This window comes from Lemur catta, chromosome 6 (genome assembly GCF_020740605.2).
Source record: "Lemur catta isolate mLemCat1 chromosome 6, mLemCat1.pri, whole genome shotgun sequence".
In the NCBI taxonomy this organism is placed as follows: domain Eukaryota; kingdom Metazoa; phylum Chordata; class Mammalia; order Primates; family Lemuridae; genus Lemur; species Lemur catta.
In genome coordinates, this window is record NC_059133.1 from 8,545,342 (window position 1) to 8,684,131 (window position 138,790).

The 138,790-nt window shown below is 55.3% G+C and overlaps 3 protein-coding genes and 4 non-coding genes across 10 annotated transcripts; 6 read left to right on the forward strand and 1 right to left on the reverse strand.

Moving 5' to 3' along the window:
* Positions 1–8,078: 8,078 nt before the first annotated feature.
* SYNGR1 (synaptogyrin 1) lies at positions 8,079–35,358 on the reverse strand. 2 transcript variants are annotated; one of them, XM_045554875.1, is made up of 4 exons: positions 35,184–35,341; positions 18,270–18,507; positions 16,347–16,492; positions 8,079–12,032 (listed from the first exon to the last, which is right to left on the reverse strand). In XM_045554875.1, exons 1-4 carry the CDS (start codon positions 35,280–35,282, stop codon positions 11,811–11,813), a joined length of 705 nt encoding a protein of 234 aa, XP_045410831.1. In that variant the 5' UTR covers positions 35,283–35,341; the 3' UTR covers positions 8,079–11,810. The 2 variants fall into 2 exon arrangements, with proteins under 2 accessions (XP_045410831.1, XP_045410830.1); XM_045554874.1 differs by lacking the exon at positions 8,079–12,032 and adding an exon at positions 14,727–15,029 and having other exon boundaries at positions 35,184–35,358.
* A 16,486-nt stretch (positions 35,359–51,844) lies between these two features.
* Positions 51,845–58,920, forward strand: RPL3 (ribosomal protein L3). Its single transcript, XM_045554873.1, has 10 exons — positions 51,845–51,904; positions 52,984–53,176; positions 53,901–54,069; positions 54,716–54,851; positions 55,736–55,922; positions 56,471–56,631; positions 57,179–57,280; positions 57,674–57,769; positions 58,454–58,573; positions 58,820–58,920. The coding sequence occupies exons 1-10, from the start codon at positions 51,902–51,904 to the stop codon at positions 58,862–58,864; spliced, it is 1,212 nt and encodes a 403-aa protein (XP_045410829.1). The 5' UTR covers positions 51,845–51,901; the 3' UTR covers positions 58,865–58,920.
* Positions 52,399–52,462, forward strand: LOC123640910. The gene has a single exon (XR_006736139.1). It is a non-coding gene; the product is annotated as a small nucleolar RNA SNORD43 (small nucleolar RNA).
* On the forward strand, positions 54,662–54,715 carry LOC123640944. The gene has a single exon (XR_006736170.1). It is a non-coding gene; the product is annotated as a small nucleolar RNA U82P (small nucleolar RNA).
* Positions 55,964–56,055, forward strand: LOC123640935. The gene has a single exon (XR_006736162.1). It is a non-coding gene; the product is annotated as a small nucleolar RNA U83B (small nucleolar RNA).
* LOC123640936 lies at positions 57,468–57,559 on the forward strand. Its single transcript, XR_006736164.1, has one exon. It is a non-coding gene; the product is annotated as a small nucleolar RNA U83B (small nucleolar RNA).
* A 53,015-nt stretch (positions 58,921–111,935) lies between the features above and the next one.
* Positions 111,936–132,240, forward strand: PDGFB (platelet derived growth factor subunit B). 3 transcript variants are annotated; one of them, XM_045552837.1, is made up of 7 exons: positions 111,936–113,063; positions 120,982–121,078; positions 123,255–123,344; positions 124,614–124,819; positions 126,128–126,266; positions 130,072–130,222; positions 130,595–132,240. In XM_045552837.1, the coding sequence occupies exons 1-6, from the start codon at positions 113,001–113,003 to the stop codon at positions 130,194–130,196; spliced, it is 720 nt and encodes a 239-aa protein (XP_045408793.1). In that variant the 5' UTR covers positions 111,936–113,000; the 3' UTR covers positions 130,197–130,222; positions 130,595–132,240. The 3 variants fall into 3 exon arrangements, with proteins under 3 accessions (XP_045408793.1, XP_045408792.1, XP_045408794.1); XM_045552836.1 differs by having other exon boundaries at positions 111,993–113,063; positions 130,752–132,240; XM_045552838.1 differs by lacking the exon at positions 120,982–121,078 and having other exon boundaries at positions 113,051–113,063.
* The last annotated feature ends 6,550 nt before the right edge of the window (positions 132,241–138,790 follow it).

Genomic DNA, 138,790 nt, shown 5'->3' on the forward strand with positions numbered 1-138,790 from the left:
TATCCAAATTTTTGGTATATGTGTAATATATGTAATTTATATGTATAATCCATACTTTCTTTTATAAAAATTGGATATCATTGTAAATATTATTTTTAACCTGTTTTTTTACACTGAATATTATAATTTAGACTTTCTTTTTTTTTTTTTGAGACAGGGTCTTGTTCTGTCACCTGGGCTAGAGTGCACTGGCGTCATCATAGCTCACTGCAACCTCAAACTCCTGGGCTCAACTAATCCTTCCCCACAGCTGCCTGACCAGAAGGGCCCACCGAGGTGGCCTTTTTCTAGAACAAAGGGAGTGTCTTCTCTGAAAACAAATTCCTTCTCCTGCCCTCGAATATAAAAGCTGCCTATAAACTTCAAAATGGCAGTTTCCAGCTTTGGTGACTTTAAGGTGCATTCTCAGCCTGTAATCCTAGCACTCCGGGAGGCCGAGGCAGGTGGATCGCTCGAGGTCAGGAGTTCCAGACCAGCCTGAGCAAGAGCAAGACCCTGTCGCTACTAAAAATAGAAAGAAATTATATGCACAACTAAAAATATATAGAAAAATTTAGCCAGGCATGGTGGCACATGCCTGTAGTCCCAGCTACTTGGGAGGCTGAGGCAGGAGGATCGCTGGAGCCCAGGAGTTTGAGGTTACTGTGAGCTAGGCTGATGCCACGGCACTCTAGCCTGGGCAACAGAGTGAGACTCTGCCTCAAAAAAATAAAATAAAATAAATAAAGTGGTTCCTCAATTCAATTTAATTCACATTTCTCTGGTTACCAGGGAAATTGAACTTTTTTGGATACATATATTGGCCCACTTATATTTCTTCCTATGGGAGCTGTCTGTTTCCATGATGAGTCTATATTTCTGTCTGCTAACATGTTGGAAATATTTTCCCCAGTTTTTACTTTTATTTCCACTTTATTTTATGAACACATTAAACATTAAAAAATTTTTTTCAGAGATGGAGTCTTACTGTGTTACTCAGGCTGGACTTGAACTCTTGGATTCAAGGGATCCTCCCACCTCAGTCTCCTCTTGGTATTTTCCTTTATGGTCTATGCCTTCTGTGTTATGCTGAGAAAGGCCTCCCCTGCCCCAAATTCGTATTAATATTCATTCAGTGATCTTCAGTGATAATCTTTACTGCAGGTGGTATTTTCATACAGTGTAAAGAATCCAACTTGATAGTTTCCAAAATACATAGCCAATCCTGTATTAAATTCATTTATTGAATAATCTCTTCTTTCCCTCACTGTTTTGAAATGCTACCTTTACTGGTTTTGTAAATCTTATACACCAGTGTCATTATTTTTAAAATCCCTACCTCCCAGGGATGTTTTGAGGATTTAATAAGGTAACACATTCAAAGCCTTTAGCACAGGAACATAGGACATGCTTCAAATATGTGGGTTTCTCTTCCCTTCCCCAGACCTGTTTCCCCCTCCTCGTGCCATATGCTTCTACCGTTTGACTTTGGGTTGCTGGCAACAGTTCCAGATACACAGAAGGTGCTTTCAAAGGCCTCCCTGTTAGGTCCCCAAACTGCTTTTGGGCCATTATTGTCGTAGCTAAGGTGTCCTTGCTCAGCAGGGCTGGGATAAACTGGGTGGAGCCAGGAGAACAGGCTTGGGGGTAGGGGGGCAACTAATTCTTCTGGGGGACTCAGGGGAGACTTCATGGGGGAGGTGGCCTTCCAGCTGGGTCTAGGAGGGGAGAGGAATGAGCAGGCAGAGAAGGTAGAAAGGGCATCCCAGGCCAAGGGAACAGCATGACCAGCGCATGGGGGGCTGGGCAATGGCAGAAGTTGAGTGTGGCAGGAGCTGGGGACAACAAGCTAGGGAGGGACACTGGTGTACCAGCAGGAACTGGCTTTATCTTGCAAGGGTAGGGATTCATTAAGTGGGGGAGTCATGTGATCATGTGTTTTAGAAAGATCACCCTGGGCCAGATGGAGGCAGGGAGACCAGTCTTAGGAGGGTGTTGAAATAACCCAGGTAAGAGGGGCTGGTGGCCATGAGAATGGAAGGAAATGAACAATTTTCAAAAATATCCAAATAGGTCAAGTAGAAAGACTCTGGCAGCAGATTGGAAGTGGAAGAGAGGGGAGCTGAGGATCACTCCCAGGCTCTGGACTCAGGCCAGGGTCGATGGGGGAGGATCTGCTGAGACGGGGCACTAGAGCAGGGCCAGGTCTGGGCCTGGGGTAGGGGAGGGGGAGGGGACACTGAGACGTTCAAAATGTGCAGAATGCAGCATATTATCGTGTGTATCCCAGGCATCTGCTGTGGAAAGGGAGAACCCAGGCAGGAGCAAAAGGGATGGCAGGAAGCGGATGGTTTGGAAAATACTTAGGAAGTTGAGTCAACAAGATGTGGTAGATGCTTGGATTTTTGAAGAGAGGGACAAATCTAGGATAATACCCTAGGAGAATGCCCCCGGGGGATGACGGTGCCTTTTCCTGAGATGGTGAACACAGGGAAAGGAGGAGGTTTGGTGGGAAGGTTCATTCATTAATTCAACAATCCTCAGTTAAGAATTTACCATATGCCAGGTGCTTTTGCATTTGTGATAGAGCAGTGACAAAATCCCTGCCATCATAAGACTTACATATTCTGTGACGAGAGACAGACAATAAAGAAATCAACAAGTAAATATAGGTCAGGCAGTGACAAGTGCTAGGGAGGAACATAAAGTGGGGTGGGGCTGCATTTTTTTAAAACCACAACCAGAGATGGTCCCTTGCAAAGGTCTCAGGTCTCTGCAAGAGACCTGGGCAAGGAGGGAACAGGGAGAACATTCCAGGCAGGGGCTGTAACAAGTGCAAAGGCCCTGAGGCAGGAATGTGCTAGGTGTGTTCTAGAAACAGCAAGGAAGCCAGTGTGGCTGGAGCAAGAGGGAGAGTGGCAGGACAAAGGTGGGAGAAGCAGACGCTTGGGGCCTTGTTAAATGGGAAATTTCGGCCAGATGTCTCACAGTAAAGGCAGTTGGATATACGACTGGCCCAAGCTGGGGTGTACACAGCATATTTAAAGCCGTGAGACTAGATCAGCTACCAAGCAAGCAAGTGTGGATGGAGGAGGTCCAAGGATGGGCCTGGGAGTCCACCATGTTGACACTGAGGGCTCAGCCCATGCCAATCCCAGTGGATGCAACTTTTGAAAATCCTGCAGACTTTGGAAAGGTTTGAGGAAGGCAGGTGTGGTGGTGCACACCTGTAGTCCCAGTTACTGGGGAGGCTGTTGTAGGAGGATCGCTTGAGCCCAGGAGTTCAGGGCTGCAGTGAGCTATGACCACACCACTGCATTCCAGCTTGGGTGACAGAGACTCTGTCTCTTAAAAAAAAAATCCTTGAGGAAAAGAGCTCGTTCAGTTTTGTCTGAGATCTTTCAAACATTTGAAGTAGCATTTCTAGGTCACATAATTGGGACAGGGTTTGGGAAGACCCCAGTGCTGGGTGAGCACAAAGGAGAACAGATGGGTAACCAAAGCCGAAACCTTTGCACATTCGGAAACTTGCACAGCTGGGGGACTTTTCACATAAAAAATAGGCTTTAAGGATGTGTGAATTACCGAAAATGTATAAAAATAGTTTAACAAAAGGCTGCAAAGTGGCTAAGCGCATGGGTTTTAAAGCTGGACACACTACAGTTCAAGTCAGACCCTGCCCCAGGGTGCCCTGCTGTGCCACTTCTCGTCTCTGGCCCAGCTCCTCACCTGTAAAATGGGAGCTTCTCTGTGCCCCGTCACAGGTGATCAAAGAAGTGAACTAGACGGTGTTTTACAAAGTGCTCAGCATAGCTCTGGCCCACAGTCAAGTGCATCCACCTAATTGACAAGGAGACTCAAAGGAGAAGAAAAGATTCAGAATAGAACAAAGGGGAAGTGGAGAGGGGCTGCGATTGGTGTTCTGAGTGGGGGGCTGCACTCATGGGTGGGTGACCGTGCAGTCCCACAGAGCCCACTCTCAGAATAGGCCCAGCACTTGGTTTAATGCCCTGCCTTCATTGTCTTGAAATTCTCTATAATTTTATTTTTGAACTTGGGTTTTGTAAGAGAAGTCCAGTGAGATAATGAAGTATGTGCACAAGCAGAGAAGATACACCAGGTGGCTGCGAGCTGGCTCAGGCCAGCAAGGATGGCAAGCATTGGGCAGCATGGTTACCTAGCAATTGGCCTGGCCACCCTGTGTGCACCCACATGGCTGGGCAGTCTGGAACACTATGGGCCTGCAAAGGGGACAGCAGGGGCCGGGATCTGTGCCCAGATTGGCAACAGTAGCAGAAGAAACTGATGGCAGCAGCACGGTGCCATGGCATCACCGAGGACATGGAGAGGGAAAAGACTCCACTTGGAAGAGCTCATCCGTGTAGCATCTGCACAAATATAGTCCCCCTAAGAGCTGGGACAGGTACTGCCAGTACTCAGGCAGTAAACTTTGTCCATAAATTATTATGATATGAAAACATGCACACAGACATTGCAATAAAGCATGTCAAGGGGTTGTTAGGATTCTTCAAAGAGTTTAGAACCTCTTGTTTTGAAAACTGCTGCAATATTGCAAATATCCACAGGTTTAGAAATAGAAATTAAATGTAAAGTGCACAGAAATAATTCTATTTTCATGTGAAACTTCATTATTAATGACAAAGGCAATTTAAAAGTTAATTTTTCCTTGTAATTGAAGATATAGAAATCAAATACATAAACAAATTACTAAAATGATATAGAAATGGCTGAATGTGAAAGTGGCTGAATTGTTCACACCTGTAATCCCAGCACTTTGGGAGACCACGACAGCAGGGATCGCTTGAGGCCAGGAGTTTGAGACCAGCCTAGGCAGTGTAGCAAGACCACATCTCTACAAATATATTTTTTTTTTTTTTGAGACAGAATCTCACTCTCTTGCCTAGGCTAGAGTGCTGTGGCGTCAGCCTAGCTCACAGCAACCTCAAACTCCTGGGCTCAAGCAATCCTCCTACCTCAGCCTGCTGAGTAGCTGGGACTACAGGCACACGCCACTGTGCCCAGCTAATTTTTTCTATTTTTAGTTGTTTGGCCAATTTGTTTCTATTTATAGTAGAGACAGGTTCTTGCTCTTGCTCAGGCTGGTCTCGAACTCCTGAGCTGAAGCAATCCTCCCGCCTTGGCCTCCCAGAGTGCTAGGATTACAGGTGTGAGCCACCGCGCCAGGCCCTCTACAAAATTTTTTTTAAAAAATTAGGTGGGGCCAGGCGCTGTGGCTCACACCTGTAATCCTAGCACTCTGGGAGGCCGAGGCGGGAGGATTGCTTCAGCTCAGGAGTTCGAGACCAGCCTGAGCAAGATGCCGTCTCTACAAACAATAGAAAAATTAGCCAGGGGCGGTGGCAGGTGCCTGTAGTTCCAGCTACTCAGGAAGCTGAGGCAGGTGGATCACTTGAGCTCAGGAGTTGGAGGCTGCAGTAAGCTATGATGGTGCCACTGCACTCCAGCCTGGGTGACAGAGCAAGACCCTGTCTCTAAATAAATAAAAATAAATAATAAAATAAATGTTAAAAAAGTAAAACGCTTTATATGTAATTAAAAAATTTTTTTTTAAATAGAGACAGGATGTTGCTATGTTGCTCAGGCTGGTCTCCAACTCCTGGTCTCAAGTGATCCTCCCACATCAGTGTCCCAAAGTGCTGGGATTACAGGTGTGAGCCACCATACCTGGCCTATGTGTCCCTTTAACTGCACTTTTTTTTGAAAACTGCCATTTGAACAAGAGGCCTTGCATTTTCACTTAGCCCTGGGCCCTGCAGATTACTCAGCAGCCGAGATTCTGAAAACTAATATTTCTTTGGAAGGTTTACATATTTCCCCAAATTGTCCTGACTTGGTTAAAACCCTTTCAGGGTTTAATGACTTCCCTCACAACCAATGAATGAAGATCCCACTATCAGTTTTTAAAAACCACATTACAGTGTGCACGACTGGTCCCTGTGACAGGCTGACATGCTCCTCCGTGGCTCCAAACTTCCCAAGTTGTCCTCCTTAACCCTTCTGGGGAGCTATCTTTTGCACCTGAGACTCATCCTTTTGAATCGCCCCACAAGGGGCAGAGGGGAGCCCTTTGGCAGGTAATTTATGTGACAGTGCTTCAGTAACTGTAAGGAGTGGAGCGAATCCCTGAATAATGATGACGAGGAAAAGAAGTGCAAATGGAGGCCGGTGTGACCATTAAGTAGTATCAGTAACTCCGCACACGTGTCCTGCTGTCTGACGGATCCCAATTCCATTTCATCTGGAAGGCCCGGGTGGAGGGTGGGGCAGGGGGCGGCAGGTGAGGGGCTGTCACGTGTGAGGGCCGGGGATTAAGCAGGGTGGGTGGCCTGACCAGACTGGGACCGGTCGAAGCCCGGCCCCCGCTGTATCCCAGGGGCCTGCTCTCCTTGTGGGCGGGCAGCAGCCCCAGGGTCGGCCTTTCAAGGGCGCTCGGGCTCCTGCGACTGCAGGGACTGGCAGCCCTCCGGTCTACCTGAGAGGCGAAGGGGGTGAGAACCCGGGTCCATTGCCTCCACCCGGGCGCCCCAGCGCCTGTCGCGCTCGGCTTCCCCTCCGACCCCGCCGCGCCGCGAGGCTCCTCCCGCCTCCGCCCACTCCCGGCTGGCAGCAATCCGATTGGCCTCGAATAGCCCCGCCCTCTCAGGGGTGTGGACGTGACCAGCAGTGATTGGCGGCCCTACAGAGGCCCCGCCCGTTGCCCGTCCCACCTGGCGGGAGTTCCCACCCCTCTGCTGGTGGGGAGTGGTTCTCACACCAGCCTCTCTCTCGCTTTGCAGATCGGCTCCTTCCAATACATCTTGACTTCTTCCATTCTTCCACTGTGACGGCGACCTTGCGGCCTCCTGACTGCCATCTCACCAGCGGAGTGGTGTTTTGAGAGCACACACCAGTGTGGTCACCCACCCTTGAGTGGCTTCCCATATCACTCAGAACGAACTGCCCCCTACGGAGGCCTTCTGGTCCTGCGCAGTGGGATCCACAGTGTCCACTGCCTGTCCCGGACTCCTCGTTCTCCTCTCCCCTCTATGCGTCCACTGCACCTGCTCTCCGCCACTCCAAGCTCTTCCCCAGCCGGGACCTCCGCGTCCCAGGACTCACCAGTATGCCCCCCACCCCGCCTTGCCGGAACCCTGCTCCTCTAAGAGCGCTAGCTCACCTGCTCAAAGGGGTGGTCCAAATTGCACCTTCTGACATTCTTTCCAACACCACCCCAGCACTTAGCACAATTTATAAGTTTGCTTGCATGTTTATTTAACGTCCATCTCCCCCACTATATATCCAACTCTGTATAGGGACTGTCTACCTGGTGCAATGTCCAACTCCCAGGGCTTAGCACAATGGCTGGTACTCTGTAGGCTCTGGGTAAATGTTGTGTCAACTCAAGGCCACGTCCTGTACACATATGTGTATGTAAAAGCATGGAAATGGTCCGGTAGGAATGAGGCCAAGCTCCTAATCTTGGTTACCTATGGGAGTTACGGAAAGGACCGGGATAGGGAATGTGATGGGGTGTGTGTGTATACATGTACACATGTAAGGTGGGGGACTTTGGCTTCAACTGTAAGGATTTCACTTCTTAAAAGGGCACTAGGCCATGCACAGTGGCTCACACCTGTAATCCCAGCACCTTGGGAGGCCAAGGCAGGAGGATAGCTTAAGGCCAGGAGTCCAAGACTGGATGGGGCAATATAGTGAGACCCCATGGCTACAAATAATAAAAATAAATTAAAAATTAGCTGGGCGTGGTGATGTAGGCCTGTAGTCCCAGCTACTCGGAAGGCTGAAGCAGGAGAATCACTAGAGCCCAGGAGTTCAAGTTTGCAGTGCGCTATGATCTCACCACTGCATTCCAGCCTGGGCAAGAAAGCAAGACCCTGTCTCTAAAAAATAAGTAAACAAATAAAAGGCAAATATATTCATAGGTTCATTCTATAATTAAATAAATAATAATAAACAAATAAGACACGGCTGGGGTCGGGGAGGCAGAGGGGATGGGCAACCCTAAGCCACAGGCACGAAGAACAAAGAAACACCAGTACACACTTGCAGTCTGCTGGTGGGTTCTGAGTCTTCACTTTATTACTATGTCACCAGAAGTCACCACCTTCACTTGGTTCACCACAAATGGATGGATGTCATAAAGGAGGGTGCCACAGGGCCACTGGATTCACTCTTGAGACTTAACCAGGTGTTGGGGGTTCTGGAGTGGGGGCCTAGGATGGGGACTGCCCTTCACCGCACACACGCACACACACACAGATATATTTGTGGAGCCTTATATTATACATTTTATATATAGAAAATATATATATTTATACTATACACAGGCAGTAACGCTGCGGGAGGGGCCAGGGTACCCAAACAAGGGCTGCGGGCACCAGGGGATGGGGAGATCAGGTCGGGGCAGCACTGGGAGATGGCTGGACCAGCTCGTCCTCCCATAAATTCTTGGGAGGGCACTTCCCTTCGTGCTCCTTAGGAATCAAAGGGGTCTCAGGCCAAGGTTGGGGGTCCCCCAGGGCTAACAGGGGAGGGTTCTTGGTTACATGAGGGAACCTGGGACCCCCAAGAGTCTTTGAAGATCAAGAATCACCAGGGAAGGATGGGTGGGGAACCGATGCCAGTCCCCTGGGAATTAGCCCCTCAATTTTTACACCCCCAGGTGGTTTGGGGACACCCAGGCAAGACAGTCTGTGATTGCACAGGATAAGTGTCAACTCAGAAAGCAGAAGACCTGGCTCCCGAACTTCTCACTTTGTGCTTGACCTTGGACAAGTCACTGTCTGCCTGCCCCAGACTTTACCATCTCCAAGCGTCTTTGCAGCTCTAAACTTGCGTGGAAAACCCAGTTTCCTGGGCCCTTTCTTGTGCTTGATGGGGAGGGAGCCCAAACTCTGCAAGGTCAGGCTGAAGGGGGGCCCTTTTGTAAGGAAAGGTTTGGGAGCAAGGGAGACACAGAGAAGGCAGCAGAGAGGGGGAAGGGGATACTGGATAGTGTTGACCTGTGGGCCTGGGCCCCCCAGGGGGCTGTCCTCACAACAGGAGTGGGCTTCCCCATTAACCTCCCAGTGGCAGAGGCAGGAGCCCTGGGTCTCATCCAAATCCTGCCCTGGGACATCTCCCACCCTGTCTGTTTCTCATCTCCACCATGGGCAGGTCCCTGGCAGAGCCCAGCCTGGTGGTGGGATTGTACCTGGGGTGCACTTCTGGGCCGCACACTGGGCAGTGAGGTGACTCAGCACCCCCCATTCCTGCTAGAGCCTTGCAAACTTTCCTAGCCTGGGTTGGTGGGGAGGGTCTATAATAAACACCTAGGATTGGGCAAAGCTTATCAGGTACCTGCCCTGTGACCCACGATCACCAGCAGCTGGTTGGTGCCCAGGAAGAAATGGGTCCCACCCTAGGGTCTCCTAGTGCCCATTAGCAGGGGAGGCTCTTGGTGGGAGTGGGCAAGGGGCAGCACCTCTCACAGCCTCCTGCAGTGGGTACCGAACTTCACTCTGCCAGAAACACTCCTGCACCCACCCTCACCTTTGGCCTGGTGAAGGTTTCACTGCTCAGGCCAGCAGATAACCTGTCCTCAATCTGTCCCCACTTGGGCCACCTGGGGGGGACCACAGACAGAACCCCTTTCCCAGATGTGGAAAATGAAAGTCAACAACCAGCTGCCACTCAACTGTCTGGGGTCCTCTTCCATTACTGCTGTCCCTTGAGCGGACTGGGACAAACCGGAGTTCAGATCTGTGCCCCACTGCTAACTTGCTTATGCTTACAGAGCCTCAGTTTCTCCTTCTGTTAAATGAGGACGATGTTGCTACTTTTCTGGTTAGGAAGTTCCTTCTTCTCTTAACTCTTGCTCACCCTTAGGCCTGTACTCAGGGGAGCTTCAGGCCTGCCCTGCACCTATTTAGTGCCTCCCACCTGCAATGGACTCTTTTACCATTATTTGTCTAGTGTTCATCTTCCCTGGTGGACTGTGAACTCTTCAAGGGCAGGGACCACACGCACCTGCCGTATCACCAGCACAGGTGCCCCGAAAGTGCTGAATGAACGAGCAGGTGAGTGATTATCTGCTTCCTAGGATTCTTAGGAGAGGCCTGGGGTGATGGTGGTGGACACACCCAGCACTGTGCCAAACCCACCACCCCCTCTGCTCTGCTCCCTGAGGCACTGGCCAGTGGACGCTGGGCAGACAGGAGGATGGGCCGCCAGCTCTCTCCCTGTCCCTTAAGGCTCAGTGAAGAGCCCACTTTGTGCAAAAATCCCTTCCTGCCCCTGCTCAGAAGGGGTCACTGCCCCCTCAGGCCCCACAGCCCTCTTTGGGCCTTTAGGGTCACCTGTTATACTCTCCCCTACAGCCCATGGTCTTCCCTGGGCCTACCATGCAGCAGGGGCTCTGACCGGTGTCATCTTGGGGGTGATGCACTCCCATGGCTGCAGCTCGCAAGCTGATCTCGATGATTCCAAATCCCTGTCCTCTCCACTCTGCCTCCCAAAGGGAGGCTGGCTCTCAGGGGGCCTTCTGGAGTGCCCTTGGCTGCTGCAGCCCCCAAGCCCCTAACTGACCATAGACAACGGGAGAGATGGCATAGTGCCCCAGATCTGTTCTGTTTCCTGGGAGGCCACAAGGGCAATGAATGGGGGCACCTGCTGGGTGGCTGGGGCCAAGAAACCTGGGCAGCAAGCCCTGCTCTGCCACTCACTCACTGTGCCCTTGGGCCAGTCACACCCCCTCTGGACCTCCTCCTCCACCCAGCCCTGGGCAAGGGCTCAGCGAGTCCTCCTAGAGGAAAGGATGGTGACCAGTCCTTTGGGAGGCCACAAGGAGGTTGCTGGAATACCCTGGAACAAGCTCCCCGTGGGACACGCAGAGCACAGAGCAGTGCACGGGAAACAAGCGGGTGTGGTGAGCCCTCTAGGAGGCAGCCAGGGACAGGGGCCAGTGGGGATGTGGACAGAGGGACCCAAGGCAGGGCTGTCCCTGGGAGGAGTGGAACAGCTGGGGCAGAACAGGCCTTGGCTGGCAGCAGAATCAGGGTGTCTCACAGGACCGAGGTCCCTAAGGTCTCCCATGACAGTAACACTCAGCAGTGGAGCCCCAAGCTTCAGAGGTGGGGAGGTGGGAGGCCAGGGAGGAGTAGGCGTTCTGCTGTTGGGCGGCCGGGGCTTGGCCCACCTCCACCACGAGCTGTCTGGGGGACCCTGGGCGAGTGACTTTGACCTCTCCAGACCTCAGTTTCCTCAGCCATAAAATGGAGATAGCCCTGACACTCCTAGCAGGACTGCTGCGAAGTCGAGAGGGCTCTGGGGGTGACAGCCCCAGTGTCCTGCGGGTGTTCACACTTGCCCTGCAACTGAGCCAGCGTCACCCAGTCTGTCTTTCCCACCATTCCTACCTCTGTGCCACCAGGGTCTCCTCCACGTCTCATCTTTCCCCTTTCCAGGGATCATTTCTGCCTCTTTCATATTCTGTGTGAGCACAGGCCTGACACACAGTAGGCACCCAATGAATGCTTGATGACACTATGAATGAATGCAAACACCCCGGCCCCCACCCTCCAGGCCCCTGCCAGGCACATGCCCCTGGACACACTTGCACACACATGTAGACACCCCCCGACACCTGGCTGCCCCACCCCCATCCCGAGCTACCCTGGACCTCAGCGGGACAACTCCGAGGCTGATGAGCTGCTGGGCAGGGCAGCCCAGGAGGGAGCAACGGCCGGGCGTGGAGGGAGGGGACAGGGCTAGAGGGGTAGGGGCAGCCGGGGGGCAGGCGTCACTGTGGCTCAGTAGCCCTGCGACTGGTAGCCCTGGGGCTCGGCGTCAAAGGCGTTGGCCGGTTGCTGGTAGGTGCCGCCCATGCTGGCGGGGTCCGGCCCGGCACTGGGCTCCGCGTACGGGGCGTAAGGCATGCTCGAGTCCTGGCTGGGGTCCATGTAGTCCTGGGAGAAGAGGGCCGAGTCGGCGCCAATCTGGTACCGCTGGAAGGCCAGCACAGCCTGGCCCGCCTGGGGACGGGGGCCGGCAGGGACAAGGACAGGTGGGAGGGGATGGTTAGGGGAGAGACAGACAAGAGCACTGGGTTAGTGGTGGTTAGTTCACAGGACGCAGGCAGTAGAGGGTTGAAGAGCCTCAGAGCACTGGAGATGAAACCAAGGGAGGCTGTCGTCACAGCCACCCTGGAGAGGCCCAGAACCACATGTCCAGCCAGAAAGAATCTCACAAGTCGCCCATGTCTCTCAATCCCAGAGGTCATTCTAGGCCACCAAAAATTCTAGACTAGGGAGCGTTAAGATGGTCCAAAAGCCCACAGCCTCCTTCTTAAACCGTGTTCCCCAGGGTGTTATATGGAAGGGGAAAAAAGTTTCTTAGTGGGACAGAGAAATGTTGGAAAAAGCCATTCTTCTGTCTCTTTTGCAGCTATGAGTGGCCATGTGACTAAGTTTTGGCCAATGGGGTACCCACATATTCTTTGTCCCACCTCTGACCTGATGCCTGGAATGCAGACATGATGGCTGGAGCTCTAGTTGCTAAAATGGACCCTGAGCAGAATTGTAGGACTGTAAGAGGCCTGGGTCTGGAGTCACTGTACCACCTCCTCACACTTGGACTTTGTTTAAACCACCATTATTTGGGATTTCTGCCACTTGCTGCTGAATCTAACTCTAACTGAAACACTTGGTCAAATGAGCTTGGGAAACTGAGTTAAACAGAGTGAAACAACTTTCATAACCATCCAACTTGACAGAGCCTTGACTACCCAATGCACACTGGATGCCCAAGGGAGAAACTATGGCAAGCAACATTTGCCAACCATATCTGACCACTGAAGCCCTTTTTTCGCAGAACCCAGACTGGGAAAGACTTGTCCATAGCACACATGCATAGTTAGGAAATTATATCTCAATAAAAGCAGTTACATTGTTATTAAGGACAGGGACACTGACTACACCCAGCTAAGAAGTAAATCACACTTGTCATTTGAAAAAACAGCTTAGAGGTTTATGGCGACGCTTTCTCCAGAAATCTTCCCAGCCCAGGGAATCTTCCTGTGATGGGAAAATGCTAATGCTCCCCATGCCCATTTTGGGGCTGGGAAGACTGAGGCCTGGAGAAGGCACAACCATGGTAGAGTTAGGGCCAGAACCCAGCCCTGAACATGGGGGTCCTGTCCCTTCCCAGGCCAGGGGCCTCTCGGCTCCTTCCCTTTGATTGGCTTTGACAATACACTCAGTTAACCAGGAGCCCAAAAAGAGCCACCTAATAAAAGGGTGGGGAATGAAGTATGCTTGGTGTTTTGTTCCAGAAAGTTCCAGAAGCTCAGTGACTAGGGATTCACTTTTGACCTGTGCTCACTGACGACAACTCTGAGGGGCAGCCCTTTCTGGGAAGTGGCTGTTTAAAGCAAAGTGCCAGGGGCTTGGGGGAGGCAGAGCCAGAGGCTGCTGAGAACAAAGTGTGGCGCTCTGGGGTTCTCCCACTATGTTGGCAAGAGGTCGCGGCTGCTGGGGGCTCAGATGTGGGAGCTGAAGAGCTCCCGGAGGGCACCCTTGAGCCAACGGTGAGCCCGGAAGGGCTCAGAGACAGAATTCTTGACAGCAATGTCTGTGACCTCCTTCTCCCCAAGCTCCCTGGCTCCACTGTCCAGGCTGGTGTCCTGCACAGAGGCAGAGGGAGGAAGCAGATGACCTCTGCAGACCCTTCTAGGGAGAGGCCGCCAGCTGTAGGCACCGGGTACTGTCTCTGTGGTCAGCCCTCTGCCCCCAGTGGCCAGCCAGTTCGAGGGGCCACAAGACAGGAGCAAAGGAGGGCCCTGGGCCCTGCTGGACTGGGCTGCAGAGGGGAGGCTGGGCATTCTGCTGAGCCCAGGGACCTGGTGCTCAACCTGGTCCCACTTTCTCAGAGCAGGTACACTCTCCACAGCATCTCCAATGTGCAGCAAGCAGTCTGCTCTTGTATACCTCCAGAGCCAGGAAGCTCACTCTCTGTGTGCTCAGCCCCGAGCAAGGTTGAGGCATTGCTCTGGGGGGTCTGTTTGTGCCCCACTGCCTCCTCAACTCCTGCAGACAGTGGACAGATAGGGGATTCCCACCCAGGCAGCCGAGGGCCCCAAGGTGCAAACTGTGTAGAACCAGAGGCCAAAGTCCTTTGGAAGAATGTATGAGAATCACTTCCAAGGTAGAGATTATGGAGACACAGCTGACCTCCATAATTATGGAGAGAATGAATGAGTGAATGAATGAACAAGAGCTTACATTTATTGAGCATCCCTGTGCCAAGCCCTGTGCTGGCCTTTGTTTAATCTGCACCATGGCCTTGAGAGGTTGATGCATGATCATCCCCTCAGTTCAGGGAAGTGAACTAAGGCTCAGAGAGGTCCACAGATTTATCCGGGTAACACAGCACATGAGGGCAGAGCTGGAACACCCTAGGTCAGGACCCTCAGGCAGCCAGCCTCCACGGGGACAGTGAGATCATCTTTCACACTACACACTGCAGGACAGGCTATCACCCTGTGCCCACAGCTCAGCACCTGGGACCCTGGACACCTCCCAGCAGCCTGTGTACGGAGCCAGCTGCAGCCCCCTAACAGCCCTGGCAGTCCATTTGGGGGAGATTTTGGTGTGTCTGTTTTCCCCTCCCCAGCCTGGGGGCTCCCCAGCCAGGGATCCTGGCTAATTCATCACTAGGCACAAAACAGCTGCTCAATAAATGTTTACTGAATGAATGATCACATGAAGAATAAACGAAGAAGGCAACGAATGAATAAGTGGCGAATCTTAACTGGCTCCTCAAGCCAGCCTTCCACTGCCCTGCACGCCCTGCATCCCGGACATTTCCGGCACCAGGCTGCTCCTGCAGCCTCACCACCGGGCGTGACACGGGGCTCCCCGCCTTGCAGGCTGGGAGGCCTACGGCTGTGCTGGGGTGGGAAACAGTGTGCTGTATTCCTCCTGGAAGGTAAGGTCCTTGAATCTCTGCACGGCCAGGGCTGCGGTCAGGCTCTGCCAGGAGAGAGCAGGGGTGAGGCCGGTGGGGAAGAGCCAGGAAGGGCAAGGTGCCAGTGGGGAAGGTGGCTTCAGCAGGCTGGGCAGGCACCTGTCCGTCAGGTGCTTCAGACCTGCCCCTAGAAATCTTGCTGTCCAATCACCCACTACTCCTCTGTGAGCCCCACGCCATCTCAGGGCTTACTGCTCCCAACTCCTCCCTGTAGGCTGGGTGGTCCCCACTCCTGGGGTGCCTTCTCTCGACTAAGATTCCCTGGGGTCACCTGGTTCTTCCTGCTTAGTCTTGAAAATACCAAGGGTTGGAGCAGCCAGTGAGGGCCTGAACCACAGGTTTCACCTCTAAACTCTAGCTCCCAATATTGTATTTGGGATGAGTATCCCTGAAAAGAATGGATATCCAAAGGCCCTCAAAAAGAGAAAGAAGTCACCCCAGGGCAGGCCCAGGAGGATGGGGAAGACAGGGCTGTCTGGCAGCCTGCGTGGCCTCAAGGGTCTCCCAGGATGGCTGGACAGCCTGGAGGGGAGGGGCTATGGACGGGGAGGGAAAGGCCTTGGGATGGGTGGAGCTGATGTGACCTGCGTCTCTGCAGGGGGAGGTTAGGAGAGAAGAAACCGTGGGAAAGGGGGGCCAGCCTGCTGTCGTGCTGGTGGGCCCTCCAGACCTCAGGGCCAGCGCCTGCAAGGGGTAGTCTCTGGCCAGTCAGGCCCAGAGACATGTTTTCTCTGGCCCACGCAACACTTTTTTAAACTTGAATAAACTGGCAACACATAAAGAACAGATTTCATGTGAAAATTTAGATTTCTGGCCTTTCTAGGTTCCCATTCCTGCATGGCAACAGGAGCCAAGCAGAGGGTGCCCTCTCAGGAGGGCCTGCAGGGGCCCCGACTTTGTGATCTGCTGTCCCCAGATCCCATCCCCGTATTCTACAGACAGGAAGGCCGAGGGGAAAACTAGAGGCAGCCCTGCCGGAAACCAGGTCTCCTGACGCCGAGGCCTGGCTCGTCCAGCCCAAAGCCTCATCTTCCCATCCAGGTCTCTGCCTTCTCATCTGTAAAAGGGCACAATAAACCCCATCCGCAGGGGGTGGTGGGGGAGCATGACCCCAGGAAGGCTGCTTTGCACCAAAGCCAGGGTCTGGGTCACCACTGGACTGTCCTTGCCACAGTCTCAGGGCGGCAGCACCACTTCGAGGGCTGCAGGGACAAGTGTGGGCTCCAGGAGGCAGAGCCAGTCCCTGGCGATGCCGGAGGCTGCCAGCCCAGCGGTGCAGCCGGCGGGGGAGGAGCATGGGCTCTGCGGGCAGCTGTACTCACCCAAGTGAAGATGGAGAAAAAGGAGAAGGCGATGGCAGCCCGGGCCGCGTCCGTCCCTTCGTTCAGCGGGTTGTCCTTGGGCTTGGACACCTGCCACTGGTTGGCCAGGTAGCAGAAGCCCACGAACCAGAGGAAGGCCCAGAAGGCTGGGGGTCGCCGGGGCCAGGCAGACAGGTGCAGCACCACATGTGGGGGAGAAGGTCAGCAGGAGAAAGCGGGGAAACCGAGGAGCAGGGGGAAGTTCAAGAACGTGTCTCCCATGCTCCCCCACCCCCAAAGGGAGAGGCACAAGGGGTGTGTGTGTGGGGTGCCAAGAGAAGGTGCAGGCGAGAAGAGAGACCAGGCAGGTGCAGATGGGGAGAGAGGCCACGGAGGGCAGGGCAGGGCCAGGCAGGGGAGAGCCGGGGCAGCGAGAGCGGAGGAGGAGGGAGAGACAGAGAGAAGAGGCGATCAACTCAGGCCACGCTGCTCCAGCCCTGCCAAACCCAGATCTCCAGCCTCACCCCTGACCTGGGCCCCACAGTCCACCCTCGAGGCCCACAGCTCTCCAGGGAGGTCCCCTGCCCCGGCCCTCCTATAGGCCTCTGGAGAATTGGGGTGTGGGAACGGGAGGACCAGACTGGGGCGAGTCTGGGCCTTGACGCCTGGTGTGCTGCAGCCTCACCACGCCCCTGAGTTTAGGGAGGGGACCTTTGAGAGCTGCAGTCCGGGGGCTTTAGTAGTGGGAGCCTGTGGGTGCCCAGGGTCTCCCCAGAGAAGCTCAGAGCTGCTCGGGACATGGTGTGCGTGGGCCAAGGTGGTGGGGTGTCTGGGGCCCAGCCCACCTCCCAGAGGCCCTACCAGGGACCCTGGGACTCTATGGAAGTTTGAGGACTGTTCAGATAGTTCTAGTTCCTTCTAGCCTAAGGGCCCCAGGCCTCACTGCCTACAGTCAGCCTGGCATCCTGAGAGCCCCACGCCTGGAAACGGGGGTGGGGGGTGGGGGTGGGGTGGTCAGCCTCGGCTCAGAGGCCAAGAGCACTGCCTCAGGCTGAAGCCCGTGGCTCTGCCCCTGACCTAGGCATCCGCCAGTCAGATTCCCAGGCTCAGGCAGAGTCAGGTGCCTCTGCCAAAGGCCGTTTCTGAAGGGCAAAGGTCAGGTTGGCTCCCCAGTTCCAGGTCCTGGTCCTGCCAGGTCTGGCTGGGGAGGGGAGGGGGGAGACTGAGGCCCTGAGGCCCTACCGTGTGCCGGGCATCCAGTCACCCCCTGCCCAGTTCTCATGGGGCCGCACCAGGGCGGTGGTGCGGAAGACCACTGAAGCAGCAGCCAGGCCAGGTGCGGTGGCTCACGCCTGTAATCCTAGCACTCTAGGAGGCCAAGGCGGGTGGATCGCTGGAGCTCAGGAGTTCGAGACCAGCCTGAACAAGAGCGAGACCCTGTCTCTACTAAAAATAGAAAGAAATTATCTGGCCAACTAAAAATATATCGAGAAAAAAAAATTAGCCAGGCATGGTGGCGCATGCCTGTAGTCCCAGCTACTCGGGAGGCTGAGGCAGGAGGATCGCTTGAGCCCAGGAGTTTGAGGTTGCTGTGAGCTAGGCTGACGCCACGGCACTCACTCTAGCCTGGGCAACAGAGCGAGACTCTGTCTCAAAAAAAAAAAAAGAAAGAAAGAAAGAAACAGGAGCTGACTCCCCGGGCTGGCAGGTGCCCGGCCCACCTGGGCTCCCCTCCCCCCAGGAGCATGGGCTATTCTGGGGTCTCAGGCCCTGTCCTGGTGCTGCCCTCCTGCTGCCAGCCTGTGACCCCGTCTGTCCCTTCACCTGCTTGCACCTCAGTTTCCTCATCTGGAAAACAGGCAGAAGGGTGGCAGCCCCCTCCCTTGGCTGGGACAGTCCTCTGCAGACTGTGTGCAGAGGGGTACCTGCTGGGGCGGGGCTCACCCGAGACGCCAATGTCGGACAGGACGGCTTTCTTGCGGTCCTTGACGCTGCTGATCTGTGGGAAGTACACGTCCAGGGCCAGGTAGAGCAGGCAGGTGAGGAAGGCGAGCACACCCACGGCCACACCGTAGCTGCAGGCGCTGGGGTTGCGGTTGTAGATGCAGAACTCCTCGCCCTCTGAGGCGCTGTTGAGGTAACCCTCATTCACGATGGAGCCGAACACCACGATGGAGAACAGCTGCGGGGCGGGGCAGGGCGGGGGCGAGCCTTAGACCCAGGCAGGCCCCCAACACGCCCTCAGCCTGCTGCCTGCCCCTCTGTGAGCCACAAGGCCTGTGTTAAGCAGGCATTTCGGAGGGGAGGCCCAGAGAAGGAGAGCCACTTGCTCAGGGTCACACAGCGCAGGTGGGGTCAATCGCTTCCTTTCTCAGCCACAGGCACTGAGGAGCCTCTGACCACAAATGTGGCCCCACCTGCCAACCCCCGGCCAGGTCCTGAGAAGTCTTCTTGGGCCCTGACACCAAGGTATCCTAGAACTGGACTGAGCCCCCAGAACAAGGAGCCCCCACCCTCCAGGCTGACTCCTCCCAATGCTGGCATGTGCCCAGCCCCATCTTGTGTGCCCCTTCCCGCTGCAGAGCCATGGGCCGGTCTGGGGTCTCAGGCCCTGTTCGGGTTCCTACCCAGGCCCAGCCAGTGGATGGAGTGACGAATGAAAACATAACAGCAGTCACCATCCCACCAAATACAGGGTGCACTGCACGGTACCAAGGTGTCGCGTGTGCTACCTCAATGACCCTCTGCGATAGGGATATCTCAGCGGGGGAGGCAGCCGGCTAAGATGGCCCCCAAGAATCCACTTCCTGCCATTCATGCCTTTGTGTAGTCGACTGCCCCTGAGTGGCTGGACGGAGTGACTTATTTCTAACAGACAAGAGACTCTGGCTTCCATCCTGCCTCCCTCCCTGATGAAAGCCATTGTGCTCTGAGCTGTCCCTTGGAGAGACCCACATGGCAAGGAACTGAGGGACGTCTCCAGCCACCAGTCAGCAGGGAACCTAGCCCCTCAGTCCCGCAGCCCACGGGAACTGAACCCTGCCCACAGCAGGTCAGTGGGCTTGAGAGTGGACCCGCCCTCAGCTGAGCCTTCAGAGGAGACCGCAGCCCTGGCCGGCGCTGTGACTCTGGCAGATTCCAGACCCACAGGCATTGTGAGATAACAGATGTTTGTTGTTTTAAGCCCTAAGTTTCGCGGCACTGTGCTGCGCAGCGATAGCTCACTAACGCGCTCAGCATCCCCAGAGCCCTGCAGAGGAGGCCCCTGCGGCTCAGGCATGGAAGTGACACAGCGGGCTTCAGAGCCAGGGGACCTGACTCTACAAAGTTCACACTTTTTCCTTGTGCCTCTCCCTCCCCGTGTGAGGATGCCAAGGCCCAGATCTGACCGACACACCCTCAAAAAGGCAGGGCCCCAAGTGTGGCCTGCGACGGGCTAGCAGCGGAGGCTGGAGAGGACTTTTGTTGTCCATTTTCCACTTCTCTTTACTTCCCATTTTTTGTACAATAAGAAACTATAATGTCCATATGAGCCAGACACATCTTCCATAGCCACTGCCCAGGATGGGTAGGGAGTCCCTGGCAGGTATAGGAAAAAATATGAGAGCATTAAAATTATCTTTTGAAGATACCTATTCTTTACATGGATTTTACAATGTACAGAATATATTAGTACAGTAGTAATATATATAAAAAACAAATAAAGCTACATTTATTATTATTATTTTAAGAGACAGGGTCTGACTATGTTGCCCAGACTGGTCTTGAACTCCTGGCCTCGAGCAATCCTCCTGCGAGGACAGGCATGCGCCACTGTGCCCAGCTAAATTTACATTTAATGGGAGGACTGACTCAAAAATTTTTCCTGAAAGCAGGGCATGATCACAAGTTTGGAGACCACTGGTTCAGGGACAGCGTGTTAAGGAGGATCCATGTGATGGGTTACCATTTGGCCATAAAAAGGAATGAAGTATTGATACACGCCACAATGTGGGTAAACCTGAAGACAAGAGAAAGAAAAAACAAGGGACAGGAGCCAGACATACAAGGTAACAAATCAGGGTTTCTTTTGTGCGCTACATCCCCACCAGGCAAGAGACAGACAGAAAGCAGAGGAGAGGCTGCCAGAGGGGGTGCGGGAGGTGGGGAGTTCTTACATCATGGGCATGGGGTGTTTCTCTGGGGTGATGAAATGTTTTGCAAGCAGAGAGGTAGCAGTTGTACAGCACTGTGAATACACTAAACTGTCACTGAATTATACACTTTGAAATGATTCCTTGTATGTTATGTGAATTTGGCTGCAATTTTTAGAAAAGAAAGGATTGTGAGGCTATGTCCTGGTTTAGCCAGGACCTTGAGCACCTTGTTCTGGTGTGGAGGAAGGAGACCCAAAGTAAAAGGTGAGATTGCTGCTCTCTGAGGAGCCAGATGTTTCCTCCTGTGAAAATCCTGCCGATGGTGTATTATGCTCAGTAATAGCCTTTTTGTGAGGAGATATTTTACCCGGGTGTATATCTCTGGTGAACTTCTAAATACAGAATCTTTCCTGTTAGATGTACCACAGACAACAGATTTTAAAATAATCTTTCACTATCTGATCTTCTGTTAATCTTCTTTTTACTATAAATTTTATGTTTTTATACCAGTACATTTAAAATTTATAATGTTTTTATTTTGCAGTTTGGCTCAATCCCCTTAAACAAAAGGCCACAGTAATTACTGGTTCCCACTGAAAACCGTGCAGGTGGGTCAGTGGATTGGTCTAAAGAGAGGAGAGGCGGGGCACCATGGCTCATACCTGTAATCCCAGCACTTTGTGAGGCTGACAGGGGAGGACTGCTTGAGCCCAGGAGTTTGAGGCTGCAGTGAGCTAAGATCGTGCCGCCGCACTCTAGCTGGGGTGACAGAGTGAGACTCTGTTTCCAACAAAACAAAACAAAAAAACTGAAGCAATTGTCAAAGAGGCTCCTGAGCTCCTGACATCCCAGACAAGGTAGACTCTGGGCACTGGGAGGCAAAGGCAGGCAGGCTCTGACAGCTGGCTGCCTATGTCGTGCACTGCACAACTCCAGGGACTGCACCGCTCGAGACTGCCAACACGCAGCCCCTTGGACCTGTGCACTGTGACAAGTCCAGGGCTCCTACCAGAAAACTGCCAGGTCAGGAATCTGAGGTCTAGTCCCGGATATCACCAGATGTTACCAAACCAGCAGAACAGAAAGCCTTTTGATTGAGAGAGACTTCAGACAGTGAGGAGTCATGCAGACCTACCAGATTCTAATCGGAGGCCTGCAGCTCATGCTGTGTGGTCTCAGGCAAGTGACTTAACCTTTCTGAGCCTCAGATTGGTCCTCTGTGAAAATTAACCTCCCCTGGGGGCGTGATGGGAGAATTGCAGCAGTACCCAGAGCAGAGCAGTGCCTCACAGGAGCTTAGTGAGGGTTCATTTCCTCTCTAGAGGCCCCAGGAAGGGAGGAATTACTCTAAGAAGGCCTCTCTTGAGCAATACTTCCCCACAAACATGTGCTCCCCAGGGGCTGGAGGAGACTCCATTTTTCCAGTGGTGGAAACAGGTGTGGATCCCCTTCTAAAAACAGAAGAATATTGGGCTCCCCAAAGGCAGACGGGAGGTGGGAGAGGAAACAGGCAGGCAGAAGCTCAGGCCTTGGGGACAGCAGCAGAGGAACCATTAAGACTGGGACCTCTTGTGGGGGAGAGGCAGGGAGTCCCCGGAGAGAGGGAGGAAAGTGCTGGAGACCATGTGTCCCCAAGAGGGTGCAGAGTAAGATCAAAACACCCTCGGAGGGACAGGGCGGGGCCCCGTGTCTCCACAGCTCCAACAGACACCCGTCTTGGTCAGGCTTTCATCACAGGTCAAAGGTTTCTCGGCACCTGTCGCTGTGCTGGGAGAAGCAGCAAGTGGAGTCCGAGGAGACCCCGCTGTGGGAGCTGACCACGGGGAGGGCAGGGGTCCGAGTCAGATGCCCTGGGCTCACCGACCAACTTGGCCACTTGACCAGTGGGGTGACCTTGGGCAATGAACTTAACCTCTTGAGCCTCTGCTCCCGCATCTGCCCAGGGGGGCAACGGCAGCATGGAAAGCACGGATGCACTGTGAGGACTGCACAAGGCCACGCAGGCAAGAACAGCACGTGGCCTGGAGTAAGAATGCCCACACCAACCAAGTGGAATAGATCACTAAGGCAAGGACAGTCCCTGGGGGGCCCTGCAGCAGGAGCCCCACAAAGATTCGGGGGAAGCATGTTCAGGCAGAGGAGCAGAAAGTGCGAAGGCCAAAGGCGGGAAAAGGTTTTGTGCGGTGGAGTGGGAAGGAGCGTGGCTGGAGCAGTGACCAGGGAACAGAGCCTGGAGGGTGTGGTGGGGTCTTGTCAGGGGTCGGGAGAGGTTGGCAGAGGGGAGACCAGGTCTGGCTCTGTGGCTCACAGCCCCCTTCTCACTGGTCCTGCCCCCTCCGATCTGCCCCCACCCTACGGTGGCTCCCACTGCCAACCCTGCCCACCCATCCTGGGGCCTCACCTCTGTCTATTTCCCTCACTTTGCATGCCTGGCCTCTTTTGATGTTTTCCTCCCGGAAAGACTGTTCCTACCCCGAGATCCGTGCGAGCTATAGCTAGCTCTGCGTGTATGTCTGGTGGAGCAGAGGGAGTGAGCTGCCAGGAGGACCCTCTGCTCGGCAGCCAGAGAACTGGGGCTTGCGTCAGCCGTTCGCTCACTCGACATTCCTGAGCACCTCGTAGGTGGCAGCCCTGTGCGGAGGCTGAGAGCGCAGCTGGGAACAAGACAAGTGAGGACCCTGTTCTCACCGAGGGAGACAGATGTGTACACAATCCTGACAGGTGTCACAAAGAAGCATAAAGTGGCACAAGAGGAGACAGGCACGGTGGCCAGGGAGCTTCTGATGCAGTGACCTTTGAGCAGAAGCCGACTGCAGTGAGGGACCCGCGCCCTGCAGATACCTGAGGGACGATGCTCCAGGAAGGGGCAGCCCTGAGTGCAAAGGCCCTGCGGTGCAGGCGGGCTTGGCGTGTGGGGCGCAGCACAGAGTCCACCGCAGCTGGAGCAGAGTGAGTGAGGGAGACGCCGCAGGGGTGAGGGCACAGAGTAGGCACGGGCTGGCCCCAGGGCCATGAGGGTCATGGGGCGCTCAGGAGCCGCTGTGGGCTTACGGGCAGCCATGTGACTTGACATGACTTAGGCTTGAGAAGAACCACCGGCTGCCATGGAGAGAAAAGCCTGCGGGGACAAAGGTGAAGGCAGAATCCCAGCCAGGAGCCACTGCAGCACCCAGGTGGGGATGGGCCAAGCCGTGGGGGTGGGGCGCTAAATATACAATGAAGGTAGAGCCACCAGAATCTGTGGGCAGACCCGCCCCAGAGCAAGGAGAGCAAAGAGCAGGTGCTGGAGGCAGTCGGTGGGGGCGGGGCTTGAGGATAACGGGCAGCAGAGCCACGCCCCTGAAGATGCCACAGCCCTGCAGGCCGGCTGGTCTACAGACAGGGAAACTGAGGTGCAGGGAAGGGAAGAAACATCACCAAGGACACACTGCTAGTCCCTTGCAGTCTCCCGAACCCCCTGCAGGACTCTCTCTGTTCATCTCTGCGCCAACAGTTTACCTTCTCCATTTAGCTGCTGTCTCCCCACCCCAAGGGGGAGCCCCAAGAACAGGATGTGGGCCTCAGGCTCCTGGTCCTCACACCTGGCAGATTGCAGGAGGAGGAAGGGGCTCACTCAGGGGCTGCTGAGTGCACTGAAATAGACACCCTCCACTCCACCAGGCTGCGATTCATTCCCATTTTAGAGCCCCATTTGGGGACCTGCCCAGGTCACGCAGCTGGTCGGGGTGGAGTTGAGATGTGAACCTGAGTCTCTCTGGATCCAAAGCTGATGGCTGGTGCCAGGCAGCCTCCCTGGGTGCCTTGCTAAGGCCAGATCCGCAGGGACAGCAAGGAGCACACAGAGCAGCCGCAAGCAGCCACTGGAGAACTGGAAATTAAACCGGAATGAAATTCTACACTGGCCAGAGCAGCCGGGGCGCTGGGGGAAATTCATCTAACAAGTGGATCTGCCACGGGGAAGGCAGACAGGTCTGCAGAGGCAGAACCAGAGGCCCGGAAACAAGAGGATGGAGGTGACGGCCAGGGGAGGACCCAGGGAGGTGGCTGGCCACCGGCAGGCATGGGAAAAACAAGCTTCCCTGGAGCTAAAGAAAACGCTAAAAAAAGGCACCAAGGTAATCCGGCCAAGCCTCTTTGCTGTTTTCCACCCTCTTTAAAATCCAATCCTGGGTCTTTTTAAAAACAGATTCCAGATGGTGCTTGGTGCAGATCTATGTCAAACTCAGAAAAACAATTCTGAAGGAATCTCACAATCTTGGAGTTTCAGGATCTTGGGCTAGGAGATTCAGAGACATTCAGAAAGAGAGACCCAGCAGCACCAAGCCCTCTGTGACCACCCTGGCCTCAGCTGTCCCCCTCCCCCTGCCCTATTCAGCCACCCCAGGGGGCTGTTTGATATTAAATAATTCTGCACCTGCTGTTCCCAGCTCCCTCTTTCACATAGGAGTGAACACCTCCTCCCCACCCCCTACAGGCTGCAGGGCTGTGGCAACTCCCAAACACCTTCAGACACACCCACCTGCCCAGTCCTCTCCCCCACCGGACCCTCACGCACTCCTGGGACTTATTTGTGGGTCTGTCTCTGCCTGGAGCCCCTGGGCCAGCCCAAAGCTGATGGTAAGCACCTGATAAAAATCATCTCATTTAACCCTCCCCAAAACCCTTGAAGGAAAAAATAAACCCAAAATGTCCTCACAAAGCAGTCTTCCTTAGACCATTTCACAGAGGGAAGCTGAGGCTCACAGGGGCCTGGCCTCTGGCTGGCCCGCAGCAGGTAAGCAGGGACACCGGCGCCCCCACCCCCAGGCCTGCCCCCTCCAGCACCTCTATGTCCAGCTGCCTCCCCATGAAGGAGCAAATTCCAGAATCCCAAACTCTAGCATCAGCATGAGACCAAGGAGGGATGCCTGCTCGTCCCGAGCCCTGGGTCCCACCTGCAGCACAGGAGGGGTCAGGCAGCCTTTACTTGAGGGACCAGATGGCGTCTCCACTCGGCAGACAGGCCGGCAGGGTGTGCCTGGGCGTTGGCTAACCAGGGCTCTGGGGAGAGTTGTACCCAGCCAGTGTGGGGGTGGCTGAGGTCACTGCTGTGCCACTAGGAACCTCCAAATGGCCTGGCTTTAAACATCTTTAAACAAATGCTGGGCTCCCCAAGACGAGCTGCAGAGAGATGACATCTAGAGCCCGCAGCGCCCGTCCCTCCAGCTCCAAATGGTGCCATCCACCTCGCCCTGTGTAGGAACATCTGCTCCCTAGCTGGGCGTCTGGGAGGAGCCCCGGGCCTGCCCTGCAAAAGCAGCAGGGAGTCAGTCACTGGCCACCTCAGCCTGCTCTCTAGCCCCTCTCTGGCCCCTCCAGGCAGTCCCCAGGAGCAGCTAGGGGGTCTCAGCCCAAACCTCCCCAGTCCCTCCCGGGGCTGAGGATGAAGTCCATCACCCTCAGACAGCACCGAGGTCCCTCTCTTTGGGCCACTGGTCTCGCCTCCAGTGACCCCCAGGCTCTCAGCCTGCCAAGGGACCTCAAGCCACCCCTCAGCTGTGCATTGGCTCTCACCCAGCTCAGGCCCTGGTCCTTGGCTCACCCCAGAACCCCATGCAGCCCAACGGTCTGGCCTGTTGCTTCAACCTCCCCCAGAAAACTCTCAAGTTACTCTGAGTCCCCACCCTGGTGCAGACCCCATTGCCTCTCTGCAGACAACGGCAGCAGCCTCTGTGTGTCCCCTCACGGCAGCCAGACGATCCCTTTAAACCTGAGTCAGGCATGTCACCCCCTGCTCTAAACCCCTGGATGCCTGCCCCTGCTCCCACAGCGAAGTCCTGCTCCCCACCACACCCCTGGACTCCTGTCTTCCTCTGCAACTCTTTTCCTCCCACTCTCCTATCTCGCCCTCCGAGCTTGTTCCTGCCGCAGGGCCTTTGCACTTGGCTGTTCCCTCTGCCTGAGATGTCTAAATCTTCCCACAGCTGGCTCCTTCTCAACATCCAAGCCTCAAGGCAAAAAGACACCTCCTCAGAGAAGCCCTGCGTTCCAGATGCCCAGATCTACAGTAGTCTCCAATACCCCAATTCATTTTCTTGAAGCATCGTTATAGAACTTCTTTCCTATTCACTGGTTCAGTTCTTGGGTGTATGTCTCTCCCCCAGCCCCAGAGGGAGGGTCAGGAAAGGCTTCGAGGGGTGCGAACAGCAAGCTGGACAGTCAGAGAGCCACAGGCAGCACAGGAGTCAGGAGAAAGTATTCCCTCCTCAGCATCCCTGGCTTGCGCCTCTACTTGCACACCCCTGACCACAGGGCGCTCACTCCCTAACAAGGGGGCAGCCGAGTCCTCCCCACGTGAGCTGAACCCTGCCTGCCAGCATCCCTGTCAGCCCTCAATGCTGCCTCCTGGGCCCTGGGGACAAAGGAGCGGTCATGCTTTGAGAGATGAGTCAGGCTGCCAAGGGCCCCGCTTCACAGGAATGGGCCCTGCCTCCCCCCAGGGTCATGTGAGGAAAACGGCCGAACCCAGCGCACAGACGCGTGATGGCCCCTTGGCTTCCTGAAGAGCCTCACTCAGAGCCGGGCAAGGAGGGTGGGTGGGGCTTCCAGGCCCCCCTCCCTGCCCCGACCCCATCCTGCAGCCTTGGAAGTGACCTGCTGGGGATTAAGCCGTAATCTTCCTGCAAGCTGTCCCTGCGCACTGGTAGCTGTGGGGGTAGCGGGTGGGTTCTGCCGGGCAGGACCTGGGCGAGCCGACCCGGCCTCCCCGAGGTGCTGAGATCGTGTCCAGGTGGTCTCTCCACAACCTGGGGCCACATAACCTCCAGGGGCCCTGGAACCTCATTAGGGAGGGAGAGACTGAGCCCCGGAGAGGGCTCGCTTGACTGGCCCAGGGCCTCACGCTTAGTGGTGGAAGTATCTAGACTGCCACCAGTAACCTCCTACGCCCCAGGTCCTGGCACCTCTGCTCTTTCATAGGTGGCGGTGGGGCAACATCACCACCTGGAAAAGGGTTGCAAACACCAAACTCTGCAGGAGTCCTTCATAGCCTGGACCCCACTTGCACCCCCAAAATCCCCGTGAGGTAGGCACTACTGTGCCCATTTTATAGATGGGGCAACTGAGGCTCTGGGAGGTCCCTCAGCTGGTGAGAAGAGTGGGGTTAACACCCAGTGCTTTCTGCTCTTCCTCACCCCAGTGCCTGCCTCTGCCCCGCCTGCCCCTACATGCCTGATGTTTTCAGTTTCTCTCCCTCTGTGGAAATTCCAGGTCTTCAGGGAAATAATCCAGTCTCAGGCCCTGCCTCACCCCATAGAGGAGAAAAAAGACACAAAAGGGGAAAAGCCCCTGCTCTGAGAATTCTTATAGCTACCCACGCAGAGAACAGGGAAGCAGGGAAGCGAAGGAAGGCTTGGGGGCAGTCCAGGAAGGCTTCATGAGGGAGGTGAGTTAGGCCCTGAAGACTAAGAGACGGAATGAAGAGGACGGTGCAAGCAGAAGGAAAGATCAGTGCAATTCCCCCTTCACTCAGCCCTTAGGAGATACCAGGAACTGTCCCTGCCTTCAAGCTTGAGGCTGGCAGGAGCAACAGCCTCATCACAGCTCTGCCAGGCCTCTGGCCTTTGCCCATGCTGTTCCTTCTGCCTGGAACTCCTTCCCCCTTCTCTGCCTGGCTGGCTCCAGCCCTCTCATCTCAACACTCGTGTCGCCTCCCTGTCCCAGAGCCTGAGTGAGTGGAGTGTTCTCTCACTCGGGGTCCTCACTCACCTCCATATTTTAACTGGCTTCTTGGCCACATTTCGTTCTACCGGACTGTGAGCCTTGCGAAAGACCAGGCCCCACATCCAGCACACACTCAAGATGTATGTATATTAAACAGGAGATGGACAAGGAGTCCATGTCTGTGGCTGTCTGGATTCAAGGGGAGCATGTATAAACCTCGCACTGCCGGCCAGATGTCACTGAGATCCATTCATAGCAACCGACCACAGGATTTGGCTACATGAAAGTCAGGGTGATCTTGAAAAGATGAAGGGGGGAGGGGAAGCCTGCCGGGGGCACATGGGAGAAAGCAGGAGAAATCTCGGACACGGTGACAAGCAGCCACTCTCTTGGCGAAGGAGCGTCCTTCTAAGATGGGGAACTGATGCACACTTGCAAGCCGCTGGGAAAGAGACAGGGGCAGAGAGAGTCCACAGACCTGTGCCCTTGAGTAGGTGAGGGAGACAGGCTCTAGCAGCCATGGCCAGGCTGGCCTGGGCCACCAGAACAGGGGAGACGGCTCAGGACCGGGCTTGCCCGGAGCTGTGCCTGGTGAGTGCAATGCATAGCAGAAGGGCTGGAGCCGGAGCACGTGGCCACTGGAATCCAAGCTGGAGGGGCACAGGGAGGACAGGGGGTGGGGGCTGGTGCACAGGGGACGGCCAGGGGCTCAGAGGTCCTAGGCCTGAGGATAACTGGGATCAGCTGGAAAGGCAGGAGGGGTGGGGAGAGCCAGACACCTGGAAGGAGGAACAGGGAGTGTGGTGGCTATGGGGAGGCCCAGCCAGGCCTAGAGTTTGGCTGGGGACAGCGGCTGAGGGTGGTGATGATGAGACTGTGGGGGGAGGGGAGGCCAGGGCATGCAACACTGCAATGACCAGGACTAAAGGCAGGAGTGGTATTGGAGAGAGCAGATGCCAAGCCAGGGGTGGGTGGGCACCTCTGAGGAACAAGCGCAGTGACCTGGAGCTCGCTTAGCACGAAGGAGAGTGGGTGACCCAAGGCTGGTGTGACATTCCAAGCCGGGAGAGACTGGTCTGGAAGTGGCCTCAGGAGCCAGGGGGACCCTGCCCTACCTGCCACCCAGCAGAGGGAGGTTTGAGGGTAAAAACGGCTCCCACCAAGTGGGCTGTGGGAAGCACAGTCCAGGGGAGGCTGTTACAGTGCAATTTATAAAAGGTGTCAGGGACATTTCTGGAGAGGCTGAGGACTTGGGGACACATGCTATGGACTGTGAGTTACTTGAGCCCCAGCTTGTTGGGGTTCCTACGTGATTGCAGCCCGAATCGGACAGCTTGGGGCTGTCCCAGCCAAACAGCCTCCCCTTGCCCCAAAGTCCCCTTCACCTGGCACCTGCCTCCCCTGCAGAGGGGAGCTGAGCAAACTCCATCCCTGGAAGGGGGGTTGTCCAGAAACACAGGGCACACATGGCTGCCCTGGCAGGCCCCAGCTGACACTCTGCTCTGCGCACACGCGTACCTGGGGCCCAGCCCCCTGCTGCAGATCCCCCAGAGCATGGGGGCTAGTTCTTGACATCACTTCTTTAAAGACCAACAATCCAAAAGTTCCCAGCCTAGAGTCCACTAGGAGCAAGAGTGGGGTTCTTCAAGGGGGGAAGGTTGGGAACCCCCAGTCCAATCCAACTATCCTTTTCCCATCTGATAGATTGGGAAACTGAGGCCAGGAGAGCACCGGCATCTGCTCACACCACACAGCCAGTCAGAGTCTGGCGGGTGCAGAACGTGGCCTCAGGTCTCGGGCCCAGGGCACTTCCCGGTGCCTGCTCCGCCTCCCCTCCCACTGGACAGCTGGTTCTTCCGGTCTGAGTGCCAAGTGCGGCTCCCTCCAACCGCCCTGCCATCTGCCTCTCCCCTTCGTCCCTCCCTCCTCCTCCTGGCTTTTCCTCCTCTTCTGCCTCCCTCCCCAGCCTTCGTGTTCCCTCCCCCAGGCCCAGCCCTGCCTCAGGGCTTTGCACATGCTGGTCATGTGGGACTCCCAGTGAGGCTGGGGACTCCCTGGAGCAGGGGCCACGGACTCGGATCCCAGTGACCCCAGTTAACGTCTCTGGGCCTCAGCTTCTCATCTGAGGTGGGGATAACAAAACCCAGCAGGACAGACGTATGGCAGGCCTTTTAAACTTGCATTTTCACACCCTCCCAGGCCTCCCCAAACCCAGGCCCTCCAATCCCATGTTACAGGCGAGGAAACTGAGGCTTGGAGAGGCAGAGATTTTCCAAAGTCCCGCCCGGTGGTCCTGCTCTTGACACCAAGCCCCGGGCTCTCTTAGGCTCTCCAATCCCCTGAGCTGGCCCTGTACCTGAGGAAGTGTCCGAGACATATGGCAGAAGTCAATCGTCTCCTACAGGTCTCCTTGCCGACCCTATCCCAGACCTGAGAGACAGAGCGTCCAGGAGCAGGCCACGGGCAGGTGAAGAGGAAGGAATATTCCAGGGTGGTCAGCCTAGATGCCAAACCAGGGCCATGGACCCACCTCCCTGTCTAAGGGACAGGGCCATGTGGGTGCTGGGAGAGGACAGGCTGGATGTGACTGCAGATTTCCGGCCAGGACACCTGCCCGCAAAGCCCTCTCCCAGGCCAAGCCTCTACACGAGCTTCCGAAACACACCTCTTTCCTGCTCCAAATTCCTCTCCAGCTTCCCACTGCCCTCAGACGAGGGCCAGCTGTGAGTCTGTCATCCAAGGCCTCTCCTGGGTCACCCCTCTGGGTTCCCTCCTTGTAGAGTCCCGAGCCTCCTGGACGGTGCCTGACGACTCCACCCTGTTCTCTCTGGACCAGGAGTGCTGGGGACTTGGTATTTACGGAATGAATGAATGAAGATCAGAACCGGCCAGAGGCTGTCTCCACCCTGAGCCCCCTTCCCCCTCCATAGCAGTTCCAGAATTTTTATATAGAATGGTAGGGGCACAGCAAACAGTTTGGGGGGTTCTCATCTTGAAGCTGAAACAAGTTCAGCTTTTTTACCCAGTGTTCACTTGGGATGACTAGGGGAAGGTGATAAAAATGGGGCTGGAAAGCTGCACCTGCAAGCCACCCTTGGTGACACTGTGACCCAGGCAGGGAAGCCACAGCAGTGCACGGCGGGTGTGGCCCTGTAGATCGGGTTCAAACACAGCTCTACAGTCCCAGGCCTTGAGCTAATATGAGTCACTTCTCCTGGCTGGGTCTTAACTCTGTGGTCTATAAAGTGGGGAGAAAGATAGCACCCTACTTACAGAACCATGGGGTGTAACAGCCAAAGCCCTTAAAAGATTAACCCTGAAAATGGCAAAATTTCAAATGTTTTATCATTTTATTTTGCCAAAACAGAGAGCATTAAAAAAAAAAAAACCCTCTCTCTTCTATCAGCACTGATATTCTCTCCCCATAAGTCATTTCAGCCCCACAAAAAAGAACATAAATTCCAAATAAAAGGTGGTCCTTTATACTAAATCAGTTTAGCTCCTGGCTGTAACTCCTTTTTGCCCATCTGCTGTAGAACAAAGAAATGAGTCACTGACAGGCTATAGTCACGGAGCCATCGATCGGGCACCTCTGACCTAAGCCAGCCTCCTTGTTCAGAGGGGGAGACGGCGGCACAGAGGGTCGGGAGGGGACACTTACTGAAGGTCACAGCTGTGGCCTGGGGGAGCCAGGAGTGGCAGCCAATCTCCTGTCCCCTCAGGCAGTACTGCCCCATTTCCCACGAATCCTGAGTCAGAGGCAGCAGCTCTGAGCTTGCCCTGGACAATGTCCCAACTCAGCCGTCCCCTACTCAGCCCAGGGCAGGGAGGGTCAGGTCTGGTCTGGCCCAGCCCAAGGGCAGGGGTGCAGGGGGTGATGACACCAGGGGCTGAGAAAGCCTTAGTCAAGAGACAACCTATGCTGGGCATGGTGGCTCATGCCAATAGTCCTAGCTACTCAAGAGGCTGAGGCAGGAGGATGAGTTGAGGCCAGGAGGTGGAGACCAGCCTGAGCAACATGGCAAGACCCCATCTCTTAAAAAAAAAAAAAAAAAAAAAGAACAACAAGCCAGGTCCTAGAGGTCCTGTTTCTGCCCAGCCAGGCCTGGGGACTCAGGGGACTCAGGTTCCAGGGTGGGTCCAGGTTTGGTGAGGCCATGAAGCTAACACAGTTTGTGGGTGCTCTTTCGGAAAAAACTACAGAAAACAATCTTTCTTTCACAAATTTTACAAAATCACAAGGCCATGTGCACACACTGGCAGGCCCCTCCAGGGCTGTGGCAGGGGTCTGGGTGGTGCAGGAGGAGTCCTGGATACGGGAAGCCGTCAGCCCAGTTTGTCTGGGACTGAGGGGCTCCTGGGATCTGGGACTTTCAGTGCTAAAGGCAGGAAAGTCCTGGCAAACCAGGACAAATTGGTCACTCTAGCCCTGGAGCTCAGGCTTCACCTGCTGCATGGTGAAGCCTGCCACCTGCCAGACCCTCTGGTGTGCAGAGCAGCGTGAGGGCCAAGAGCAGGTGCCGGCTGCATCCATCAGCTGGGTGTTGAAATGGCTCGGTGCACCACATGGTTTTCAAAAAAACCAGAAGAGACACAGCACCTTGTTGACTGTAGCCCTCCCTAAGTGGTGATGTCATGTGATTGTTCCCCCTAAACTTTTTCTATTTTGGTAAAATGCACCTAACATAAGATTTACCATTTCTAAGTGCACAGTTCAGTGGTATTTAAGTACATTCATATTGTTGTGCAACCATCACGTGTGATTTTTATATTTTCCAGTAACTGGCAGGTATTATTTTAATGATCAGAAAAAAACTACTTTTTAAAGGTGTCAATCAGCCCATATGGGATGCTTCTGCTCAGACAAAAGTAGTGAGCGCCTTGTGTCGTGTGTGAGCAGGGCTGGGGGGTCATGGAGGGATCTGGCATTGGAGGGGGCTTGGCCCAGGCAAGCTCTGTGTCCTTTCCAATCCTGACATTCCAGAATTCCACACTCTTCCCTGCCCAGGGAGAAGCACTGTACTTTGGAGACAGGAAGACTTGGGTTTGGGTGTTCATCTGCCACTGATAACGCTCAGGAACCTTGGGCCAGGCACTTGGCCTCACTGAGCCTTGGATTCCTCATGTGCTAGGAGAACTGGCTGGGCAACTGTGCGTGCCCTGGCACACAGTAGGTGCTCAATCAGAGTTGCTTTTCCTTCCTTCTGCTTTCCACACCCTCTCACCTGCTGTATACATGTGTAAACCCTCCTCAGGCCTCCTGGCCTAACTGGACAGCACCTTCTCCACGAAACTTTTGATTCCACAGCAGGGAGACCCCTCTCCTGGCTCTCCCACCTCTGCCTGAGGGCACCTGGCTCACTCCCCAGTGGGACTGGGCTCCCCGAGCACGAGGGCTGTGTCTGAGTCATGCCGTCTTCCCTCCGGGCCCTCAGACTCAATACAGCCTTGCTAAATGAAGCCATCACAGCCAGAGATGACCCAAGCAGACAAACGCCCACGCCCCCTCACACAGCCAGTGGCTTCCCCCTCAAGCCAGAGGCCCGGGGTCTGGCAGACAGGAGCAATGCACGCAGCAGCCCCACCTGAGCTGGCAGGTGCCCTCCAGGGCTCCCGCCTTTGCCAAGGGCCTATCAGGGCCTCTGTCGGGGCTGGAGCCTGACATAGATGAAGGAATTCAGTGCCACAAACCCTCATGGATGTGCCAGGGTGCCAGGCCCTGTGAAGGCATTGGGGACACTAACAGAACCTGGCTTCCCTGCCCTCAAAGAGCTCCCGTCTGCCAGGCATTTGAGAAGAAAGGGGTTTAAACATGGTCACCCTTTCTGTGGCTCCAGGAGGAGGTTTCAATGTTTCTTGACAAAGGAGCCAGCTCTCTGTCCCCCTGGCTGGCTGTCCCACCCACCAGACCCCAACAGGGCCCTGAAAACCCAGGAAAGGGCGGAGCTTGAGCACCTGGAGATCTCAGCTGGCCTCAGGTGTAGCCCCCTGGGGTCCCTGAAAGTGCCCCTGCCCAGCAGCCCCCATGCAGGCCCTTTTGGTCTGGGTGGTGGCCAGCCGACCCCAGGGAGCCCCAGCAGACCTTCTGCCCCTGAGGCACTGCCCCCGCCACATGAACCCCTCCTTCTGTGCTCACTGGCTCTGTCCCAACCCTACCAAGTCTGAACAAGAAGCCCGCTCAGCCCCCTGCACAGCCCCCCCACCATGGGAGGTCCAGGACAGGCCTCTCTGCTTTTCACTACAGGAGGGGGTCCTCCTTCTCCAAGACACCCCCATAGGCACCCAGGTGTATGTTGGGGGCGAGGGTGTTGCAGATTCATGAAATATCAGAGCCAAAGGTGGCCTCAAGGAGGCTCCTCCCGCCCTCTCTATAAATTGGGAAACTGAGGCATGAGGGAGGAGGTGACACTCTCCACCTCGAAACTAAATTCCTCATTTCCCGTGATCATTTCTTGGGTGGTTCCCAGCCCAAGGTCACGCGGAGAAGGAGAGGCAGTTCCCGGGTGGAAGCCAGGTATCCAGCTCCCGATTCCTCGCTCCACACAGTCCGCGCAAGGCAATGAATGCCCAGTTCCCTGCCCTCTCCTCCTCGAACGTCCATGGCACGAGCGGCGTGCACCCCAGCGAGATAACCCACGCCCTGATCAGCCCCCAAAAAGGCCACCTGAAACCCGGGCTCCATCCCCATGGTCCCCAGTCCCGCCCGGGCGGCCGCGCAACCCGAGCCTCTAGCTGCATAGCCGCTGCCGGGAGGTCACAGCGATGGGGTGGAGAGGGGGTCGCAAAAATGGGGGGCCCCGGAAAACCAGGGATCCGGGAGCGGCGCCCCCCGCAAGCGTTAGGACCCCGGCCGGGGCCCGAGAAGGAGGAGCACGGGGTGCCCGCACCGCCGACAGGGCAGCTCGCAGCTCGCTGCCGCGCCCCTGCCAGAGGCCCGGTGGGGGGTCAGGGTCGGTCGGGGCGCGCCGCCCTTGCCTACACCCCACCCCCGGCCTGGCCCGGTCACCTGGCCCGTCCTTACCCAAGACACGACGCGCAGGATGGTGTGCGGCTGCCGGACCAGGGTGTAGGGGTCGAAGGCGCCCCCGGCTTTGCCCGCTCCGTACGCACCCCCTTCCATCGTGGCTGCACCCGCGCGGTGCCCCCCGCTCGGCGCGCGCCGCCGGCCGGTGCGCGTGCGCGGCGCCCCCGCCCCCTCCCCTGCGCGCGGCCGGCGCGGCCCAGGGCTCCCGCGAGGGGGCGTCGTGCGCGGCGGGCGCAGCTCGCGGGGCACGGGCTGGGGGCTGGGCGGAGCGCGCCCTCGTTCGCGGGGACGCGCGTGCTGCGGCCCCGGGTGGAGGGCGCGCTTGTCGCTAACGCGGTGACCTCTTTGCACAGTGAAGGCGGAGGGGGTGTGTGCGCTGCAAGTGCGGGACGTGTCCCCAGCTCCCGGCGGCCGCCCTCCCTGCCCCGCGCCACAGCCCCTTCGAGCGTCGGCTCTGGCCGAAACCGTCTTCGTTATTTATCTGCCTGCCTGTTTCCTGTCGCTCTGTCGGCCCCAAACACAGTGAGACGGCAGGAGCCGCGTTCGTCCTCCTCAGAGGGTGCTTGGCACACAGTAGGTGCCGCACGAGAGCTTCTCGAACGAATGCGTGAACCATGAGTGAACAACCCTCTCTCCGGGCCTCCTAAGCAACCCCCGTCTCCCAGGACCACCTTTGCACCTGGCTCTTACGGTGACGTCATGGGCGTCCCTGGGGCTGCGCACCCCTCCCCCGCAGCCTGGAGGGCCCTGGCGCCGCGGCGGAGGCTGAAGAAGGGCAGTAAATTCCTTGTGCGACTTCCTCTCCCCGACCTCCCACCCTGCAATGGCCCCTTTCCTTACTCTAGTAATTAACTATGTAATTACTTGTTCATCGTCTCCTTTGTAAGTTTGTCTATCTTATTCACTGTTGAACACACAAGTAGGTGCTCAGTAAATATCCAAAGGCGTGAACACACAGTAGGTGCTCAATAAATGGACCCCAGTCTCCATCACCCTATCACAGCTTGGGCTAGAGCTCCAGGTATTCGGCTGCACAGTGGAGACTTGAGGCTGAATGGAGGAGCGCTCGCTGCGGGGGCAAGAGCCACCTTCCAGGGCTGGCTCCGAGGCGGATCTGTAGTCCTCACGGCCTCTCTCTATGCCTTGGGTTTACTTGGTTGGTTCCAGGAGCAGGTTGAACAAGGACATCTGCAGAGGCTTTTGCCTCCCTGGTATCCTGTCATTCTGTGATGACAGGACACCAGATCTGCGCAGAGGAAAGTGTGGTGGGCCGGAGGGGATCTCTTGAAAACATCATGTAAGCGAGTGTCCATCTCAGCTCAGTGTACGGAGCATTTACCTGCTACCAGGCCCCGGGTGGGGGGCTTTACATACATTACTGTATTTAGTCCAGCAAATTTATGAGGTAGCTATTAATACTATAGTTACATAACATTTCTAGAAGAAAACATAGAGAACATCTTTTTGACTTTAGGTTAGGCAAAGAGTTCTTAGATATACCGAGAGCATGATCCCTAAAAGAAACAACTGATAAACTGGACTTTATCAAAATTAAGAAATTCTGCTCTTTGAAAAACACTGTTAAAAGAATGAATGAAAAGACAAACCACAGTTTGGGAGAAAATATTTGCAAAGCATATATCTGATAAAAGACTTGCATCCCAATTATTAATATGAAGACTTGTCAAAACTCAGTAATAGAAGCTGCCTCAATTATATAAAGAATTGTTAAAACTCAATAATAGAAGCTGCCTCAAAACAAAAACAAAAACTCAATTATAAGAAAACAACCCATTTTTTTAAAAATGGGCAACGGATATGAACAGATACACATCTCACCAAAGAAGATATACAAATGGCAACTAAGCACATAAAAAGATGCTCAACAACATTAGTCATTAGGAAAATACAAATTAAAACCAAAATGAGATACTTCCACATGTCTATTAAAATGACTAAAAAAAAAATTTGTTTCAGGCTCCTGAATAGCTGGGAACACAGGTGTGTACCACCATACCCAACCAAAATGCCTAAACATTTTTTAAATTGATAATACCAAATGTTAATGAGGATACACAGCAACTGGAGCTCTTATCATTACTGGTGAAAATACAAAATGATATAGTCACCTAGGAAAACAGTTTAGCAGTTTCTTATAAGGTAAACTATTTATCATATGACCCTCCTGTGTATTTACCGTGGAAAAATGAAAAATTCTGTTCACACCAAAATCTGTACAGAAATACTTATAGCAGTTTTATTTGTAATAACTAAAACCTGGAAACAACCCAAATGTCCCTCAACTGGGGAAAGTATAAACAAACTGCAGTGCATACAATGGAACACTACTCAGGAATAAAAAGCAATGAACTGTTGATACACTCAGCAACATGGGTGAACCTCAAATGTGTTATGCTAAGTGAAAGAAGCCAGACTCAAAAGTCTAGAGACTGCATAATTCCCTTTATGTGACATTTTTGCATAGGCAAAACTATAAGGACAGAAAAAAGATCAGGGGTTCGGGGGGCATAAAAGGAGATTTGCTACTAAGGGGCATGGGGAAATTTGGGGGCATGGTAGACTCATTCTATATTTTCTTTATGGTGATGGTTACACAATTAATAAAATTGTTTATTAATTATTTTATTAATAAAATAAAAAATGTCAAAACTTGCAGAACTGACCATAAAAAGGGTAATTTTCACTGTATGTAAATGATGCCTTAATTTTGGTTTTTTTGAGACAAAACGAAACAGTCTCGCTCTGTTGCCCAGGCTAGAGTGCAGTGGCATCATCATAGCTCACTGCAACCTCAAACTCCTGGGTTTAAGTGATCCTCCTGCCTCAGCCTCCCAAGAAGCTGGGACTACAGGTGCACACCACCACACCTGGCTAATTTTCCTATTTTTTTGTGGAGTCAGAGTCTCACTTTTGCTCAGGCTAATCTTGAACTCCTGACCTCAAGTGATCCTCCTGCCTCAGTCTCCTGGAGTGCTAGGATTATAGGTGTAAGCCTAGAGATGAAGAATTTAGAGTGTCCCTAAACCTCTGCCACTAAGATTTGATCATACTAATGAATTAAATCTCAGAATGCAGCCTGGGCAATATAGTGAGACCCCGTCTCTACAAAAAATTTAAGAAATTAGCTGGGTGTAGTGGCAAGATCCTGTAGTCTCAGCTACTCGAGAGGCTGAGGTGGGAGGATTGGTTGAGCCCAGCAGTTCGAGGCTGCAGTGAGCTGTGATCTGGCCACTGCACTCCAGCCTGGGGGACAGAGTGAGACCCTGTCTCTAATAAATAAATAAATAAATCTCAGAAAGGATGGTGTTTGGGAGCCTTAGTTTCAGATTCAGATATTTTAGGGGGATGGGTGGAAGTCCTGGCTCCCCACACACTCACTGTGTGACTTTGGGCAAATGGCTTCACCTCTCTAAGCCTGTTTCCTCATCTGAAAAATGAAAATAAGCATAGTACCCATCTCCGAGGATTGTCAGGTTTAAATGAGAGGACACACAAAAATGTGCTTAGATTGGTGCCTGACAGAAAGAATGAAGTCAGTAAATGTTTACTAGCCTCAGCATCACAGTTGGTTTTCAAGGTAGGTATGTACTGACAAAGATTCTTTGGCCAAACTTTAGCCAGGCTTCTGAATCTTCCGCTAGGCCCATCTGTGCACTTCCCTGTAAAATCCAGTTTTAGCAAAGAACCTTCCTAAGTCAATTTAGCAAGAACCCTCTATCCTCCACTCCTGATCACCAGCAATATCTGATCAGGTTTCCACAGCCTCCACCACCAGCCAGCTGATGTCTGGTCACTGTGGCTTGTCTGCAGCAAGAATCCTGTTAGCCAGATTCCCCCTTCCCTCTGATGTTTCTTCTCAGTGATTCTCCATTCACTGACCCCCACAGCCCACACTGCTCCTTGGCTATAAAATTCCACTTGCCCATGCAGGATTTGGAGTTAAGCCCAATCACTCTCCCCTACTGCAAGACTCTGTTGCAGTGGTTCCTATACATATCTCAGTGGTCCTGAGTAAAGTCTTCCTTACTTTGCTTTAACAAGTATCACCGATTAATTTTTTCTTTAACAATACAACAAGGTATGTAGGCATTTTCTTAGAAACCCAGAACTATGAATAGTGGGTAGGTACCCAGGCTTGCCTCTACTTCCTACCTATCATTGCAAGTTGCAGAAAGATCCTCCCCTACTGTCTGGATTCATGTGTTCCATGTTAGCAGCAAGGCCAAACGAGGAAGTCAGGCTGATATTTGTAGGATAGGCTTCTGCAAACCCAGAGCTGCCTGAATCATGCCCTGTTCTGCTCCGTAGTTCAAGTTCCCAGCCCAGGCTGAGCTGCAACCGCTCTTTGCTCCTTCTCTCCTGCCCCCTTGAGGCCAACTTGGCATGGAAGGTGCTAGCTCCATTTTCTGTGAGTGTCTGGAGTTGGAGTTGCATGGGTAGAGGGGAGATGCAGTCTCTGTATTTGAGTGGATGAACCACAGAATAATTATAATCTTAAAAATTTGCCACAGATGCCTATATGGAGAACCGTCTGGCAGTGTATTTCAGTTGACTGAAGAATGTGCCATTGATCTAGCAATCCCATTCCTTTCTCAAAGAAGTGATGAAGAAGGTGCATACAGATCTCGCTAGCTCCAAGCCTGTGTATCACACATTTATCTAGTCATCTGCTCAAGGTATATGTAACAGCACTGAGTGCCAGGTCATTGAAGACCCTCAGGATCCAACACAGCACATGGTCTCTGCCCTAAAGGATCTCATGGTCCACAGCAAAAAATAAGCAAGAGTGGCAGGTGAAATATGGCTGCAAGTTCCTCAAAACTCCTCTCACAGAGAAGAGGGGTCCATTTTTCTTCCCTTTGGATATGGGCTGGCTTGTGATTGTTTGATCAATTGAATAACATTGGGCCGTTTTCCTGGCCCAGGCCTTAGGAAAATATCAGCTTTCAATTTCCACCTCTTGGAACACTCTCAGCCCTGAGCTGTCATGAAAGAAGTCTTGAGGCCACTGAGACCTCATGTAAATACTCTGGTCAGGAGTCCTAGGGGAGCCCAGCCTTCTAGTTATCACCACCAATGTCTTGAGCCCTCCAGACTAACCCATTTAGCCAGTTGAGTATCACCAAGTGGAAAAGAAGAATTGCTCAGCTGAGCCCTGCCCAAATTCCTGAAGCATATCGTGACATATAATGACATGTCTATTGTTTTGAGTCACTAAGTGTTGAAGTAATTGGTTATACAGCAATACATAACAACCATAGTAAGTCAACAGAAATCTCTGCACCATACACAGAGCAATAAAATATAAGGAGGGAAAATGAAACAGACCAAGTCACACTCAGAAATAATCAACTCTGTGCAGTTGCAAGCAGGGAGATAGCTGAAGCCATAGGCACTTGGGCTCTGGGTCCAAATAGCCACCAAAGCTTCATATTTGGTAGGGTAACAGAGACTAAAATGTTCCACAAGAGACAGAACTTGAGTGAGCCTCCTGCCTGAAGCCAGCAACAGCGGTGGCACTCTACTATTGGGAAAGGAGGCAAAAAAAAAAATTGTTGGTAGGCAGGGGGGTCCTTGCCTGGGACTCTGACTTACACAAAGTAGTTGGATCAGGGAGGGAAGGACAAAGATTCAGCCTGCCCCCCAAATGCTGAAGCAAGCCTCCCTTTAGATCTGCAATAGGGCAGTGAGTGTCCCCAGCGTGTTGTGGGAAGGAGCCCTGGACATCTGCTTCTGATAGGAGCAGCAGCAGCTCCTCTGGACAGGGAGGGTGAGCACACAGGGGGAGACAAAGGAGGGGAAAACGGGAAGTGAAACCCTCACATTCCAAGTGAGGCTGCAAACCAAAATTCCAAAAGCCTTGCTGAAATTGAAAGGCAACAAATTCACTAGTCACAATCAGAAAATGAGTTACTGCAGATGAATTTACAGAAAGATGAAGACTAAGTATGTTTAAAATTCTCCAAAAAAAGTCCCTATTAAGGAAAAAAGGCCAAAAAAACAAGACCAGCCATATGGAAGTCTAGATAGTCAAACACTTTATTTAAATGCTAGGAGAAAAAAATGAATGGACAAGAAAAAGGACAAAAAGAAGGCAGGCGTGAACCCAGAGAAATGAGTAAGCCCTGAAGTTAGAGCTTCCCTAATGCAACTGTTGCTCTCTGGTGCCCTGAAATTTTAATACCCCTGAGAGACAACAGGAGAACACAGGAGAAAGTGTGGCCCCATCAAGGTGGAGAATTGATTCAGACCCATATAAAAATAGGCAAAAATGGACAATTTCCTATATATTTATAGAAAAATAAAACTTATCAAAACTGATTCAAAAAGACATCGAAAAGCTACATAGTTCTATAACCCTTATAGTAGCTAAAACAGTGGTTAAAATCTAGTGTCAAAAACCAAAATATCAACAAATTTAATTTAATGATCTAATTGGCTTTTATTAGCAATTCATGAATCGGGGAGCATCCCGTCTATGAAATAAAAAGGCACTCCAATGAGCTGAGCAGAAGTTGACTTTATAAGCAGAAAATGGCTAAAGAAAGCAGAAACAAGGAACAAAAAGCAAACTGGTTGGTTCAAAGTTACTTTCCTTATAGGCATAAAGCAGAAGGGACTTTTTTGTCCCTTGTTGGCTCAAGTGAACTGGGCCCCTTCTGATTGGTTGCTGTGAATCTCCTGTTTTTTTTTTGGAAAATGGGCCCATTTCTAAGTGTAGTTTGATTCCATGGCATCTAGCATGAGTGACTCTATTTTGGTTTGCTCTGGTCTATTAGGGCCTGGGGCAGGAGCACAATACAAAACAATGGCTCTCCCATAAATTTTATTTAACACTAGCCACAAATAAAATACAAGGCCCAGATGATTTACCAACCACTCAAAAAGGAGATAATTCCATTTTTACACAAATTCTTTCTTTTTATTAGAGACAAAGTCTCACTATGTTGCCCAGGCTGGCGTGCAGTGGCTACTCACAGGTAAGATCACAGTGTGCTACAGCCTGGAACTCCTAGGCTCCAGTGATCCTCCTGCCTCAGCCTCCTGAGTAGCAACACAAATTCTTTCAGAGTAAAAAAATGGGAATACTTATTCTATTCTATGACCTTGACATCAAAATCAGACAAAGATAGTATAAGACAAAAAAGTTCAGGCCAATCTCATTCATGAATTTCAGTGTAAATGGTGCTGAGAAAATATTAGCAAACAATCTTGAAATGTATAAAAAGACAATATATCATGAACGAGTTGGGTATATCTTAGGAATGCAACTCATTATCAGGAAATCTACACATGTAATCTTACATATTAATAGATAAAAAGAGAAAAACTACATGATCATCTGAATAGATACAGTAAAACTATTCAATAAAATCAGTTCTCATTCGATGTAGAAGCTCTTACTAAACTAAAAATAGAAAAAATAGCCTTAACTTAATAAAGATTATCTGCAAAACCCCTACAAAATGAATATACTTAATGGAAACATTAAAAGCATTCCTTTTAAAACTCAGAGAAAAAAACAAGGATGCCAGCTATCACTATGTTTATTTATTTTTAGAGATGAGCTCTCGCTCTGTCACCCAGGCTGGAGTGCAGTGGGGTGATCATAGCTCACTACAGCCTTGAACTCCTGGCTCAAGCTCAACCAATCCTTCTGCCTTAGTCTCCCAAGTAGCTGGGACTACAGGTGTGCGCCACCACAACTGGCTAATTTTTTAAAAATATTTTTATAGATGGTGGGGTGTCTCACCATGTTGCCCAGGCTCATCTCAAACTCCTGGCCTCAAGAGATCCTCCCTCCCAACCTCTCCAGTTGCTAGAATTACAGGGGTGAGCCACCAAGCCTGGCTCCTATCACTACATTTAACATTGTTTTGGAGGTCCCAGCCAACACAGTAAGATAAGAATAAAAGATATATGAAGTATGAGAGAATTAGAAAGGAAAAAATAAATATTTATTATTTTCAGATGATATGATGGCTCTACATAGAAAACTCTGTAGAATGTGCAGGCAAATTATTAGAATTGATAAGAGTTCACTAAATTTGCTGATAGGAATACTATATCAAAATACCAAAAGCAATTGTATTTTTATATTCCCACAGCTAATTGTTAGAAATGTAAATTTTAAAAAGCAACTATTTATAATACATTTTAAAAAACTAGGAATGAATTTTAAAAGGAAAGGGAAAATAAAGATCTTTAGAAAGAAAAATTCTAACTGAAGGGCAAGAAAGACCTGAATAAATGGAGAGAGATTCCAAGATAACCAATGTTAAGATTCAATATTGTGAAGATCTCAGTTCTTCCATTGATCTATACAGACAATGCAATTCAAATCCAAATATCAACAAGGCTTTTAGTGGAACTTGATAAGCTAATTCTCAAACTCTTATGGAAAAACAAAAGGCCATGAGCTGCTAATACAATTTTGAGAAAGATGAGTAAGCTAACAGATTTGCCCTCTTAAACAGATACAGTAGATCTAAAAGTTTATTATAAAGCTAGCCTGTGCAGTGGCTCACACCTATAATCCCAGCCCCTCGGAGGCTGAGGTGGGAGGATCGCTGGAGAACAGGAGTTTGAGACCAGCTTGGGTAAACTAGCCAGACCTCCCCAAAGGGCCTACTTCATCATACTATCAAAATGGTGATTATGTTTCAACATATGAATTTTGGAGAAACACAAACATTCAGACCATAGCAACAAGATATGAAATAGTAGTAGGCTTTGGTTGGTTGGATTAGAAACATGGTCCATCTAGAATTCTAAAAGGTAAGTAGTAAGTAGAAAGAACCTCAGACCATCCATTAAAGAGATTCTAGTCCAACCCCTTCATTTTCCAGAAGAAGGGACTCAGCCCCAGGGAAGGGGCTTGCTCAAAGGCTCCCAATATGAGTTCTTAAAGTCACAGAAGAGCATTTTGGTGCACAGTTACATTGGATTTTAAGTTGAAATGATTTGCCCAAACTCCCCCAAGCTGAGTGGTGCTTAACTGAGCGTGCCCATCAGAATTCCCCAGGGATCCTTTACAACATGCCTGTGTTTCCTGCTTCCCACTCAGCAGGCTCCAGGTAGTATCTATATTTTGAAAAAGCCCAGATGACCCCTTTGTTTTGTTTCTTTTCTGAAGTTCACTTTTATTTTTATTTTTAAAAATTTCACAAGTAATTAACAATGAATATGAAGGGGAAAAATACAATTTTTCCACAACCCTCATAAGTTCATAGCAGGGACAGACTTCTGTAACAAAAGACAGATTAACAAGAGAAAAACCAGTTTATTAGCATGCAGTGCACATCACGTGGGAGCAGCCTCAGTGACAAGGAACTCAAGGCTGTGGTTCAGGGGTCTGACTTATAGTGCATTTAACAAAGAACAACTGATTTTGGAGAAGTGACAAGACAAAGGAAAGCAATCCGACTTTCCACAGGTGGGAAACAGTGAGAAAACGATTATGGGAAGACTAATGGAGAAAAAGTTTGTTAGCAGATTCCTCTGGTGGCATCTCCAGCTGAGAAGGGTGTTCAGCTGTCCCCAGTGATTAACTTCTGTCCTTCCCGTAGAGAGGGGAAAGGGGCACCTTTACAAAGGTACGCTTTCAGGCAAACAGGGGCAGAGCAGAGAGCTTCTCTATAGCTGCTGCTCCTCATTTGCCTTTAGCCCAGCAATGCTTCACGTTTTCAGGGAGGCACATTCCGGTCTCGGTCTCGCACCAGTGCACTGTGGCTGTGAGGAATATAGCAGGATGTACAGAACCATCTGGGAGAGCTGCCTTCATGCCTACCCACTGCACTCCCCACAGCCATCCCCAGTTTGGCAAGTCCCCTTTCAGTCAGCTATGAATTTATTCACTGTATGTTATTAGTATATGGACATTGTAAAATAATAAGAAACATATATCTTTGTCATATTTCCTGGCACACAGCTCCTAAAGCTCTGGGAATCTCTGAAGTGGTGTCTTTTTGTATGCTAATGAGATGGCTTGGGGCTGGGGGCTCCTGGTTAGCCTCAGAAGGGGACAGGTTGCCAGGGCAACCAACCATGTGATTAGAGGGTTGGAACTTTCAGCCTCAGCCCTCAACCTCCACGGAGGGGAGAGGGGCTGAAGGTTAAGTTGATCAATGGCCAATGACTTAATCAGTGGTGCCTATGTAAAGAAGCCTCCGTAAAAATCCAAAAGGATAAGGTTCTGAGAACTTTCTAGTTAGGGAACACATCCATGTGCTGGAAGGGTGGCACACCCAAACTCCAAGGGTACATGAGCTCCTGCACCCTCCACCCTTCTAGACCTTGCTCTACACACCTCTTCTTCTGGCTGTTCATCTGTATGCTTTACAATATCCTTTATAAACCAGTAAATGTAAGTTAGTGTTTTTCTGACTTTTGTGAGCCATTCCAGCAAATGATTGAACCTGAGGAGGGGTTGGAGGAACCTCTGATTTATACTCGATTTACCAGAGCAAAAGTGACAACTTGGACTTGCAACTGGCATCAGAAGTAGGCGACGGTTCTGTGGGACTGAGCCCTTACCCTGTGATGTCTGTGCTAATTCCAGGCAGATAGTGTCAGAATTGAGTTGGATTGTAGTGTACATCCAGCTGGTGTCTGCAGAGTATTGGAGAATTGCCTGGTATAGGAAGAACACCCCACCCATACATGTCTGGTTTAAGAAGTGGCCAGAAGTGTGGGTGTAGTGGGGATGGGGGGAAACAGAGTTTTTTCTTTTAGTTGGTATAGAAAAGGAAACCCTTTTTTTCCCCAAACAGACATGTCTCTAATTTCTAAATAAATAGATCATAGTTCCATGACTTGCTTTTTTACTTAATGATGTGTTTTGAAAATCTCTTCATGTCACTATTTATAGATTTATCTAATTCTGGTTAACAACCTGCAAACTACTCCATTCTATAGAAATATCATCATGGTAATAACAATAATTATTATTCTTTGTGCACTTCAAGTGCAAACGGCTGAGTTAATTGGTTTCCTCAATTCACAACACACTACAATTTTCAGACTGGGTGAAACATACTCTCTTGTTTCCTTTTATTTTTTTCCTTCTACCCTGTCCCTCACTACCAGACGTCTCCCCATAATGGGCTCTAAAGCAGCGGTTCTTAAATGTTGGTGTGTATCAGCCTCCCCAGGACAGCTAAGAAAGAACACAGAAGCCCAGGTTTGTTGGAGGATAGGGCCTGGGCCTTTGTGTTTTTACCTTGTTCCCGTTAAACTCATATACTTTACATAGGTCTTTAAATGTGCACACACGTTATGAATTAAGTATGTACTGTAGGAGCCAAGGGAAAGCTTCACCTACTGAAGTTTCCCTGAAAAATCAACTCACAAAAGGCAGATTAATTGGAGAAAAGGCATACAAATTTTATTAGAACCACTGAATGATTACCACTCCCCCAGTGGTGTTCTGCAGCTTGTATACCATCCTAGCAAAACAGGTTATGGGAGAGGGAGAAGAGAAATTCTGTTGAGGGGCAATAAAGGATTACTAGGGAGAATGAAAAACAGACATTATCCTGTGCAAGAATCTGTTCAGGTGTGGTTACATTCTTGGTCTTGTAGGGAGGGAAAGAAAAAACAATTCTTGAAAGTTCTTTTTGGTGGGTTTGGACTTTAGGCAGATAAAAGAATATAATTTAGAGAACAACTTCATTCTGGCTTTGGGAGAGTTAATAGAGGCGGGGAAATCAAAGAGGCCTTGAGGTTTCTTCTTTAGCTCAGCGTGGCAAAGAGCAATATATCTGGGGGTATTGGTGTTTGAGCCCCAAAAGCATGCATTTGTGTGTAATCAGAAGATTTAGTTTTCATTGAACGAACAATATCAAATGAGTCTTATTTATGAAAAATTACTAAAGTCACTTGAACTTGAAAAGCATTTGGGTTTATTTACTTAATCTATGAGTACTCCTTTATTTATAAGCCAGTTTGGTACGATATAGACACAACATATAGCATAATACACGTACACACACTCACTCACACACACACATACACACAGAAAGATGAAACAGTTTTTACCTCAGAACTGTAGCCATGAGATATCAATACAAACTGGTTTGCAAAAGATGGTTGGATCTAAATTATATTCCTGACAAGACTGGAACCTGTTCACAAGGCGAAATTTTAATTGCCCCAATAGGTAATGTAATGAAGGCCATGGACCAAAATTTTGGGTAAAGCAGTTTCCATGACAGTTTGATTTTAGAAAACCTCTTTTGCCCTTTTTTCTTCAGTTTCAAATGAGTTTTCAATGGTTACATTTTAGCTAGGACTCACTGAACTGTAATAGAAAAACAAGATCTCCAAGCAGCTCTGAATTAGTAATGCCATAAACAATGAGTTTATCTCAACATCAATAGAAAGAGACAGCAGATTCAAAGTAGGCAGAAAAGAAAATAGAGAGATAGAGAGCTTAGAAAATTCTATATTTTAATTCTGTAATTATACGTTGATCATTTGAGTTATGAACGTTTCTTTATATAATTTTCCCATCACTGAAAAGTGCACACAAGAATGGCCATAATATGTGACCAGCTGGCTGAGTTAAACCTGGCATGCCTTTGAACCTTTCCATTTATGCCAATACGTGCAAGTGCAGGTGCCATGAAACCAACGAGGGGGCCTGGAGGGGTTGTTCTCCCTGTCTTTACTCATTTTTCAAGAATTTGTTTCCCACTGTTTTTTTGTTTTTTAAAGGAGGAACTGAACTATAGTTTAGGGTTCGATACTGAGAAGTTCGGTCTATCATGTGTCAATGAAAAGGACAGTTTGGTTTCTCATGCACATGCACAGACAAGCCAATTGAGATTAATTTGGGGGAGGAAAAGGTAATGGGGAAGACACTTTAGAATGCACCTCCAAATCAAAATTAGGATCCCAAACAAGTTCCTAGGAAAAGAACAGATAGCTCAGAATAAACCAAGGACCATCAATCAAGAGTGGGAAGTCCAGGGCTCGGGAGGACTTACCAGCTCTACCCAAGGAGAAACTTGGAGTCAGGGTGATGTCAAGGGGGCTACTCCTTTGGTGGGTCCCGAGTCTTCTCTGAGTGCCATCAATTGTTAATAGAAAAAAAACCTCTGTAAAATAATTTAAAGAGGATTATTCTGAGCAACATGAGTGATCTCGGCCAAGGGATACACAAACAAAAGAAGAAAGAAGCCTTGAGGAAGTGATCTCAAGGTGGTTGGATTACAGTTTGGTTTTATACGTTTCAGGGAGATAGGAATTGCAGGGAAAATCATTAATCAATACATGGAAGATATACATTAATTTGGCCCAAAAAGGAGAGACATCTCAAAGTGGGGGCTTATAAGTCATAGGTGGATTTGCAGATTCTTTGGCTGGCAATTGGTTGAGAGATTTACAACTTAGTCTAAAAATTTGGAGTCAGAAAGAACGAAAGCCTAAGTTAAGATAAGGAAGTCTGCTAATCGGAGGCAGGAGGATTGTTTGAGCCCAGAACCCCAAAATTAGGTGAGGGCAAGGTTGATTCCTTCTGGAGGCTCTGAGGAAGAACACATTCCATGACTCCCTCCCAGCGTCTGGTGGCTCCAGCAACCCTTGGCGCTCCTTGGCTTGTAGCCACATTGCTAATCTGTGTCCCTCTTCACATGGTACCATTTCTCCTGCCCTCACTTTTCATATAATGATTGCATTTAGGGCCCGTCCTATCCAGGATGATCTAATCGTGAAACCTTTAGCTTAATTACACCTTTTTCCATATAGGGCCACCCCCATTCACAGGTTCTGGGTGGATGTATCTTTTAGGGAGCACTGTCAAACCCTTATAGGATCCAGATTTATCTCTTTCTTCATGTAGTGAGCCAAGTTCTCCAACCTTCTCTGCTGAATAGCTCATGCTCTCCTGCTGACTTGTTATGTCATCCCATTCAGGCTCCAGGTTCCCATGTGCAGGCCATGCCCGTGGGTTCTGCATTCTAGACCATTTGTCCGCTTGTGTTTTCTGCCACTACCACATTGCTTTTACTGCTGTGATTTTGCAATATGCCTTACTATCCGGTAGAGCAAGTCCCTACCTTGGTTCTGTGTTTTAAAAATAGCTTACTTTTTCAAAGACCTTGATTTTCCATATACATTTTAGAATCGGTTTATGAGTCCCACCTCCCTACAGTCCCTTGGGATTTTGATTGGAATCTTAATGACTTCATAGATTTATATGGAGACAATTGACATTTTTAAGATATTAAGTCAGGCCATCCATGAATCAGTGATGTCCCTCCATTTATTCAGGGCTTCTTTTATGTGCTTTAATACAAAGGATATCTTGTGCACTCTTTCTTAGGGCAATTAGAGAAGGACGAGCACTCGACAGTTTACAAATGGCACATTTTTATATATCTGTTCTCCCTGGAGTCCTATTATCTATATTCTATAGAAAAGGAAATTGAGCCTGCAAAGGGTGAAGGAAGCTCCCCAAGGACACAGCAGTGACAGAGCTCAGCCCCTGCTGTACATGTGCCATTTGCACTGGGAACCACCCACCTTGCCTCCTGGCCCAGTAAGGGCCTAAATGGACAGATCTGTCACCAGTCAATCTCTCGCTGACAAGGCTAGGCAGGGGACATACTGGGGTCCAGCCCACAGTTGAGCACTTTAAAATCTGCAAGAGAGACATGGTAGCAGAGATATACAGAAGAATGATGAGAACACAGGTCACCTTGACCTGCTGTGTGAGGGCCTGCTTGGATGAAGACCTCAAGGTCATGTCACTTGTCTGGAACCTGGTGCTAAGGGGTATGTTGGTGACCCCACAGCCATGGCCTCCTCCTTTGCTGGCATCCTTGTCCTCAACCACTAGGCACAGCCTGATGGAGGCTGGCAAGAACCTAGTCAGGGTGGCCAGGAGAGGTCCGGGGAAGTGCCCGCTGAAAGGAGTGGTTGCTGGGAGGATGGTGGTGACTGCATCCAGATCTTTAGAGGCTGCCCAGCACAACCTGGCCCACTCTAGTGGCTGCAGTCCACTGCCTCAAATGGCCTGGGCCACTCACAGGCTGTCCAGGCAGCAGGCCAGCAGGGACACAGCTACATGCTGCAGCACAGCCCCCAGCAGCTGCTCCAAAGCCTGGCTGTTCTCATGGCAAAAGTTGTCTAGGCTACAGTGACCCCACTGGGCCATGGAGAAAGGGGCCAGGTTGGCCTCCCACCACAGGTGTTGCAGGACCTGCAGGAGGCAGCAGCGGGTTCCATGGATCAGGGTAATTAACAGCTGTAGGCTCCAGACCCAGGAAATGGTCAGCGGCTGCCACAAGGCTCATTGGACAGGCAGCAGCACCTCCATGTACAGTCTCTGGGCCAGGATGAGGGTGAGCCCCCATCTACCAGTAGGCTGCTGCACCGCAGGATGCAGAGGCCCAGCCTGGACACCGACAGGCAATGGGAGGCCATATTTGCCATCTCTGCCTGCGGCCCCAGCAGGGGCCCATGGCCATTCAGCAGGCCAGGCCACAAAGCCACACAGGAGCAGGAGCAGGAGCTGCCAGACACCCCTGCCCAGCCAGCTCCCATTCTTCGGGGCATCCCCTGACAGCTGGTGATGGAAGAGCATGGCAGGGGGCCTTCATGACCCAAGGTATGTATGTCCTGGCTCCCACCCCAGGGACCTGGGGCTGTGCTCATGCCATAACCTCTTATTGACTGACCCTCTGGACAAAGCACTCCTGAACTCAAGCGATCCTGCCACCTCAGCTTCCCAGAGTGCTAGGATTACAGGCTTGAGCCACCTCTGTTGCAATTTTAGTCTTATTTGGTCTGTGAGAGTGGCCATCTTTTTCCCCTCTGTATTCCTGCGGCCTGGTGCTGTACGTGGCACACGGCAGGTTTTCAATAAGAATTTCTTTTTGCTCATGACTCCAAAGCTCCTTGTCCAACGAGGGGGTTATTGAACCCCAAGTCTGTGTCGTAAAAACCCAACCTAGAGTCAGATAGACTTGAGCTCTGTCCTTCATTAATTATATGGCTTTTGTTAAGTAACATCCTAGCCAGAAGCTTAGTGTTCTCTGTAAAAAGGGGACAATGCAGGTCATAATCAATCCCTTGTCTGCAACCCTGAAATTAAAAAAGAAAAAATTCACAACCCCGGGCCGTGAGACCGTTTGGCAGAGTTGGGACGCACCTTGGCAACTCAGAGACTCTCTGAATCAAGCGCGGGCCCCTGCAGCTGGATACTGAGAGCAATGGCCGAGAAACAGCTTGAGGGAGGGGTGCCCGAAATCAAGAGGCAAGTTGGAAAAACCAGGTCGAGAGCCAGGAAACTGGGGTTTCAGTCTTTCCAATTCCAGAGGTGACGGCATGTCACACAAAAAGCAGAGACACAGCCATTTTTCGTCATCATTATTAAATTTGGCCGCTGCCGAACGCCGTAGATTTGTTGCACTCCAAACACTTAACCAGCGCATCCGCGGCTTTTCACTAAGTTTGAACCCAACCACGCGCCGTAGAGTCTCTAATTCGTGTCTCCGACGCTGACGTTCAGCTCGGACGAACTCTAGGCGAGGAAGAGCGTGCGCGGAAATCGCGCCCGGGGCGTGACCCCCGACCCGGCGTCCGCCGCGGGCGCGCGCTCGCACGCCGGAAGGGGTGGAGCCAGACTTGGTCTTATATAGTGTGCAGCGGGAGCCGGCCGGCCTCTAGCGGCGTGATTTGGCGTCAAGATGGTACGTATTGTGGAGCTTGTTTCTCGTCCGCGGCGTTGGCGTGGCTGAATCCGCGGCGCATCTCCGCCATCCCGGTTTCGCCAGTGGCAGAGGTCTGCTCTAGGAGTATAGGAGACACAGCGGGGGCCGCAGTCAGGTCTCTTTTCTGGAAACTCGGGAGGCTTGCGGAGAAGGGCGTGTGGAGGATTGGCCCTGGGCCTGCAGGTCGGCCGGAGAGGCCCTGGCGCGGGAGCAGGCATGTAGGCCCGACGCTTTTAAGTTCACGGGTCTTTTCTGGGTCACAACCTCACTTATTTTAGCCTCAGTCGAGATAAGATCCCATGAGCAGTGTGCGGGGCCGGAAGGACCTTGGGTGGAGCTCTGGGGACTATTCTTAACCAAATTGCGAGCTGAAAAAACTTGAGGGAGGGAAGACTTAGGACGAGGGTTGAGGATCCCTTCTGCAATCTGGGACGGTTGGTGCAACTCGAAAGGCTTCTGGAATTCGCAGAAACCACAGGTGATGAACTTATTGACGGGCGGACAGAGATGCCGTGCTGATTGTCATGTTCTGATTTGGTTCTGTCGAGTTCTAGCGGCCTACGTGTATCAGCCTAGCTCCTGTCCCGGAGCTGGAAGAGTCTGTAGTACAATTTCTTACTACCCAACCGTTTGCCCCATCCATAAGTGCTGTAGTGGTCAGACTGTAGATGATTGTTAAAGCCAATTGCTATGCGGCTTTTTAAAAAAATTTTTTTTATTTTTTAAATTTCTTTCCTTGATGTGATGACAGTTGCGCGGTTTTTAATGCTATTGTTTAGTATGCTTTTATCTGCTGCTAGAGAAAAGTATAAATGGCTAATTTTTTAAAAAATTGAGATGAGGTGAAATAAAGGTTCAGCTTAAATTTTGTTGAGTTTTAACACAGTCTTCAGGATGTGTGTGATTCTGGGAAAAGTGAACTTGGCATATAATCCTACTACTAGCTTTGCGGGGCTTATGTCTTGTTAAGATTCGGCATTGCTGAGACTGTTTAGAGCTAGGCAGCTGGGAACTGAACTGGAGGATTTGGGGTGCTAATACTGGTCACTTTTTCTCAGTCTCATAGGAAGTTCTCAGCTCCCAGACATGGATCTTTGGGCTTCTTGCCTCGGAAGCGCAGCAGCAGGCATCGTGGGAAGGTGAAGAGCTTCCCCAAGGATGATCCGTCCAAGCCTGTCCACCTCACAGCCTTCCTGGGATACAAGGCTGGCATGACCCACATCGTGCGGGAAGTCGATAGGCCAGGATCCAGTACGTACAGGCGGCATCCAAGTTGGGATAGGAGTTGAGGGCGGGGAAATGTAGGTTATCAGAATCCTTCTGATTGAGAATGTTGATCTTTAGGACTAATCGACAGATTATAGCTGGCTGGCACTGCTTTTTTTAGGCAGAGGAGTATTTTGAAGCCAGGGGCATGATGTGAGTAAATTTTCCAGGAGCCACAGCATAGAGAAGTATGCTAGCTTGAGTGATTAGAGGCTGGGGTAGAAAGTGCCGCATTCATGTGAGTGTCACTTAAAAGCTTGAATAATACTCATTTATGTGGGTTTTGGTGAAGTTAAAACTGGAAAAAAATCACTAAGAACGTGGCACTTGTCATTGAGCTTATTACTACACCCTGTTATATGTTGGACTCTGTACTGTTAAGATAAATAACAAATTTGTCAGCCTCTAGAGATTTGATAGAAGGAAGAGAACTGAAGCCAGATTGGTGTTTGGCTGACTAGGTCTTGATTTTTTTTCTCTCTCTCTTAAGCACTGGCTATACAGAGCAAGGGTCATGGTTTTGTTAACAGGTGTGGATGCAGGGAGAGTGAGAAGTATGTAGTAAGGACAGCCCTGGGGGTTCAGACTGCTGGTGTGGGCCTCACTTTGTAAGTTTCCCTGTCATCTGAAGCAGGTTGCCCTCAAACTGGCCTAAATTGGGGTCTTCTGTCAGCCCACTGAAGTCTACCTGCTTTTTCTCCCCTCCCAGAGGTGAACAAGAAGGAAGTTGTGGAGGCTGTGACCATTGTGGAGACGCCACCCATGGTGGTCGTAGGCATGGTGGGCTATGTGGAAACTCCTCGAGGCCTCCGGACTTTTAAGACCATCTTTGCTGAGCATATCAGCGATGAGTGCAAAAGGCGCTTCTACAAGAACTGGTAAGGGAGGAGCAGGCCTGCAGTCCCTAGGTTAGGGGCTGGGGAGCGGGAGCACCTTGTGCTGGATACCTCAGTTACTGTAGCAGGGGAGGAGCTGCTCACTTCTCAGGTTTAGTTGCCTCTTGAGCATAAAACTTATCTGGAGACAGACCTTGACCACCGGCCATTGGGTTTCTGGGCTGGGAGCCAACACCTTAATTTTGTGTCCAGACTGGGTGTTGGCTGAGGATCCAGTAATTCCCTTGTTTGCTGAGTCCACCTGGAAACCGGGAAAGATGAGCAGGATAATTCAACCCCAGAAAGGATGGCAAGGGCCCCAGGCCCCGGCCTGAATTTCCCATTACCTCCACTGTGGGCATGTTGCCTCCCCCAAGGTAGAGAAAGTTGCCTTCTAGCACCCCTGGAGTGAGAATTTGTGTGTTTTGAACATTTGCGACTTAAATTAACCTTGTGGACCTCTGCTCAGCTCCTCTCGGCTCTGCCCGATGAGCTCCATCTAGGCTCCGCTTGCCGGTGGAAAAGGCTCCTTAGAAGCCGGCAATGAGCCCCATCCCCACGCGGTGCCATTGTGCCTTCCGCTCACCCCTCCTGAGGGGTGATGAAGGCCTGCACCCGGCCCCTCCCCAACTCTGCTCTGCTCCTGAAGGCATAAATCTAAGAAGAAGGCCTTCACCAAGTACTGCAAGAAATGGCAGGATGAGGATGGCAAGAAGCAGCTGGAGAAGGACTTCAGCAGCATGAAGAAGTACTGCCAAGTCATTCGCATCATTGCCCACACCCAGGTAAGCACCACCATGCTGCCAAGGGTGGGGTAACTGCTTGCCACTTCTCTCTTTGGAGGTGACCATGTGAGGTTTTGAATATAAGGGTCCAGTACTCTCACATTTGGGAGTAGGCCTCTTGCCAGCAGAGGGCACTGTGTCCTTCCTGGCTCTTAGCAAGGGAAACCATACCCCATTTGGGGAATATTCAACTGGTTAAACCAACTGGTGATTCCTGATAAACACTGAAACGCCAGACTGAAAGTAGTTGTGAAATGTGGGCTGGATGCTCTCCTTCAAACCTGACTTGCTGTGAGCTGTTTGAGCCCCTTTTTGGCCTGGTGACGATGGTGCTTCTGGCTGTTTCATGAGCTCTCAGTACAGCCCCATGTGGCCAGGGACCACTGTATATTAGCACAGATACTGGTACATTTCTGTCATTGAGTGTCTTGGAGGGCATTGCTGGGCTACCCTTTAAATGAAGGCTTTGTGCGTAAGTGCGTTTCCTCATTTAATCCTTCAAGCTTGTGCTCTCAACTTCTGTGTTCTCCCTGAAAGCAGGTTGTTGCCAGAGCAAGCACAGGCAGCTAGAGGAAAGCTGGCACTACCCCTACAGGAAATGGCTGGGGTAGAGGTAGAATGCTGGGATCTGCTTGTTGTCTGTCTTGGTGTGGGCCCCGTTGGCTCATCCCCACTGTGATTCAGGCACCAGAATCCAAAGTTGATTTGCTGGCACTGGCAAAAACAAAGGTGCTTTTTTGTTGTGTGTGGTTCAGAGTAACTTGTTTGAGTTAAGCCTTCCTATTGTCATGTCTTTGATGTCACACCGCAAGCCCCAGCCTCAGTGCCTCTGCCACCGGAGGGAGTACTTGAAGCTTGGAGGTAAGCTGTGTCTGTCCTCCTAGATGCGCCTGCTTCCTCTACGCCAGAAGAAGGCCCACCTGATGGAGATCCAGGTGAACGGAGGCACCGTGGCCGAGAAACTGGACTGGGCCCGGGAGAGGCTGGAGCAGCAGGTCCCTGTGAACCAAGTGTTTGGGCAGGATGAGATGATTGACGTCATCGGGGTGACCAAGGGCAAAGGCTACAAAGGTGAGCTTCGTAGCAGCTCGGGTTGCTGTGGTCTCAGCCCAGCTGTTCAGTGATGAGGCCTGGAATGTGCGCTGGGCACAGCGCCCGAGTCAGACTGCGGAACCATTCCTGTTGCCTTCCTTCTGAGAACAGCCCCGTGGTCGGACGTGGCTGAGGTGAGGCAGCAGGGGCTGTCTCTTGCTGCACACCCACTGCAAAACGCAGAGGGGAGCTTCTAGTGGGGGAACTTGAACATACCAGATAGCTTAAAATGGCATGTGTTTACAAACCAGTTCAGGGTCACAGCCCCAGGGCCTATCCTTAGGCCTGCATTTAGAATTTAGGAGTCTGGATTTACGTGTGTATCTAGGCAGGTGTCCAACTTGACAGGAAATACGAGAGGAGATGATGGGGGTAGTGCAGATTAAATAATCTCGTCTATCCCTCAGATTACCCAGTCACTGGGTAGTAATTATTTATGGAATTCAAGTTGGGCATTCACAGCAGGAAAGGGCAAGTGGGGTAAGTGCCAGGCCTGGAGGTGCAGTGATGGCATGTGTCCTTTCCAGGGGTTACCAGTCGTTGGCATACCAAGAAATTGCCCCGCAAGACCCACCGAGGGCTGCGTAAGGTTGCCTGTATCGGGGCATGGCATCCTGCCCGAGTGGCTTTCTCTGTGGCACGGGCTGGGCAGAAAGGCTACCATCACCGCACAGAGATCAACAAGAAGGTGAGGTTCTTAGGGTGGTTCCCTGGGAGAGTGGTTGGGCCTTGGGGTTGCTGTCCCTGTCGTGGCTTTGTTGGTTGTATAGCTTCTGAGCATCATGGACTTCAGTTGTCCATATCTCATGGGTCTGTTGTGGTTCTTGGGTGTCAGGGTGATTTGTAAAGTGCCACCCTTAAAGGTGTATTGGTGGAGCTGGCCATTGGCGTGGCCGTGGGTGAGAGGCTGTTCTTTGGTTCTGCCTCCAGGGAGGCTTTTGAGTTTTCCATCCATCTGCTGCCTTGTTCAGCAGGATCTTTAGTTTGGGCTCATTGACCTGACAAACCACGGGCCCTGCCTTTTTGGTCTGAGTCTGGGTTACCCCCTCAGAAGGACTGAGGTCACAGCTAGTTTCCTACAGTGCTTTGCAGGCCAGCCCACTGGCATGTGGGTTTTTTTTGTCCTTAATAATTGTCTTTTCACCCTGCCTCCAACCTGCCTTGACAAGAGGACTAGCCCTACCCTCTTTTCACCTTTCCAAGTTACTTCAGCTTACAAATTTCTCCTTGTTCAGATCTATAAGATCGGCCAGGGCTACCTCATCAAGGATGGCAAACTGATCAAGAACAATGCCTCTACCGATTACGACCTGTCTGACAAGAGCATCAACCCTCTGGTGAGTGAGGCTGGGTCTGGAGAATTTGCCCCTCGTGCTGCCTCATGAAGCCACCCCAGGCCTCTTGTGGGGTTGAGGGGGCTAGTGTTGTTGGCACAACATCCAGCTGTGTGTGTGCCATGTAAATGGCGTGGTGTAATGTGAGCCGTGGATGGGGTGGCTAGTGAGAAGTGGGGTCGTAGGCACAGCTGTTCGGTGATGAGGCCTGGAATGTGCGCTGGGCACAGCGCCCGAGTCAGACTGCGGAACCATTCCTGTTGCCTTCCTTCTGAGAACAGCCCTGTGGTCAGGGGCAGCTGGGGTGACCTGAACTTGGAGGAGTCATTTCTATAGATAGAATGATTCACTGTCTTGCTTGGTCTGTGCTGACCCCATGGCCTTGTTTTATTTCAGGGTGGTTTTGTCCACTACGGTGAAGTGACCAATGACTTTGTGATGCTGAAAGGTTGTGTGGTGGGAACCAAGAAGCGAGTGCTCACCCTCCGCAAGGTGAGGCCGTGCCCTTCCTGGTTGGTTGAGGGTGGCCCTCTGGGATCCCGTGGCTGGGAGGGTCACAAGGCCACGGACACTCTGGTGCAGGAAAGTTCAGGGGTGGATGTGAGCACTGCTGTAACGCAAGCTTTGAAGTCCCGGGACGAGGAAATTCCCAGCCTAGCCTTGGGGGGCTGTTTGCTTTGTTCACATCGGTCCTCATCCGCCTGGTGGGACAGAGTTGGGCCAGGAGATGGCAATGGTTGAGGGGAATGGAGAGCTCTTGGCTTCAGGAGATTCAGTTCTGTGACTTCTCAGACACTTTTTTTTTTGAGACAGAGTCTCGCTTTGTTGCCCGGGCTAGAGTGAGTGCCGTGGCATCAGCCTAGCTCACAGCAACCTCAAACTCCTGGGCTTAAGTGATCCTACTGCCTCAGCCTCCCGAGTAGCTGGGACTACAGGCATGTGCCACCATGCCCAGCTAATTTTTTCTATATAGATTTTTAGCTGTCCAAATCATTTCTTTTTATTTTTGGTAGAGACGGGTCTCACTCTTGCTCAGGCTGGTCTCGAATTCCTGACCTCAAGCGATCCACCCACCTCGGCCTCCCAGAGGGCTAGGATTACAGGCCTGAGCCACCGTGCCCGGCCCCCCAAGACACTCTTCATAATCGTAATTAACTGCCCCTCTTTGGCCCACAGTCCTTGTTGGTGCAGACCAAACGCCGGGCTCTGGAGAAAATTGACCTTAAGTTCATCGACACCACCTCGAAGTTTGGCCACGGCCGCTTCCAGACTATGGAGGAGAAGAAGGCGTTCATGGTGAGCACCCCCTGCTTGCCTCCCTCACACTGGGTTGGGGGTGGCTCCCATCAGCGTGCTTTGGGTGCTCTGCACCCCTGTATGGTGTTGGTGCAGAAGGAAGCAGCTAGGCTGCCTCTGGGGTCCTACGAAAGAACTTTGTGCCTTATTGACCCAGAATCTTGGTCCTGTGTAGAGTGTCGGTATCTGTGCCATCCACCTGCCTTCGTCTACCTCTGACCTCACCCTCTGCATCTCTCCCCACAGGGACCACTTAAGAAGGACCGAATTGCCAAGGAAGAAGGAGCTTAATGTCAGGAACAGATTATACAGCTGGTGGGATCTCAATAAAAGTTGTTTTCCAGTGATATCTGCCTCTGACTTTGTTCAGGGAAGCAGCCATGATGGGAGGCAGGTGGTAGCCCGAGGGGCCCTGTGCTGCTCTCCTCTCCTTAGCTGCACTTGGTCTGCTCTTGGACCTCCCAGCTGCCTGCAGGGAGGTAACAAGCTAAGTCTGGGTCTGCCCCTGAGTTGCTGAAAGCCAGCCTGGGGCTTTGTGTAAATGTTTGTCACCTGGGCGAGGCAGCTGAGTCTCTGCCGCTGAAGTCAGTTCTGTTTGCACAGCTTGGGTGATGCCAGAGCTGTAGAGAGGGGAAGACAAGGAGGACTGGATGTTCCCTGGCGCCTTTGGCGGGGGGTGATTGGCGTGGCATGACAGAAAAGTTAATTGAACTTGTATGATCCATGCAGGAGTGGCTTCCCGTAAAGGCTTATTTAGGTTCTTTTGTAACTTATAGCCGCGGTCTGGGCGAGGGCGATGCCATGCAGAAGTCCTGCACAGCACCTGCAGTGCTGCCTTGGAGAAAGGCTTTAGCTTCGTTTGTCCACCCAGCTTTATCATGCAGGGGGGCACGTGGGCCCGCAGCAGCTTGCCCAGGCTCAGCCAGCTGGAAACCTAGTAGTAGCCCATACCCTTGAAGGGGCTGTGTCCATTCTGGGCTGGGGTCTTCCTTCTGAGGCTTGGGCTGGCAGTCCCCACTCCCCACTCCCCACTGGGGATGCTTGGCTGGGGGGGGGGTGGCAGGCCCTGCTGTGCTCTGGCTCACCATATCCTGGTGAGAGGCGGGTTGGTGAATGCCTCTGATCTGGCCCCTCTGGTCTACCCTGAAGCCAGGTGGCCTTGGAAACCCCAGGGGGCTTTGTTTAAGCTATTCTATGGGCCCTGCGCACAGACCTAGTAGGTGTCTGCCTCTGGATGCTGCCCTTGACCTTGTGCTGCTGTGGCTGTGCGCTGTGTTCTGCCTAAGCCCGCTGAGCTAGGTGTGGGCAGAGCCCACAGCTGGGATAGCTGACTGCCCCTGCCTACACAGTGACTGGCACATCAGGAGTCACCTGGGTTCACCCGCATGTCTCAGCTTGCCCATCCGCATGGGGTGGTGATAGCTGGGGACAATCCTCAGTATAGGGTACACTGCAGGCTCAGTGTATGGTGCTATGCCAGATTGCCAACTGGGGAGATGGCTTGTCCCAAGCTGCTTCCCTGTGAGCATGGTGGCATGAGCAAGGTGAGGTTTTTAAATGTCCGAAGATCATCAAGAGCTAGAGGGGTGTGTAATAGGAACCTCCCCCGTGTATCTGCTTGGCATTTCTCCACCCCCTTCTGAACTTGGCAGGGGGCGAGGCCCCAAGGCCACTCTGGGCTCCTGCAGAGCCCTCTTGCACAGCGCCTCCCCCTGGCTCCTGTGGCCGGGCCTGGGCGGCTGGAGCTGCACTTCAGACTGGAGCCACCAGGGGGTGAGAACAGCACCTGGCTGGGCCAGCCCTGTAGGAGGGCCCAAGTCCCCTTGCTCACCAGCATCTCTGGATGTTCCACACAGTCCTGAGAGTCAAGTGCACAGGTGGAGGGGGTCAGGACCTACTGACCCAAGGCCCAAGGCCGTCAGGTACCTTACTTGGTGGCAGGGCCAGGCATGTGGTCCCCTGGGTGGTGCCTTTGGGAGCCTCATCAATTTCCCCAGGTCAAGTCCTGAAGCGGGCCTTGAGCTGTCCTTGGCCTCTTAGCCTGTACCCCTCGCTTAGGCTGGGTCTGGGTCTGGAGCCCCATTACCTGCCCAGCCCAGGTAAGGCCCTGCACCTGTCCAGGGCTCTGCCCAGGTGTGGGCATGGCCAGGATGACTGGGGATGTGGGCTCTGGGCACAAAGGCACATACGTGTACGCGTCCACACAGGCATCCAGGGCCACGTGCACGTGCAGGCTGCAAGTGGAGGCAGGCACCACGCCCACACCTGTCCACGTGTGTCATCAGTGCACAGAATTACCTTATTGGGCAGGCTTGCTTCACAGGGGCTGATCCCTCGTTAGCCACTCCCACGTCCCAGCTTCCTTGTCTCTGCTCTGCCCGTGGTCAGTGGGGTGACCTTGGGCGCATCCCAGCATAGTTCCAGGCTCATCCTCCATCAAATCTTGGCCTGATTTCTGGGCCCACCCTGGAGGCAGACTCCAACCCAGAAGGGACATGGTCCTTTGAAGGAAGTGGAGATGCGGTGGTTGTGAAGGCAAATGAGAAGCGGCTCCTAGCAGGTGCACGGAGCGGCTGGAGCTGTTGGGGTGGGCAATCATGGGGAGGCAGCCACCCAGGTGTGGGGTCAGCATCATGCCTCCGAAGTCCTGAGCGCCTGCTCTGGACACAGCAGCGCGGTGCAGGTGCTGGGCAGCAGTTGGGAATGCAAAGGCCCTTCTCTCCAGGAGCCTCATTCCAGCTGGGGGGACAGACCACAGAGGAACAAAACTGGAGAAGTGCTGACTGCAGGGAGGACATAAAACAGGCCACTGGGATACAGTGATGGGAGGGAGGGGGTTGGAGGGAGGCTTCTGCAAGACCCGAGGGCATCAAGGATCCGGCCCACGAAGCTCTCTGGGGAGAACAGCCAAGCAGGGCAGCAGCAGGTACAAAGGCCCTGGGGTAGGAAGGAGGCTCGGCTCAGAGGAGCTACTGAGGGAGGAGGTCTGAAGGTGGGCTGTGCCTGCCTTGCTCCCTGCTAGCCCCTGCCCCTAACTAGCACAGAGCCCGGCTCATAGTAGGTGCTCAATAAGTGCTTACTGTGGGTCCCTGCGTCTCTGGGCCTCGCCCGTGTTTGTGTATGTGCCTGGGTGTCCTGGAGCGGGGCCTGCAGGGGTCCCCGGCATTTCCAAGGGCCTGCGGTGGGTGGGACGGCTGGTCTGTCTCTGCCCGTGCCCGTGCATGTCACTGAGGGCACATCTCCAGGTGCCTGTTGGCATGTGCTTCCTGTCACGCTTTGCTCTCACCAGAACCCCTAGACAGGCCTCGCCGGAATCTTGCGGTGACAGAACAAGGAGTCTCATTCCATTCCTCCTGACAAAAAAAAAAATACCTGCTGGGAATTTCTGAGCAAGTGGGAACAGGGAGGTGGTGGTGGGAGCCACCATCGCCTTAAAAGGCACGACAGAGCCAGTGACTTCGCCTAGCTCACCTGGGGATGGCCGAGGGGGGTTGGTGGTGGCTGGCTGCCACCCCGTGAGCTCACCCCTAACTGTTCTCAGCCCCAGATCCCCGTTGATAGCCGTGCTGGTGGGGGCTGTGCCGCTTGGCCCTGGGTCCCCCTGCCCTGAGCGCCCACCCCGCGCTGGCGGCAGCTCATCCTCCTCCCCTCCGTCCTCAGCCCACCCTGCTCTCCATGCAGTGCTGCGCTCAGCCTGGCTCTTGAGGCCCCCCCACCTCTCCGCACCACGGCCCTCCCTGCGTCAGCCTCCCGGGAGCCCAAATGGCGTCACCTCCCCATGCAGGAGCAGGCTCAGGAGCCCAGGCTGGACCGCGGAGAGGAGGGGGGCCTGACCCCCACCTCACGGGAGGCCGAAAGTACAGTAGCCCCCCTTATCTGCGGGGACACCTTCCGAGACCCCCAGTGGATGCCTGAAACCACAGATAGTACCGAACCTTTATGCATACTATGCTTTTCCAGTCTGATCACCGGGAGGCTGTGAAATGACTGACAGGCGACAGCGTCTACAGGGTGGAGATGCTGGAACAAGGGATGAGGCACGGCGGCGCGAGGTCTCATCACGCTAAAACTTATGCATTGTTTGTTTCTGGAGTTTTCCATGTAATATTTTTGGACTGTAGTTCACTGCAGGTAACTAAAACCACAGAAAGTAAAACTGTGGATAAGGGTCAGAGTAAGGGAGGAAGGGAACATCCAGGAAGCTTCCAGAGCCCCTCACCAGCCCCTGGCCCACGATAACCAGCACTCACATTTGCTTTGAGGCAGCACCCAGCCCCAGGTGGTGGCGATCATGAGTATCTTGCTCCGTGTCAGGCACGGATACTTTGTGTATATAAACCCGAGATCTTCAGGATCACTGCTTGAGGCAGGTTCTATAATTGCCCCATTTTACAGATAAGAAACTGAGGCTGAGAGAAGATAAGTAACTTGCCCAGGGGCACATAGTACATACCTGGGGGGCTGGGATTTCAGCCTAGGCTTCTCTTTGCCCTGACTCTAGGGACTCAAAAGCATATTTTGGCTCAAAGGAGGAGTGGGGTGCTCATTTGTGGAGCACCTACTGTGTGCCAAGCCTTGCGCTAGACTCTTTCAAGTTACCTTACTTGATCCTTACAACCACCGTTCCCATTTCACAGATGGGGAAAATGAGGCCCAGATGGTTCGGAGGCTTTTCTGAGGCCACAATTCTCACACGCCTAGAATGTGCTCAGCCAGCACCTTGGAGACAGTTTCCGTCTCACTGGATGACCCTAATGGCCCTGCTGTTAGCACAGGGAGGAAATTAACCCCAGGGCGGTTAAGTGCAGCCCCTCAGGCCAGACTCGGGAGGGTGAAGCAGGGACTCACGTCCAAGCTCCACACACCAAGTGCTGAGCAGGACAGAGAAGGCGCTGGGTGAGGAAGGGGAGGGACACCATTTCTGCAGCAGCCACAGCACCTGATGTTCCTTTGTCCCTCAGCTCACGGGTGCCCACAGTGGCCCCGATTTCTTTATGGCCTGGGCGGCGGGCACGCTCCCCTGAGGCTGCTAGCGGACAGGTGGGGGCAGAGGAGCCGGGCACCACAGCCAGCCCCCCTCCTCGGCCGGGCCCCCAGCCGGCCTGCAGGGCACTGGGCACATGTGACTGTGGAGAATCGGCCCCTCCCCGCCCTCTCCCCGCCAGACCCTGCTTCGCCAGGCGGAGGAAAATGGCTGTGCGGGAAGGTGCTAAAAATAGCCGCCCGCCAACTTCCCCATCCTCACTGGCCACCACCTCGTCCCCAGGGGCCCTTCCGCAGGCCTCTGCCCTGAAGTCTGCAGTCTGCCTCCCGGCCAGTCCCCAAAGCCCGGTCATTCAGCCTGGGGCGTGATGTAGGGACCCCGGCAATGGTCACCACGCCGCTGCCATTGCTGAAGACCCAACGCTGCAGACACTCCCTCAACAGGAGGCGGGAGCATTACTGTCACCCCCCATTGATAGACGGGGAGCCCAAGCACAGCGGGGCACCAGCCCATCCACACACCAGTGCCATGAGCACACCTTGACGTTGACATGTCGCACCGTTTCCACCCCTGGCCAGTGCCTAGAAACACACTGGCCTGGCAACACTGGGGCCCACTAAGACACCGCACCGTCCCCACCCATCTGCGAGACCTCCTCCACCCATCATAAACGTCTTTACCCTCGTCACCTTCATGTTGAGTGGGCTGAGGAGGAGGAGGGGGGGAGGAGGGGTTGGTCTTGCTGTCTCAGGGGTGGCAGAAAATATGTGTGTAAATGGACCCGCACAGTTTGAGCCCATGTTCCAGGGTCAACTGTGATCGTGTGTCCGCACCACTTATTAAGCACCTACTATGCATCAGGCATCACCGGCTCTTCCCATCTCAGCCCCAGTCTGCCCGCTCAGCCCTGCGGGACCGCAAGCAGCGTCCTGCCCCTGACTGTGCCTGGGTGTCCCTGCTGCCATCCCGGTGTGGTGCGTGGGGACGAGCCGGCCGGGGCTGACTTTGGCTCAGCGTCTTCCCAGCGGCGGGACACTGCTCTCAGGGATGTCGTGAGGAGTACATGAGCGACCGTATGTGGCACGGAGCTGTTCCTCGACGCACGCTCCTTGCCCACTCTTTCAGGGTCCGGCCCACGCCCTCCATCAGTAAATACTTGCTGAATGTCTGGGCAGGCCCAGGAGGGGGTGACGTTACTTTTTAGGTAACTTCCATTCCACAGACGGCCACACCGGGGCTCAGAGAGGGAAGCCGACTCGCCCGGGGCACACAGCCAGCGAAAGGCTCCGCTCTTGCACCTCACAGCCCAGGGCTTTTTCCAGGGGCAGAACCAGCCCGCAGCTATGATTTGTTTGGCCCTCAGAGTTGCAACATAAAATTAAATCCAGCCAACATTTAAAAATCGGGAGCTTTCACTTGGAATTCAGATTTCCAGCTTCTTTGGGGAATGAGATGATCTGGCAGCGACAGACGGGGTCTGCAAAGCTGCTGCCCCCACCTTAGGCCTGCCCAGCTCCCATTCGGTAAGCTGTGCTGTCTCAGAGTGACCTTGGTGGCCCCAGTGGGGCCTGGCACACAGCAGGTGCTCAGCGAAGGAGGAAGAAGGGACCAAGACAGCGGGCAGAATGAAGTGCCTACCGGCCGTCCCTACAAAACCCTGCCCGGTGAGTGAGTTTGACACGGGGCTTCGAGTTCAGGAGCCGGCAGGCTTTGCTTTGGTCTTTAAACACCAGATCAACAGCACAAGCCTGGAAACCAGCCCAAAGCCCCCTGACCCGGGAGACCACGACGGGAAGTGTGGTCTCCTCGGCCCGGGGAGCTCCACCCGGCAGCATAGACCAAGGAGCTGGGGCGCACGCGCCTCCCGGGACGGGCCTCCCGGCGCTGGGCAGAAGGGGCAAGTCACAAAGAGATGCTGTGACACGTGAGATCACATTTCCTTTGGTATGTGTGAAATATTTTGTAATCCACTTAAACACGCGAAAGCTAAATCCAATGCGCACTGGCCACCTGGCATAGTGGACAGTGACTGGGCTGGGCACTGGGATGGCCTGTCCCCGTCCCACCTCCCCTGAGAACTCATGGTGAGGCCTGTCCGGGCCTCAGTTTCCTCACCCGCAGCACAGGTGGTCAGCGAGGAGCCCAGCAGCCCGAGTGATCCTGTTAAAATCCTAGTTCACCTGCATCCTGCCTCTGCCCCCAGCCCTCCACAGCCCTGCTGGGCGCAGAGTGAAAACCCAGGTCACCACAGTGGCCCAGGCCACACCCCTCCCTGACCTCACCTCCCTGTGCTCAGCCACGGCTACGCTGGCCTCTGCTGCATGCTCTAACATGGCAGGCTGGCTCCTGCCTCAGGGCCTTTGCACTGGCTCTCGCCTCTTCCTGGAATGCTCTTCCCTGGAATGTGCAGAGCTGCCTCCTTCTCAGCTGCAATCTGCTGCCCCAGTGCTCCTGCCCCCACGCTGCTCCACCTTTCTCTGTCACTAGGCACTGTCACCTGCCACCATTGGCAGAATGCATGTTTGTCATGTTCGTGTGTGTCTTCCCCATTCCTGCCAGGGCAGGGCCCTTTATTTTGGTCACTGTTCTCCAGGCTTCCCGAGAAGCGGTGGGTGGGAAGGGATGTGGTCTGGAGCACGTGAGAAAGAAGGGAGGACTTCAAGGCGGCAGCAACTTCCTCAGAGCAAATTTAGGAAAAGCTGAAGTGAAAAAGGCTTGGACAGCTGAGTGCTTCCTGCAGCCAGTCCCAGGGGCCAAGGGCATGTGTCCGTGTCTGTGTGTGACCCCATGTGTCTGTGCATGTCTGTGTGTGTGGGTGCATGTGACTGCGTGTGTCTGTGTGTACCCGTGTGTGTGTGTGTGTGTGTGTGTGTGTGTTGTGGGGGGAGGTGGATTCCGGAACGAGGGACCCCTCGGGGCATTGGGGGTTGAGCTAGGCGGTCCCTGACACAGCGGTTCTGGTTCTCGGATTGGATGCCCCGAGAGGCCCCACGCTGAGGGGCTCAGTGCTCCTGTCCATTCCTGCCCTGGGCAGCGTGACACACAGGGTGACATGTGAACTCTGGAGTCAGCCTTTCAGGGGCCCGTGCCCAGCTCCAACGCCTACTAACTGTGTGATCGTGTGGAAAAGGTTCAACCACACTGCACCTCCGTCTCACGATCTGAAAAATGGGGACAAGAGGCCACTTCCTGTCCTTGCTGCCAGGATTTGATGAATGAAGGCGTGTGGGGGGCTGAGACCAGCAGTTGCCCTCAGCTAATATTCACAGCTGCTATTAGTCTGAGATCCAGCCCGGTGAGACCCCAGCCTGCCTCAAGGCATGGGCGCCGGGCGAGGCAGAGAAGCTGGCAGCAGCCGCAGACTGGGGGTGAGGAGGACAGGCCCAAGGCTCCAGGGGAGGCCCCGCCCAGGCAGGGATTCCTCCCAGGAAGGTGGTCTCTGGGGGGCTAGTGGAGAGGGAGGACGGAAGGGGGGCTGCAGGGATGGGGCAGGGAGGACCAAGCCTCCAGGGAGAGAGGTAGGGTGATGGGGGCTTTGAGTTTGAGAAACTCCAGGAGGCCCATGTCCAGTGGGACCAAGGGATGAGGCTGGAGTGCAGCTACAGGGCCTACCTCACCTGAGTGCCAGGCTGTGCTGGACTTTGTCCTCAGCAGCTGGGAGCCATGGGAGGTGTTTGAACAGGGGCTTGGAGGCCTCAGCCCAGGGCTCCTGTCTGGTTCCAAGTCGATGGGGAGATACCATCATAGGATAGGCTGGAAAATGAGACGCTTTTGCACAAAACACTTAGAAAACAAGGCCAGAGCAGTTAGAACATGCTGCTCAGAGGAGTGGGAAAGGCCAGGGTGCAAAGGGGTCTAGGGAAGGGTGATCTGTGAAGGCTTCCTGGAAGAGAGGCCCTGGAAAGGAGCCTTAGTGGAGGTGATAAGAGACCTTGGACAAACCACTACCCTCTCTGGTCTCAGCTCCCAGCTGCCCTGCCAGGGGCTGGCCTGACCCGCCCCTGTGTCTCTCCCAGTCTGACATTCCGCATTCAGGGGTCGGGATGACTGGAATCCAACAGGGGCCGATTCAGATTCCTGATGTAGACCGAGAGCCTGCCTTGGTTTCCCTTCTGCACTGGGCTGGTGGGGGGGGCAGGGAGGATAATAATACTTGATTGTCAAGGGCTTTGCACGCCTCAGGGGCCAGATGCCAAGGATTGTTTTCCATGCTGGGAGGGTGGGCCTTTCCTGCCAGGAGAAAATTCCAAGCTCCCGCCAGGAAGGAGAAAGATCCTGCCACCCCCAGTGACCACACACCCGCCACCCAAACCCTGTGGCATCAACCGGTTCTTGCTCTTCTACTGCTCTCTGGGCCAAGGTGAAGGGAGCCTCCAGGCCTGGAGGAGAGGCCCTCGGCGCCTGCAGTGTGCCCAGGGGTGCCCGGCCTCTTCCCCTCCCCCTTGCCCCCTGCCCTGTTTTAGGTGCAGGCTCAGAGTTAGCCCCCAAGGCAGAGGCCTTGTGAATGTCCCCCAGCCTGGGTGGTAGAAAGAACAGGGGCTCCTGTCCTCTGGGACAACAGGATTGTTATTTGGGAATTTTCTGGTTCTAAGAGGTCCTGCTCCTAAAATTTCCTGAGTGCCAGTTTCCATGGTCTGATCTCTGCTTGCAAGATGCTGCATTCCAGAAATCAATCAGTTCTAAGAGTTCTTGGGACTATAATGGAAAATGTTCCAATATTTGATGTTCCTAGAATTTTCTGGTTGTAATTATGTGTGGCTCTAGAATTTTCTAGCTAAAAGGCACTGTCGTTCTGGAGGCCAGGATCCGGTTGTCTGTCATTCTGGAACAGGATGGGGTTGCTGGGGGGTGGCCCGGGGGCGGAGCTGGGGAAGGGGTGGTGGCCTGGTGGCGGGTGGCGCAGGGGCAGGCCAGGTGCACTGGTGTGGGTGTTGGCAGCAGCTCCGGTGCTGACAGCTGGGCAGGGGCCGCTGCCTGAGCCCATTGTACCTGGCCTGGGCCCAGGAAGGGGAGGGGACAGGGACAGGGACAGGAGGGGGACCCAGAAGAGGCCCAGTTGAGAGCCTCCCACAGTTCTGCCATCTGCTTCCTCCTCTGTGACCCTCCTGTTGCCCACTGAATTCACAGTGGCTGACTATGCCGGGTCCACCTTGGGCCGTCCCCCAGTGAACAAGCGGGGAGTCCAGGGACATTCGGGGGCTGAGGGGTTCCCTGTCCCACTGAGGCAGAGACAGTCCGGGATTCCCCATGGCCAGTCCAGGGCTCTTCCTATGTTTCTTGTGTCGATCAGCCCCTCAGACCGCTCTTGTTCCATGGATGTTTGGTCTCTGGTCATAGACCGGCCCCCCACCATTGTCCCCTCAATGCCCTGGCACCCCTGGTCTTTGCCAGGAGCTCAGAACTTGACGTAGGGAGGCCTCAGCCTTCCCATCTGGGCGGTGGGGGTGGACACACAGCCCCTCCTACCCCGACGGTCTCGCCCTGGGGCTGGCTTCGCCCTGCCCCAGGCTGCCCTGTGCCCTGGCTCCTGTGGGGAGGGCCCTGCCCCTCCCCAGGCCCTGTTGGCGGGCTCCCAGTGGCCGTGGGAGCTGGAATTCGGAGCGGTCCCTGGCGTGTGCGTGCTGCTTCCCGCCTGCCGGGGCACCTCCTCTGACTCGGGGCCAGGAATTCCTCCCGCTCGCTCCCCACAAGCCCCGGGGGAAGGGGTTGCTGTGGGAAGGACAGAGCACATGTTGGAAGTCAAGACTGGGTAGTGGGGGGGCGTGGTGCCTGGCAGGGCAGGCTGGGGTGGGCTGGGGGGGAGGAAGGGGGTGGACTCTGGCTGTGTCCCCCATCCCTTCTCTTCAACGGCATCATTTCAGCCCTTACATGGGCACGAATGATAACAGTTTTGGATTCCTTCAGTGCCCTTCTATGGATTCATTCACTAGGTCAACAAGTATTTAGTGAGCGCCTACTATGTGCTAGGCACTGCTCGAGGTGCCGGGGACACAGCTGTGAGTGGGACAGAGAGAAGCCCTGTCCACACCACATGGGGGTCACATTCTTGGGTGAGGACAGACCGGATCTGGGAGATACGCACAGAGGGAGGTGTGCAAAGACCCAAGTCCCATGGGTGCTGGGGCAGCGAGCGCCCGGCAGGGGCCTGCTTCTGCAGCGAGATCGGGAGGGTCTCTTGGCGGAGCCGCCTTCAAGGAGTCATTAGACGGAGGCTAGGGAGAAGGGGAGAGGCTGGAACTGGCCTGGAGGACAAATCAGCCCGGAGCCTTGCAGCTGGGAGTGGGAGGGGGCGGACGCCGAAGCACCTTGAAGCCAGGGCGGCATCTTTGCTTTACTGTTCAATGTCATTCATCTTTTAGGGCTAGAAAGGCCTTTCTGGCTGCTGGGTGGAGAATGGCCCCTGGGGAGTAGGGGTGTGGGGAGGTGAGCCAGGAGCAGCTGCCACAGTCCAGGTGAGAAAGGGTGGAGGCTGGGACTGGACGTGCTAGAGTGAGCAGGTTCTGGAGACGTTCTAGAGGGGAGTTTGCAGGTGGACACGACACGGCCAGGGGTGCTGTTTAATGTTTAACAACTGGCTCTCTGTGGGAGCAGGATCCCTGATTTGCTGCATTTGCCATTTTCTGTGATGTAAATAGACCTACCATGGTCAATTTCAAGCTACCAACATAAAGTCCCTGACTGGGGAATCAGGGGGAGAGAAGCATGATCATCCTGTAGCATTTCCACTGCACAGATACAGCAGGTGTAAATGGCCTCACGACACAGGTAGTAGTGAAATGTGGCAAAATAATGAGGAAGTGATGAGTTTTGAGTATTTATTTAATCGTGAGTTTAAGTATTTTGACATTTAATAATGGCTGTGTTGGCTGGGCACAGTGGCTCACGCCTGTAATCCTAGCACTCTGGGAGGCCGAGGCGGGAGGATCGCTTGAACTCAGGAGATTGAGACAAGCCTGAGCAAGAACAAGACCCCGTCTCTACTAAAAATAGAAAAAAGTAGCCAGGCATCTGTGGCCCATTCCTGTAGTCCCAGCTACTCAGGAGGCTGAGGCAGGAGGATCACTTGAGCCCTGGAGTTCAAGGCTATAGTGAGCTGTGATCCTGCCACTGCACTCCAGCCTGGGTGACAGAGTGAGACCCTGTCTCTCAAAAATAAAAATACAAATAAATAAATAAAAGCCAGCTTGCAAAATTCATGAGATTTGGCACTGGCTAGGGCAGCCAGCTCCTGCACATGCGGTGCAGAGACAAGGCTGTGGAGGAGCACCCAGGGGAGGAGGATTCTGAGTCGTGCTCCCCACCCCCTCCTCCAGACTGAGTTCCTGGGGACATGGACCATGCATGTAGCCTCTGGTCTCTAATCTGAGGGCAGCACCTGCTTTCTCCTACCTTCATGCCTCTAATGCCACCCTGACCCAACAGGGTGCAGGACAGAGTGGCCCCAGCTGGGCAAGATGTCCCAGGGAACACACTTGGAGACAGGAGGGCTGGGTCCATCCTGCATCTGCCCCTCACTTGCTATGTAACCTTGGGATGTGGGCCTCAGTTTCCCTGTCTGTAAAAGGAGGCACTTGGTCCAGAGGTGCTGGGCTGCCTTCCTCCTCCAGTGGGGCCTTTCCAAGGCATGTGCCAGTGATCTTCCAGGGGCCTTTGGTCACTGACAGGGGTTGGCGCCAGGGCTAGGGATGTATGTCCAGGTGCCCACTGGGCCCCCACCTCAGCTTGCCTGGTCGTCTAGCTGTGCTACCCGGAGCAGTCCAGTTTGCTAATGACGTCACTGGCTGGGAGACAGTGACCTAAAGTGGGGGTTTCTCTGCCCTAGGTGCCTCCGGCTCAGCGCCAGGCCTGCTTCTTACAGGGAGCCTTCATTGGTTACTTTCCTACTCTGAACACCTCCCAGCTAACCCAGACCCTCACTGCGGGCCATGTTTTGATCTGAGTGTGAGCCGGGCCTCCCCAAGCCAACCCAGAGCACCCAGAAGGCAGGACAGGGGTCTCCAGGGTGGAGCAAGGAGTCCAGCCCAACCCTAACCAGCTGCATGACCTTGGGCAAGTCACTCTCCCTTGCTGGGCCTCAGCTCCTCTCCTGGAATAGGGGTCTGTTCCCAAACTGGTCCTCCAAGCACCTCACAGTGCAGAGGGGCAGGAGGCCTGACCCAGAGCAGGTGGCCCTGAGTCTTGTGGCTGCAAGAAGTGATTCCATCAGTGGTGTGGATAGTTCAAATGTCCCTCTACTTGCATGGCTTTCACCGCTGTGGATGAGCTGATGTTGCCTAACTTTCACCTCCAGGGCCCGTCCTGTCCCTAGCTGCCTCTGCCACACTCCCCAGAGCTCTGGACCCCCCTGGCCATCCCCAGCACCACTGTCCACCTGTTGTTTAAGTTAAAAACCCACTGGTCACTCTTGTTGCACACAGTGACACGTATAGCAAATCTCACGCCAAGCACAGAAAGCCCTTGAGCACAGACGAGCACACGCTGGCTCTAGTTACGCGGAGGTCAGGAACAGGTGGAGGCCAGGGTGGTACTCAGGAGAGTGGTGACTGTCGGGGGTGGGGGGTCCTGACCAGAGGGAGAGCTAGGGCAGCTTTGAGGGGCCGGAAATGTTCTCTGTCTTGATCTTGGAGCCGGTTTTACTGGTATGTTGAGTTAAAAAAAATCTTATCGTCTTGAGTCTTCTCTTCCCTCCTCTACTGCATACAGCAAATCAGATAAAAATCCCAACTCTCATACACCTTCCATTCTAGTGGGGCAGAGTGGGTGGGCAGACATCAAACAAGAAAAACTAGTAAATGCGTCCTAAATCAGATGGCGGGAAGAGCTGGAAGAACAGGGGTGCAGGGTCAGGGAGATGTGGGCACCGGGTGCGGGGTGGATGTGGAGCTGCTCTGTGGATGGGATGGTCTTGTTTGAACAGGGCCCTGAAGGAAGTGAGGGAAGAGCCATGAAGGTCTCTGGGGGAAGGGTGTTGGCCACGAGAGGGAACAGCGCGTGCAAAGGCTCCTAGGAGGGAAGTTCAGCAGAGGGGGTATGCACCAGTGGTCGGTGGCTGTGCTGGGTTAGAACAGGGCACGGTGAGCGCTAAGGAGGACGGAAACCAGGGGAGGGCATTGCAAGTGAAGGGGGCTTGACATTGTAGGCTGGGTAGTCCCCTGGTGTTACTGCCTGTGCAGCACCCTGTATCCCCGCGCCCAGCCCGGTGTCTCATCCACACCCCGTCGCCCACGTGACAGATGAATGAGCAAACAGCGCCTATTCTGGCCTCGACACACCAGCCCCACCCTTGTGTATCAGGCGCCCTTGGCCACGAGGTTTTGTTTGGACACTACTTTCTCCCCTGGATACTCTCTGGAGCTGTTCCCTGGCAGGAGGTGGGAAGAGCGTGGGCCGGGCCAGATCTCATCTTGCTTCCACGCTGGGTGGCCTTGGCTCACTCCTTGCGGCCCTGAGTCAGCTTCCTGGTCCATACGTGGTATTGGGGTGTTCAGCCTGGGCAAGGCTGCTGGGCCCCAAGTGAGGCACAGGGCCGGCCCTCGGCAGGTGCTCGGAGGCTAAGTCTGCGCTGCTGCGCTGGGTGCTTGGGGGCCCCTGATGTAGGGTTGCATGCAGGAAGAATTCTTAGAGATGAGTAATTAACTGGGGGCTCCAGGGATTTGGATGTGGCCTGTGTGACTTGGGGAAAGTCACCTCCCCGCTCAGATCCTTGCTTGGTTCCAAGAAAAATGGCATCTGCCTTTCAGGGCCAGGGACCGGGAAAGGGCGCCGGGGCTCGGGAGCCCCACCTGGGAACGGGAGGTGTGGGGAGCGCCGGCGGCTGGGGGCGGGCGGCAGCTCAAAGTGTCTGGGCAGACAATGGGCACTGTGTGCCTGTGTGCGGGGCAGCAGGGTGGGGCGGTGCGGGTGGCAGAGTGGCTCCCCGGCAGGAATGTGCCTGGCCTGTCTGGGAATGTGAGCGCACGGTGCCCTGCGGTGGGCTCCTGGCTGGCAGCCCGCCCACCTCGCCACTGGGCGGTTCAGAGCCTGGCATGGGCCACAGAGGGAATGGCCGACCCGGCTTCCCTGGGTCCCCCACCCCGTGAGCCTGAGCAGCCCCTCTGGGCCTTGGAAGAACGATGGGGGTGGGGCCATCGAGCTCCCGTTTGCCCCTGACCTGCGGGGGCCTCCGTTTCCCCACCTGTGTAAAAGAGCTCTGATCCCTGCCGGGCTTGCCTTGGTTTGTTGAAACATCCCTCACCTCGCTGCCCAGTCGCCTCCTTCACTCTCCCTTTCTGTCCTCGTGGAGTCGGCTCTTGGGCTGTCTTGGCCACCACTCTGTCCCCAGTCCCAGAACAGAGCCTGGCCGAGGCCGTGCTCAGTAGGAAGTGGCTGAATGACGGTGTTTCCATCAGGAATCAGATTATTTTCTGTTGGCTGCCCCCAGGTCCCTTCCCCGCTCCTCCCACCCTGCCTGTTGGGGGGTGCTCTGGGCGGTGGGGTCGCCAGCAGGAGGCGCTGCAGCTGGAGGGGAGGTGGGAGCTCCCCTCCTTCCCAGAGCCGCCCGCAGCTGCAGCATGCTCCCTGGCCTTCGTCCTGCTCCAGCTCCCACTGGCCCCTCCTTGGCCCCACGGGACGAGAACATCTCCTGCCGTTGCCTCGGCTCAGATGTGGCCCCGTCAGCCTCTCACTAAGATTTCTTTTTGGAATCCTCCCATGTTTGTTTCCTGCCAGGCCGCTGACATGTGTCCTCGCTTTGTCCCCCCCATCTCCAGACTAGGCAGCTTTCATGATCCCCATTTTACAGATGAGAACACTGAGGCCCAGAGAGGTGCCGTGGTGGGTGGGCTCCAAGCCTTGTGGGTGGGGAGTGGGTGGGGAGTGGCAGCATTTGAACCTGTGTCTCTTACTCTAGTGTCTGGCGTCTTTGGTCCTGGGCAACACTCTTTGTAGCTTTTCTTTTCTTTTTTTTTTTTTTGAAACAAAGTCTCGCTCTGTTGCCCTGGGTAGAGTGTAGTGGTGTCATCACAGCTCACTGCAACTTCCAGCTCCTGGGCTCAAGCGATCCTCCTGCCTCAGCCTCCCGAGTAGCTGGGACTACAGGTGTACACCACGATGCCTGGCTAATTTATCTATTTTTAGTAGAGATGGGGGGGGAGTCTCACTCTTGCTCAGGCTCGTCTCGAACTCCTGACCTCAAGCAATCCTTCCACCTCTGTCTCCCAGAGTGCTAGGATTACAGGCGTGAGCCACCACGCCCGGCCTATTTGTAGCTTTTCTGATGATCACAGTAATAAAAACTTAGAGAGCTCAGGTGGAATGCCCAGCTGATAATAACAATAATCACAGTCATGTTCCCTGACTCTGTCCAGCTGAGCCCTGGGCCCTGCGCCAGCACCTGGCTCGAGGCGTCTCCCTCGCTCCTCTCTGTGGTCGGGACCATGGAGGGGGCAGAGTGGGCCAGGGGCCTGCTCACCTCAGGCCTGCAGTTACGGCTGCCAGGGTGAACCAAGGTCTGGGCGCCTCTGAGGTCGGTCTCTGCCCACCCCAGGGGACTGTCTCCACCCTGCAGCCAGGGGAGCAGACTGTTCCCCTTCCGGGGACTCCCCGGGCCAGTGAGTCCAGGAGCCAAGACTGCTCATGAGTGGCCCAGGCAGCTGGATGACTTCATGGGCCTTTCCCACTCCTGAGTCACCCGAGACTCACTGACCCTGTAGGCACCCTTGGAGGAAGGGGAGGCGGCCGGCTCGGCTGGGTGGGCTGGTGGGGACTCAGGGCTGGGCTCTGTCACCTAACGGTGCTGGGGGAGTTGGGGAAAGAGGCGGGGTGTGGCCCTAGCTGGCAGTGTTGCCGTTGGTGTGCTGTGTGAGGGCATCAGCCCCTGCCCCTCTCTGGGCCTCCAGGACCACATCACCCCTCTGGGGGGGTTAGCTCTTCAGAGCCCCCCTATTCCAGCTTGGGCCTGCTAGAATTGGCCAGCATGGGCCCCTGGATGTGTCTGCTCCACAGTGAAGGATGGAATATGTCCGTCTCTCTGCCTCCTGCCCGCCCCAACCCTGCGCAGGTGTGAATCAGCCCAGGGGAGGAAGCTGACTCACCTTCCCCACCTGGCCCAGAGAAAGGGCCACTTTCCCTTCCCTGGGGGTTGGAATCGAACTTGAACTTGACTGTTACTCTCAAAAGAGAGCAGCTGTGCCACGGGGGGAGCACACAATACAAGGACTCAGGGAGTCGGGTCCCCAGGGGAGTCCTGAGCACCTGCCAAGCGTCAGGCATTACCTCCTGGAACCCGTAAACCGCCCACTGTCAGCGCCCGCACTTTGCAGGTGGGAGACTGAGGTTCAGAGGTGGGGAGTGACTCACCTCGGGTCACACAGCCCAGTGGGTGCCTGTGGAGGGAGGTCTGATGGATTCTCGTTCTTGGGGGAATTTTCTTCCTGTCCCATCTTGTCCCCCTCAGCCCTCGCTGTGAGTTCAGCCCCCCTCCCTTGGAGACCAGGAGGGGTTGGGGGGACAGGGAAGGGGTAAGCTCCCCCTTCGTGCCCCTCACGAATTCAGCCTTCCCTGACCATTCTGCTTTCATGAATCTTCAAATAGCCTGATGATTAATTAATCACCCAAGACCCCTGGGGCTCGGTCGGATGCACCTGGTGTCTGTGACCAGGGCACCCTCTCCCCAGGACCCCAGCCCCCCAACCCCAGAGTGAGCAGGGAGGCACACGGATGAGGTCTGCCAGACTCAAAGACAAAGGCAGGGATGTCATTGTCATCGCTGTTGGCAAACCCTGCTCTGTCCTGGGCTCTGGGCCCCAGCACGGCCTGCAGGGGACGGGGCAAGGGGCAGAGCAGGGGGCCATCAGGAAGGAAGACCCCCAGGGCCAGGCAGGGCTCCTCCTGGCCTCAGCTGGACCGGCCCGTGCAGACTCTGGGGACACACTGGGAGCGCCACGCGTGTCTGTCTTAGCACCCGGCAGCACCTGCAGGGCAATCTGAACCCCGCAAGTGTCTGCTGCTGGGTGGAGGATGGACCCAGCCTGGGTTCTGACCCCCTTTCCCACGAGCCCGAGCCTCAGTTTCCCTCATCTGTAAACAGGGCCGCTCATTCCTGTCTGCTTTCCTCAGAGGATAACTATGGGGGCTGCAGCTGGTGGCGGTGGGGAGGGTCTTGTTGAGAAGCAGTAGGACAGGCCGCGTGTCTCCTAATTCAGGAGGTGACCTGGACCTAACTGTTTCTTCTGTCAGCCTCAGTTTCCTCAACTATAAAACAAGGTCTTGGGCTCTGGGAATGCCCAGGACTCTTGAGGACCCTGTAATGGGCAAGTGGGTCACTGGTGCCATGTAGAGCCCCCTCCCCTCCGTGTCCCCACCACGCCCCAGGTGCCCAGCTCTTACCCCAGAGCAGGTGGGAGGCGCGTCACGTGGAGGTCCCAGGGCCCTACGACGACTTCTGCCCTGGGCAGCCAGGCAGGGCCAGGGAGGCATCAGCGCTGCTGTGCCGACTGTTCCCACCTCCCGCTGAGGGGACCCTGGGCCCCCAGAGAACTGAGACATTGACCCTGAGAGGCAAAGGAGCTTTGAAACCATCTTGTCTTCTGGGATTTTAGAATATTTTTAAAAGTTAAAATGATTTGGTAACACAAGTGATGCGTAAATCTGTAGACACACTGTCCTTGTAGCAAGACCTAGTGACAGAGAAGGTGCGTTGGCCTTCCCACCCTGTGCGGGTGGAATAGGGTCCCCAACATTTATGCCTGCCCAGCACCTCTGAGCATGACCTTATTTGGAATAAGGGTTTTTGCAGATGTAATTAGAGTAATGATCTCAAAATGAAGTCATACTGGATTGGGGTGGATCCTAAATCCAGTGAGCGTGTCCTTATAAGAGAAAGGAGAGGGAGATTTGAAAACAGAGACGCAGCAGGAGGAGGCCACATGAAGTCAGAGTCAGACGTTACGAGCTGCAGAAGCTGGAAGAGGCCAAGACAGACTCCCCCAGATCCTTCAGAGGCAGCAGGGCACTGCCGACACCTTGGCTTTAGACTTGTCTCCTCCAGAACTCTGAGAATAAATGTCTGTTGTTCAAGCTGCCTGGTTTGCGGTGATTTGTCACGGCAGCCACGGGCAACCAACACCCTCCTGGCCCACCGCCCTTCTCCATCTGCTGCGTGTCCCGTTCTCTCTGCCGTCCACGCATAGCTATGGGGAGTTGTGCACAGGCGTCAACAGCCACGTTCCTGATGTTGTGTCTTGTAAATGGCTCTCGTCTGCCTCACGAGTACCTGGCAGGTGGCTCTGAGCTCATGCTCCTAAAGCTGACTCTGCCCTTTTGTGGCCACGGCCAGTCCATTGGTGGCTCACATCCGTTACTTAGTGGGTCCTCGCTGGTGGACGTGGAGGCAGTACCACCTCTCCTTGGTTATACACAAGGCCACATGCTTGATTATTTCTGGAGGCTAGAAGTTTCCTCAGAAGGACAATTGCTGAGTCAAAGGGTAAGCCCGTTTGCAATTTCATTGGTGCTGTCAAATTGAGCCAAAACGCACTAGGAAGTTAGAATCTTAAGGAGGAGAGAAGCATAGAAAGTGACTTTTGGATTTTATAGTGTTGGATCCTTCCAACCCCAGAATCATGAAATTTTGTTTTATTTTATTTATTTATTTATTTATTTTTTGAGACAGAGTCTTGCTCTGTTGCCCAGGCTAGAGTGAGTGCCGTGGTGTCAGCCTAGCTCACAGCAACCTCAAACTCCTGGGCTTAAGCGATCCTCCTGCCTCAGCCTCCCGAGTAGCTGGGACTACAGGCATGTGCCACCATGCCCAGTTAACTTTTTCTGTATATATTTTTAGTTGTCCATATAATTTTCTTTCTATTTTTAGTAGAGACGGGGTCTCGCTCTTGCTCAGGTTGGTCTTGAACTCCTGACCTCAAGCAATCCTTCCACCTTGGTCTCCCAGAGTGCTAGGATTACAGGCGTGAGCCACCAATCCCAGCCTATTTTATTTTTTTTAGAGATAGTATCTCACTCTGTCACCCAGGCTGGAGTGCAGTGGCGCGATCATAGCTCACTGTGACCTCAAACTCCTAGGCTCAAGCAATCATCCCGCCTTGACCTCCCAAAGCACTGAGGTTGCAGGCATGAGCCACCACATTTGGCCTAGAATTATGGAATTTTAGGAGAGGAGGACATCTACCCTGGGGTCTCACGCGGGACCCAGGAGCAATAACTCCCAAGCCCTGCCTGGGATTCTGTGCCCCTGGGGTGGGCAAGGAGAAAGCAGCGGAGACAGGACAGGGGACTCTGGAACCCTGGGGCTTCTGAGAAAGCCTCTCCAGCCTGGCACCTGGCTCCCCTGCTCACTGTGGCTGCCCCTTTCCAGCTGAGGTCCTGGGCCAGTTGGGCCCCAGTAGCCACACACAATGGCCCCTCTGTACAAAAGAAAATGTGAACGGAAAGAGCAGGGTGGGGGCTGCCTGCACTGGTGGTGCCTGCTGGCCTGGCTGGAGCTCTGGGGTCTGGACACAGGCTCTGGGATAGACAATGGTTGCCTCCCGTGAGGTCCCCTCCATCCTCACTTTGGTGGCTTTAGAATATGGCCTCCCCCCAGTTATTTGACACTCTTCTTACTGAGAGATGGGGGGATGTCTGTGTCTCCTTCCCTTGAATCTGGGCTCTATGGGTGCTTGGTTAATAGGTGGCAATGGTGTCATGTCAGGTTCTGGGCCCAGGCCATAAGAAACTGCGACTTCCACTTCCCACCTCTAGGGATGCTCACGCTTGGAGCTCAGCCACCATGCTGTGAGGAAGCTCAACAGTCCCATGGAAAGGCCCACGTGGGGAGGAACAGAGGCCCCCTGCTGTCAGCCCTGGCAGAGCTAAGGGGTCATCCAGCCCCCACTCAAGTTGCCCCAGCTGACGCCTCATAGAGCAGAGATGTGCCTTCCCCGCTGAGCCCGCTGAACTCACAGATTTGCGAGTGAAACAAATGATGGCTCTTGTTTTAAATCACTAGATTTTGGGATCAGTTGCTACATAGCAAGAGACAACTGGAACACGCTTATGACCAAAAAAGTCACCAGCAGTGCCTGAAGGCTGGGTTAGGAGCACAGGCTTTGGGGTCAGACTCATCAGCATGTGCCAAGACCTGTCTGCCTCAGCGTCTGCATCTGCAGATGGCGACCGTAATCGCACTCGTCTCATGAGGTTGCTACGAGGCTAAAACAAGACGATGTGTGTGGAGCCTGGTGCCCGGTAAGTGCGTAGTGAATGGCAGCTGCTGTGACATTACCATTACTGCTGTTATTGTCCCTGGCAGTAGAAAGTGACTCTCTCCAGGCTGGCTGCACTGAAACAGGCAGATCCTTCCTTGTTCATTCCTTTGGGAACTTCCTCCTCTAGGAAGCCTTCCCTGACCACCCTGGGCTGAGACGCCACTCTTCTGTGCACCTCCAGCCCTGGGTGTCTTCTGTGCTACCCCCAACAAGGGTCCCACTGTGCTCGCTCACTGCCTGTCTACAGACACCAGACTGCGACCTCCTTGAGGGCCTCACAGCAGAGCCAGCAAGTGGTTGAAGTGTCCAAAGCTAGGACACGGTGTGTGTACACACAGGTGGGGGACCTGGAGATGCTTATGTAGCTGAGCGATCCTCAGCAGCCAGTATCCCCTGAGTGTGCACCTGGGTGGGCCTCGTGTGCAGGCCTCTGTGTAAGTCAGTGTGCCTTGCGGGGTGTGTGTGCACGTTTGCACACACGTGAACACCTGCTGGAATGTCTGCATGAAAGTCTGTAGGTAGAGTGGGCATGTCTCTGTGCACGGTGTGGGCACATGCTTGTGTGCACACCACCGTGCATTTCATGTTCATAGTGTGTGCTCATGCAATTGCACGAGTGCCCGTGTGCATGGGTGTGTCCATGTGCCTGTGCCCTCATGCTGGGTGCATGCCCTGTGGGCCGGGCCAGGCTGCTGCAGGGGGAGTGTAGGGTAGCAGCTGCTACATCCGGGGCCCACCAGTCCTCATTTGAGAACTAAAAATAGCCCATGCCCAGCCCTGTCCTGGCGGCAGGGGGCCGATGGGCAAGCCCCACAGGGCACCCCAGCCAGGCTGTTGCCCTCATCCCTTTTTGGGCCGCCGCCCTGCCTGCCCTTCCCCACCTCGGGCTCCCATGAGCTCATGCAGGCCCTGCCCAAGCAGGGCAGGGAGGGGGTGGGGAGGTGTGGAGTCGCCGCCTGCCGGGCCGAGGCCCTGCCCATGTCCAGGCGGCTGGACACCAGCAAGGCCTGATAAGGTCAAGCGTGGAGTGGGGTCCGCCCCTCCCTCCAGCCAGGGCCAGCCGGGCGGACATGAGTCAGCACAGGGGGCATCAGGCAGCCCAGGCCTGACCACTGGCTGGTGACAGGCAGGCCAGGAACTGGTCAGACGGAATCACCTGCCCGGTCGGCCAAGCCCTGACCTCATTCTCCACCTTGAGGAGTCCCACCTCCACTTCCGCCCAGAAAGCCCCTCTGGAGGCCCCCAGCTGGCTTCCTGCCCCGGTCTGGTCATCGCCTTGGCCTCAGGAGGGCCGACGCTCACCCCCGCAGGAGGGCACTTCCTGGTTTAGCTGTAGCACCCCGAGGGTTCCCTGTGCCCCTTCCTCAGGAAGTCCTCCCGACCCCCCACTCCCTCTCAGAGCCCCTCACTCTGCAAAGTCAAGACCTGTTTACTTGTGTCCAGACCTGAGCTTCTTAAGGGCTGGGAGGTGTGTATTTTCCGTCTCTGTTCATATTGTACTCCCTCACTGGGTCCCACTGCAGCCCGGCGGGGGGAGGTCATTGTTGGCCTTTACGGGGAGGAAGCCGAGGCCAGGCATGGGACAGTGACGGAGTCTTCACTCTGCGAGCCTCGTGGGGGTGCAGCTCAGCTCCACAGGGCAAGCCAGGCAGGACTGGGACAAGCTGGTCACAGCTAGGCATCAGGGCCAGTCTGCCACTGAGTCCCACCCCAGCACTGTGAGCCCAGGGTCCTGCTGAGGTGAGGAGAGGGCACCAGGGTGGCACAGGAGAACTTGGGAGGGAGGGGTCATCGGCAGTTCCATTTAACAGATGAGGACACTGAGCCTGGGAGAGGTGGCGTGATGGGCCCAAGGACACAGCGAGGAAGAGCCCAGGCAGGTCTTAAGAAACACTCTCTCGTGTGCTCGTGGACACCCTCGTGGCACTGTGTGTAATAGTGAAAGAGGAAAAATGGCCCTGGACGCCTGCCAGTCCTCTGTTAGCGCCCTCCACACAGAGGGACGTGGAAGGGGGGGCTCCGTCCGCACTGACCACGTGGGGGCCCAGACCAATGGAAGAAGCTCGTTTCAAACACCTCGTAACAGACAGACAGTTTCACATGTGTTTACACACACAGAGGCAGTGGGGCTTTGTGGGTAGTTAAGGGCCTCACTTCTGGGGCCAGTGGCCTGGGTTTGAGCCCCAGCCTTGCCACATAGTGGCTGGGTGACCTGGGGCAAAGATTGAACCTCTCTGTGTCTCAGTTCCTCATCTGGAAAGCAGAGCTCATTCTAGCACCTACCGCACAGATGGGTTGTGAGGATGCAGTGAGTTCAGATATGCAAGGCGTTTAGAACAGTGCTTACGTGTAGTAAGTACTTTTTAGACAAAAAAAATATATATATGTATATATATATATTTTTTGAGACAGAGTCTCGCTTTGTTGCCCAGGCTAGAGTGAGTGCTGTGGCACCAGCCTAGCTCACAGCAACCTCAAACTCTTGGGCTCAAGCAATCCTCCTGCCTCAGGCTCCCGAGTAGCTGGGACTACAGGCATGCGCCACTATGCCCAGCTAATTTTTTCTGTATATTTTTAGTTGGCCAGGTAATTTCTTTCTATTTTTAGTAGAGACAGGTGTCTCGCTCTTGCTCAGGCTGGTCTTGAACTCCTGACCTCGAGCGATCCACCTGCCTCGGCCTCCCAGAGTGCTGGGATTACAGGTGTGAACCACCGCGCCCGGCTTAGACAAAAATATTTTTAACAAATATATTTTTGTGGAGATAGGGTCTCACTATGTTGCCCAGGCTGGTCTCCAACTCCTGGCCTCAAGCCATCCTCCTGCCTTGGCCTCCCAAAGTGCTTGGATTACGGGCGTGAGCCACTACACCTGGCCATTACATACTTTTTAAAAAGTGTAAATTCAGAGAAAAATATTCTTGAAAAGTCCGCACTACAACTGTATTAGTCTCTTTTTTTTTTTTTTTTTTGAGACAGAGTCTCACTCTGTTGCCCAAGCTAGAGTGCCGTGGCATCAGCCTAGCTCACAGCAACCTCAAACTCCTGGGCTTAAGCAATTCTCCTGCCTCAGCCTCCTGAGTAGCTGGGACCACAGGCATGTGCCACCATGCCCGGCTAATTTTTTTCTATATATAGTTTTAGCTGTCCAGATCATTTCTTTCTATTTTTTTAGTAGAGACGGGGTCTCACTCTTGCTCAGGCTGGCCTCGAACTCCTGACCTTGGGCGATCCACCCACCTCTGCCTCCCAGAGTGCTAGGATTACAGGCGTGAGCCACCGCGCCTGGCCCTGTATTAGTTTCTTATTGGGACTGTAAGGAATGACCACAAACTTAGTGGTTTAAAACAACACACATTTATCTTGCGGATCTGGAGGTGAGAAGTCTGAAGTGGGTCTCGTGGGCTAAAGTCAAGGTGTGGGCAGGGCCACCGCCTTCTAGGGGGTCTTCCTTGCCTTTAGCTCCTACAGCTTCTGCACTCCTCGGCCCGAGCCCCTTCTTCCCCTTCAAAGCCAGCAGCATGGTGTCTTGGGTCTCTGACTCTGACACTCGCTCATCTGCCTCCCTCTTCCACATCGGGGGACCCCGTGATTACCCTGGGCCCAGCCAAATAATCCACGATAATCTCCTTCTTTCCAGGTTCAAGGAGCTGGGAACACAGTGGTGAGCACAGCAGACCCTGTCCTTGCAGCACGGTGGCGGGCAGTGACTCCACACACAGCTCTGTGACGTGTCCGGAGGGGATAAGTCCCGGGGCGCACAGGCAGGGGTTTGTCTGTACATTGTGGCCCCTTCCCAGCCAGAGTATGTTTGCGTATTTCTTCTAGGTGACTCTGAGTCACAACGTCATTGATCTTCCTGTCCATTTGCCGTGGGACTTTAGGCTAATGGCCTGAGCTCTCTGCTCTCTTCACCAGAGGAGTCAGTGGGGCGCTGGGCCTCTCCTGGTAGTGCTGCACCTTGCCCAAGGGACGCCATGAATTCCCGGTGTCCTGCCTGCGGCCCCCGCCGTGGGCAGGTTGTCCTGGGAGAGTCCCAGACACAGGCTCTGCTGTTGGGGGTTGTTGCAGCCCCCATCTGGACCGGAGACTCAGGGGTGGAATTGCTTCTACCCGGAACCCAGATGGTCTCTGGACCTGGGATGGGGCCATTCCCGGAAGGAATCCAGCTGCTCCCAGCCCAGCTGAGCAACAGGAGTGTGGGGGTGTGGCTGGGGCCGGAACTGCCCCACTAGCTCCAGGAAGAACCTGAGAATGAGGCTGGGGCCTGGGGCCTGGAGCTGGGGCTATGACAGACACCAGGCTGTGCCTCCTCAGCTGAGACCGGGAGGGCCTGGGACAGAGCCGGGGGTTGGGGGTTGAGGACCTGGCCCCCAGCTCTGAGCCAGCTTCCATAACTCTGGTTGTGTGACTCAGTTTCCTCATGCATAAAATGGGGATTGGAACCACCTCATCGCATGGAGTAGCTAAGGACCTCGAGTGCATCATGTACATGGGGGTGGCTGGGGAGCTGGGGGTGGCTGGCATCCAGTGGGCCTTATCCAGACTTAGCGCCCCTCCCCCATCCTCTCTAGCTCCCAGGGAGCTGGCCCCAGGCGCCAAGGACACCTGCAAATGCTCCTTCATGTCCCAGGCTCAGAGAATGAAGCAAGGGAACAATTAGAACAAACAAACAAACAACCATTTACTTGCTGAAGAGCTGATATATTCACATGTCCAACAATCAAAATACATCAAAGGGTACACAGTGGGAAGTTCCCTTCCCACCCATCCTCCAGCCCGTTTCTTGGGTACATCCTCCCGGAGCCGGCCTGTGCGGATAAACTGGAAGATAGATTTTTTTTTTTTTTTTTGAGACAGGGTCTTGCTCTGTTGCCTGGGCTGGAGTGCAGTGGCATCACGATAGCTCACAGCAACCTCAGCCTCCTGGGCTCAGGCAGTCCTCCTTCCTCAGCCTCCCCAGTAGTTGGGACTACAGGTGCTCGCCAGCACACCCGGCTAATTTTTCTATTTTTAGTAGAGACGGGGTCTCGCTCTTGCTCAGGCTGGTCTCAAACTCCTGAGCTCAAGTGATCTTCCCGCCTCGGTCTCCCAGAGTGCTAGGATTACAGGCGTGAGCCACAGCTCTGGGCGAAGACAGATTTGTATCCTTTTCTCTGCCTTTAACTCGTGCTGTAAATGGCAGAGTTCTCTTCTTGGAGAACGGTAGGCATCAGCACACAGACAGCTTCCTTGTGCTGTGGTGTGGGGGTTCCATTGTTATTTAACGAGACTGTAGACAGAAGGGTGTTTCTGTTTTATTTTGGGTTTTTGGGTTTTTTTTTAAAGCAAAGGAATAGCTTCCTGGAAACGTCCTTCCCCCAGTCAAAAATCAGAAGACCTGGGTTTGAGTCTGGATTCTGCTACTTACCCCGTGAAGGACTTTGCGTGTGCTACTTCTCCACCCTCGGCCTCAGTTTTCTCACCTTAAGATGGGCGTTGTATCCATCCATGAGACAATGTTGCTGCTGGCAACCTACGGGCTGTACTCAGATAGGGATGTGTTTTGCTCACAAAACTTTTCCAAAATCTGGAGATTGCACATTAAAATGCAGATTTCTGGCTTCAACAGCTGGCTAGAGCCAAGTGGCAGCTCCCCTTTGGAAGGAACATGGTGTTTCATCTGGCCTCAGGCCCCACTATCCCCTATTGCTCACTTCCCTTCCCTCCACAGGAGGGTCTCTGATGGGGGGTTAGATGTATGCAAACAGAATGGGGTCTTTGTGACCTCCCCGACCTTCACCCTCTTGCTGGCTGCCTGAGGTGTCTGGGACTCGAGGGGGGGTGGGAGCCAGAGCCACGGACAGCCCAGGCCTGGAGACCCAGCCCCTGCCCAAGAGGCTCCAGAGTGTCTCCCCCACCAGAAGGGAAGCTGAAATGCCGGCACCACGTCCGGGAAGGGCTCTGGGCTGTGAGCCAGGCGCCCTCGTCCTGGGAGGCGGCGGCTGAGGCTTCTTCCCCAGGCTGGAGCCGGAAGCTGGGCTACAAGCACCTGGAGTTCCCATCTCCTGGTCCCCAGGATGTAGATTCCTGCGCAGGACCCCCACGCCTTCCTCTTCCCCACCTACCCTTGGCAGCCACATCCTGCCTTCGAGGGGTGGGCCAGGACTGAAAGGGAGACAGGGACACGGGTGGAGTCCCAAGAGGACCTCAGGGACATCCTCTCCAGGGTGGCAGAAATCTCTTCTTGGCTCCAGGGTGCCTTGGAACACAGTTTGAAAACCACTGATGGAACCCATTTGATAGATGGGAAAACAAAGGCCTGGAGTGGGGAAGGGTAGGAGGGTCAGACCATAGGGCCCTTACAGTTCCCCCAAGTCTACTACAAAGCCTGGCATGTGGAGATGCTGCTCAGGGCGTCCCCAGCCCCCCCCCCCCCCCCGGGAAGGCTGCCCTGCTCTCGTCGGTCCAGAAGGCCAGGGAGGTGCTGGGCTCCCACTCGCCCAAGACTCACCTTGCCTCCTGCGCCAAGGCCCACGTTGCAGGGAGGCTGTGAGGAGCAAAGGAGACGACAGAGCAAACAGCGAGAATAGCGTGGCCGCCCCCACCGCCTGATGGCCGCCCACTTCCCAGCACACGCTGTGTACAGCCTTGACTTGGACGGTCTCGTCGTTTTACAGCACTTTGCTGATAGATAATTTACATACCATAAAGTTCATCCACTTAAAGCATATGATTCAGTGGTTTTTCATGTATTTACAGAGTTGTACAACCATCACCACAATCTAATTTTAGAACATTTTCATCATCCCAAAGAGAAACCCAACACCTGCCAGCAGTCACTCCCATCCCCTCGCCTCCAGCCCCTGGGACGCTGATCCGCTTTCTGTCTCTAGGGACCTGCCTGGTCTGGACATTTCATGTCAATGGAATCACATAGTATGTGGCCTTTTGTGTCCGGCTTCGTCCGGTTAGCAGGATGCCGTAGCCTGTATCAGTCCTCATTCCTGTTTACGACCGAATAATATTCCACGGTGTGGGTGGACCACGTTTGTCCGCTCACCAGCTGGTGGGCTCGTGGGTCGTTTCCAGCTTGTGACTACAAGAATAACATTGCTGTGAGCGTTCGTGCGCGAGTCTCTGTGTGGATGTATGTTTTCATTTCTCCGTTGTACATATCTAGGAGGGAATCGCTGCATCATATGGCGGCTCCACGTTCAACGTTTTGAGGAGCTGCCAAACTGTTTTCCAAAGCGGCTGAATCATTTCGCGCTCCCGCCAGCAGCGTACGAGGACTCCGATCTCCACGTCCCGCCAACGCCTGCTGCTGCCGCTCTGGTTATAGCCGTCCCGGCGGGTGTGAGGTGGCGTCTCATCGTGGTTTGGATTTGCGTTTCCTGAATCACCAACCGTGCTGAGCATCTTTTCGAGTGCTTATTAGCCATTCATATATCTTTTTTGGAGAAATGTCTGTTCAAACGACAGCCTCCCTTTTAATCCTCACCCCCACACCATGAGACCAGAACTGTCACCAGCAACACCCACGGTGAGGAAACCGAGGCTCAGAGGAGCTTGCGAGGGATGGTGGAGCCAGGGCTAGTGAGCTCCGGGCTGCCACCACTCTGGGACACCACATCTGAGGACGAGGGTCCCCAAGCATCACAACGGGGTCATGGGGGTGGAGGGTGTGGGTGATGCGGGGACAAAGGAGGTATGAGGACCCCCCCCCAGCACTGCAGGCTGGAAGAACTGGGCCCTGAGTCCTATTCCCGTCTGCCACTGTCTCACTCTGTGACCTTGTGCAAGACATTTCCTACTCTGGGGCTCAGTTTCCCCATCTATAATAATAATGTCTTTATTCTGCTGCCTGTATTCTACAAGTGAATGCATCGAAGCCAGGACTAGGGCCTTGGTGGTTCCAGGCCTGTGGGTCACTCACTCTCCAGTCACTGGCCTTTTGGGGCTGGCTGTGGGCAGCGGCCTCTGCTCTGGGTCTTGGGCCAGCCTGCACTCTGGGGCACCAAATGCTGGGAGCTTCTGGGCCCACAGAGCAGGCCTTGCTCAGGCTGGTGGTGGGCAGTGAGCAGGCGGGCAGTGCCTGGGCTGCTAACCTGTGGGAAGCAGTGCATTTGTCCCTGGGTGGGAGCCTCCTCCGCACTGTCCACCTGCAGCCCTGGCCACCTGCTGCTTCCACCTGGGGCCAGGGTGGGGACAGGGCAAGAAGCTAAAAGGTGTGCAGAGGTGGGGAAGGAAGCCAGGCCGAGCGCCCCTCCTCTGAGAAAAAGCTGGGCAGACGGACTCATTTGCTCATTCATTTATTTGCTTGCTCATGCATTCCTTGGCTGTTCATCCTGCCCTGGGCGCTGGCCTTCCATGGCCCCCAGGCTTTCCTCGTGGAAGCACTGACCGCAGCCTGGTCACTCCTCAGGGCACTTGCTGGTACCTGTGCTGAGAGCCACAAACTCCCAGCTCCTGACTCCAGCAGAAGCCTGCTGTCCTGCTCCCAGCTCTGGGTCCTCCCCCACACCGTGCAGCCTCTTCCCCCCGTCCCCCAGCCCACCCCTAGAGTTTAGACCTGGTGCCCGCAGTCCCCCGCCCGCCTTCTCCCAACATTTTACCAGCATTTGAGAACAGGAGTCTGGTGTGCTGAAGAGGAACCTGCAGCAGCCAAGGGATCTGTGTTCAAGTCCTCACTCGGCTGTGTGACTTGGGCAAGACCTCCAACCTCTCTGGTTTCAGTTTCTTCCCCGGTCAGCGAGAGGGCTGGACTGGGTGCTCCTGAAGGGCCCTCAGCTCTGCAAGTGGCTGCAAGGCAGAGGCTGTATCTTGGGGCAGCTCTGGGAACATGGGGTGGATGTCGGGGGCCCCCTGGGGCAGGTGCAGATTGGCACCAGGCTTGGGAGTGGCATTTCCCAGGGGGTGCTGGAGTGGCGGCCTCCTCTCCACCAGCTCTGGCCCGGCTTATCAGCGCCTGTCTTGGGCCACTCTTCCGAGCAGCTCCTCGGGTTTCAGCCTGGAGTCTGCGATAGCAGGGATCGTGGGAGACCTGGGGGGCAGGTGGGTGGCCCCGCTCTCACAGGGCACCCCGTCTGCTCCAGGTTATCTCTGCCCTGAGACAGGCTGGGAAAGTGAGAAGCTGCGTTATCGCCTCCACTTCCCTCCGGAGATAGGGCTGCCTCAAAGCCCTCTTGTTCTGCCCTCTGCTGCCTCCGCGCACCCTGCCCCCGGGAGGCGGGGCACCGTCCGTAGCACGGAGTGTCAGTGATCCTCACGGAGGAGCCGGAGGAGTCAGGGGGCTGTGGGGCTTTCAAGCCACGCTTCGCTCGCTCACCACACTGACTGAGCACACACCAGGGGCCAGGACGGGGAGAGGCATGCGGGGTGTGGGTGCTGACCAGTCAGGTGACCGGGGTCCCTGCTGGGCCAGGCAGTGCCCTCTAGTTACTGGCTCATGAGGTCTGGGGGCTCTGGAGGGCCCGGCCAGCCCGAGGGCCATTTGGAGACCTGGGGCAGAGACTAGTTACCAGCTGGTCTGGGCACATTTTAGGATTTTAACAGCAAATCCTGAAATGGCTTCACAGTGACTGCGTGCAAATGTGCTACCCGTGTGGGTGTTGGAACATTATTCGCCTCCCTGGGCCTTGGTTTCCTGTCTATGGAATGGGTCCGAGAGCGGCTCATTCTGCACAGACTGTTGTGCAGAGGAAGCAAGGTCCTCTGTGTGAACTGTCACACGCTGCGCCTGGTGCAAATTAGGGTGAACCTGACGAAATTGCTACTATCTGACCATTTTTCACAAAAATGGCGTGTCACATGCTCAGGTGAGAGTAAGTGCTAATGAGTGTTAGCATTCAGGTGTCCCAGGCCTCGTTCTAGACACTGGGGACATAGCAGGGATCGAGGCTGGACTGGCCCTGCACTCAGGGAGCGCAAGTCCAGCAGGAACACAGGTATCAGTAACTGCGGGTGTGAGGTGGCGGGTGGCTTACAGGAAGGTGTGGCGGACAGAATAATGGCTCCCCCCACAGATGTCCACGTCCTAATTCCCAGAAACTGAGACTACATCATCTTACGTGGCAAAGGGATTTTGTGGATATGATTTAAGTTAAGGATCCTGAGATGGGGAGACGACCCTGGGTTGCCTAGGGGGGCCTGATGTGTACCAGAGGGGGCCAACCGGACTGCACACCGAACCATGGTGAAATAGACAGGTGTTATGTTATATATATTTTAGCATAATTTTAAAGATTAATAATGTAATGAACCCAAACCCATTGAATTGTATACTTTATATAGATAAATTGTGAGATATATGAGTTAAATCTTAATAAAGCTGTTTTTAGAAGTCCACATTGAAGGGCCCTCTTCTAAATGCCCAAGCAGCGCTCTTCGAAAGTGTCGCAATCGGGACAAGGGAAGACTGAGGAACCATCGCAGATAGGAAGGGACCAAGGAGACCGATGACCGATGACCAAATGCCATGTGGGCTGGTCCTGAAACAGGAAGAGGACAGCAGTGACAAAGCTAGTGACGTCTCAGTAAAGTCTGCAATTTACAGGATTCTGTCAACGTTAACTTCTTCCTTTTCAAAAACCTACCACAGTTATGTAAGATGTTGACATTCGGGAACATTGGGTGACAGGTAGATGGGAACCTTCTGAACTATCTTTACAACTCTTCCGTAAATTTAAAACGATTTCAAGATTAAAGAGGTAAAAAACATAGAAGGAGGAGAGTTAGTCAAAGTCAGAAGATACGACAGCCGAAGGAGAGATCAGATGAGAGAGTTTTGAAGATGCCACGCTGCTGCAGGCTTTGAAGAACGAGGAGGAGGCCACAAGCCAAGGAATCCTGGCAGCCTCTAGAAGCCGGACAAGGCGAGGAAGTGGTTCTCCCCGACAGCTCCGGGAGGAACTCAGCCCTGCCGACACCCAGACCTCCAAACTGTAAGATGTGTTCGTGGTAATTTGTTACAGCAGCAATAGGCACGGGATACCAGAGGCAGGGAGGTGACACTAATGATGACAGCCATGGTGATGTACACTTTGAGTGCTTAGGAAGGGCCCAGCATGTTCTTTAAGTACTTCTTGTATGCTAACTCACTTAATCTTCAAATACTTCTCTGCAGAGGGATAATTATTATTCCCATTTTACAGACAAGGAAAGAAAAGCACAGAGAGGTAAAGTAACATGTCCAAGGCCACACAGCTGGAAGGACAGAGTGGGATTCTCACCCAGGCAGGTGGCAGCTGAGTCTGTGGGTGTAACCACTGCACTCCACTGCCCGGCTTCACCTTGTATGTGAATTCTGACCCCACTTGCTGGGCCCCTTTACTGAAAGGCTTTGGTTTGATTTCACAACCATCCTATGGGGTAGAAGTTCTTGCCATTCTCTATTTTACAGGTGGGGAAACTGAAGCCCAGCAAGGTGGAGCCCCTTGCTCAGGGTCACAAAGCCAGAGTGTGTTCCCAGTGATGCTCCCTCGCTGCTGCGGCCAGAAGGGCCAGGACTCAGTGTGCCCGGCAGAGGGTTCCTGCTCGGCAGCTGCTTGGACCCCCACCCTTCTCCTGCCCCCATCTCCACATTCCCTGGGCTCCCTGATTGGGAATGGCGTCCCCATCAGATGGCCCCACACCCCTGCACGCCAGGGGCTGAGGGACCTCCCGCCCCATTGTTCAGGCCAGGAAGCCATCGCCTCCCTCCTTGGCCAGGGAGGCAGTCTCTGGGGGAAGGTCCTTCCCAGAGAGGCAAGTGCCAGGCAGCAGGCCTTGGCTGGCCCCAGGACAGACATATGCTGGCCCTTTAAGGGCAGGGGGCTGGGTGGTGGCTGCTCTGAACCCAAGGGTCACTTGGTCCCTTCATATCAGAGACCTTTTCAGGGGGTGAACCCAGGGCCAAGGGCAGCTGGAGACAGCAGCTGGGCAGGAGAATCTTGTTTAAGGCATATTCTCCGCCTCCTCTGGCCTCAGTTTCCTCAGCTATGAAATGGGAGAGTGGGGCTGGGGATCTCTGGGCCCCTGGCGTTCTGTGCACCTGTGACCCTGTGGGTGGGTCCTCCCTGTTCATTCATAGTCGTCGAGTGAGCACTTCCTGGGGCGTCCACCCACGCCATTCCAGTGAAGTCTCACAGGGACCCGGAGGGAAGGACCCCATTGTTGTCTGTTTTAGGGGTGAGAGAACTGAGGCACAGGGTGGTTCAGGGATACCCAAGGCCATGCAGCCAGTGAGGGTGAAGCTAGGGGCTGTGCCTAGGATTGGGGGTCCTGGGTGCCCTAGGCCACTGGCCGCCCCACTGTCCTGCAGTCACTGCTCATTCTCCCTTTCTCTCCTAACCCACACAGGACTCAGGGGCAGGAGGTGGCTGGGATTTCCCAGGGGGCTGTGGGAATTCAGTGCGGTCATTGGTACTCCGGTCCCTCCTGCCAGACCAGGCTCCGCACCCCCTCTGGGCTGGACCAGGGCTTGGGAGCCAGCTGCACACCCTCCCTGGGGTCCTGGAGGGCTCCCTGGAGGTGGAGGCATGTCAGCTGAGCAAGAGTAAGCATTAAGCCGGTAAAGGAAGGGGGAGAGGGCATTCTGGGCAGAGGGGCCCCATGTCAAAGAAATAGGAGCTCTCCAACCTGCCCGCTGAGTTCCAGCCCCCAGGCCCACTTTCTCAGTGCTGTTTCTTGGACCTCTGCTGCCCCGGGAACCCTCTGAGCTTCCTCCGGCCACGGCAGGGCAGTCTGTCCACCCGCAGGACCTCCCGCTGCCTGCTGGCTTTCCCGCTGGACTGTCAGCCCGGTGTGGCCAGGAGCCTGGACTCGGGAGCCTGGCTGCCCTGGTTCAGTCCTACTTCTGTCACTTGTATCTCCGTCACCTCAGCAGAGCAACTTCACCTTGTTGTTACTTGTCTCAGGGATACAGTTGTTAATGTCCCTCCAGCCCAGTCGTGAAAGGCCCATGGACTGAATTGATGGCTCAGAAAGGACCAAGGGGCTGAGCCCTGTGTGGCAAGGTGGACAGGTGGGGTCGGGTCTGGGCAAAGGGTTGCCACGGCTGAGCACCGGTCCTCAGGGGCCTTCTGGGAATAGGCCCAGTGTAGCCAGGTCTGCAGAATGTTCCAGAGAAGCCAGAATTCCAGACTCCTGTGAAATCTCCCAATTTTTAAGACAAGGCCAGATGTTAGAAAACAGCTTTGGGCCAAGGAAAACCAAGACCCTGCCCTCAGAGCTGCTAGATGTCACCTTCTGCCTGCCCACCTCTCTCCAGGTGGCATGCAAATGAGATATGACATTCAAATTCAATGGCATGTAAATGAGATCATATGCAAATGAGTACCACAAACGGCATACAACCAAATGCCCAGGTGGGTGAGAATGCGCCTCCCTTTCCTCCTGTCTGCTCCCTCCCTTCACGCCTTGCCAGGGCAGGGAGCCTCCCCTGGTCACTGCAGTACCTCCCGAGCCTAGAGCCCCGCCTGGCACACAGTGGGCTCGCCTTCTCTGTTGGACTGGATGGATGAGTGGTGACAGGGAAGATGACAGGGGATGTAGCTGCGGTACAGAGGAAGGAGCGTGGTCACCTCTGACTGACCAGGTGGCCACGCGCAGTTTACATCAGCTCCGCGCCTCTCTTTACTCATCTGTAGGGCGGGCGCGGCTCGGGCCCTTCGGGAAGCAGCTGGACTGTGTGGCAGGAGCGTACCAACGGGGCTCGCTGACCCAGTAATTCCACTCCAGCCAAGGAGCAATCCCTAAATATGGAAAAAGGAAAGCTTTCTGTGTAATGACACCGACCAAAATATATTATTTATAACTTCGAAAAACTGGAAATAACCGATCAGTCCAACAATAAGGAAATGGCTAAATAAGCCATGGAACTTCCACTTGACAAGGTATTAGGCGGCCAATGAAAGTGAGGCTCAGAGAAGAGGAACAAAACGAGGTCACGGAGAGCGGGAGAGCCAGCAGAGTGCCGCGACAGGCGGCAAGTCGGGAAGGCAGGCTGCCCCGCTTTGTGTTTTCCTTTTCATATACAGTATGACCTCAGCCACGTTTTAAAAAAAGTCCTCAAACAAAAAACTATGGAAGGAAATACATCAAACCTTAACAATGATTGTCTCTGGGTGGTGGGGCTGTGGGTGGTGATTTTTCTTCCTTATTTTGACTTTTCTGCATTTTTCGGATTTTCTTAAGTGAATATGTATTGTTGCTTTTATGGTAAAGACATTAAAAATGAAAAAAAAAAGGAACTCGGGGTGGGGGTGGGGTCGGTGCTGTCTAAGATCTGCCCAGGTGCACGTATGTCTGAGGGATCTGGCATCAGGAAGGTTCTGGGCTTGGAGATGGTGTCAGATGAAGGCCGCCTCTGTGATCCTGGGCACATCTCTTTGGGTGCCTCAGTCGCACGTCCTGCCAGATGGGCCCTGGTCACCTATTTTTTTTTTTTTTTGAGACACAATCTCTCTCTGTTGCCCAGACTGCAGTGCAGTGACATCATCATAGCCCACTGCAGCCTTGAACTCCTAGATTCCAGTGATCCTCCTTCCTCAACCTCCTGAGCAGCTGGGAGTACAGGCACGTGCCACCATACCCAGCTAATTTTTCTATTTGTTTGCAGAGATGAGGTCATGCCATGTTCCTCAGGCTGCTCTTGAACTCCTGGATTCAAGCGAGGCTCCCACCTCAGCCTCCCAAATTGCTAGGATGACAGGCGTGAGCCACTGCACCCAGCCTCGGTCACCTATGTGACAGGGGTACAGCAAGACCAGAGTGAGAACCTGGCTTAAATGGTATCGTTATTAGTTCCTGGGAAGGCTGGTTCTGCTTTCAGACTCCCTCGAAAGATGTCAGAGTTCTTACCAGGGAGTTCCTGGGAGTATTTTTGGCCCTGGAGGTACAGATGTTCCTGACTCATTTTGGAAAGTAGAGCTGGGGTGGTCTCTAGAAACGCTTCATGGTGTTGGGGAGGGGCATGGCCAGGGAGTCAGAGTCTTGGGTTCTGGGGCTGGCTCCTCCACATTGCTGTGTGACCATGAGCAAGTCCCTCACCCTTTCTGGACATCAGCTTCCCCTGTGCGAGACGGGCTCTGGACACAGATCACTGAGATTTTTCTCTGTTTAAATGAGGGCATCTCCCCCAGGCCCTTAGGGGCAGGCACTCAGGAGTCTGAGAGGCAGCCCCTTACCCGCTGGGGACCCCGGAACATCCACTCCCAGCCACCATTCCCCGATGAGATGTGTGTGTGGGGGGGGGGAGTGTTTCCCAGGGGTTCTCTGGAAGCTCAGTTCCCCATGATGGGACCACCCTGTTTCCCTTAGGTCTCTCTGTCACCCCTCGGAGGGTGCTGTGGGGCGAGGATGTGGGCTGCCTCGAGGCAGGCGCTGTGTCCAGGAAAAGGGCGCCATGGAGGCACAGGCTGCACGCCCATTCCCAGCCTGGGTGGGCAGGGAACCAGGGGCTCTGGCCGCCCCTGTCCTTAGTGCCATGAGGAACCTCAGAATCTCAGTCTCCAGCACTCCCAGCCCCCCATTCTGACGCCCTCAGATGTGTGCACACAAACATGCTGGATCCCTGCACATACAGACCAAGGACCCAGGTCTAGTCACAGTTCATGCATGTGGCTGCTGTCCATCTCTGTGAATCTTCAGGACGATCCCGTGAGGCAGGCACCGACGTCTTCAGCATTTACAGATGGGGAAACAGGGGCCCAGAGAGGTTAAGAAACTCACCCAAGCTCACACAGCTAGCAAGGGGGCAGAGCCAGGATTTGAACCCAGACTGTCTGGCTCAAGTCCACACTTGTGACTTGTGCTTTGAGGACACTTAGATTCTTCCAGCTGCTGCTTTAGCACATGAGAAGCTAAGCATAGATCAGTTGCTTCCAAAGGTTACACCACAGATTGGGCAGAGCCAGTCCTGCTCCTGCTCCAGACTCCTGAATTTGGGAATGGGCTTTTTGTGTATGAACATGAATGGGTTTATCTGTCAGAGCCATTGCTGGCTTTTGAGCCCAACACAGGGTCCAGTTCACAGGCCAGTGGATAATAGGCCATTTGGACCCAAATAACTTCCCTACTTATCCACCCACCCAGCCACCCATCCATCTACCCATCCACCCATCCATCCATTGATCCACCCACCCATCCATCCACCCACCCATCCATCCATCCACCTACCCACCCACCCACCCACCCATCCATCCATCCACCCACCCACCCATCCATCCATCCACCCACCCACCCATCCATCCACCCAGCCATTCACCCATCCACCCACCCACCCGCCCACCATCCACCCACCCATCCACCCACCCACCCATCCACCCACCCATCCACACATCCATCCACCCACCCAACAACCCTTCCATCCATCCATACATCCACTATGATCCCTCTTGATGCCAAGCCCTGTGCCAGGCCCTGGGTAGAGATGAAGACTTGTTTTCTACTCATAACCCAGGGACTTCCAAGGTTATGGAGGTGACAGCTGGGATTTGGTCAGATGGAGGAGGGTGGAAAGGGTGTTCCAGGCCTAGGGATGTCTGATGTATTTGGGGAACCCCCATGGCTTCTGGGAGGGCTGGGGAATGGAAAGGGGAGGAGGTTTTGAGGGTCTAGTCCTGCTGGGGGCCAGTGGTGGGTGAGGGGAGGGAGCAGCTGCTGGGTCCACTGCCACCTCTGGAGGTTCCCGGCTCACCCTGGGGGGCAGTCAAGGGAGGGGAGATGCAGTCTAGGAAAGGGTGTGGTCCCTGCCTTCCTGGGTCGCAGCTGCAAGGGGAAGTGAGTGCTGGGGGCTGGGACTGAGCAGGACTGAGGTCACAAGTTCTGGGGGGGTAGGGCAGTACTCCAGCAAGTCCCTCAGGGGCAGGGAGGGGAGCAGGCAGGGGCCCAGCGCGATTCCTCTGGCCACATCTGTGCCTCCTCACTCCCTTCCCCGCTGGTCTCAGGCCGCTTCTCCAATGTGGCAAACTCTTCCCACGTCTGTGCACGCTGTTCCCTCTGCCTGATGGTTCTGTCACCATTCGCTCCCCAGATGTCACCTCCCAGACACCCTGCGCACCGCCCTCTCCCCACCCAGCATTCTCCAACCCCTGACACCACCTGCCACTCCAGCGCCCGTTTGCTCACTTGCTCATTATCTGTTCCCCCTCTCAGGATATAAGCTTGGTCTGTCTTGTTCACCACCGACTCCCCGGCTCCAAGCACAGTGCCTGGCACACAGTGGGCCCTCGACACCATGGCGCTGAGCACTCACCGTGTGCCAGGCACTGCCCTAACCCTCAATGCAACCCCATGGGCACGGGGTTAAGGGCCTGCAGCTTAATCAGTCTCGGGACCTTCTAAGGAATGGGATGGGTGGGGAACCTTGGAGAGGCATTTGGGTGAGGGGTGCTGCCCCTGTCTCTGGCGTGGATGGGCAGATTATCTCCATGTAAAATATGAGGAAACTGAGGCACAGAGAGGTTAAGTAACTTGTCCTCTTGGCTTGCAAGTGGCAGCTCTGGGATTTGAACCCAGGAGGTCTGTGTTTAAACTCCAGAAGGTTTGACACTATGAAGTTTTACTCAATATTTGTTTAGTACCTGAATGACGGGTTAGCCTTTGACAAGTGACTCACCCTTTCCAAGCCTCAATTTCCTCATCTGAAGCATGGGACAGGCACCTCGCAAGGGCAGGACAGCAACCCATTTTGAGAGACTCAATGTCCCTTCTCTTCCCGCTCACCCATCGGGTGCTACAGTCCAAATGTCTCCTCCAGCTCGTGTTGAAACTTAATCCCCAGGTGGCAGCGTGGAGAGGCAGGGCCTGTGGAGGCGAGTGGGTTAACGTATTCATGGATAATGGGTTAATGGGCTACCTCAGGAGGGGAACTGGTGGCTTCAGAAGAAGAGGAAGAGAGCCGTGAGCTAGCACATTAGCCACTCGCCATGTGATTCCTGTGCTGACTTGGGACTCTGCAGAGAGTCCCCCCCTGCAAGAGGGCCCCCACCAGATGTGGTCCCCTTGACCTTGGACTTCCCTCCAGAACTGTAAGAAATAAATTCCTTTTCTTTATAAATTACCTGGTTTCAGGTATTCTGCTATAGGCAACCGAGAACAGGCTGAGACCTGGGGTTTCAGTGGGGTGGGAAGGTTCTGGTGTCATTCATTTGTTCAACACACATCTGAAGCTCTTCTATGCGCCAGGCCCTGCTCTGCGCACTGAGGATAAAGCAGTAGAGACCATCTCTGCTGGCGAAAAGCTCAGGGAATAAAGGAAAGAAGGCGGGCAGCCCGCAGCCAGCACCAGGAGCGGGTGGGACAGCCATGGAGAAAATGGAACAGGGGAGGGCTTGAGGGTCACTGGCAGGTGACATTTGAGCTGAGAGCAGAAGGCTGAGGAGCAGACACCTGGGGGAAAAGACATCCTGGGGCAGTGGCTCTGAGGAAGGGGTGTGCCCATGAATTTGGGGAACAGCTGAGAGGCCCCAGGGGCTGAAGCAGAGCCAGTGAGGGGAGAGTGGGGGGAGCTGAGGTCAGGAGGTCGTGGGGGCAGGTCGTGTGGAGGGCTCTGAGCAGGGTTGGCTCTGCCCCGCAATCTGGCTGCTGTGCGGGGTCAGACTGCAGGGCAGAGGGCAGAGGGCAGAAGGCGGGAGGCCAGGCAGGAAGCTCCTGCAGCCGTCCGGGCAGGAGCCGATGGTGGCCTGGGTTTGGGTGGCAGGTGGGGATGTGAGAAGCGGTCGGCTTCTGGATTAATCTGAACATCTGTCCAACAGGTTGTGCAATGAGCCATGATGCTAATTAGCTACTGCTATATAACAAAGCAACGCCAAATTTAGTAACTTCAAACAACAAGAATCATTTGATCATTTCTCAGGAATTTGGGAAGGGCTTGGCTGGGTGGGCTGGCTTGGGGTCTCCACGCAGTTGCAGTTGTAGTTGGCGGCTGGAGTGGGGACGGTGGGCGCTGGCCGGGCCTCTCTCTCCTCCCCTCGTACTCTCAGGGTCCCCCACTGGGTCTGCATGTGTGGGCTGGTTGAGCTTCCTCACAGCATGGCCACTTGGGCTCCAGATCGACTCTCCCAAGAAAACCAAGCAGCGGCTACATTGCTTTGATGACCCAGCCTCAGAAGCCACCAGAGCATTGCTTCTTCAAGTCTACCCAGATTCAGGGAGAGGGAACGCAGACCCCACTTGTCCACGGGAGGAACCTCTGAGTTGCATTGTAAGAGCCTGTGGGATGAAAGATACGCTGTGGCCCCTCACTCCCAGGCCCCTGCCTCGCAGGGCCCACGAGGCAGCAGAGGGGTCTCTGCAGAAGCAGCTGTGAGCGCATCACTCTCCTGCCCACGAGGGACCCTAAGAAAGGCCACATTACCGCACCAGAAGGCAGGGCAGTGGCTGCCAGGGGCCAGAGGGCAGGAGGGGAATTGACTAGAAAGGGGCAAGAGGGTGATGAAATGTTCTACGTTCTTATTGAGGTGGTAGTGACATTGGCGAGTTTTATTATGTGGAAATGACACCTCAGTATCCCTGACAACAGCAACAGAACCTTCCTGGGCTCCTCACGCATTCAAACGCTCTAGGCACCGGGCACACTGCGGACAGGACAGACAGGACCCCGCCCTCACGGGGTGGGGGAGACGGCCGAGAAAATGGTCACACAGGACATTACAGCAGGGATGCCAAGGACGCCAAGGGACAGTTAAGCAGCCTCCCTTTTGAGGCCTGGGAGGGGCCAGGCTCCGGGAGAGAGGGCGCCTTGGTGACCTGTGCTCCCCATCCCAGCAGGAGACCCAAAGACATACCCCAGGCTCCCGCCTCAAGGGCAGGGTGAGGGGACAAACATTTCAGGTCCTACGTGTGCCCCCTGTACACTGTCACAAGGCTGGCAGCACGCACATGCCCAGGCCTGGGCACACATCCTCGCTCAGACACTGGTGCACACACACTTGGACTCTGGCCCGTGTGCAAATCCACAGCCCAAATTTGGTGCGTGTCCTCTTTCGTGTACATACAATGGCTTCCATGCTCTCTGGGAGTATGTCTGGGAACAGACACACACAGCCTGGTGCGCGCACACACACACACACACACACACACACACACTTGTGCACATGGTAAGAGCTAATGTTTATTGAGCACTTACTCTTTACATGTTTTATCTCAATCTTCCCAATAGCCCTATGAGGCAGGTACTGTCATTAGCCCATTTTACAAATGAGGAAATGGAGGCACTGGGTGGGTGGTAGTTACCTCTCCCAAAGTCTGGGACTGAGCGTAGCAGAGACGGGACAGGAAACCGGGATTTCTGGCCCTGGGTGCTGGTGCTTGTGACTCTCCATAGAGACCACCAGGTGTTGGGGACCCCCTCTTCCAGGGTCTCCCGCCCACTCGGAAACCTTGTGCCCCACGTGCACACAGCACCTTACAGCTTACAGAGCCTGAGGGAGTCGGGTGGGTTCCGTGTGCCCGAGGGAAGATGGGGAAAGAATGGTTGTGGGTCTTGCTCACGGTCGCATAGGGGTTGATGGCAGAACCCAGACTAGATTCTGCTCTCTGATTGCTGGTCCGTTGCTCTGGCCCTGCTCTTGGAGAGAGAGTGTGGCCTCAGGTGACCGCCAGGTGCAGTGGTCAGCATGGGCACTGGACAGGGCAGGGAGCCTTCCCAGGAGGCAGAAGGTCCAGCCTGGCCTTGGAGGGGCTGAGAGGGGCTGAGCCACCCCTCCAAGGGGCCAGATGTCCTGCTTCCCACCAGCTGCTCTTGAGACCACCCCTCTGCGGGCCTGAAACAGCAGGTGTGTCTGAGCTGCGCCCGTCTGATGGGGGCGGCCTGTCCCAGCCAGGGGACAGGGACTACTGAGGATTCTAGAATCCGGACCCCCTGTGGGGGAGAAGGGCTGAGGCTGGGGGCGAGAGGAACCTGAGCAGGCTCCTGCCTCTGTCAAGGGGAGGGCAGAGCTCTTGGCACCTGTCCGGGGGCGAGGAATGCTGGCCCAGGAAGTGCTGCTCCCCTCCCATGCCCGCTCCGTCCTCTGCTCCGAGGAGAGGCAGTGCGTGGCCAGGCATTGTTTGAAGGTTTAAAAATAAAGCCTTCTTGGCCTGGGCCCCACTGGCAGAGGGGAGGGGGCAGCTCTCGCCCAGGTCTGAAGGACATCTGGCTGGAAAGGGAGGTCCCACCCAGCAGCACAGCTGGGAGTGTGGGGGTCCCCAGAGCATCGCCGTACCCCAGCTTCTGCAGAGAGAGGTGCAGTCGGGCACGTCTGGGTGCTGGGACCTTCCCCTCACTCCAGCTGTCCAAGGCTGCCCCTCCCCACACCAGAAGCTTCCAACAACCCCAGGGCCGGTGGGGGGACACCAGCTTCCCCCAGGTCCTCTTTCACCCACCAGCCGATAACCTAAAAATAATGGCTATGTCCCAACTACCCCAGTGGGATAGGCACTGTTGCTATTACCATTAGACAAATGAGGAAACCAAGGCTCAGAGAGGTTTAGTAACTTGCCCAAGACCACACAGCTGGCCAGTGGAGGGGCCATGGCTCAAACAGGGGTCTGACGCCTGAGCCAGGATCCTAACCACACACCCCTCTGCCCCTCAGCACCCCAATGTTCCACCTTCCCTGGGCTCCATTCTGGGCCTTCCCTCTGGCCAGCAGAGGAGAGAAGCTTTCTACTTCCCCTAAGTGGCCAGGGGAGGGGACACCAAGCAGGTGAAGGAGGGAAGCAACAGAGAAGGAGCGCTGGAGTGTACTAGGGCCTGGAGTGACAGGTCAGTGTGACCTGTCAATTCTCATGACAAGTGCTTGCTGCAGAGGTGTGGTCTTCATTTTGCAGGTGAGGAAACAGAGGCCCCAAAAGGCAGTCACTGTTGTGATGGGATTTGAACCCAAATCAGCTTTGGTCCAAAGCCTTCTCCTCACACGGTGTCTGAAGGGTTAATAGGAATCCGCAAGGCAGAACACTCCCTCCTCCCCTACCAGGGCTCAAGTGTGAACCAGGAGGCACTAAAGGGTGGGCTGGGGGCACTGCTGCTAGGGTGCCAGTCCCCCACCCCTGGAAGGATGGTGAGCAGAGAGGCCAGTAGTCCAGGGAGCCCAGCGCAGCTCCCACACGGGGACATGCCCCACCGACTCGGCAGGCAGGCCCTGTCCTCCCCGGTGGCACACGGCAGCCAGCCTCCCCATTCCAGACAAGATCCGGTGATCCCCCGTCCACCCCCAGGCCTCTGCTGAGGCTGGCACGCTGGTGCTGGCACCGGAAAGCGACATTCCAGAGCCCCCCCCAGCTCCCTGCCAACCCTGGATTCTTGGCAGAGCAGGAGAGCAGGGGCTTCTGGGAGATGCTCAGGGCAGGGGTGTGGGGAACAGGTTGCGGCTGGGGAGGATTGTGGGTGGGACCAGAGCGGGCACACCTGTGCGCAGGATGTGGACGGGGCCAGGCAGGAGACAGGGCTGACCCTGCTCCCCGACTGGGCATCTCTGGGCTGCCTCACTCCCTCCCCAACAGGAGCCTGGACGGGGTGACAGCACAGCCTTCTGGCTCGAGGGGGCTGTGCCAGGACAGTGTCTCAGACCTAGTGCTCTGTAAAGGACCTCTTACCACCTCCTGGCAAAGGTTTTCCAGGGAGAGCTCTGACTTGCTGTGTGACCTTGGGGAAGACACATGCCTTCTCTGGGCCTCAGAGACTTACTTGTGAAAGGGCTGAAACAGGTAAATCCTGAAGGTGCCTCTATCAAATGATTTAGGACGCTCAGTTTTTATTATCCCAAGATGCTGTGACTCTAGCCTCCTCCCTGGCCTCCCCGGTCCCATCTCCACACAGCGGCAACAGATCCCTTTAAAACTGTGAATCAGGTGCTGGCTTCTTCCTGGCTGGCCCCTGCTCACCCCCGACCCCACACCGATCCGCCCCCTCCCTCTAGCGTCTGCCCCTCCCCACTAGCTGCTTCTCCCCTGGGGCGGCTGTACTGGCCTCTGCTCTGGCCCCACCCAGATCTTCGAATAGTTCTTTCTGGTCATCCAAGACTCAGCTCAAATGTCACCCTGCAGAGAGGCCTTCCCTGACCCCTTCCTTAAACCTGTGCCGCCCACCCGCATTTTGCAAACGCATTTCTCCGATTTATGTCCTTTGTAACAGTTTCTCACGGCTGGATTTGTCTCATTCATTCATTGTTTACTTGTGAATTGTCCTTCCTCCCTCTGGACTGTCAGCTCTGGAGGGCAGGATGAGTCTCTGGTTCACTGCTCCTCCAGGACAGGCTCTCTCAGCAAGTCCTTTTGAACGAATGACTATGACACTTCGTGTGCTTTGGACAGGCCCAAGCGCCTGGTTCTTCAGTTTGCACCTCCCTCCGGGGCCTCCCCCGCCCCAGGCTGGAGGCAAAGTCCCTGGGTTCTCAGCTCTGGGCCAGGGTGGCTGGAGAGGGCCCAGCCTCGTGGCCAAGCAGCCCAGGGCCTGGCAGGGCAGGTCGGGAAGGAGGGAAGACCCATGACCCCTGGTCCCCAAGGGGCCCCGTTCCCCAAGAGCAGGAGAGCAGCCTAGGACCTGGAAACCCCCTGGGTCTGGCCGCTGGGGCAGGCGGTTCCGGGGTGACCTCATCGCCTTGAAAGGAGGGCAGCAGGGGCAGGAAACGGAGGACGCATCAGAGGAACTAAATTTAGAGCGTTTGATTCAGCCAGGGCAGGACAATATTCCTGGAGTCCCCATTGTTTGTGAGGGGCCAGAGGGCAGGCTGCCCATTCAATGGCTGGGTCCGAGCCATGCCAAGCTGTCTGGGCATGCAGGGATGGGGGCAGGGGGTGGGATGGACCCCCATCCTGCTGGAGGAAAAGCCCGGCCAAGGGGCAGGGCAGACAGGTAGGGTACGGGCTCTGGGGGCGCTGCCCTTTGGATAAGGCCAACGGTGAGAAGGGGGTGCCTCGCAGATGAGGAGGGGGCTCTGGTGGTGCTGACAACAGCCCCAGCTGTGCGACCTCACGACAGCCACAACAGCCCGGATGGCCACCTGCCCTGCCACTGCCGTAGGCTGGGGCCTGAGGCTCGGGCCTGGGAACTGAGCTGCCACCGGCCCCACGGACACGCTAGTGCCAGGACCCCCAGCCTGGGCCGGCAGCACCAGCTGTGCCCCCAGCTCCATGGGCCCCTACCCCACACATAGCCCTATGTCCCTGCCAGGCCTGGCAGCTACAGGTGGACAGGAGAGGGTAGCTTGGCCTGCGAGGGCTCCAGAACCCATCGCCATGGCAACCTAGGGTCCAGGCCGTGCTGTCCTGGAGATGAGCCTGAAGCCAAGGACGCGGGTGAGGAGGCAGGGCCTGGGGCTGGCCTCTGCTCCCCCCGCCACCCCCCAACCCCACCCCACACCGCCTGCCAGGGCCCGGGACAGGCCCGTGGCCCAGCCTAGCTGACTGCGCTGATCACACTGGCTCAGCCAGAGGCACTTGATGGTGTCCTGTTTCCGTGCCCACACCTCATGCCACACCGTGGCCGGGCAGCCAAAAGAGGGTGGGGGTTGTCCTCGATTCAGGGCCACCCTAGTGGGTGAAGGCTCAGTGGGCCAAGTGTCCAATCCCCCTCCTCCCATCCTGCACGTCCCATAGAGGCCCAGGGACCCCTTGGGCCACCTGCCCTGGAAATGGGGGAAGGGGACCAGCCGTTCCAACGGGCTTGCTTGTCCACCAACATGAGACGGGCACAGGGAGAGGACCAGCCACACTCGGGGCTTGGCCCCAACTCCTTCCCTCTCCCGAGCTCCAGAAGGGCGTGGGAAATGGGGCCGGCCCCCGTCACGCCCCAGCTGAGTGGACCAAGGGTCTGAGCTGAGAAGAGGCTGGTCTGAGACAGCAGCTTCGCCTGTCAGCTGGGCCCTGCCCGCCGCGGGTCCCCGGGCACCTCACCGCCCCTCTCCACAGCCCACTGCCCTGCCGGGGCGGCGGCCCAGGGCTGCTCGCTGCTCCTTCTGATTTCACACCGTGACTCATGTTATCATGTTCTCAGGGGCTGAGTAACCACCTGAGTTATTTATACCCTGGCTTAGCAGGCTTCCTTCCCTCCCCGCACTCGGGCAGGGAGGACGAGGGGGGTGGGGAGGAACCTGGGGGGATGTGGACTGGAAGGAGGCAGCTGAGCACCCCCACATCCCCTCCCCTGGGGTACCACCCCCGTAAAGCACCCAAAAATAACTGTGCCTGTCCCAGCACAACAGGATGGGCCTGGATCTATGGCATCGATACATAGGTATTGTGATGGTTTGGGGAGGGGGGAATTCCTTTCCCGAGCGAGTCACCCGTCTGGAAAAATAAAGAAGGAAAAAGCTGAAAAATTTTCCTTCCATCAAAACAGGAAGGAGCTGGGGAGGGAGGATGGACGGGCGATGAGGCATGGGGGCTGAGATGAGTCCTCCACCCCGGTGGTCTTCGGGGCGGGTGGGGGGGGAAGCCCCGGCGCCAGTCCAGGGGCCTGGCCTGCTTGGCTGGGGCTGGCGCCCTGTGTGTCTCCGCGTGGGCCATCGCTGGCTGCTTGGGGTGTCTTCGTCCTGCCCTCCTCCCAGGCCGGTGTTCGTGGCGTACGCCCATGACGCCCACGCGCACACAGACCGGCGCTTTCCCCAGTCCCCACTCACACCCCCATCACGCAGGTACACCCCGTCCCCACACACCCCCACCAGACCCCACACGGGAAACCTCTCGCTTACACCGGTGGGGGCCTGTCATTCTTCCCTCCCTTGAGCACCTCCTGGGAGCCCAGTGGCTCCACCTCTAACCAACAGGTGATCTTAGGGAAGTCACTTTCCCCCTCTGAGCCTCGGTTTTCTCACCGCTCCCATGCTGCTCCAAGGCAGATGCGGGACTGAATGAGGCGCCTAACCCCGTCCCTCACCCAAGGGAGGGGAATTGTAGCGGCAGCTGCCGTTTACCAAGCGCCCCCTATGTGCTAAGCACCTCCATTCGTTTGCTAGATTGACCCGTCCCCAAATGTGGTAGGCTGCAGAGTCACCCAGGCCACACGGCCGGGACTCGATGAGCACTGCTGTCATCCAAGGAAGAAGGAAGGAGGTCCCGCAGAGCCCCACAGAAGAGGGGTGGCGGAGGGAGGCCCATCTTACCTAGGCCTCTGGCTCGGAGGGAGGCCCATCTTACCTAGGCCTCTGGCTCCCACCTGGAACCATCGATGACACGTGCCCTGGAGGCTGGGGGCGCATCTGTACCAGGAGCATTAGGCCTGAGACGATTAGTCACTCCCGCTGGGTTACCCTGTTTGCTTACGGACTTATGTAACCACTGCCCGAGGGTGTTTGTACAGTTGTCTCCATCCTTCTGTCTGTCTGCCCGCCTGCCTGCCCCGGCCTGTAAGCCCCCCAGGGCAGGGGGCTCCAGCGAGGTGAGCTGGCAGCGCAATGCCCAATTCCTTGTGAGGAAACCCCGGGGACACCGTGCGTGTCTGCACATACTCCCCACAATCACTGTGTCTGGGCCACCATTCTACAGCTGAGAACACTGAGGCTGGAGCTTTGCTCCTCCAAGCCCAGGACTCGGTTTTCTTGTCTGTAAAATGGGGGTAATGTATTTTCCTCTCCCTGAATCTCTGGGTGATATGGGGGTTGATGTGTTAGTTTGAGCCATATTAAATCATGATGCTTCACTTTTTAAAAAATACTTTATTGTTTTAGAGCAGTTTTGGGTTTGTAGCAAAAGTGAGAGGAAGGTATGGAGTTATCCCATAAGAATCTGCAGGTGAGGGTGGGGCCCAGGTGAACCCGGCAGTTGTGTCTTCAGATCTTTGTCCGTCTGGCAGACGGGCGTGGAGGTCCAGGGCAGTGACACTGGTACCAAGCTGCAAATCTGTCCTCAGTCACCCCTGACCTTGGCAAAGCTGGTCTGGACCTTGGTTTCCCTGTCTGTAAAATGGGGTTGGCAATGGCTTCCCTCTGGGAGGGATGCCGTGCAGCTCCAATGAGTTATTACTCCTCAGGGGCTTGGAGCCAGCTGCCCGACACGCTGTGAGTGCCACCCGGCATTTGCTCTTATGAATATTGATTAACAAATTTGTGACTTTTACACCGTGGCTGGCTTCCCGTTCTTTCTACAGGCCCACCACGCTCCCTGCAGTTACAAGCAGTCTCCTCTGGCAAGCTGGTACCCCCACGAGGGGCTGCCTGCTGCCTGCCTGCCCCGCTCTCCCTTCCGCCCCATCCCTCCCAGAATCCCAAGGCAAACCCTTAGAATGTGGCTGAAAGGACACCCCGACTTGGAAAGGGCTGGCTAACCCACGTCTAGTCCACAGTTTCCCACCTAGGGGCAGCAAATGGCCTCTGGCCCTGCGGTGGCGGGCGGGTCCTGGGTACCCCCAACTCCCTGGGCCTACCGCCTCCAGCCCTGCAGCCTCCTCCATCTCGCCTGTATAGTTCTCTGTACACATCATGACGTGAAGAAGCCTGGGCAGCTCCGATCCTGGCCACACAGGGAGGCATCATGTGACAGGGAGGTGCCAAAAGCGTGGGCTTGGATATCACAGTCTTGGATCGAATCCTGGCACTGCCACTTCCTTGCTGGGTGATGCTGGCGTACCTCTCTAAGCCTCAGTCTCTGCTTCCCCCAGGGATGAACACCAGAGCACCAGCCCTCTGGGAGGGGAGGGCTCTGCCAGCCTCCCTTTCCTCGCTGGGAAAATGGTAGTCATTGTCCTCCCTGTGGGGGCTGTCGGCTCAGGGCAGTGTTTGGCCCAGGGCAAGTGCCCTGTAAGGAGCTGGTGGCATCAGCGCACTGGAGGCCCAGCAGGTGAGCAGCAACAGCGCAGTGAGGATGGGATGCGCCTTCTCGTGGGAAAGGTGGGGGGTGGCCCAGCACAAGGCCCGGGTGGGGTCACCTTCCAGCCTGTCTGGCCCAGCTCCCGTCACCCCAGGAGGGCTTCGCTCCAATTCCAGCTGGCTTCCAGGGCAGGTAGGTCCGAGCTGCCCGTCCAAACATCCTCTTCCTCGTCTGGAGCCTGGAGAAGCTAAAAATGCCTCGCTCAGCCCCAGGAAAACAAACACTGCGCTTCCCTCGCCTTTGTATACAGGACAAGAACCAAGGCCGCAGGGTGGGCTCCTCCAGGCTGGCTTAGGCCTGGGGGTCTGTCTGTCTTCCTGGGGTCTCCTCTCCTGCCTCCCTGGTACTCATAGCTGCAGTGGCCAGAGCCTCGTCAGGGTGGGGGTTCCATGGGAGGCCAACCCCTTCCCCCTCCAGGTGAAGTCCCGCAGCCCTTCCCAGCCGTAGGCCTCTCCCCTGGCTCTGGAGCGCAGAGGCAGGTTCGTGTGTGAGTGTGCATGTGCGTGTGTGTGTGTGCACTGCGTGAGCAATAACGACCATGGCGACCAACGTTTGTGGAGTGCTCACTCCATGCCTCAACAGTCCGGATATATTAACTCACTTAACCCAGTGAGACGGCTACTATTATTACCCACATTTTGCCAATGAGGAAACTGAGGCTCAGAGAGGTTAAGTAATTTGCTCAAGGTCACAGAGCTAGCAAATGGTACAGCAGGGCTTTGAACCCAGGTAGTCTTTGATGGGAAGCCTAGCCCCTTGCCTTCTCTGAGCCTCATTTTCCTCATCTGCACAATGAGCACACGCGATGGTAACACCTTCCTCCCTGGGAAGGTGCTGTGAGGGCAAAGCAGGGCAAAGAAGGATAGCCAGAGACCCTGGAAACAGGGGTGGGGGCTGGGACAGCCGGGGTCTGGAGGAGTTGATCGAGGCCATGTGGAATGGGGTAGGGTGTGGGCATTGCCATTGTACAGCCCACGGCTAAAGTCTCAGACCACTTGTCGCATGGCCTAAGACTGTCCCCAGCTGGGAGCCCCACTTCCTCCTCCATCAAGCAGGGGGAAGCAAACCTGCCTGCCACAGGTGTTGCCGACGCCCTCCTGGCAGAGTGGAGGTCCCCAGGCCACGCGATTCCTACCCTTCTAGACTTGAGGGCATGACGCTGCCCCTGGGATTGAATCCAACCCCTTCCTTGGTATTTCCTCGCCCAGCCAGGGTCCTGGGCCGCCACCCCTGGGGTGTAAGATGCTTGTAATGGATGAGGGCTCAGATAGTGCCAGAACACTCAGTCTAAAAAGCCTCTGGCCTTGAGCAGCCCTGCCCCAGCACCTAGCTGAGGGCTATGACCTGTCACAGGTGTGAGAGATGGAGAGTTATAGGGGTGTGGCCTCCACAGCAGGGGCAGCAACCCATTTCTAGCCCTATTGGAGAAGCTGATTCTTCAGTGGCCCTAATATGGAAGATGGGCTGGGCCCTCCTGGTTCTGATACCTTGGGACTCTTCCCTGGGACTCTGAAGGGGGTGCCCTCAGGGCCCTGTGCTTCCAAGCTCGGAGACTCACGCTACAAGCCTCCTTCACCACTTTCCACCCTTTAGGAAGGGCTCGGCATCTTTGCAACAACTGGCCAGGACTCAGAGGAAGAAATAGGCTAGATTTTTAATCATTTATTCATTCCTTCAGCAGATATTTACTGAGCACCTACTATATGCTGGGAGCTGGTATGAGGTCCTGCTCACCCCAAACCCAGTCCCAGTCTAGTGCTAGGCTGATAAATGGGCAACGACACCACCATGGGGCAGATGCTATAGGCCCTCCAAGGCTGGTGGGCTTCCTGGAGGAGGTGCCCACTAAGCCAAGCCTGGCAGAAGGAGGAGGAGGAGCTGTTCTTTAGAAACTGCTTGCCTGCAATGAGAGAGAACAGGAAACGGGTTCTCCTTAGCATGGCATTCAGGCCCAGATGCCATGCATTCCCTGCTGCCTCTGCTGGTCCCTGTCCTACCACTTCTGGCCCGTGTACAGAGACATCTGGATTGCAGTGATTTGTGTCTATCTCACTCAAGAGCCTGGAAGGTTCCTGAGCACTAAGACTAGGTCTTCTTCTTTATTTCATTTGTCAGTTCTTCACACAAGGTCTGCACATAGTAGGTGCTCAATGATGCTGTTCCAAGTAGCTCCCCCTGCCTCCTCACCCCCATCCATCCCCTAAGGCCAAGCTATGCGCTTCCTCCTTTGCGGTCCTATAGCACTTTGTACCTGAATCAGAGCTCATACTGGTACAGCACTTTCTAGTTGGCAAAGCACTTTCACGCATATGAACGTATGTGACACTCACAAAAACCATGTAAAAGGTGTCATTGTCGACATCATCATCATTACCTGCCAGAATGGTGGTGTAAGTATGTGGGCTCTGTAGCTGGACTGCTTGGGTGCAAGTCCTGGCCCTACCACTTACTGGCTGTGTGACCTTGAACAAGTTGCTCAGCCTCTCTGTGCTTCAATTTCCCCATTTGTAAGACAGGAGTAATCTACCCCACAGAAGCATTGAGAGTCTACAGGTAGGGTAAGAAGAATACTGCCTATCACATAGTCAGCTCAACAATAATGGTAGCCATTATCATTCAATTTATAGATAAGGACACAGAAGCTCAAGGTCAAGATCACCCAGCTGTCCAGTTAAACAGGGTTTTATCTCTGAGCCTTTACTTCAAATCTAGTGTTTTGGGATTATCTCCTCATCCTTCCCCCATCTCCCTTGTCCTCTTGTCTCCTAATTTATCTATTATACATCTGTCTGTCCTTCTCCACGGTGCCTCCTGCAGGGCAGGGGCCCGTTAGCACCATGACTAGTCCCCTCCTGTCTCCCCAGTGCCTGAGCAGTGCCCGGCCACTAGTGAATGCTTGGAGGCTGTGTCGGAGGAACCACACGCTTGCTTCCTGCTAAGTGCCCCCAGGTGGATGATTTCTGGTCCCCAGACCACTCTGTGAGGCGGGCAGAAATTCTCTACAACTGTACTGAGGCACAATAAACTACATGTATATCATGTTTTGATATACGTGTACACCTGTAAAACCACCACCACAATCAACAATGACAAACATTTCCATCACCCCTAAAACTTTCCCATGCCTCTCTGAAATCCCTCCCTACCTCCAATTATAGATTTATTTACCTCCAGTATATAGAGGACAAAATTGAAGCACTAAGAAGTAAAATAACCTTCCCAGAGACACGTGCTCAGCAAATGGCCACTCCAGGATTTGAACCAAGGTGAAGTGTCCCCCGGCTGCCTCTTGGCCACTGTGCCTGCTGCTGGGTGGCAGTCAGCAGAAGGTGGGTGCCTGTCCTCCCTCCCCTGCTCCACCTTGTCCAGGTCCAAGCAGACAGTGTATAAGGACATGGCGTTTATGGTGTGACTCTCTCTGCCTACACGTGTGATGGCAGGCTGACACCCCAAACGGTATGTCTGGGTATCAAGGGCCGACGGCAGAAACAGTACAAGCAGATTAGGTAAAGGTAGCCTAAAGCCGGAAGGCCGGGAGATGCAGGAGCCCGAGGTGGGTGCTGGGCTCAATGTGAGTATGTGTGACTCTGTGACTGTGACGGTGTGACTGCTGAAGGCAGGGACACAGCAGCTCCCTGAATGGGGGTGGAAGGAGTTAACTGTGTGAATGCTGGTATGGGTGGGTGGGTGGGCCCCGGCCTCGAACCTGGGGGCTGAGGGAGATAGTAAACATCAGGGTGACGGGAGGATTGTGTTGGTAGCCCTGCGAGGATGCAGCAGGGTTGTGGGGGTTTGTGTGACTTTGCAGTTCAACAAATTCAAATTCAGCCAACGCTGGCAGTGCCTGTTGTGTGCCAGGCAACCAGCTAGGAGGAGGAGATGCGGACCCAGCTTGCAGCCGAATGGTACTGGCTGCTGGGTTTCCTGTGCTGCCTCATGGTGCTTTTTTGCCCTTTCTGGCATTTCCTCCTCACAGTAACCCTCCGCCCACTTTGAGGCTAGATGGAGGAGCACAGAAGGAAAGTGACTTGCCCAAGGTGACCCAAGCTTCTCAGTGCCAGGGCAGAATCTGAATCCAAGCAATCAGGCTGCAGAGCCTGAGTCCTTTCCCACCATGCCTGCGCCAGGGTGCAAGTGTCTGGTCCTGGAGGGGGCTTGGACTCCTGGCCTTGGCCCTGGAGACATCTCCCAATGGGCTCCTAATCTGTCCACGGTCACTGTGCTGAGGGATGAGGGGCGGGGCGGCTGGCCGCCTCTAGTTCTTTTCCTGGGGCCAGATTCATGGAAAGAGGGGCTGCCTGGCTCTGAGACCCCTAAGCGCCCCACCCTCGCCCCAGGCCCTCCCCAACTCCTGCCCCCCCCCCCCCCCCGCGCTGACTCCCGGCCAGAAGAGGAAAGGCTGTCTCCACCCACCTCTCGCACTCTCCCTTCTCCTTTATAAAGGCCGGAACAGCTGAAAGGGTGGCAACTTCTCCTCCTGCAGCCGGGAGCGGCCTGCCTCCTTGCGCGCCCGCAGCCTCCCCCGCTACCTCCCCCAGGGCTCCCCTCCGGCCGCCAGCGCCCATTTTTCATCCCCGAGATAGAGATATTTTGCGCACACACACATACACACACGCGCAAAAAGGAAAAAAAAAAAAAGCCCACCCTCCAGCCTCGTTGCAAAGAGAAAGCCGGAGCAGCCGCAGCTCGCAGCCCGCAGAGGACGCCCAGAGCGGCAAGCCGGCCGGCAGACGGACCAACGGACTCACGCCGCCTCCACCTGTCGGCCGGGCCCAGCCCAGAGCGCAGCGGGCACGCCGCGCGCGCGGACCAGCCGTGCCCGCCGCCCGGGCCCCGCGCCAGGGCGCACACGCTCCCGCCCCCCCACCGGCCCGGGCGGGAGTTTGCACCTCTCCCTGCCCGGGTGCTCGGGCCGCTGCTGCAAAGCCAACTTTGGAAAAAGTTTTTTGGGGGAGACTTGAGCCTTGAGGTGCCCAGCCCTGCGCTTTGCGATTTGGGGGGCCTTTCCAGAAAATGTTGCAAAAAAGCTAAGCCGGCGGGCAGAGGAAAACGCCTTTAGCCGGCGAGTGAAGACGAAACATCGACTGCCGTGTTCCTTTTCCTCTTGGAGGTTGGAGTCCCCTGGGCGCCCCCACACGGCTAGACGCCTCGGCTGGTTCGCGACGCAGCCCCCCGGCCGTGGATGCTCACTCGGGCTCGGGATCCGCCCAGGTAGCGGCCTCGGACCCTGGTCCCCGCGCCCAGGTCCTCCCCAGCCCCCCAGCGACGGAGCCGGGGCCGGGGGCGGCGGCGCCCGGGGGCCATGCGGGTGAGCCGCGGCTGCAGCGGCCTGAGCGCCTGATCGCTGCGGACCCGAGCCGAGCCCACTCCCCTCCCCAGCCTCCCACCCTGGCCGCGGGGGCGGCGCGCTCGGTCTATACGTCCGGGGCCCCGTGGGGCCGGGCCCGGAGTCGGCATGAATCGCTGCTGGGCGCTCTTCCTGTCTCTCTGCTGCTACCTGCGTCTGGTCAGCGCCGAGGTGAGTTGCCACGGTGGCTGGGGCTGGCTCTTCATTCATTACCTTCACCCCCACCTTCTGACCACCCCCTCCTCTACCGACAGTGAACTTTGGACCCTTGCAGCCCGTGAGCCTGGTGTCAGGCGCAGGGTGACCTGGGGCTGGGACGCGAGGTCCGGGAGGTGCTAGGGGAAGAGGGCAACGGTGGCTTGCTTTCCAGTGGGCGAACCTAAATCCCTTAGCCTTTCAGCGTCTGCGGAGGGGGTGTGTGGCCCTGCCCCCCACCCCTCAGGAGCCCAAGAATAAGCCCCTTCCCTGCCGGGGGAGAGGGGGTGGGGTGGTGCCAAGGGTGCAAAAGACAGCGCGTACTCCTGAGCCCCCTAGCCTCGGCTTAGGTTCTGTCCAGGCACCGGCTTGCCCAGGAGGTGCGAGCTCCCGCACCGGGGCATCCACGCCGACCTTTGGTGGGGATCGGGTCCCACCCTCGCTCCGGCTCCAGGTCGAGGTGGGCGTCCTGGGGTCTGCGCAGGGCAAGCTGGGCCCCAGAGCATGGTCCCGGAGGAGCTTGTGTCTGGGGCGCGAGGTGGGGGGCGGTGGAGGAGGCCAAAAGAGAGAGAGACACAGACAGACATACTGGTAGGTTTCGGTCATTCGGGCTAGGCAGAGGACTGGGGACTCTTAAGGAATACAGCCCCCGGGGCGGTGTGTGCCTGAGGCCCCGCCATACCTGTGCCCTCGCCCTGCAAGAGGAAGCACCTCTCTCCCCCGCATGCAGGGTGCGGAACGCGCCGCCTGCAAAAGCCTAGCTGCAAGGGAGGTGGTGTACAGAGACGTCTGCGGGAGCGATCAGGTCGGATCGGTCCCCCCCACCCCTCCCAGCCTCACGTAGCAGTGAGTTGGCAAGTCCAACCGGAATCCAGGTGGGAAAGGGGGCGGGGCAGGAGGAGGCGCGAGGTGGACGGGACCAGAGGACCGCAGGGCGAGTGGCGCGCCTCGGTCCCGTCCCACCTCCGCTCGACTGCGGCCGGAGCCGGCACCTAGTGGGCACTTCGCCGGCTCCCGAGGAGGGTCGGCCCCTTCGGCCTCCTGCGAGGCACAGGAAAGAGGCAGTGGCGGCGAAGGGGTTAAGGCGGAGGGCTCCGAGGCCGCGGCCGAGCCTTGGGCCACCGCCAGCGCAGGTTGTTTTGACCGCTGAGCCGCCGTCGCCGTCTCCTTTTGTTCTCGGGGCTCCTCGAGGGCCGCAGGCCGTCCGCCCTGGGGCCCCGCCCTTCCGCGGTCACCCCCCGCGGCCAGCACCCGGGAGGGAAGACGCGGGGCTCGGCCTGGCGGCCTGCAGGCCCCTCCCGACGCCCCCTCCCCGCCTCTCCCGCAGGCCCCGGGGCTGCAGCCAGCTGTTGGGGAGGGGGCGCCGGCCGGCCCCAGCTGCCGCCTCGCCTCGCCGTGGGACCTGGGGGCTGGGCCCGGTGCCAGAGCGTCCTGGGAACGGCAGCGCCCCGCGGCTGCTCTCCGCAGCCCACCCCGCCCGGCCCCCCGACTCGCTCACTCACCCCACGCATGCACACTCCTGGCCGGAGGCGATGCTGCGCTCCGGCGGGCGGGCGCGCAGAGCTACGGGCACGCACTACCGCGGCCGGGTCGCGCGCCCGCCGCCGCCACGCCCGTGCACACGCGGGACACACGCTCGCGCACCGAACACGAACGCACGCACGGCCCCTGCACACGCGGCCTGAGCTCACGTGCGCGCACACCCACGCACGTACACAGGCACGCATGGCCCTCGGGTACCTAGCGCCTGGTGGTCGCCCCCGTGCAACAGGTGGGCCTCCGTGGGCCCTGGCACCTCACCACCTCTGCAGCGACCCCATTTCCTTCCTGGGATCCTGTGAGGGAGGGAGAACCTCCCATCGGGCCGGCTCCACAGCTCCACTGTTTTTTGCCTTGTCGGGTCAGCCCGACGGCCCTCCAGCCTTCCTCCTCTGTGCTTGCTTTTTCCCAGCCATGCGGCCCCAGGGGTGCTGGGATGTCCAGAGCAGTCCTCCCTTCAAATAAACCCTGTTACTCCGAGACTGGAGGGATCTTAGAGGGCCCTTGTGCCGGCTGAGGGGGCACCCACCCCGCCTATTTTATTCTCTTTGCTGGTGCCAGCAGGCCCTGGAGAGGCGGCGCCTCCCTTACCGTCCCAGCTCAGTCCAGCCCCTCATGCTTTCCCGCAGCTCAGGGGCTTGTGCGTCTGGGGTGGGGGCTGCGGTACAGGACTGCCTTTCTACGCGCTTTAGTCACGGCATCCTCGAACACAGCCGCGGGAGCCACGATTGTATGTGATGCCTTGCAGTTTAGGAAAGGTTTTCCTGCTGAGCCTCAGGCTGGCCGTGGGGAGGCGGCCTAAATGGGAACCAGGTCCACATAGGGTCGGTCCAGGAAGGAGCTCCTAATTGCCAGTGCGGGGAGACTCAGGGAGGACTTGCTGGTGGAGGTGGTCTTGGAGCTAGCCATGTCCCCAGGCATGCTTGGCCTGTGTCTTAGGTGGAGACCTCAGCAGCTGGGGGCTGAGGGAGGCCCCTGAGGTGCCATCTCCACCAGCGGAACTGGCGTCCAGGATGACTCCCGCTGTCACGTGACACCCCTGGCCTCAGCACCCTTCTGCCGGGAAGGGGTGAGGGGGCCCCACGGCCATTCCCCACCCAGCTTCCTCTTAATGGTCTTTGGGGGCTAGAGACCAACTGCTGGAATCCAGGAGCCCTGTTGGTGTGCAAGGTCCGGTCAAGCAGAATTTGGAGGCTCCAGTCCAAGACCCAGAAGAGAGAGAGAGAGAGTCTGTGTGTGCTTGTGTGTGTGTGTGCGTGTGCGTGTGCGTGCGTGTACGTGTACCAGGTGGGGCGAGATTGATTCGGCAGGAGTGGCAAGGTGTTTACCATGGCCTCGTAAGTAAAGTCTTAAAGTCCTTGTCTTCCCTTCCCCCCATTGAGCTGCCCCTCTTGTTAGAACTCTTTCCATTTTCCGGTTTATTTAGTTGTTTATTATCTGCTTTGCCCACTGGAGTGTCAACTCCGCTGGAGAGCTCTTGTCCTGGTCACCACTGTTAGGACAGTGCCTGGAGCAGAGTAGACAATCGGTAAATATTTGTGCAGAGGGCAGTGAATGCGGGGGCAGGAGGGAACGGCCCCAGGTGCTTTATAAGTGGTGGCCTTGTTGACTCCTCGCCTGAGGGCAGCCCCCCCTTGAGGCCACACTGCCCTCCAGCAGGCCTCAGTCTTTCAAGACCCCCCCATCTTGAGACAAGCATGTCTTTCTCTTCCCTGTCTTGTGACTTGGGCTGCGAAGATTAGACAGGACAGAGGGGAAGGAACAGAGGGAAAATTAGACTTTGAAGGGTCTATGTATCTTTAGCTGAGCCTCAGTTTCCACCGTCTAAAAAAAAAAATGAGAAGGTGGGATTGACTTAGAGTTCGCAAAGAACAGCAGAATTCCCGGCCTCTCCAGCTGGGATGGGGACGTGGTGGGGGCAGCGATTGCAGTGGCGCCAGGATTGTAAATGGCTGGGCTGGAGCCTCTCTTTCCGCTGTAACATTTTCTCTGCTCTAGCAAGGGGTGGGGGGCGGCCGGCGTGCTGAGCTGACGTGAAGGAGGGGGAGGCTGATCTGAGGGTCCCAGGAGCAATTAGATAGGGAAATGCTAGGTGGGAAAAGCTGGTTCTAAATGGCTTCTGTGGTTTGCCCAGAGAGGGCTTCTTCAAAGGGATTGGCTTTGGCATCTGATCTAAATCAGGCCTGCTACGCTCAGGCAGGCCGGCGCGGGGAGGCCTTGTCAGCCTCTTCCTTTGCCAGCCACAGACAACGCCCTGCGTGAGGGCTGTGTCTCCCCAGCAGGAATGGCAGGCGGGCCGGGGAGTGTGTATCTGTGTATGTGTGTGTGCTGGGGCCCAGGAGAGGGTGGGGTTCAAGCCCCTTTGATCTGCCAGCCTGGTTGGGAGCAGATAATTCACCTGGCCTCACGCTGGCTCGTGCCCTTCCTAGCTCCCGCAGCTGGCACTGGGGGTGGGGTGGGGAGGAGGCTGTTTGCCTTGGCTCCCACGGCTGGCTTCGCCCCAGCTGCCTCCTCGCCACGCCCTCGCTCTACCAGGAACCCTAGGCCTGCGATCCAGGGCAGCTTCTTCAGGGTGCTGGGGCTCCTTTTCCATCTCTGAGGGGAGCGGCCCACCTGGAGCCCTCCAGAACTTGTGCTCAGGAAAACCAGGCTCCAGGCGGCTCACCCTCCCCCACCACGAGGAGCCTCTGACTGCAAGCAGGTGCCCTGCAAGTCTCCCCCAGGGCATCGCATCCTGGAGCTGACCGCAGGCTGGATGTCCCCACCTCTCACCCACCCCCAGTGCCGGAAGGGACCCGCCAGCCCACACAGCCCCAGGCGGTGCCAGTGTGGAGGTAGGGTACCATTTCCTGTGGCCCTGCACAGGGGATAATGTGAAGTCACACACTTTCCCGTGAGCGGGCAGCTCTCCACCCACTCCTTGTCATCCTCAAAAGTGTCTTGTGCCTCTGGCCCAGGGCCTGTGTGCCACTTGCTGCTGCCCAGAGGACAGCCATACTGAAAGAATTAATGCTGATGACAGCAACAGCTCATTAAGTACCCATTGTTTGCTGGGTGCTCTGCTTCGTGCCATTATGCGATCCCAGTAACCCCAGGTGAGGTATGGTTAGCCCCATTTAAAAGATGCAGAAGCCAAGGTTTTAAATGGTTAAAATACTCACTCCAAGCATCCAGGTTTCCTTGCATCTGAAGCCCTGTTCTCAGGGTTTCTCAGCCTCTGCACCATTGATGTCTGGGGCAGTGACGCTTTGCTGTGGGGCTGTCCTGTGCATGGTTAGGTGCTGAGCGACACCGCTAGCCACCAACTGCTAGATGCCAGCAGCACGCCCCAGTTGTGACCTCCAAAAATGTCTTCAGACATCGCCAGTGTTCCCTGGGGGCCCAAGACAGTTAGAAGCACTGATGTAGATGACCTGCCGCAGGGGTGATGAGCTAGCATGGACGTCAAATGATGCTGAGGGCCAGGGGCCCCAGAGCCAAGGGGAAGGAGGCTGAGAAGCTCCGTGGTGGGTGTTCTGGAGCCTGGGAAGGACCCAGCTCTGCCACTTACTGGTCGTCTAGACCTGTAGCTGCTTGTTTAATGTTTTTAGGGCTCAGTTTTCTTCTGTGGAAGATGGGGCTAAGAACAGTGCTAGCCTCTTAGGTTGGGAGTTTGGGCAGCCAGCATTTTGCTCAGTGCTTGGCTCATAGTCAGCAATTAAGGAATGTTACCTGTGGTATTATTGTCAAGTCCAGGGGCTTATAGCGAGTTCTAGTGAGTGGCCAAATTCCCAGAGACCTGTGTAGGAATGGCCTCTCTGCTTAGAATAAAATGAGCTCTTCAGGAGGTAATTTGCTTGGGAGTGGGGGAAGAATATCCCAGGTGGCCCTCCTGGTGGAGGAGGGGGAAGAATCACACTGGAGAGAACCCCAGGGAAAAGGTCAGCCGCCTTCATACATGTTATCAGTATTTATTGAGCACCTACTATGTGCTTCTCCCATTTCCACAGTCTCTATCCTTGGCTCTTCCCCACTCAGCCTCAGAGGGTCTGAGTTTGCTTCCATAAGATGTCATCTCCTTTGCGTCGTGGGCCTGGGTCTGGGGGTCCGGTAGGCCTGTTCAGGGGCCTGCCTCCTCTGCCACAGCCGGCAGCTGCAACCAGCTCTCCAACGGGCAGACAGGTCTTGGCACAAGCACCAAGTGCCATTTGGTACTAGGCCTTGCGCCCCGCCCCTGGGGGGCTGATTGAATCTTTACTCCACGAACACTTTGGTTCCCCTCGTGTGAGTGAGCGAGGGAGGCCTGGCTGGGCACCCCGGCTTTGACTTTCCTCTGCTCCTTCTGACACCCCCTGGTGGAGTTAGAATCACATCAGATGTTCTTCAGCCCCCTCGATTCACAGATGAGAGCAGGACCACAGAGGGGCAGTGACCAGCCTGAGGTCACGTGCCGTTGGTAGCAGCACCGGGCATGGGATCCAGCCCTCTGGACTGCCAGTTCTGGGTTTGACGAAACTCTCAAGGGGGCTCCTTGCCTGGTGTTTGCTGGAGACCAGCCGCCAGCCTTGGTTCTGTGGGTTGGGTGCTTTGTCAACATTTGGAGAACACCGAAGGCGGGGTCTCTCTTCTGGGGTGGGAGGAATGAACTTGCTTGAGGGTGGGAGGAGGCAGAGCCTGGAGGAGATGGGGAAGGAAAGTGGGGGACTGGGGGCCCCCCATCTCGCACACGCAGCCCCTGGCTGCCCAGCTGTGCAGCCATAGACACTGAAGGAAAGACTCCAGTTTTCAGCCAAGCCTCCCAACCTCTTCTCCCTCGAGCCTCCCAACAGCTCGAAGACACCAGGCAGGGTTATAAGCTCTGTGTTCAAACAAAAAAACCAAGGCAGGGCTTTCAAGGAATTACGTAGCTTTAAAAGTGGTCACACCCACACCCACCCTGTGTCTTCTAGCTCCAGGTCGATGTGGGTGGCCAGAGCTGGACACGGCTGCATCCCTGGAGGAGTTGTTCCCAAATGCCATGACAAGTGTCCAGGGAACAGAGCTTTTCGGGAGAGCCCTTGGTGCTGGCCACGGGGCTGAGGTGACCTCTTCTCCGTGCATCAGCAGTGAGAGAGCAGAGTCCCCCCCCCCCGGATGCTGCTCTCCCCGGCCTCAGCTAAGCCTCTCAGAACTTCAGTCCCTGGAGGATTCCCCCCTTTTTAATCCAGGGAAAATGAGGCACAGACTGGTTTAACCCACAGGGGTAAACCAAGCCTACTTACTCCCTCCCCAGGGCTCTCTCCCGAGACCCCACTGCCCTGCGTGCCTGTGCCTGCACCCGTCCATGTGCATGTGCACGTGTGTGAGTGTGCACGCGTGTGAGTGTGCACGTGTGTGAGTGTGCACGCGTGTGAGATGGGCCCGAGCCTTTGGACACGCAGCGACATCCTACACATTTTCTTTGCCCCCTGGTGGCTAGGGGTCTGGACTGTGCCACTTGGTCTCCCAGCTGTGCTCACCTCTTTCTCAGGATCTCTGGCATCAGCCCCTCGGGGCTCCCGGGACTGTGGGGGACGTGGCAGTGACCTTTCCTGTCGGGCTGCTCTCGTGTCATTGTGGGACCTGCGGTTTCCCTGGAGGAAGCCTGGCTCCGAGTGAGGCCTGTTAAAGCACTTGTCAAGTTTCGAGTGTGTTTGGTAACAGGCCAGGGGGCTCTAAAAATAGGACTTGGTTGGGCACGGGGCAGGGGTAAGCTTTCAGGTTTCCCGGCCGTATGTGAGGGTTCCCTTTTCTCCTCTTTCAAGTGAGAGACTACACAGATACTGCAGGAACATGTGGCCTCCTGAGACCTCACCCCTCTGCAAGCGTTGATTAAGCGCCTCCTGTCCCCAGGAGCCTGGGAGTACAGGCTCTGCGTCACCAAAGCTTGAGTTTCAATGTAGCTTCTGCTGATAATTGCCATAGGACTCCGGGCAAAGGATGTCCCCTGTTTGAGCCTCTGTTTTCTCATCTGTGAAATGGGGATTAGATCACCTGACTAACGCTGCTGTCATTAGCTGTCAGGTCTGGAGAGAGAAGCAGAGAGGAATCAGATCTTTGGAGCCCTCCCGGCATCTGTAGCGTGATGGGGAGACAGACAGAGACAAGCAAGTCCACCGAGAAGCAGGCTGGGACTCCTGCTGGGGGTGGGCTGTGGGGGCTCCTCTGGGGCTCAGAGGCTTCGGCAGGTTCAGGCTCCCAGGCCTGTGTGGCCCTGGTTGTCAGGCCTGGGTCCTGCCTGTCCTCAGCCTGGCTGGCATTTGCCTGTGACTGAGGGGCCCCGAGCAAACTTTTGGCAGGAGCAATCGGTGGCTGGGAAGCCCCACCCCCAGCTTCTCATGCGGTGTCTGCCTGGCAGGGGGACCCCATTCCTGAGGAGCTCTATGAGATGCTGAGTGACCACTCTATCCGCTCCTTCGATGACCTCCAGCGCCTGCTGCATGGAGACTCCGTAGGTAAATTGAATCCTTGTCCAGTGCTCTGGTCCTCCACTGAGCCCTAGGGGAGTCAGGAGGGGCAGGGCATGAGGCACCCCCTCTTCCCTGACACCCAGAGAACTAGAGGCCTTGCAGCCCAGAGAGGCCCGGCCACACCCGCCCAGGGCAGGGCTGCGTAGGCAGACGGGTTGGTACCTGGGTCGCAGGGTGTGACGGGAGAAGTGCCATGTGTGGCTCCCGCCTAGGGTGGGGTGCTGGGAGGAGGGCGGGCAGGGAGAAGGTGCCCAGGGCATCCATGTGTGTGTACGGATGTATCCAGGTGTGGACCCAGCCAGGGAGGGTGGGGCCGAAGGAGCCATCTCCCCGCCCCTCTGGCCAAGGGCCTAGTCTGCCAGGTCTCCCGGGGACACCTGGTCCCGACCAACGGGCAGCCATGCCCGTGCCCAAGAGCACGCTCAGCAAATGGGCACGTGCTCGGTGGCACACACGTGGCGGGGCTGGCGGGCTGGACTGGGAATGTATTTATAAATGCTGTCTTCAGAGCAAATTCCATTCTATTCTAACCTCTGGCCTGTTCCCTGGAGCCCTGGTCAGTAGCCCCCCTGCACCCCCAGGTCCCCTTCCCTCTGGGGTTCTGTCTCTTTGTCACTTTGTAATCCTTGCCCAGACGCTATCTACGGGGGAACAGCATTTCCTGCCTTTGTTTCCTCTCCCCGTTGGGCCCCTGGCGCCCTCTCAAAAGCATTCCCGGGCCCTTTCAATCCCGCCTGTGCTGGGGGGTGGCGAGGCAGGCAGGAGGGGGCCCAGCTGGGCCCACCTATTGTTCACCAGGGCCCCCACCCGACGACGTCTCCCACAACCCCCACCCCATGCCCGACTGCTGGCCCTGGCCACACAATGGGGCAACTTCCAAATTTAGCCTTTGTGCCATTTCTTTCCAGGGCGCTTCTCCCCCACCCTCAGCCGGCCCCTCCACACCCCTGGTGGGGGTCGGGATCTTGGAGATGAGGCTTTCAATAGCAGGCCTGTTCCGAGGCAACCATGTGGCTATTTTTTCCTAATCGACTTAACCTTTCCACAAAGCACATCTTTTCCCCATCTCCGCCCCACCAGGGACATTCCAGAGATGGCAGGGAGAAAGGAAGGGAGCGAGAGGGACAGACAGACACACTGACGTGGGGGCTGTCAGGCTGGACGGAAATGGACCAGTCACCAGGCTCCCCGCAGGACCCTGGACGGATGGGCCGTGGCCAGCAGGAGCCTTTGTCTCTGACAGGCCAGGGGCTTAGGGCAAGAGCATGAGCCATGAGGTGCTGGCAGGAGGTGGCGGGAGCTTGTCCCCAACACCCCTTAGTGCACTTGCTGGCGCCTCACCCATGAGAGAGACAGAAGGTCTGTCCATGATTCGACATCTGACTCAAAGTCCACCCTCCAGTCCTTGCTTACCAGCAACCAGCCTCTGCCACCAGCTCTAGAGAGGGCGATGTCTCCCAGGAGTGCTGGTGGCGCTGAGACGAGGGCTGTCCAGGCTGGAGAAGGGAGCTGTGATGTGTGGCCTGGGGGGTAAATGGACACCTTGGGGCGGACGTGGGGTAATGGCTTAGAGGAGAGGGAGATCGAAATGACTAGAGACGGGCGGGAGGGAGCCCAGGCCCCGGGGGGCACGTGCGGAGGGCGCCCCACCCCATCCCCCTCGTCCCTGCCCCGCTCTGCTCCGCCCAGCAGGCCATTGTGGGGCTCCAGCGGGCTGTCCAGGGCATGCGGTCCCCCTGGGGATTCTGGGAATTTCTCCATTCAGCACTTCCTATGGGAACGGTGGGCGGAGGGGCGCTGGAAACTGGCCTCTAGTGCTCTGGGTCCTTGCCCCACCCTGGAGGCCGAGGAGGGTTCACTTACAGTAGCAAAGGGGAAGGGTTATTTTTAACTTCACTGACATGGGTTCTGGCCAAAAATGTGGCTAAAGAGCCGGGGGGGTGCAGCCAGGGTCTCCCACCCGCAGCCCTGTGTCTGCCCTGGGGTATGCCTGGAGGGCCCCTCCTCAGAGCAGGGATCCAGAATCTTGGGGTCCCAGGGCTGGCAGGGGGCACTGTTCTCTGGAGCGGGGGGGAGGCGAGCCTCCTGCCTTCACGGAGCCCCCGCCGGTGGGGCCGGCCGGCAGTGTCCATGGGGCGTCTGACTGTGTCTTCTCCCACAGATGAAGATGGGGCCGAGTTGGACCTGAACATGACCCGGTCCCATCCCGGAGGCGAGCCAGAGAGCTTGGCCCGTGGGAGAAGGAGCCTGGGTAAGACGGGGTGTTGCACTGGTGGCCCCTCAAAGGGTGGGAGCCAGGGAGGGGAACAGGGGCAGGCAGCCAGCCCGAGGGCTCCGAGGGTCGTCTTAAAACTCCCTTTCCCCCCACACTTAGGACTGAGTCGAACTAAGAGAGTATAACCATCCTGAAATACCCGCTGTTGAGGACTTGAGTCATCACGCCCCCTCGCCCTACACTGTTTTCTAAATATAGTGCTTTGAAACCGTTCCTTACTTCAACCCTGGAGGCAGATACTATTAACCCCATTTCACAGAATTGGAAACTGGGGCCCAGAGAGGGTGAAGAAGTAGGGGAGGTCACACAGCTAGGAAGTGACATGGCCGGGATTCCAAGCAGCCCCTGCCACTTGAGCCCAGTGCTGTCCCTGGTGGCCTGCGTGTCTCCGCTGTGGCCGAGGGGTGGGAGAGTAGACGTGGCGGAGTCCGGGACTGCCTCCTGCTCCCTCGCACACACCAGAAGGAGACTCTGGACCATTAGGGCCCAGAGGAGACTTCCCATGCGAGGCCAGTGCCCACCCCAGCCCTTCCTTCTCTTGTCCACGTGCAGTCCCCAAAAAACTGTAGACAGTGGCTGGGGGAACCTATGGAAGAGTCAGGTGACCTGGGTTCCACTCCTCCATGTGTGCATTTGGGTGGGCTAATTTAGCTCTCGGAGCCTCAGTTTCTCTGGGCTTGAATGACGACAACAGCCCCAGCACTCGTAGGCCCGGCTTTACTCATGTGACCCCTCAGAGCCACAGGTGAGGCACCGGCACTGTTATTATTCCATTTCATAGATGAGGAAACTGAGGCTTTCAAAGCAGCAACACTGCAAGAATAGATTAAGATGTAAGACAGCCATGCAAGAGAGGTTACAAGAAAATACAGCACATACGTAAGGGCCGCATGTCAGGCAAAGCCGTAACCGTGTGGAACCGTAGAGAATGACAGAGTGGCTGTGTGCCAGCAGGAGGAAGTGGACATTTGTTGAACTTTTACAACATGCTGCATTCTGAATTACCTCACTTGATCCTGACAATGGTTCCTGAGTGTAAGTCTTATGATCCCCATTTTGCAGATGGGGAAACCGAGGCTTGGAGCAGCTCAGCCAGCTGCCCGAGTGCCATGGCTGATAGCAGCCAGGACTTGAAGCCTGAAGCCTGGGGCTAAAGGAAGGGAGGAAGAGCACCCGCTGAGCTCCCTGCCGGGTGGGGGGCCCTGGGCAGGCCACCCTCCTGACCGGGGTTCCCTCCCGCTCCAGGTTCCCTGACCGTCGCCGAGCCGGCCATGATCGCCGAGTGCAAGACCCGCACTGAGGTGTTCGAGATCTCCCGGCGCCTCGTAGACCGCACCAACGCCAACTTCCTGGTGTGGCCGCCCTGCGTGGAGGTGCAGCGCTGCTCCGGCTGCTGCAACAACCGCAACGTGCAGTGCCGCGCCACCCAGGTGCAGCTGCGGCCTGTCCAGGTGCGAGGCCCGCGGCCCACCCGGGGCTGGTCCTGATGGTGGGCCAGGGAGGGCCACCCCTCTGGGACTTGGACCTGACCCCGCTTCCTTGGCATTCCTGGCATGTGCCGGGGCTCTGTCCAGAGAGGGTCACTCTTGGGAAGCTCTCTACGATCAGGCATGCTGAGGCTGACCACGAGTCCTCTGAGGTGGCCCAGGCCGCTGCAACCAAAGCCACAGACAGGGCTAGGTGTGGAACATTAATAGACATGGCCTCCTCCTTTATGGGGATAAAAATCCCCAAATGTCTCTTGAAGAGACACGTCTACAGACATTTATTTGACACTCAGAATGTCCTGGGCAGCTGCTCAGGCTCCCCAGAGCCCTCCCCTAGTCAGAGATCTCTCGAGAAAGGCTCAGGTAGGCACCACTGCATCTCCGACACCTGTTCATCCCCCTTGACAAGCGTGTCTTTAACAAGGAGCGTGCGGAGAGGCCGCCAGGAGACAGGCAGCCCCCGCGCCAACAGCTGAATGCCGACTGTGCCTCCTTTCTGGAGGGACTGGGGACGGGCACTCAGGTCAAGGAGAACTGTAGGGTAGAGACGGTCCCACGGAGCTCCCAGTCACACTCCGGGCAGGGCAGGGCCAGAGAAGCCTCTGCTGTCTTCTGATCCATGTGGAAAGGTTTCTGCACCCCTGGGCCAGCGTGGCCGAGGGCCCGTGTGCCGGGCAGTGGGCCGAGCACCCCCCTTGCCGAGCGCTCTGCCTGCGCGGCTGTGTGCCCCTCGCCTGCTGTCACCCCGTGGCCTCTCCTCCTGCCCACCTCCCATCCCTGGCCTGGGCTCTGCCCCCCACCGCCCACTGTCATAGCATCTCCTGTCCCCGTCACTTCCAGAGCTATGGATGGACACCTGACAGCTGAGCTCCCCCTTCCCACCTCCCTCCTAGATAAAGCCTCCCCCCACTTCCTTCCAGATAGCCCTCGCCCACCTCTGCCGCAGCCCCTGACCTTGGCTGGCGCTCCGGGAATGAAGATACCACGGGCTCCAGCTCAACCCGGAAATGCCTTTCTGCCTTTCTCCCTCTCTGGGGGCACCGAGGGGGGCTGCAGGTCAGGAGGGCTTGTTTTGATGGAAAAGCTACGAGAAGGGCAGAGGGCAAGGTCCTGCTATTGTTTGGGCCAAAGCGTTTGCCCCGCAGGCTGCTCTCTGGGCTTTCTAGGAAAGAGCCAGGCAGGGACATGGGATGGGAAGAGCAGGCAGTTTGTGCTCCCCGCCTCCTGCCTGTATGGCCTCTACAGAGGTGTTTCGGCGGTTCTGTCCTCCAGGTGAGAAAGATCGAGATTGTGCGGAAGAAGCCAATCTTTAAGAAGGCCACGGTGACACTGGAGGACCACCTGGCATGCAAGTGCGAGACAGTGATGGCTGCACGGCCTGTGACCCGAAGCCCGGGGCAGGAGCAGCGAGGTAACCATCTTCCTCAGACCTGCCCCCCCAATCACACAGCCCACAGCCCCTCCCCTGTAGCAGCCGGGGTCAGGGGCGGGTCTTAAAAATGGAGATTGTGGCCAGAGTGGTGGCTCACACCTGTAATCCCAGCACTCTGGGAGGCCGAAGCAGGATTATTTGAGGCCAGGTGTTCTAGACCAGCCTGAGTAAGAGGGAAACCTCATCTTTACAAAGAATAGAAAAATTAGCCAGGCGTGGTGGCATGCGCCTGTAGTCCCAGCTACTCAGGAGGCTGAGGCGGGAGGATCCCTTGAGCCCAGGAGTTTGAGGCTGCAGTGAGCTATGATCTTGCCACTGCACTGTAGCCTGGGTTGGCAGAGTGAGATCCTGTCTCAAAAAAAAAAAAAAAAATGTAGATTGGATCAGGCACACCCCTGGTTAAATTTCCATCTCACTGAGAACAATCCAGATTCCTCCCTGGCCTGGGAAGCCCTACGTGAGGAGGTAGCCCTTGGCTGGCCCTCTGGTCTTGCAGCCAGCTACTCCCCTTCACGCATGCCACCCCAGCTGGACTGGCCTCTTTCAGTGGCCAGATAAGTTTCTGCCTCAGGGCCTTTGCACATGCTACTCTTTGTTTGAAAGGTGTTTCTCTCAGCTCTTCACAAGCCTAGCTCCTCTTCATTTGAGTCTCCCCTCAGAAATCACCTCCTCCTAGAAGTCTGCCCTGGCCACCCCACCCCAAGCAGCCCAACTCCAGTCTTGATACCACACCCCCTGCTTTGTTGAACGAGTACATGGAATGGTGGGAGGAATCAGGTCTGAACAAGAGAAGACGCCATGTACATTGTCTTCAGATATCTGATAATTTGTCCTGGGGATGAGAAATCAAACTAATTTCTTATGTCTTTGAGGAATAAACTAGGACCAGTGGGGAAAAGCCACTGAGAGATTTTAGCTCCATACACAGAAAAGCTGGTGATGAGTCAGGGGTCCAAGATGCAGTTGGCTGCCTTGTGAGGTAGTGAACTCCCTGTCACTGGAGGTATGCAAGTAAAGGCTGGGCAACTGTGTAGTTGGGATGTGACAGGTGGGGTTCAAGCATCAGCCAGATAGTGAGTGGCATCAGGGTTCCACTGCTGTCCTTAGATTTCATAAATTCACAGTCTCGGGCATAGTTAGACTTGAGTTGAAAGAGACCCAAAGAATGGTCTGGTCCACCCGCCTCTCCCTCGTTTTACAGAGTAGGTGCCTGAGGCCCAGAGGCGCAGAGGTCTTGCCCCAAGTCACACAGTCAGTCTCAGGCAGGGGCGTGGCTGGAATCCAAGTGTCCTGAGGTTTTGTTCTTGGCTCTTCCCTCACCCCAACAGCTCTCTCACCTGCCTTGTCATTTTTTAAAAAGATTTTTAAATAGCATTAGAATGGACCAGAAAGATGACCTTGCAAGTTGGTCTTTCAGTGTTATTAAGTGGGCTACTGGAGCACAGAGAGGTTGAGGAGTTAACCAAAGTTGCACAGCAGCAAAGCCTATCCCAGAGCCCAGGTCTTGTAACATCTAGTTGTGGGCTCTCTTGGCTGTGTCTCACAGCCTTTTCTCCCTTGAGTGTTTGCAGTAAGGATCAAATCATCAAGTGAATACGATTAGGTGAGCGTCAAAAGTAAATGTCGTAAGTGACAGTTCTGATTTTCAGTAACTCTATTGTTAGGGATGGGACAATCTTTTCGTCCTCATTTCTTGCTTCTTGGCCTCTTTGTTGTCTTGTTCTCAGAGCTAAGTGGAGTTGCTGGATGCCCTGGGAAGGCTGATCATTTGACAGCTTCAAACTGACATGTTGTAAATTAGTTACAGAGTTAACAGGGAGAATGATTTCTCTGTTAAGGAAAAATGATATTCTTATGTTTAAAATGGGGCTAGTTCATGTATTTGTTCCATGTGATTTTCCAAGCCAGTTTCTGGGAAGGCGCGTTAAACCAACGATGTGTGGACGACATGAGGTTCTGCCGTGTCAGTTGCAGTGTTTCAGCCGTGTGTTTCGGTACTGCTGGCAGCTGTCCACGGGCCGGGCTGAGGCTCGGTGGTGTGGCACCTGTGATGTGGTGGCTGGTGTCAGACCTCCTGGGCCAAATCTCTGCTCTGACACTCGTGAGCTGGGTCGTGGCTTTGCACTTGCTTGGACTTTGCCCAGCCCAGTGTCCTGTCGATGGCTTGGGCTCTGGGGGTGGAAACTCCCTGGGCGCTGTAGTGGCCCTCTGGTGTCTTGTCTTTGGGGGATCTGAGGCCACCCAAGTCCCTGAACTGCTGGAAAATCTGCCGTTAGCAGAGATGGGATAACTGCCTCATGGGAGCTTGTGTCTCTGCGGTGGGAGGGCAGGTGTTAGCCCTCAAGAGCCTGGCAGGCTGGGGGGAGCTCACAAGGCTCCCAGGAAAAGGCTGGCCTTGAACTCAGCACATCCGGCTGTCACTGCCACAGTGTCCACCCGGGAGCCCAGGAGGGAGAGAAGCGTAAGAGCTCACCTTGACCGAGGCTCACAGGCACCTGTCATTTACACCGAGTGGTTGGCAGTGTGGACTCTAGAGGCAGGTCCCTGAGTTCAAATCCCAGTCTCTCTGCCTCAGTTTCCTCATCTGTTAAATGTGGATAATAGTGCCTGCTGTGAGGGCAAACGAGCTTAGAACAGCACAGGTGCTTGGTAAGTGCCAGCTAAGGGTTTCCGGCTATTTCCTTGTATTATCCCCTGTCCCTAGGAGTCCAGGGCTGCTGTCATCTGTTTTAAAGGTACAGAAATTGAGGCACGGGGCATTTAAGTGACTTACCCCAAAGTACACAAAGTTTAGAGAGCCCAGATTTAAGGCCAGGTGGTCTGAGCTGTGTCCCGCCACCCCCCATACCACTTCTCCAAGTGGTGAGGGACAGGTGGGTGACAGGCACAAGTGACCAAAGGGCTTAGCTCCGTGGCAAGGAGTGTGGTTCTGGGCTGAAGCCCAGTGGCCTCCCCACCACACGACTGGAATGGCCGAGAGGTCGGGAGGAAACATCAGTAGGAGGCCAAGCCAAGGAAATCATAGCAGCTGCCGTTTGCTGATTACTTCTTACTCTGAGCTCAGTGGCTTAAAGCAGCAATCGTGTTATCTCTCCCGGGTCTTTGGGTTGACTGGGCTCAGCTGGGCGGTCTGTTGGTCTCTGCAGTTGCAGCCAGACGGTGGCTGGGGCTGCAGTCATTTGGAGGCTCGACTGGGACAGGTCCCTGTAGCCCAGGAAGCGCCAGTCCCCCCTGGGCTCTCCATGTGGCTTCTCTAGTAGGGAGGCCAGACTTCCTGTGTGGCAGCCAGGGCTCCCCAAAGCACGAAGGTGAGAGCTCTCGGGCCTTGTTGAGACTATGCCTGGAACTGGCACAGCATCACTTCTGCCTCCTCCTGTTGGTTAACCAGACCCGAGTCCAGGCCAGATTCAGGGGCCAGGGAAGTGAACTCTACCTGTCCACGGGCGATGACAAAGAATTTGAAGCTGTATTTAATCTACCCGCCCTCTGTGTCAGGTACTGTGTGAAGAACTTTGCCAGCATATTGTCATTTATTCCTCCCACCAGGCCTGTGAGGTGGGCAGTCTCATTACTCCCATTTCACAGATGGAGAAACTGAGGCATGGAGAGTTTCAGTCATTGTCCCCAGGGCACATACAGCTGGTGAGCAGTGGAGTTGGGATTGAAGCGCAGGAGGTGTGGCCCCAGAAGATCCGGAGAGGTCTGTGGCAGGCCTTGGTCGAGAGAGACAGACCCCCCCAGTGGTCATCCACGTGCTGACAAGACCTTTCTTTTTCTTGAGCAGCCAAGACGCCCCAAACGCGGGTAACCATTCGAACAGTGCGAGTCCGCCGGCCCCCCAAGGGGAAGCACCGGAAATTCAAGCACACGCATGACAAGACGGCACTGAAGGAGACCCTCGGAGCCTAGGGGCATCGGCAGAAGAGTGTGGGCAGGTGAGGGCCCGGTGGGGAAACTGAGGCCAAGAACCCTGTGTTTCCTTCTCCCTGGCCTGTGGGAGGGACTGGGGCAGAGGCATGTTCCCACACAAAATCCATCCTCTGCCCGCTTATCAGCTGAGTTCTTGCACCGGATAGGTGGGATGCAGGAGCCCCAGCCCCACGCTGTGCCCCCGCATGCCCTAAGAGAATGAGAGGTCGAAATCTCACTTCTTCCCCACCCGCCTCAACTGCCCAGCCCTGAGCACTGCTGGACATCAGGGCTGGCTGGTTGACCCCAGCTCCCTGCCCTCAGCGTGGGGGGCATGTGTGCGTGGGATGGACCCCCTAGGGTGTCTCTGACCCCGTGTCCCTCTGCTTGGCCTGCAGGGTTATTTAATATGGTATTTGCTGTATTGCCCCCATGGGGTCCTTGGAGTGATAATATTGTCCCCTCGTCCGTCTGTCTCGATGCTGATTCGGACGGCCAATGGTGCTTCCCCTACCCCGCCGCGTGTCACCCCTCCACCTGCGGGTCTCCCCCCAGCGGCCCCCGGCATCTTGCCCAGCAGCTCAAGAAGGAAAAGAAGGACTGAACTCCATTGCTGTCTTCCTCCGTTGACGCCAAGAGTCTGGGATACGAGTGCAAGAGAGACTGATGGGGTCGCTGTTTGGGGAAAGGGGTCCCTTCCCTTGGCCTGGCCTGGGCCACACCTGAGCGCTCTGGACTGGCCCGAGGAGCCCCGCACGTGGCCCTGAGGACTTCTTGGCATGGCCTGCCTGGTCCCTGGAGCCCTGGCCAGCTCTGAGGGGCAGCACCTCCAGGCAGGCCGGGGTACCTCGGACGCCGTGGCTAAGACCACAGACTGGAGCACAGACTGGAGAAAACCCCTCCCACAGTGCCCAGACCCTCGTCACTTCCTCTCCCTGGTCACCTCTGCTCACAGCGGCTTCTTTCCATTTTATGTGTATGAAATCTTTGAAGACACGGACTCCTCTGGGCTGGTGTGGCCAGAGTGCCAGGTGGCCGAGTGCCCTCTCAGATGGGTTAGAGATGAAGTTTGCTCTTGGGGTGGGCATAGATGGTGACCTGGGCATCCTCTGCCTCCTGCCACCTCCCTGCTCCCTCTGCTGTACCCTGATTCACTTCCTCCTCTGTTTCCTTTTATCTCTCTACCTCTACCTTGTGTCTTCTTGTCCTGGCCCTTCAGTCTGCTCTACCAAGGGGCTCTTGGACCTCTTACTGGGGCCCCAAATGACCCCAGTCACTTCTCCCTAGGGCAGAAGACCAGGGGCCAGTGCAGCAGGGGACCTGCCCATCATATTCCAACTCAGCCAAGACTGCCATGTAAGGTTATACAGGGTGTGCACTGCACAAAGGCACTGTATGCAGGGAGCACTGTTCACACCATAGATGCGGCCCGTTTGTGTATTTATTATGACAGTTTCTGGCAGATGTAGGTGAAATGTCTGAGGAAAGGGATCCTTTTCCTAATTCATACACAGGCTCCCTGTGAACAGTCTGTGCCCCTGCCCCAGCCTGTGGATTGGAGTGGTCAGAGAGCAGTGAGTCTGTGGTGGGTGGGCAGGCAATGCTGTTGTCCATGGGGCCTCCATTTCCCAGAGTCACTGCTCCAGCAGCCCCCCTCCCAGGCAGGTGTGGGAAACCCAGGAGAATGTCTCCAAGGGAGGGGCAGCCCCGCTCGCCCCGCCCCCGCCCCGCTTGCACACTTTCTTGTCCTAGACCCACCCACCTCTGGAGGCTCCTCCCAGGAAAGCAGCTCCTGGCTGGGAGTGAGGGAGAGAAGGGAAAGGGTCCCCAGTGCCCCCAGCTGTGGGGTCTGAGCTCTCTCTTCCCTTCCCGCCTCCTGCTGCACCTTCCCCCTCCCTTCCTCCAAACTCTGCTTCCTTCAGTTTGTAAAGTCGGTGATTATATTTTTGGGGGCTTTCCTTTTATTTTTTAAATGTAAAATTTATTTATATTCCGTATTTAAAGTTGTAAAAAAAGATAACCACAAAACAAACCCAGATGAATCCGCCGGAGGTCTGTGTGTTGGCATTGCGCGTGACAGTGAACCTTTCTGCCTTGGCAGGGTGCTCCGACAGCTTGCTGTGTGTTCCTCTCACTCCGGGAGGCTCAGGCGCGATCACACACGCTCGTGCGTGCACACACGCTCACACATGCGCGCACACCCGCAGGCCTGGAGCTCGGAGGGGGCCTCTGTCTGGCGGGAGGAGGAGGCACACAGCCCACTCCGTCGGTCCTGGTCCTACGGCAGCCCTCGAAACGTGGTCCCCAGGCCCCGGACCTGAGCTGCCCCGGCAGTGACGAGAGATGGGTTTCTGCAGGCTGAGGGTCTCCACACGGGAAGTGGATCCTCAGGATTGGGGGGCTGGCTGTGGGGAGGGGGTGCCCCGTGTGGGGAAGGCTGGAGGGGCTGTGGGATTTAGAGGGAAACAGATGAAAGTTGGGTCTGGGGTCTGGTCTTGGCTCAGCCCTTTGCCAGCTGCGTGGCGTTGGGCAAGTCGCGCCCCACTCTGGCCAGAACCTCATCTGAAACGTGAAAGATGAGAAGAGACTTGCAGCCGCAGGCTCTGGGGTTCTCTGCTTTCTCTTGCTCTTGAAGAGCTGAGGACCAGCCCATAAAAAGATGCTAAATGTGTTCTGGCTCCCACCTGCAAATGCAGCATGGACTGGGGCTGACAGGAGTCCAGGAGATGAACAACCTGACTCAGGAAGATAGTCACTAAAGCCATTTTGCCCCTGAAAGTAGTGAGCTCCCTGTCACTGGAAGTGTGTAAGCGGAAGCTGGGTGACAACGTGGCTGAGGTTAGACTGGATAACATTGGGGCTCCCCACGACTGACTGATTCATTCATTCACTCACTCACTTTCTTGGACTCTTGCCATGTGCCTGTCACTACCAGGAGCTTTTGGAGCAATCTGATTTCAATTCAGCCTGGGATTCCCAGCCCTGCCCTTGAAGAAGTGGAGTCCAGCCGTGGTGGTGGTGGGCGGTGCAGACAGGAGGGCTTAGCTGGAAACTCCTACCCTGCCTGCCCAATCCTGACCGTAGAGCCCTTCCTTCTCCCAGATCCCCTGTGGCCTCAGTTCCCCAGGTCTCTGGCTGGGAGAGGGAGGAGACCGTTCCACCAGGACATGGAAATGAGGGGGCAGCTGGAGGGCCCGGCTGGGCTGTCCCCTGGGTGGCCGCAGTCACTCTCCAAGCAGAGCTGCCAGCATCTCTCCTCTGCCCCGCGTGCGGCCCCGGGCAGCAGCACTGCGGAGTCTGTGGGCCTTCCAGGGGCCTGGTGGGCTTTCTCTGGGTCTTAGAAATGCCAGGCTGAAATGGCATTCTTCCAGAAACCCCTCCGCTGGGGAGAAGGCATTCCCTCTTCACCCCTTTCTCTGCACTGTGGGCTGTAATACAGACGTGGTGTCTGGTGTTTGGCAGCTGTGTTGTGCCATGAGCTGAAAGCTAAGTGCTGAGGCTGGTGGGGCAAGAGGGAAGCGGCAGGGTTCCCGACACCCGGCTGCCTCGCGCAGCAGCTGTCACAGAAGAAACGTCTTTCTGTTGGAGGGACTCTTGTTTGGGGCTTTCTGTCACTTGCAACTGAGCCTGATCCTAACAGACAGCCCCCTTTGCCTTGGGAAAGAGACAGCGCGGCCACCGGGCTGCTCCTTTCCTCTCCCGCCTTCCTCGGGCCTCACCTGGTGAACTCAGGAATTCCATGCTTGCGAAGATCCTCAGTTTACCCGAACTGCCTTTCTTGTCCCTGCTGAGGCCCTTCGCGGGAACATGTAACCGCAGCCTTCTTTGGACGGCATTTGCTGCTTCCACAAAATAACAAAATAATGAACATGTACTGCTTGTAAAGTGAAATATCCGAGAGCCCAGCACGTGCAGGATTGCTGTAAGGACGGAGGAGCTGGCGGACGGGAACCGACGCGGGCAGGCTCAGAGAGGTCGTGTGGCAGCCAAGCGGCCAGATCCGGCTCCAGCCTCCTCTGCTGACGCTGTACCTGGTGGTCTCCACTGTTTGATAGCATCAGCCCAGGAACCCCAGAACCTGTCCCTAAACACCTGTCTAGCAACCTGACCCGGCCACGTAGTCACTGTGGGGGCCTAGGAAAGGCCCTGCTCCTTCCGGATGTCGGAGGAGCTGTGACTCACCCCTGCCCTTCCTTTGGGCCCCCATGCAAGTGACACCCGACAGCAGCCTCTGCCCCAGAGTGCCCGTCCTCAGCTGGCTCACTGCACAAGCCCGTCTCCCCTGTGTGCTCTCCACCCCCACAGACACTCCTCGTGGAGCTCTCTTGGTCACGACTCTGTCCCCAGCACCTAGAAGAGTGCCTCGTACATAGTAAGCACTCAGCGAAGCCTGTCGCATGAACGGACAAAATGATCTGTTACTGGAGGGATCGAGGGTGCCTGCCCTGGGTCACAGCTTCATCACACATGCTGTGGCATGGCCGGAAAATTGCAGACTCTGAGGGCGTCAGTAAGCACAGGTGAGACACTTCAACTTCTCGCGACTCCGTGCTTCCTTAGCGCGGCCTCTTCCTTGACTGGAAGGTCCTCGGAGGTTGGGATCATGTCGAATCCACCTTCTAGGTCCACGTGGCCCTCATCTCTCTCCACATCTGTGCTTCCCCCTCTACCCCCATCTCTCCATCGCTCCATCCATCCGTCTGTCCTCTGTCCATCCTTCCATCCTTCCATCTACTCATCCACCCACCCATCTTTTCCACCCTTCTCCCCCCCATTTATCACCCTGACCGTGTCCCAGGCTCTGCACTCGCTGCCTCCTTCTCTGAGGAGCTTGGTGCCGCGGTGGACAGAACACGGGCTTAGCAACAGGACACGCCAGGCCCCCATCGCAGGGCTGCTCCCTCCCGCTGCGTGACCTTGCAGGGCTGGCGCTCGCGTTAGAGGCATGAGGGCCGAGCTCTGCTCCCGGCACGTATTTGCCCTTTAGTCAACGGAAGGAGTTGTTATGTTTTTCCTCTCAGCACCAAGCAAGTGGCTGATCACGGCATGGTGGAGGGACGATGGAAGCAAATGAAAGAGTGAACCCCAGTCAGAGGACTAAAAGCTCAGGCACTGTCTCGTTACTCTCCTCGGTTAGCCTGACAATCCTCGCCTGCAGGTGCTCCTAAAGAGCACAAAAAAAGCATAAAAGCCACATGTCCTTGTGGGCTGCCCATCCATTTTTGTCCCGGGGGCCTTGCCATCCATTAGCCCCACCAGTCCCCGCTGGTCAGTCTGTTGGGACAGCCCTCTGGTTCTGCTGCCTGTTATGGTGACACACGCACCCTGCCCCGGCAGTCATTGTCACCTCTGGGCTTCTGCCATCGCAGGGTCTTGGTTTCCACGCCAGAAAGCAGGAGGCGGGCAGCTGGCAGGACTCCTCACCTGCACACCGAGACATTTTTAAGGCTGTTAGGGCCCTCAGCAAGGAGGCTCCTGCCGTCCTGGCGAAGGGACAAGGGTGGTAGTTAAGGGCAGATCATCTGTGGTTAACCCGCTCCTCTGCCTCCCTGTTATACCTTGGCATTTCTGTCATCTCCAGGTAGGGTGGGCCACCTCTGGGTGGGTGCTCAGCTCACCTGCCAACCCACAAACCAGCTACTCAAACAGTGCGGGCCACCCACAGCTGGTGGGGCTGCCCCCTGGATCCCGGAATCGATTGCCAGTCGCCAGTCGGTGCGGCTGTAGCAACACATTCAGCCCCATCAAAGCCGATCCCTCCTTGGTGCACACCCTGCACACCCATTCACACATTTCCTCCAGATTCTTGATGATGCAAAATAAAGTTTGCAGATTTTGGTTTGGGATGGATATTTCATCCTGCCTCGCAGGGCATCCTGGGACCTGACTTCGGTCTGAAGACACCAAGAGTTGTGGGCATGGTGGCGCCACTGCAGGGTCGCTGTTACGACAGGACCAGCCTCAGCAGACATCGAGGAGAGGCTGCTCAGCTGGCAAGGGGCTCAGTGAGATTGGGGGTTCGGGGTGTTCCGAATCATCCAGAATCCTTCCAGGAACCCATGAGGACATGGCATTGGCTAATGATGTAATTGCCGTTCTGTGGGCTCAAGTTTTGAGTTTCATTTTTGGCTATCTCAGCCTTGTGGCTGCAAGAATTAAGAGACATTTTTAGTGCAGAAGTGTAGAAGTCCTTAGTTTTTGATCTAGGTCTTGGGCGAAGAATTTAGGGATTTCAGAGATTGTCTTCTAGTTCTTTAACTGTCCAGTACTGTAAGAGCCCATACCCATGGTCTAATTCCTCATTCTTTTCTTTTTTTTTCTTCTTTGTTTCTTTCTTTTTTTTTCCTTTTGAGACAGAGTCTCATTCTGTCGCCCTGGCTAGAGTGCAGTGGCATCATCCTCACTCACTGCAACCTCCAACTCCTGGGCTCAAGGGATCCTCCTGCCTCAGCCTCCTGAGTAGCTGGGACTACAGCCGCATGACACCATGCCCAGCTAATTTTTCTATTTTTAGTAGAGATGGGGTCTCGCTCTTGCTCAGGCTGGTCTCAAACTCCTGGCCTTAAGCGATCCTCTCGCCTCAGCCTCCCAAAGTGCTGGGATTACAGGCATGAGCCACTGTGCCAGGGCTGATTCCTCATTGTTTTCATTCTCTTCTGAGGCCATGAATTCTCACTGAAGCTTTGCCTTCAATGGGCTCTTCATTCAAGCTGATTCCAGGTGGCAGATGTGACATCCTGTTTCCCCCTGCATGCCCGAGGCTTCCAGATCTAATCCCTTACCGTGAGCTGAATTTTACTGACATGAGCCCCAAGCAGCCCAGAGAACCAATCCCAGCTTCTCGGAGTTTCCTCCCACACCCATTGCCTGCAACCACTCCTGGCACCAATTTCTATATAAGGCAACATTCTTCGTTGCAGGCGACAGAAACTAGCTCTTGTTAACTTAAGAAGAAAAGGATGTTCAAAGAATGGATATTCAAAGAATGTTGGGTGACTCATGAATTGCGGAGCAGGCTGGAGACCTGAGTTTGTGGTATGCAAACAGGATCAATACTGTCAGATGTAGCTCCGAGGGCAGCACTCCAGGCACCTGTTGGATGCCACGGTGGTTCCTGTGACCAGCACCTACTGGCCGAACACCCTTTGTCCCAGGGGCTGAGCCAGGGAGATGCTCTGCTTCTTTGCAACACTAGTTTTTTTGTCAAGCCTTGAGCTGGTGCATCTGATTGGTGGGCCCCACAGGCCCCAGCTACGTGGGAGTCTGAGAAAGAGAATATAGTGGATATTTTTAGTTTCCATAGATGGGGGTGGTCCGTGGGTCCAAGGCCCACAAGGTGGGTTTCAGAGAGTAGGTGGTCAAACAGTGGGACAAAAGTGAAAGGTCTATTTCATTCTGCGCCACGTCTGGCATCTCCAGACCAGCACAGGATGAGTCTGCCTGCCCGGGTATCTGACCTTTCGGATTGTTGCCTCTATTTGGCAGTGAACTTGAGGATGGAGAAGCATGTAACGCTTTTACCTGCTATTGGATCCCCAGATCCTAGCACAGTTGCGGGCACATCATGGGCGCTCAGCACACGTTGGGTGATGGGATGTGCCCTGCGGGGCCACTCACCTCGTGTGCAAAGGTTAAGGGGGCACCAAAAAACTCAGTGATCAAGATAAGTCATGGCTTCTTGCAATATTTTGAGAAATTAACGTTAATACAAAGAAATCCATGATGAATCACATATCGACATTTCAGTTAAAGACAGGATCCCACTGTGCACTTGGGTGACACCTCACTTGTCTTGCCCTAATCTTGGCCCTGTCAGGTCCTGTCCTCAGTTAGAGTTTTGTGCCCAGGTGAGTGCCTCACCATCGTCCCAGCCCTGCTGACCCGGCTCCATTGTCACTGTGCTTTCTTCTTCCTTCTGTGGCCTTGGCTTCAGGTCTTCACTCTCTCTTGCCCCGACCATCGAGAAACTCCTCCCAAGTCCCCTCCTCCCCCGACTACCCTACCGTGGCCCACCGCTCCCAGCTGCCCGTTAGACTTCCTGGGCCCAGTGTGGTCAAGTCACTCCCTTGCTCGAGGAGTAACTCCCTGTCACTCCTGCTCCCAGACAAGCTTCTGCTCCCCAACAGGCAACGCCAGGCCCTCTGTGGTCTGCCAGGGAGGCCTCTTACCCCCGCCGTGCCAACCTGCCCTTGCCGATGTTCGGGCTGTCCTTTCCCCTCCACCCCCACGTGGAGTTTCTTTCCCGCATCTAAACCCCATAGACCGTCCTTAAGGTCAACCTCAAATTCACTGTGAAACTGCCCCTGGAGGAATGTACAGTGGTACAATGTGCAGGTTCCTCAATCAGTTCAACACAGAGTCATGATGCGATCCAGCAATCCACTTCTGGGTGTAAACTCAAAAGAATTGAAAGCAGGGTCTTGAAGAGATGCTTGCGCAGCCGGTTCACAGCAGCACTGCTCCCGCGAGACAGCAGGCAGAAGCCGCCCGGGCCCATCGGCGGATGAATGGGTGAACACCATAGTCACACACGTGTATATTTCACTGTGGAATATTAGTCGGCCCTAAAAAAGAAGGAAATGCTGAAACGTGCT

Excerpts from the sequence above, each read along its gene's own strand:
- SYNGR1 (XM_045554875.1), bottom strand. The coding sequence starts at position 35,282 with ATGGAAGGGGGTGCGTACGGAGCGGGCAAAGCCGGGGGCGCCTTCGAC. Across the intron at positions 18,508-35,183 it reads TCCTGCGCGTCGTGTCTTGG|CTGTTCTCCATCGTGGTGTT; the intron begins GTAAGGACGGGC and ends CCCGCCCCGCAG. Across the intron at positions 12,033-16,346 it reads TTTTCTCCATCTTCACTTGG|GCGGGCCAGGCTGTGCTGGC; the intron begins GTGAGTACAGCT and ends CCCCGTCCCCAG.
- PDGFB (XM_045552837.1), top strand. The coding sequence starts at position 113,001 with ATGAATCGCTGCTGGGCGCTCTTCCTGTCTCTCTGCTGCTACCTGCGT. Across the intron at positions 121,079-123,254 it reads GCTGCATGGAGACTCCGTAG|ATGAAGATGGGGCCGAGTTG; the intron begins GTAAATTGAATC and ends CTTCTCCCACAG. Across the intron at positions 124,820-126,127 it reads TGCAGCTGCGGCCTGTCCAG|GTGAGAAAGATCGAGATTGT; the intron begins GTGCGAGGCCCG and ends TCTGTCCTCCAG.
- RPL3 (XM_045554873.1), top strand. Across the intron at positions 54,852-55,735 it reads GCATCATTGCCCACACCCAG|ATGCGCCTGCTTCCTCTACG; the intron begins GTAAGCACCACC and ends CTGTCCTCCTAG. Across the intron at positions 58,574-58,819 it reads AGGAGAAGAAGGCGTTCATG|GGACCACTTAAGAAGGACCG; the intron begins GTGAGCACCCCC and ends CTCTCCCCACAG.